Source organism: Prionailurus bengalensis, chromosome B3, assembly GCF_016509475.1.
Source record: "Prionailurus bengalensis isolate Pbe53 chromosome B3, Fcat_Pben_1.1_paternal_pri, whole genome shotgun sequence".
In the NCBI taxonomy this organism is placed as follows: Eukaryota; Metazoa; Chordata; class Mammalia; order Carnivora; family Felidae; genus Prionailurus; species Prionailurus bengalensis.
In genome coordinates, this window is record NC_057355.1 from 23,988,265 (window position 1) to 24,132,443 (window position 144,179).

Genomic DNA, 144,179 nt, shown 5'->3' on the forward strand with positions numbered 1-144,179 from the left:
AGTTACGTCTGAAGGGAGTTCTCTGTGCCTCTTGGATTTCAATGCCTTTTTCCTTCCCCAGTTCAGGGAAGTTCTCAGCTATTATTTCTTCAAGTACCCCTTCAGCACCTTTCCCTCTCTCTTCCTCCTCTGGGATACCAATTATGCGTATATTATTTCTTTTTAGTGTATCACTTAGTTCTCTAATTTTCCCCTCATACTCCTGGATTTTTTTATCTCTCTTTTTCTCAGCTTCCTCTTTTTCCATAACTTTATCTTCTAGTTCACCTATTCTCTCCTCTGCCTCTTCAAGCCGAGCTGTGGTGGTTTCCATTTTGTTATGCATTTCGTTTAAAGCGTTTTTCAGCTCCTCGTGACTGTTCCTTAGTCCCTTGATCTCTGTAGCAAGAGATTCTCTGCTGTCCTGTATACTGTTTTCAAGTCCAGCGATTAATTTTATGACTATTATTCTAAATTCACTTTCTGTTATATTATTTAAATCCTTTTTGATCAGCTCATTAGCTGTTGTTATTTCCTGGAGATTCTTCTGAGGGGAGTTCTTCCGCTTGGTCATTTTGGATAGTCCCTGGCGTGGTGAGGACCTGCAGGGCACTTCCCCTGTGCTGTGGTGTATACCTGGAGTTGGTGGGCGGGGCCTCAGTCAGACCTGATGTCTGCCCCCAGCCCACCGCTGGGGCCACAGTCAGACTGGTGTGTGCCTTCTCTTCCCCTCTCCTAGGGGCGGGATTCACTGTGGGGTGGTGTGGCTCGTCTGGGCTACTTGCACCCTGCCAGGCTTGTGATGCTGGGGATCTGGCATATTAGCTGGGGTGGGTAGGCAAGGTGCACGGGGGCAGGAGGGGCAGGCTTAGATCGCTTCTCCTTAGGTGATCCACTTCAGGAGGGGCCCTGTGGCAGCGGGAGGGAGTCAGATCCGCTGCCGGAGGTTTGGCTCCGCAGAAGCGCAGAGTTGGGTGTTTGCGCGGAGCGAGCAAGTTCCCTGGCAGGAACCGGTTCCCTTTGGGATTTCGGCTGGGGGATGGGCGGGGGAAATGGCGCTGGCGAGCGCCTTTGTTCCCCACCAAACTGAGCTCTGTTGTCAGGGGGCTCAGCAGCTCTCCCTCCCCCTGTCCTCTAGCCTTCCTGCTTTCCGAGCAGAGCTGTTAATTTATGACCTCCCAGACGCTAAGTCGCGCTTGTTGTGGGAACACAGTCCGTCAGGCCCCTCCGCTTTTGCAAGCCAGACTCGGGGGCTCTGCTTGGCCGGCCAGCCGCCCCTCCGCCCCGGCTCCCTCCCGCCAGTCCGTGGAGCGCGCACCGCCTCGCCGCCCTTCCTACCCTCTTCCGTGGGCCTCTCGTCTGCGTTTGGCTCCGGGGACTCTGTTCTGCTAATCCTCTGGCGGTTTTCTGGGTTATTTAGGCAGGTGTAGATGGAATCTAAGTGATCAGCAGGACGTGCGGTGAGCCCAGCGTCCTCCTAAGCCGCCATCTTGCCGCAACTCTAGAATATTCCATTTTAAAGGTAAAAATATCATAGAGGCTTATTCAGGCTCATAACCAAGTGAAGGAAGATCCCTGGCTTTCTCATAACTATTGGGTATCCCTTCTTTTTTTTTTAAATATATGAAATTTATTGTCAAATTAGTTTCCATACAACACCCAGTGCTCATCCCAAAAGGTGCCCTCCTCAATACCCATCACCCACCCCCCATCAGCCCTCAGTTTGTTTTCAATTTTTAAGAGTCTCTTATGCTTTGGCTCTCTCCCACTTTAACCTCTTTTTTTTTTTCTCCCCCCCCCCCATGGGTTCCTGTTAAGTTTCTCAGGATCCACATAAGAGTGAACACATACGGTATCTGTCTTTCTCTGTATGGCTTATTTCACTTAGCATAACACTCTCCAGTTCCATACACGTAGCTACAAAGGGCCATATTTCATTCTTTCTCATTGCTGCGTAGTACTCCATTGTGTATATAAACCACAATTTCTTTATTCATCAGTTGATGGACACTTAGGCTCTTTCCATAATTTGGCTATTGTTGAGAGTGCTGCTATAAACATTGGGGTACAAGTGCCCCTATGCATCAGTACTCCTGTATCCCTTGGGTAAATTCCTAGCAGTGCTACTGCTGGGTCATAGGGTAGGTCTATTTTTAATTTTTTGAGGAACCTCCACACTGTTTTCCAGAGCACTGCACCAGTTTGAATTCCCACCAACAGTGCAAGAAGGTTCCCGTTTCTCCACATCCTCGCCAGCATCTATAGTCTCCTGATTTGTTCATTTTGGCCACTCTGACTGGCGTGAGGTGATACCTGAGTGTGGTTTTGATTTGTATTTCCCTGATGAGGGCCGACGTTGAGCATCTATGGGTATCCCTTCTTTTTTGTTTTTGTTTTTGTTTTTGCAGGGTGGGGAGGAACAATTTACAGCATTTATTGAAGATCTGAATATAGTATGAAACAGTAAAAAAAATGATATGAATGCAAAGCAAGATTTTTCAGCAAAACTTCTCTGATATTTCTTATGAGGACTATGAAATTTCCAAGACTATTTAGAACACATTTGTTAAAACATTAACAATTGTGGTACACGTAGGGAAATTTCTCCTCATAAAAAGATTTATCACCTTCTTCCTCCTTCCCTTCCCAATCTTGATGTCATCTTCCAATGGAGATGAATCCTCCAAGCTGCTCTTTATAGTTTTATCCCTTGTGATTACATACATAAGCTATACAGTTTATAGCGTTTACTTGCTCTTAACTGCCTGTTTTATTGGTTTGTTTTTAGCTTAATATAAGTATACTACATTTATTGTGCCTCACAGACACTGCATTTTTTAAAAGTTTTATTTATGTATTTTTAAATGTTTGTTTGTTTTCAGAGAGAGTGTGTAAGCTGGGGAGGGGCAAAGAGAGGGGGAGAGAAAATTTGACAGTGCAGAGCCTGACGTGGGGCTCAAATTCATGAACCATGAGATCATGACCTGAGCCAATATCAAGAGTTGGAAGCTTAACCAACTGAGCCACCCAGGTGCTCCTTTTTTATTTATTTGTTTGTTTTTAGTAATCTACATCCCTGGAGCTTGAACTCACAACGCCAAGATCAAGAGTCACATGCTCTTCTGACTAAGCCAGCCAGGAGCCCCAAATATTGCATTTTTTTACAGTATGAATGTTTACAACAATCCTGAATTAACCAAGTGTACCTGTGCCATTTTCTGACAGCACTTGCTTATTTCATGTCTCTGTGTCACATCCACAATATTTTAAACTTTTAAATTTATTTATTATAAAGATTTATAACAGTGATCATGATTCACCAAAAGCTAAGTTGATGGGTAGCATTTTTTAGCAATAAAGTATGTTTAAAATAAGGTATGTTCTTTTTTTTTTTTAAGACATAATACTATTACACACATAATAAACTACAGTAGTGCAGTAGAGTGTAAACATAACTTGTATATGCACTGGAAAACCAAAAAATTCATTTGACTCACTTTGTTGCAATAGTCACTTTATTTCAGTATTCTGGAACTGAACCCACAGTATCTCCAGAATATGGCTGTGTTATGTTTTCAATATTTATCTATGCTGTATGTAGTTCCAGTTGTTCATTTTCATCTCCAGATAATTCTATTAATCTCTATGTCTATCACTACTGTATATCTAATACTAACACTTGTGCATATTTGTGTACATTAAATATATGTACCTATGTGTGAGTGATACCATTTTATATGGAATACAAAAAAATCCACAATAGATAGGGCCCTTCTATACCTGATGATTGCCTGAGTCATGTGTAGTGATCATTTATCACCAACACTACTGCCATGATCTTTTAAGTGTGTATATCCTTAGATCCTTACACTTAAAAGTAGGAGTAAACCAGATTCTTATATTCAGCAATGTGAAAAGTGATAAATGGATATTGTGAATAGATATGTGCATGTCTAGCTAGAGGTTTGGCTGGGGAATGAGGGACTAAGAACTCTTGTTTATCTGTAGTTATTTTATTACTACTTAAATTCAAATTTCAGTGTGGTTTAGTCACCACTGGACCTAAGAGTCTGACTTCAGCTTAGGTCATGATCTCATGGTTCATGGGTTCAAGACCCGCATTGGACTCTGTGCTGACAGCTTGGAGCCTGGAGCCTGATTTGGATTCTGTTTCTCCCTCTCCCTCTCTCTCTGCCTGTCCCCTGCTTGTGCTCGCTCACTTGCTAGCTTGCTCACTCTCTCTCTCTCAAAAATAAATAACCAAGAAAAAAATTTTAATTCCATTAAATAGTTCTAATTCTTTATTGGACTGTGAACATGGTAAGGGAAAAATCCACATGATTATTCCTTTTACTGACTAACATGGAATTGTGTATGAAGGCTTGCACTGAAGTTATTCAGGAGTGAGGTAGGAAAAGTTAAAATTTCAGTCATTTATTTATTTATTTAGGCCTATGCTACCATGGTGTATGTGTTAGTCATTAAGTTTATAAAGGGCTGCTGGGAGAAAGGATATTTTCAGTGTTTTATGTCAATCACAGATAAGTCAGGAGGTACATAGATGCTTTTGTAATTCTTTGATTCTCAAAATTAGGATTGCAAGCCTTCCTTATGCGCCCCCACCCCCCACTCTACTGCTTTAACACTCCCTTTCCTCTTTTATCATTTCTGCCAGTGTCCTACTTCATAAAGTTTTCAATATTATCCTCTTGGAGTCTTCTTTTGTGTATTAATTTTCCCAAATAATTTAAAAGGTGGAGAAAGGAAGGGGCTGGAAACTACAATCCAGGTGAAAATGATGGTAGCTCAAAACATGACAAACCAAATATGGCAAAATATTTAAAATCAGTGAGTTGCCATTTCTATATACTATGTAAATTTGCTTCAAAATAAAGTTAACAGTAGCCATTTCTTTAATATATATGTATGTATTTACTTATATATGCATAAAATTCTTCCAGAAGTATACATAGACAGTGATAACACAGGTGATTCTGTATGTCTTAGAGTGGCAGCATGGCAAAGGAAGAGGGATCCAACTAGAGTGTCTATATAACTTATCCAAAATAACATACTTCTGAGAGGAAGAAGAAACTATTCATCATCATGCCAGGACAGTGGTTGTAAACTGAGTCTTCACCAGGAAAATACAGCTATATGGTCATCAGGGATGGAAGGCAGACTTGCCATTACATGTCATTTTGTACATTATGATTTTTCAACATGTGAATATATTAACCATTCAAATTCATAAATTAAAAATAGGCACAGGGGAAAGGTGTTTAGAAATCAAGGTCTTGGTGCTATTAAAATTGATTTTAGGTCCTTTCAGGTAAAAAAAAGTATAGATATTGGGGCACCTGAGTGGCTCAGTTGACTCTTGATTTCAGCTCATGATTCATGAGATAGATAGAGCCCTGTATCAGGCCCTGCACTGACAGTGTGAAGCCTGCTTGGGATTTTCTCTCTCCCTCTCTCTCTCTGCCTCTTCCTCACTTGTGCTCTCTCTCTCTCCAAATAAATAAACTTAAAAAAATATGTAGTTCTATATAACTATGATAGTCCCCAATTTATAATGGTTCAAGTTATGATTTTTCAGCTTTACAATCGTGCAAATGCAATACTCATTTCGTAGAAATCATGCTTCAAATTTTTTTTAAGTATAAACTCCATGTTTGTTTGTTTGTTTTTTCCAGAGAACAATTTCTCTTCAGTACTTAAGGACTTACTTCCTTACATGGACTTCAGTGGAGGTTGTGGGGAAGCACCAGCTGGTCTAAATGTAGGATTTGGGGATGTTTCGGAGGTTCATTTGGTTGAGCTTCTAACCCTTGATTTTAGCTCAGGTCATGATCTCATGGTTTGTGGGATGGAACTCCATGCCAGCTCTGGGCTGAGCATGGATCCTGCTTAAGATTCTTTCCTCTCTCTTTCTCTGCCCCTCTCCCATGCATACACACATTCTCTCTCTCCCTCTCTAAAAGAAAAATAGAAAAGAAAATTTTAATCTGGGTAGGGGTGTTTGGTCTTTTTGTGCTTCACCAGAGCAATTCCTGACCATTTTGCTGTGAATGGCACAACTCCCACAGTAATGTAGCTTCACATACAGCTTGGGAAGCACATAGGCAACTAAGATATTCACTTTGGAAATGTCCCTGGCAGTGGTGGCCTCTACTATGTTCTGAATAAAAGGAACTTTTTTGTTTTAATGTTTTTTTTTTCTTTTTGAGAGAGTGTGTGTGTGAGCAGGGGAGGGGAAGAGAGGAAGATACAGGATTTGAAGTGGGCTATGCGCTGACAGCCTGATCTGGGGCTGGAAGTCATGAACCATGAGATCATGACCTGAGCCAACAGAGCCACCCACATAAAAGGAACTTCTTAATGGCCCTGTCCTTGGGCATGCAGTGGGCATAGCTGGTGCCACAAATAGGCTACATGTGACCCTTTTTGCAACATGGCCATTATTTCTTCTTTTCTTGGTCATCTTGGAAGCAAGGACCCAAGAGAGCAATACTGAAAATTTAATTTTTTTTTTTTTTTATGTTTTCTCAGGCTAGTGATCTAAGGCATGATACTCTTTCTTGATGCTGGACAATAGCAGGGTGCCACAGCTACCAGTCAGCCATGCAGTCTGTGCCCATGCAACCATTATATTTTTCACTTGCAGTACAGTATTCAATAAATCGCATGGGATATTCAACACTTTATTGTAAGATAGCCTTTGTGTTTGATTTTGCCCAACTGTAGGCTAATGTAAGATTTCTGAACACATTTAAGGTAGGCTAGGCTAAGCTATGATGTTTGGTAGGTTAGGTGTATTTAACATTTTTGACTTTTAATATTTTCAACTCAGGCTTATCAGAACATAACCCCATCATAAGTTGTGAAGGATCTGTGTATAGATATATAGATCCATAAAAACTGTGTGTGCATGTATTTTTCACATGTAATTATAATGATACTTGCAATCCCAATCTAGGCACACAGGGTTTGATTTGCCTTCCTCCATTCCCTATCTGTATCACCTTCCTCCACATTGAGAACCCTCTTTCCCAGAGTCTCCCTTGTTTTGTTTTCTCCTCTCCTCCTCTCTTTTCCCCTCCCATTGTTCATTCTTCTGTTCTTCCTTCCTTACCATTGGTTGACAGAGGAACACAATGTAGGCATCATAGGTTTAATATCAAGCTTTCAAAAATGTCACAGAAAATTCAAGCAGTGTTCTGGAAAGAGAAAGGGCTCTTGATCTAGGAGGATGAGGAATATTTGTAGGTACACAGGGCCTGAATTGACAGTGGCTTAGGGAAGCTGTAGGGACCCTGTCAAGTGGGTGTCCCCTCATGAGTGTGGCAACTTATCTGTTTGAGCCTTGGGTGACAGAAGAAGCCCAGGGCCATGGCCAACCCCAGACAACCTTCCATGGGGCTGCCACACAATTTCCTATAAAAGGCATATGTGAATTTTTTTTCCAAGATGGGTCCAATATTTCTTTTCCTATGGAATAGTGAGCATGAGGTCAAAGTCTATGTGATACTTTTTATGTTAGTAATCAGTCTCTGCCACAGGAGAAAAATACATGTTTTCAAGTAAAATTGAATAAAGGAGGTAATAAGTTATATTGTGACATTGTTTTCTTTAAGGGGGCAAAGGATATTTTATGCATAAATATTTTTCTTTCATTCTGCTTATGTCCTCACTTTAGATTCTCAGAAGATACTCCAGAAATCTCTGAATCTGTGTCCTGTTCCATCTGCACATTATTAGTAATGAGTTTTTTTTAATTTAATTTATAATTAGTTAACACAGTGTAATATTAGTTTCAGGTGTACAATATAGTGATTCAACACTTCCATACATCATCCAATGCTCATTTCAAGTGTACTCCTTAATCCCCATCATCTATTTCACCAATCCCTCCATCTACCCACCTCCCCTCTGGTAACCATCAGTTTGTTGTCTACAGTTAAGAGTCTATTTCTTGCTTTGTCTCTCTTTCTTATTTTTCCCTTTGCTTTCTTGCTTTGTTTCTTAAATTCCACTATGAATGAAATCATGTGGTATTTGTCTTTCTCTGACTTGTTTCACCTAGCATTATACTCTCTAGGTCCATCTATATCATTGCAAATGGAAATATTTCATTATTTTTTTCTTAATGTTTATTTTTGACAGAGGGAGAACATGAGCAGTGGAGGGACAGAGAGAGAGAGAGAGGGATAGAGGGTGCTGACAACAGAGAGCCTGATGCAGGCTCAAGCTCAGGAACTGTGAGATGGTGACCTGAGCCAAAGTCAGATGCTTAACTCATTGAGCCACCCAGGTGCGCTGACTTCATTCTTTTTCACTGTTGAGGAATATTCCATTCTATACATATACCACTTCTTCTTTATTCATTCAACAGTTGGTAGACAGTTGGGCTTTTCCCATAATTTGGCTATTGTAGAAAATGTTGCTATAAACATTGGGGTGCATATATCCCTTTGAATTAGTATTTTTGTAATCTTTGCATAAATACCTAGTGGTATAATTACTGAATTGTAGGGTAGTTCTATTTTGAACTTTCTGGGGAAACTCCATACTGTTTTCCAGAGCAGATGTACCAGTTTGCATTCCCAGGAGCAAACAGTGCAAGAGGGTTTCCCTTTCTTCACATCCTTACCAACACCTGTTGTTTCCTGTGTTTGTGATTTTAGCCATTCTGACCAGTGTGAGGTGATCTCTAATTGCAGTTTTGATTTGCATTTCCCTCATGATGAGTGATGTTGAGCACCTTTTTATCTATTCGTCATTTATATATACATAAATTATAATATAATTCCTAAGTATAAAAGGATTAAGCACTAAATGGAAGTCAAATGCATTAAAAAAAAACTATTGAAATTTAAATGGAAAATATTACATTAGCAATATCATAAATTATTTTCCAAAGAATATTGTAGGAAGTAAGGTACATTAAATATTATATAATGACTAAGTCTAGAATATTTTTACTTGCATTCTTGTCCATATAGTTTAAAATTCTAGAGCACTGACTGAATGAGAAGATCATTTTAAAATAAATAATAGAGGAGCATGTGAATAGCTTAGTCAGTTAAGCCTCCAACTCTTGATTTTAGCTCAGGTAATGATCTCAGGGTTTGTAGTTTTGAGCCCCACATTGGGCTCTGTGCTAATAGTGCAGAGCCTTCTTGGGATTCTCTCTGTTTCCCTCACTCTCTGATCCTCTCCCCAGTTGTGTATGTAAGCGCGCACGCTCTCTCTCAAAATAAACAAAGGTAAATTCTTTAAAATAAACAATAGATTGTGGCATATGCCTTCTTTTTTATTCAGAAAAAAATTTAAGATTATTTATTTTGAGAGAAATAGAGCAAGATAATGAGCAGGGGAGGGGCAGAATAGAAGGAGACAGAGAGAGAGAGAGAGAGAGAGAGAGAGAGAGACTCAAGCAGGCTCCATGCCATCAGTGCAAGCCCAATATGTGGCTCTGTCTCACAAACTGTGAAATCACAAGCTGAGCTGAACCAAGACTCAGATGCTTAACTGACTGAGCCACCCAGGGGCCTCACAGTTTTGTTTTGTTTTTAATTTTATTTTTATGTAATGTCTATACTCAAGGTGGGGCTTGAATTTACAACCAAGAGATCAAAGATTCATATGCTCTACTGAACTTAGCCAGCCAGGGCCCCCGGGGTATATGCAATTTTCAGGATAAAAGGAAGATGGCCTTTGTGCTTTTATATGCAAATAATGTTCTTATGGAGATAGTCCTCAGAGTTTCCATTAGCCTTGAGTGACAAGATTCTTTAAGTATTGTGTGAAAAAGAGACAATCTTTTACTGATAGGAGTTTTCCAATTCTATCTGGGTTGGATCTTCTAGATATCTCCAGGAGTAACAGCAATTCATTATAAGGTGGCCAAAGGGTGTCACTAATTTTGAACTGGATCCTGTGGAACATCAAATAGTTTATTTATATGAATCTGTAACGTTTTATGTAGTGCTATCAGCTATGCAGTTGATTCTTTTTTTTAATTAATTTTTTTAGAAAGAGTGTGAGAGGGACAGAGAGAGAGGGAGAGAGAGAAGCTTAAGCAGGCTTCTTGCTCAGTGTGGAGCAATATGTGGGACTTGATCTCAGGACCCTGAAATCATGACTGTTATGCCCAGAATTCGTGATCCCCAAATACCGCTAGGGAGCTGAGTCTGATGTAAAAGCAAAAGAGCCTTTATTCGAGCTAGCTCGAGCTCAATCCCCTACCTGCACCGATGCAGCGGTGAGATACCAGGGAGAGAGACTGACTTTCAAAAGGACAAAGGTTTTATTGGGGCCTAGGGGCAGTTGGTGAGGTAATGGCTATGGCCTCAGCCGATTGGCTGGGGAAGGGTCCGAGTCCTGTTAGGCAGGTGAGGGGGGGGGGTTACTCAAGGGCAGGAGGTGTAGTCAAGGTGAAGGACACAGAACAAGATGGAGTCAGCCGGCATAGGCCCGCCCTTTCATTCCCCCCTTGTCATGTAGCTTCCGGACCCAATCATGGGACCGGCTGCATTTATGGTGACAAGGGGAACAGAGTTTGGAGGTTTATGCAAAGTTCTGGGAAGCAAGTGTCCCTGGGGTGGCTCTGGGAGGTCTGATTAAGTATTGTCCCTGAGCTGGTGTCTATGATCTGCCAGGTGATGTTTTGGGGGGTGTAGGGACTTCCGGCAGCATGAGCAATGACAAGCAGAGTTAACAGAGTTACCAATATTAGGTGGGTCGAATGTGCTGTAGCTTGAGCTTGAGCAGGTTGTGTTGGTCCCGACTGATGGCCCATCGCGTGACGAAGTCCTTCCGGATCGAGGAGGGGTCCGCTGGCTGAGCGTGGGTGTGATGGACCCAGGTTGCGATGCCATCTACCTTGAGAGCAGTGGGGGTTGTCAACACCACGATGTAGGGTACCTTGCAGCGCAGCTCAAGAGTCTCTCAGTGGTGCCTCTTGACGTAGACCCAGTCTCCCGGCCTGTACTGATGAGGTGTCGGGATTGGGCCAGCCTCATAGATGGCACGGAGGCGCGGCCAAATGTCCTCGTGCGCCCTCTGGAGCATGCTCAAGGAAAGAAAAAGTTCTTGATCTTTAAACTCAGCAATAAGTTCAGCTCGAAGGCTGGGAATAACAGGGGGTGGCCTGCTAAACATGATCTTGTAGAGAGTAAAACCCAGAGTGTAAGGAGTGTTTCTAACCCGGTAAAGGGCGTACGGTAGGAGAGTCACCCAGTCCCCACCAGTCTCCATGGTTAATTAGGTAAGGGTCTCTTTTAGGGTTCTATTCATTCTTTCTACCTGTCCTGAGCTGTGGGGCCTATAAGCACAATGTAATTTCCAGTTTGCCCCCACCGCCTTGGCTACTGCCTGTGTTACCTGTGAGATAAAAGCTGGTCCATTGTCTGATCCTACCATGGCAGGAAAGCCATACCTGGGTAAGATGTCTTCTAGTAGCTTCTTAGCCACCGTCTGAGCCGTTTCATGCTTGGTTGGGTATGCCTCCACCCAGCCAGAGAAGGTGTCTGTAAATACTAAAAGATATTTAAAACGATAGTTTCCTGGTTTGACTTCAGTGAAGTTGACTTCCCATTGGGCTCCCAGCCTGGTGCCTCTGAACCTGGTTCCTTTTTTATTTGCTGTGGCTCTCGCGTTGGTGAGTTGGCAGGTCTTGCAGGCAGATACAACTTGCTCTATTTTGGTGTCCTGTTGGTGAATCTTGATTCTGGCATGTCGGATTAAGTCTTTTAATTTTCAGGCCCCCATGTGAGACCGATGCATGTGCTCTAATATTGAGACTGTGAGCTGGTCTGGCAGCACGAGCTCCTTGTTAGGTGTATACCACCATCCTTTTATCTCCTGGGCCATGGGGAGTTTCTTGATCCACTGTAACTCCTCCTGGGAGTATTTGGGCTGGTCTGGTAAAACTGGGTCTCCCAGGTCCGGTAGTTGTACGGTCATGATGGGGACTGGAGTAAGGGCTACTGCCTTGGCTGCCTGGTCAGCCTTTCGATTATCTCTAGCTACTGGGTTATCAGCTTTTTGGTGCCCTTGGCAGTGGATAATGGCTAGTATGGCAGGAAGCCATAAGGCCGTAAGCAGGTGAAGTACCTCCTGCTTATTTTTTATAGTCCGTCCTTCTGCCATCAGTAACCCCCTCTCCTGATAAATTGCCCCATGAATATGAGCTGTGGCAAATGCATAATGGCTGTCTGTGTAGATGTTAAGCCGTTTTCCAGCTCCCAGCATCAGTGCCTTGGTGAGGGCTATGAGCTCTGCTTGCTGGGCTGACATTCTGGAGGGTAGAGCCTCCGCCCATACGGTGTCCGTTTCAGTGACCACCGCTGCACCCACATACCTGTGTCCGTCTCGCACAAAGCTGCTGCCATCAGTGAACCAAGTGCCTCGGCATCGGGGAGGGGCCGGTCGGTCAGGTCCGTCCGGAATCCATGTACTTGTTCCAGGATTCCTGCACAGTCATGTAGTGGAGCACCTAGGTCAGGGTCGGGCAGCAGGGTTGCAGGATTGAGGGCTGCACTGGGGTGGAACCGCACTCGTGGAGGGTTGAGTAGGAGGCTCTGGTAATGAGTCATACGTGTATTGCTCATCCATCTATCCGGAGGCTGTTTCAGGACCCCTTCAATGGCGTGTGGGGTCATGATCCAGATCTCCTGTCCTAGTGTCAGTTTGTCTGCATCCTTGACTAGGAGTGCTGTCGCTGCAATAATTCTTAGGCATGGTGGCCAGCCGGCAGCCACTGGGTCTAGTTTCTTAGACAGGTAAGCCACTGGGCGGTTCCAGGGGCCTAAGGCTTGAGTTAGAACCCCTTTTGCTATTCCCTTATGTTCATCTACAAAGAGGTGGAAGGGCTTTGTAATGTCTGGTAGGCCCAGGGCTGGGGCACTTAGGAGGGCCTTTTTTAACTGATTAAAGGCAGTTTCTTCTTTTTCAGCCCATTTAAATGTGTTCCCCTCTTTGGTAGCTTCATAGAGGGGCCTGGCGATCTCAGCAAAACCTGGAACCCAGAGGCGGCAGTAGCCGGCTGATCCTAGGAATTCCCTCACTTCTCTTCGGGAGGTGGGAGTAGGGATCTTTAGGACAGTTTCTCTTCTGGCATCTGATAACCGCCGCTGTCCGCCCTCCCTGCATATCTGAGCCTTCTTCGCGGATGCCCGGTACCCTAAGGCCCCCAGGTAGCCAGCAGGTCCTGGGTCCCTCACTCACAGTCTTTGGCCATGTCGGCAGCAATCAGGATGTCATCTACATACTGTAGAAGGGTGAGGCCAGGGTGCTCCCTTCTGTACTCACCCAGGTCCTCGTGTAGTGCCTCATCGAAGATGGTGGGTGAATTTTTGAATCCCTGAGGTAGCCGTGCCCACTGTAGCCCTCCTCCGGATCATGCCACTCAAAGACGAACGAGGGTTGGCTCTGGGGTGCCAGCAGCAGACTGAAGAAGGCGTCCTTTAAATCTAGTACAGTATACCAGATCCTGGAGGGCGCCAAGGAGCTCAAGAGAGTATATGGGATGGGAACAGTTGGGTGTATGTCCGGGACCCTCTTATTTACTTCCTGGAGGTCTTGTACCTGTTGGTAGTCATTTGTGTGAGGCTTTTTGACCAGCAGTAAGGGGGTGTTCCAGGCAGACTGGCAAGGAACTAGTACCCCTAGTCTTCGTAGTCTCCAGATGTGTGGCTGAATCCCCTTCCAGGCCTCCTTAGACATGGGGTATTGTTTGATCCTTACCGGACTCCCCTCCTGGCTTGAGCTCTACCAGGACTGGGGTCCTGTGAGCGGCTAGTCCCATCCCCCTCATCTCTGCCCGAACTGAGGGGAATTCTTGTAGCCATCTGTCTATATTATTCTCTCTCGGGAGCGCCTCCTGGTGGAGGAGGTATTCATCCTCCAGTTTCATGGTCAGGACCTGGATGGGGTGGCCCTTGCCATCGGTGACCTGAGGCCCCCCTTGTCTGAAAGTTATCTGAGCTCCAATCTTGGTCAGTAAGTCCCGTCCTAACAGCGGGTAGGGGCATTCTGGTATTACCATAAAGGAGTGGGATACCTGGCCCGTTCCCAAATCTACTGTTCTTCGGGTAGTCCATGAATACTAGCTCATACCAGTTGCCCCTTGTACCCAGGACTTCTTGCTAGCTAGTTTTCCTTGTGGGGTGCAAAGGACCGAATGTTGTGCTCCGGTGTCGACAAGGAAGTCAATAGGGGTCCCCTCCACTTTAAGAGTTACCCTGGGTTCGGGGAGAGGGTCCGAACCCCGACTCCCCTAATCACTTAGTTCATCTAGCTCTAGGACTTTTACTCAATCAGGCTTGCTTCCCTTCCCGCCGGCACTTTTTGGACAATCTCGAGCCCAATGCCCTATCTCCTTGCAGTATGTGCACTGATCCTTCTGCAGCCTCTGCTTCCCCCCCTTGGTGGTTCCTTTACCTTTTCTTGCACCAGCTGCCAGCTGCCAGAGACGGCGGTCTCATTCCTCGGGGAAGTCAGCAGTGGTAGCTAGTAGTATTCTGGCCAGGTCTCGAGTCTGCTTACTGCTGGCAGCCACCATGGCGTGAGTCTGCTTGTCCTCAGGAGGCTCCAGGTTATTATATACTTTTTCAGCTACCACCAGTAACTCCTGCAGACTTTTTTCTCCTAGTCTATCTATTTTCTGTAATTTTCTCCTAATGTCTATGGCCGATTGGTTTACAAATGCCATGATAACAGCTGCCTTGCTTTCCGGAGCCTCTGGATCCATGGGGGTATAGGTACGGAATGCCTCCATGATCCATTCTAAAAAGGCAGCCGGAGATTCATCTTTTCCCTGTTGTACATTTCCTACCTTGGCCAAATTGGTTGGCTTTCTAGCAGCCATTCGGAGACCCCCCATTAGAGTCTGGCGGTGGACCCGGAGCCTCTCCTTACCTTCTGCTGTGTTGAAATCCCACTGGGGCTGAGTTAAGGGGAAGGAGGCATCTATCTGAGCCTGGTAGGTGCTGGGATTCCCGTCTGTGCCCGGAACTAGTTTTCGAGCCCCATTGAGGATTCTTTCTCTTTCTTCAGTTGTGAACAGGACCTGCAAAAGCTGCTGGCAATCGTCCCACGTGGGCTGATGGGTAAAAAGAACAGGGTCTAATAAATCAATAAGCCCTGCCGGTTTCTCAGAAAACTTAGGATTCTGAGCTTTCCAATTGTAGAGGTCACTAGTGGCGAAAGGCCAATAGTGATGGGGCTGATTCCCCTCCGCGTTTGGGGTCCAGTGGCTCGCAGGGTCAGAATAGTGGAGTCGGCGGAGGCGGATTGCTCCCTCTGAGCCCTTTGTCTGGTAAAGGGCGGGCTTCTCACTGGAGCGTTTCCGCCTCCCGCTCTCGGAACAGCGTCTGCCTCCCCCGAGGGGGAGGATGGTGTTCTTCCGGCATCCTAGAGGGGTTATACGGGGGAGGAAAAATTAATTCTTCTTCAGTACCCCCCTGTAGGACAGGGTAGAGGGGTGCTGAAGGCTGGGTAAGACTTTTCTTCTTCTTTGTCCCCTGCAAAGCAAGAATGGGTTTTGGTTCTAGAGGGAGCGGGGCTAGGAAGGGCTTAAGCCAAGAGGGTGGGTCTTCTACAAGGTCCTGCCAAATGATAATGTAAGGGAGCTGGTCAAGATGGCCCGTCTTAGGCCAAGAGATGATACTCCTTACTCGGTGGATGGTAGGGAGGTCGAAGGTCCCCTCTGGTGGCCATCCGACATTGAAAGTTGGCCACTTGCTAGAACAAAAAAACTGCAACCGACCCTTTCGGACTTCCACACTGAGGTTGTTAGCTCTTCCCCTCACATCCTTAAAGTGATCAATCATAATACTTAGAGGAGTAGTCTGAGTCTGTCCCATAAGGTCCATCCAGTAAGTCCACAGAACAAAACAGAGAAACACAAAAACAAACAGAGGGCCCCTAGAAAGTCTTCCAACTCCATGGAAGCAAAACTGAGAGCTAGCTTAGACATTTGAGGGGATTCCATGTCCCTCCAGAAGGGAGGATCGGAACGTCTTCCAAAACTCCCAGCCCGTGGTCCTCCAGTGCGTCCACTTAGACCGCGTCAGACACTACCAGAATTCCAGAAGTGAGCTCACACAGAAAAGACAGAACAAACAGACACTAACCGTGGCCACTCAGGCTCTCCGGGTCGGGGGTCCCTCGGGGGTCTTGGGGATCCCGGGCCGAGCCCCCAAATGTTATGCCCAGAATTCGTGATCCCCAAGTACCACCAGGGAGCCGAGTCCGATGTAAAAGCAAAAGAGCCTTTATTCAAGCTAGCTCGAACTCAATCCCCTACCTGCACTGACGCAGCGGTGAGATACCAGGGAGAGAGACTGACTTTCAAAAGGACAAAGGTTTTATTGGGGCCTAGGGGCAGTTGGTGAGGTAATGGCTATGGCCTCAGCCGATTGGCTGGGGAAGGGTCCGAGTCCTGTTAGGCAAGTGAGGGGGGGTTACTCAAGGGCAGGAGGTGTGGTGAAGGTGAAGGACACAGAACAAGATGGAGTCAGCTGGCGTAGGCCCGCCCTTTCAATGACCTGAGTCAAAATCAAAAGTCAGATTCCTGAACAACTGAGCCACCCAGGCGCCCCCAGTTGATTCTTTTGTTTGTTTGTTTGTTTTTTAGTAATCTCTACACCCAACGTGAGGCTTGCATGACACCAAGATCAAGAGTCACAAGCTCTTCCGAGTGAGCCAACCAGTTGCCCCTATGCAGCTGATTCTTGAATTTTTTTTTCTTTTTGCTGTATCTATCAGGTAGAGGGAAATGGTCTCATAGATACTCATGAGATACTCTCATATACTTTTTTTTTTTTTTTGAGGCATTTTTTTTTTTAAGTAGGCTCTATGCCCAACCTGGGGCTTGAACTCATCACCCTGAGGTTAAGAGTCACATGCTCTACTAACTGAGACAGCAGGGCACCCTCTTTCAACCATTTTTGTTTTCAGCTTATCAAACTCTCAATTCAGAAAATGTCACTATGTGATGCTTAAATTCATTGTGTATTACATGAAGAGATTCAGTATCTGTTGTTGTTTATCCAACCCTTTATTCTCTTTCCAAGTCTCCCTTTAACCTTTTGTTCTTTGACTAAATGGTAGAGTATCATTTCAAGATCAGGTATCAATTTTTGGAACACTTCCTTATGTTACCAGATCATCTTCATTCAGTGGAATTATTTCAGGAGTTTCTGCCATTAACTGAGTTCAGTGGCCAAACATTTCATCTGAATAACTAATGTTTATTGAGCATTTGAATTGGTGACTGTCTCCATTCCAACAAGTGATAATGTATTCTAACATTCTGTCATATCATTACATGTTCCTTCATATTCTTTTTTTAAGTAATCTCTATACCCAATGTGGGACTCAAACTCACAACCCTGAGATCAAGAGTGGCATGATGTTCTACAAACCAAGCCAGCCAGGTGCCTCTCTTCACATTCTTTAATAAGCTCTACTTACCCATCTTAAAAAAAAAAAAAAGTTTATTTATTTTGAGAGAGAGGGAGAGAAAGCACAAGTAGGGGAGAGGCAGAGAGAGGGAGAGAGAGAATCTCAAGCAGACTCCACACTGTCAGCACAGAGCCCAACATGGGGCTTGATTTCATGAACGATGAGATCATGACCTGAGCAGAGATCAAGAGTCGGATACTCAACTGACTAAACCACCCAGGTGCCCCATATTCTTCTTAAGCATCTTAACATCTTCCACATCTGTTATACAATCTGGATCTAGATCTTGCCAATTCACTGGCATATGCTTGTGATATTCTTAGCCTTATGATGAAAATAATAATGATAATAAAAAAAAAGTGTGGGAACTTCAGTCAAATTATCTGTGCATCAGTTTTCTTACTCTTTTCAGAGAATGTTATAGAAAATAAAGAAGTCCATATATTTAAAAAAAAAAGTTTCGAGTACTTGAAGCCCACAAGTTAACTAGTTCTTTTGTCTTTCTCTCCTAACCAGTGGGGTTCTGGAACTGGCATTGGTGTGGGAGCTAGAGAAGAGTGGTACTCAAGGCTAGCTGAATATTGAGTATTAAGTTTTCTGAACACGATTCCAATGTGTGGGGAGTTTTTCCCCATACCATCAAGCAATTCTTGGAGACCATCTGGGTGACCTATAATTGAACTCCATTCTGACACCATCTATCCACAGATAACATCAGATTCCACAGGTTAAGGATTCAGACCCACAAAACTACCCCTTCATTCATATGCCAATTTCCAAATTCAGGTTGTTACCTGTGCTTCTTACCAACTGGCTGTAATTCAGATTCATATGGCCTCCTCCTTAGGTGGGATTAATTTGCTAGATTGACTCCTAAGACTCAAGTAACCAGTTTATTCACAGATTACAAGTTTATTACAAAAGATATAATGAATAGCTAGATGGAAAGACACACATGGCAAAGTCCCAAACAAAGGAACTTGTTTCTCCATGGAGTTTGGGTCCAGAACGTTGCACATGGAACCATTGTTTCAGCAACCTGGAAGCTCTCCTAACCCTAACTTTGTGGGGTTTTATGGAGGTTTTATTACATACGAATGGTTGATTGGATCAGTTTACAATGGCTAATAATTTAATCTTCAGCCCATCTCCCCCTCCCACAATATCAGGGACATAGGACTGAAAATTCCAACCCTCTAATCACATGGTTCTGGCAACCAAACCAGACCCCTTCTTTCCAGACCTTCTAATGTTACCTCATTAACATAACCAAAGGTAATTTTAGCACTCTCATCACAGAAAATTCCAAGAATTTTAGGAGCTCTGTGCCAGAAAGGGGGTGAAGATATATATTATAAATCACAGTACAAAGGTAGCAAGTTCCCCAGAGGTAAGGTCTCACCTTTAGGGTTGCAGCTCAATATTCTGTGACCCATGAGCCAGCCCTGGTAGCAAGTTTCAACCATTGTGGTACTCTCCCCAGCCTATCTCTTACCACCACAGAGCCACTGCTACTTCTATTTTTTTTTAGTTTTGCCTGGTGACAATCCTCTCATAAGCTTACTATACTGTACTTATCCCTGTCTTTACTAGCAATGACGTCGCATATACCAAATGATTTCAAGTTTGTTTGTTTGTTTTTTTTTTTGAGTATAATGTGTTTCCCAGCAGTGAGAGTCATTGATTCTAAAACGATGATTGAAAATTCACTTTTTGCCAGCTCATTTGTGGAATTGTTGGTAAGAAATCTATGGCTCTTATGGGGAGCTGATTTGGAAAAGAGAGAAGGCAAGCAGTCAGACAATCTACTGTTTATGAAAGGATGATGAGCTAAGTACAGTGTGTTTGTGAATGTACTGTTTCAGACCCTAGCAGAAGACACCCAGGTAGGGATTCTTAAGGAAGACATGATTGGGTTAGGGCTCCAGGGTATGGAAAGGGGGTGGATTTTATGGAGGTTCACAGGCCAGGAGACTAAGCTTGGAGATACTTCCAAAAAGGGAAAATATCTGTTTCACAGACATAGGGAGTGAGAAGAGAGAGACAAGGTATGGGGTTTGATGGGTTATTAGGCCCCATGGAATGGAGGATACATGGCATGCATTGAAGGATTGTTACTGGGTTAGTCTTCTGGTAAGATATGGAGAAGTCTACAGGATAACTGGAAAAACAGAAAGAATTGGATCATAAAGACACATTTGGTACTGGTTCAAACTGCATTTATACTAGCAGTCAGTAAGTACAACCTGTGGCCAAATCCAGACTTCTACCTGTATGTATGTGGCATGTGGGCTAAAATTGATTATGTTTTCAAGTAGCTGGGAAAAATCAAGAGGATACTATTTCTTCAAATTTCAGTGTCCATAAGTAGAATTTTATTGGAATACAATTATGTCCATTTGGTTATGCATTGTCTTTGGCAGCTTTTTGCACTGTAGCAGCAAAGTAGTTGCAACAGAGACCTATGGCTCTTAAAGCCTAAAATATTTGCTACCTGGCTCTTTACAGAAGAAGGTTGCTAACCCCTGATTTATATAATTAAACTATTGTTGAATGTCCATGTAGGTGTAGTCATTCAATTACTTGTGTGTATGTTGTGGGAGATCACAAGTTAGGAACATAAAACCCCTTTATCTTAGAGGTTACATTCTGGTGGACATTAGATTAATGTTTAATTGGTGTGTTTATTTGAAATGCAGATAGAAGTACTAGCATATGGAATGTGCTTTGTGTTAAGGTGTCTCTACCTCTGAAAACCTCCTGAAAGGCTTCCTGAAGTTTGTACTGTCCAAACTAAAATAAGGAGGGAGAGAAAAGCCCTAGGCTAGATGCAAGAGTCTGACCTGAGATTCAGATGTGACAGGACCATGGAGGAATGGGGACTGTTTCTTGTCTTGAATGTGAAGTAGGGAGTGTTTTGAGGACAGTATTGGGAAGAGAGAGAAGTCATGAAACATCTCAAGGAGAGTGACCTATACCAAGTTATTTGGATTGGAGGTTGCTTTGCTCCCATACTTGAACATGTGGCTTGTTTGGTGCAAATGTAATCAAGGGAAACTTCAAACAGGAGAGCTTTCAGACCAATGGAATCTGAGAAGTTGCCCCCAAATAAGGTGAAGTATGAGAAGGTTCCTCCTGCTTTTAGGAAAAGTGAACTGTAGATGTTCATTCTTTGTGTTGGTTATATTATTTCTCCATTTTGCAGCCTTTCTGCTTCTTCTGACTGAAAATGTCTGTGACTATCTTGTGAATTGTGTAATAATGAGTCAGTATCCTCCTAAAACATATAATTATTTATATTCTGTTATTTTTTGCTTAAAACTTGTCTCTAAGAATCAGGGATAGCTTAACAAGCCCTTTGTCATCAAGGCCAATCTTGATGACATATTAACTTTCAGGGAGCCCAGATTCCTGATATCTGGTAAAACCGGTGAGAGGGTTGGAAACCAGAATCTCAGTGGAAACAGTCAGATTTGAGTGTAGCATAAGTTTGGATCAATGGATTAGTGGCAATTAAGGCCAGGGGAGTAGTGACCAAAACAACTTTAGTTAGTATTAATAATCAATAGAATTAATTGTTTTTTTTTTTTCAGAATTGTTGATAGAAAAAATAAATGTTTTACCAGTCACTTATAAAGTAAAATCCAAAACAATGTCCCTGGAAATGTATAACAGAGTGACATTTTTTAGTACTTTAAAATTTGCATCTGGACTTGATTTTCATGAATCTCCTAACTTTCTAATTTGTCATAATGCTTTGTACTATCTGTGTGTGTGTGGTCAAATACATATAAAATAAAATTTACCATCGGAATCACTTTTAAGTATATAGCTCAGTAGCATTAAATGTGTTACATTGCGGGGCGCCTGGGTGGCACAGTCAGTTAAGCGTCCGACTTCAGCCAGGTCACGATCTCGTGGTCCGTGAGTTCGAGCCCCGCGTCAGTCTCTGGGCTGATGGCTCAGAGCCTGGAGCCCGTTTCTGATTCTGTGTCTCCCTCTCTCTCTGCCCCTCCCCCGTTCATGCTCTGTCTCTCTCTGTCCCAAAAATAAATAAAAAACGTTGAAAAAAAATTTTTAAATGTGTTACATTGCTCTGCAATCATCAACCATTCATCTCCAGAACTCTTCATCTTGCAAAACTAAAACTCTGTACCCATTAAACAATAATTCTCCTTCCTGTCTATCCTGAGCCCCTGGAAATGAGTATTTTATTTTTTTGTCTTTATAAATTTGACTACTCTAGATACTTCATATAAGTGGAATCATACAACATTGTCCTTTGCTATCTGGCATATTTCACTGACATAATGTCTTCACGGTTCATCCATATTGAAGCATATGACAGAATTTTCTTCCTTTCTAAAACTAATATTCCATTGCATTTATATGCTACATATGGGTAATAGTGTTTCCTAAAAAATATATATATATATGTATACATATATATGTAATGTATATATATGTAAGTAATGTGTATATATATGTATTGTGTATATATGTAATGTGTATATATGTGTGTGTGTATGTATGTGTATATATATATGTGTATATATATATGTGTATGTGTGTATGTGTGTATGCATGTGTGTATATATATACATATATATATATGTGTATGTGTGTATGTGTGTATGCATGTGTGTATATATATATATATATATACACACATGCAGTTGTCTCCCCGAAGGGCTGAGTGGAAGGCACAAGGGAGGGTGCCATTCAGGATTAGTATTTGGGATCCAAGGCCAGACAACTGTATGGGCCACTGGTCGGGTAGGCCTCAGGAATCCTCTCTGGCAGCTACAGCTGGGCCTTGAAAATAACATGGTGATGTTCCAGGTTCTATGCCGAGTGATCCTGCACTGCTTCTGGACCCCAGGCACATGGTGTTGTCAGACTTTGGTATTGGGTCCCCATGGGGAGAGAGCCTTAGCTAGGGTTAGGGTGTGTGTGTGTATATATATACATACACACATTAGGAAACACTATTACCCATAGCAGATGTACCATTATACATTTCTTTTTTTTAAATATGAAATTTATTGTCAAATTGGTTTCCATATAACACCCAGTGCTCATCCCAACAGGTGCCCTTCTCAATACCCATCACACACCCTCCTTCCCACCCCCCATCAACCCTCAGTTTGTTCTCAGTTTTTAAGAGTCTCTTATGCTTTGGCTCCCTCCCTCTCTACCTCTTTTTTTTCTTTTCTTTTCTTCCCCTCCCTCATGGTCTTCTGTTAAGTTTCTCAGGATCCACATAAGAGTGAAAACATATGGTATCTGTCTTTCTCTGTATGACTTATTTCACTTAGCATAACACTCTCCAGTTCCATCCACGTTGCTACAAAAGGCCATATTTCATTCTTATTGCCACATAGTATTCCATTGTGTATATAAAGCACAATTTCTTTACCCATTCATCAGTTGATGGACATTTAGGCGCTTTCCATAATTTGGCCATTGTTGAAAGTGCTGCTATAAACATTGGGGTACAAGTACCCCTATGCATCAGCACTCATGTATCCCTTGGGTAAATTTCTAGCAGTGCTATTGCTGGATCACAGGGTAGATCTATTTTTAATTTTTTGGGGAACCTCCACACTGTTTTCCAGAGTGGCTGCACCAGTTTGCATTCACACTGACAGTGCAAGAGGTTCCTGTTTCTCCACATTCTCACCAGCATCTATAGTCTCCTGATTTGCTCATTTTAGCCACTCTGACTGGTGTGAGGTGGTATCTGAGTGTGATTTTGATTTGTATTTCCCTGGTGAGGAGCCACATTAAGCATCTTTTCATGTGCCTGTTGGCCATCTGGATGTCTTCTTTAGAGAAGTGTCTGTTCATGTTTTCTGCCCATTTCTTCACGGGATTATTTGTTTTTCGGTTGTGCAGTTTGGTGAGCTCTTTATAGATTTTGGATACTAGCCCTTTGTCCAAAATGTCATTTGCAAATATCTTTTCCCATTCCGTTGGTTGCCTCTTAGTTTTGTTCATGGTTTCCTTTGCTGTGCAGAAGCTTTTTATCTTCATGAGGTCCCAATAGTTCATTTTCGCTTTTAATTCCCTTGCCTTTGGGGATGTGTCAAGTAAGAAATTGCTGTGGCTAAAGTCAGAGGTTTTTTCTGCTTTCTCCTCTAGGGTTTTGATAGTTTCCTGTCTCACATTCAGGTCCTTTATCCATTTTGAGTTTATTTTTGTGAATGGTATAAGAAAGTGGTCTAGTTTCATCCTTCTGCATGTTGTTGTCCAGTTCTCCCAGCACCATTTGTTAAAGAGACTGTCTTTTTTCCATTAGATATTCTTTCCTGCTTTGTCAAAGATTAGTTGGCCATACTTTTGTGGGTCTAATTCTGGGATTTCTATTCTATTCCATTGGTCTATGTGTGTTTGTGGGCCACTACCATGCGGTCTTGATGATTACAGCTTTGTAGTAGAAGCAAAAGTCTGGGATTGTGATGCCTCCCGCTTTGGTCTCCTTCAATATTACTTTGGTTATTCGGGGCCATTTGTGGTTCCATATGAATTTTATGATTGCTTGTTCTAGCTTCAAGAAGAATGCTTGTGCAATTTTGATTGGTATTGCGTTGAATGTGTAGATTGCTTTGGGTAGTATTGACATTTTAACAATATTTATTATTTAATCCATGAGCACGGAATGTTTATCCGTTTCTTTATATTTTCTTCAATTTCCTTCAGAAGCTTTCTATAGTTTTCAGCATACAGATCTCTTACAAGTTTGGTTAGGTTTATTCCTCGGTATTTTATGCTTCTTGGTGCAACTGTGAATGGGATCAGTTTCTTTGTCTTTCTGTTGCTTCATTATTAGTGTATAAGAGTGCAACCGATTTTTGTACATTAATTTTGTATCCTAGGACTTTGCTGAATTCATGTATCAGTTCTAGCAGACTTTTGGTGGAGTCTATCTGGTTTTCCATGTATAATATCATATCATCTGCAAAAAGTGAAAGCTTGACTTCATCTTTGCCAATTTTGATGCCTTTGATTTCCTTTTGTTGTCTAATTACTGATGCTAGCACTTCCAACGCTATGTTAAACAACAGCGCTGACAGTGGACATCCCTGTCGTGTCCCTGATCTCAAGGGGAAAGCTCTGTTTTTCCCCATTGAGGATGCTATTAGCTGTGGGCTTTTCAAAAATGGTTTTTATGATGTTGAAGTATGTTCCTTCTATCCCGACTTTCTCGAGGGTTTTTTTAATTTATTTATTTTTTTTTTTTAATTTTTTTTTTCAACGTTTATTTATTTTTTGGGACAGAGAGAGACAGAGCATGAACAGGGGAGGGGCAGAGAGAGAGGGAGACACAGAATCGGAAACAGGCTCCAGGCTCTGAGCCATCAGCCCAGAGCCCGACGCGGGGCTCGAACTCCCGGACCGCGAGATCGTGACCTGGCTGAAGTCGGACGCTTAACCGACTGCGCCACCCAGGTGCCCCTCGAGGGTTTTTATTAAGAAAGGATGCTGAATTTTGTCAAATGCTTTTTCTGCATCAATTGACAGAATCATATGGTTCTTTTCTTTTATTAATGTGATGTATCACATTGATTGATTTGCGAATGCTGAACCAGGCCTGCAGCCCAGGAATGAATCCCACTTGATCATGGTGTATAATTCTTTTTATATGCTGTTGAATTTGATTTGCTAGTATCTTATTGAGAATTTATGCATCCATATTCATCAGGGATATTGACCTGTAGTTCTCTTTTTTTGCTGGGTCTCTGTCTGGTTTAGGAATCAAAGTATGCTGGCTTCATAGGATGAGTCTGGAAGTTTTCCATCTCTTTCTATTTTTTGGAACAGCTTGAGAAGGATAGGTATTATCTCTGCTTTAAACGTCTGGTAGAACTCCCCTGGGAAGCCATCTGGTCCTGGAATGTTATTTGTTGGGAGATTTTTGATGAGTGATTCAACTTCTTCACTGGTTATGGGTCTGTTCAAGTTTTCTATTTCTTCCTGTTTGAGTTTTGGAATTGTGTGGGTGCTTAAGAATTTGTCCATTTCTTCCAGGCTGTCCAGTTTGTTGGCATATAAGTTTTCATATTATTCCCTGATAATTGCTTGTATTTCTGAGGGATTGGTTGTAATAATTCCATTTTCATTCATGATTATATCTATTTGGGTCATCTCCCTTTTCTTTTTGAGAAGCCTGGATAGAGGTTTATCAATTTTGTTTATTTTTTCAAAAAACCAACTCTTGGTTTCATTGATCTGCTCTACAGTTTGTTTGTTTGTTTGTTTTTTTTTACATTCTACATTGTTTATTTCTGCTCTGATCTTTATTATTTCTCTTCTTCTGTTGGGTTTGGTTCTGCTTCTATTTCCTTTAAGTGTGCTGTCAGATTTATTGGGATTTTTCTTGTTTCTTGCGATAGGCCTGGATTGCAATGTATTTTCCTCTCAGGACTGCCTTCACTGTATCCCAAAGCATTTGGATTGTTGTATTTTCATTTTCATTTGTTTCCATGTATTTTTTTAATTTCTCCTCTAATTGCCTGGTTGACCCATTCATTCTTTAGTAAGGTGTTCTCTCCAACATCCATGCTTTTGGAGGTTTTCCAGGCTTTTTCCTGTGGTTGATTTCAAGTTTCATTGCATTGTGGTCTGAAATTATGCATGGTATGATCTCAATTCTTGTATACTTATGAAGGCCTATTTTTTGACCCAGTTTGTGATCTATCTTGGAGAATGTTCCATGTGCATTCGAGAAGAAAGTATATTCTGTTGCTTTGGGATACAGAGTTCTAAATATATCGGCCAAGTCCATCTGATCCAATGTATCATTCAGGACCCTTGTTTCTTTATTGATCATGTGTCTAGATGATCTATTCATTACTCTAAGTGGAGTACTAAAGTCCCCTGCAATTACCACATTCTTATCAATAAGGTTGCTTATGTTTGTGATTAATTGTTTTATATATTTGGGGGCTCGCGTATTCGGCGCATAGACATTTATAATTGTTAGTTCTTCCTGATGGATAGACCCTGTAATTATTATACAATCCACTTTTTCATCTCCTGTTACACTCTTAAAATCTAGTTTCTCTGATATAAGAATGGCTACTCCAGCTTTCTTTTGAGTTCCACTAGCATGATAGATATTTCTCTATCCCCTCACTTTCAATCTGAAGGTTCCCTCAGGTCTAAAATGAGTCTCTTTTAGACAGTAAATAGATGGGTTTTGGTTTTTTTTTTTTTTTTTCCATTCTGATACCCTATGTCTTTTGGTTGGAGCATTTAGTCCTTTACATTCAGTGTTATTATAGAAAGATATGGGTTTAGAGTCATTGTGATGTCTGTAGGTTTTCTTGCTTGTAGTAATGTCTTTGGTACTTTGTGTTCCTTGCAACATTTCGATCACAGAATCCCCCTCAGGATCTCTTGTAGGGCTGGTTTAGTGGTGATGAATTCCTTCAGTTTTTGTTTGCTTGGGAAGACCTTTATTGCCCCTTCTATTCTAAATGACAGACTTGCTGTATAAAGGATTCTTGGCTGCATATTTTTTCTGTTCATCACATTGAAGATTTCCTGCCATTCCTTTCTGGCCTGCCAAGTTTCAGTAGATAGATATGTCACTAGTCTTATCAGTCTCCCTTCATATGTTAGAGCATGTTTATCCTTAGCTGCTTTCAGAAATTTCTCTTTATCCTTGTATTTTGCCAGTTTCACTATGATGTGTCATGCAGAAGATTGATTTGAGTTATGTCTGAAGGGAGTTCTTTGTGCCTCTTGGATTTCAATGTTTTTTTCCTTTCTGGGATCAGGGAAGTTGTCAGCTATGATTTGTTCAAGTATACCTTCAGCCTCTTTCTCTCTCTTCCTCCTCTGGAATCCCTATTGTATGGATATTGTTGAGTTTCATTGCACCACTTAGTTCTCTAATTCTCCCCTCATACTCCTGGATTTTTCTCTTTTTCTCAGCTTCCTCTTTTTCCATGATTTTATCTTCTAATTCATCTATTCTCTCCTCTGCCTCTTCATTCCGAGCTGTGGCCACCTCCATTTTATTTTGTACTTCATTTATAGCATTTTTTAGCTCCTCATGACTGTTTTTTTAGTCCCTTGATCTCTGTTGCAATAGATTCTCTGCTGTCCTCTATACTTCTTTCAAGCCCAGTGATTAATTTTATGACTATTATTCTAAATTCATGTTCCATTATATTGCTTAAGTCGTTTTTGATCAATTCATTAGCTGTCGCTATTCCTGAAGTTTCTTTTAAGGAGATTTCTTCCGTTTCGTCATTTTGTGTAGTCCCTGGGGTGGCTCCCAACTGCAGGGCACTTCCCTTGTGCTGTCTGGAGTAACTTGTGTTGATGGGTGGGGCTGTAGTCAGACCCAATGTCTGCTCCCAGCCCACTGCTGGGGCCATAGTCAGACTGGTGTGTACCTTATCTTCCTCTCTCCCAGGGGCAGGACTCACTGTGGAGTGGTGTGGCCCCTGTCTGGGCTTCTTGCACACTGCCAGGCTTGTGGTGCTGCTTTGATGGGATCTGGCATATTAACCAGGGTGGATCAGCAACGTGCACAGGGGCAGGAGGTGCAGGCTTAGCTCCCTTTGCCATCTGGGTCCCCAGATGGCACCGGGAGGGAGGCAGGCAGACCCGTAAGAGGGATGGATCCACAGAAGCACAGAGTTAGGTGTTTGTGTGGTGCAAGCAAGTTTGGTGAACTGGTTCCCTTTGGGGTTTTGGCTGGGGGATGGGAGAGGGAGATGGCGCTGGCAAGCACCTTTGATCCTTTCCTAGCTGAGCTCTGTCTTCCAGGGCTTAACACCTCTCTTTCCTGGTGTCTTCTTGCCCTCCCGCTCTCCAAGCAGAGCTGTTGACTTATAACATTCCAGATGTTAAGTCCTGCTGGCTGTCAGAGCTCACTCTGTCCGGCCCCTCCGCTTTTGCAAGCTAGACTCAGGGGATCCACCTTGCCAGGCAGTCTGCCCCTCCACTGCCCCGGCTCCCTCCCACCAGTCTGTGTAGCATGCACCGCCTCTCTGCCCTTCCTACCCCTCTTCCGTGGGCATTTTGTCTACACTTGGCTCTGGAGAGTCCATTCTGCTAGTCTTCTAGCATTTTTCTGGGTTATTTAGTCAGGTGTGGGTGGAATCTAAGTGATCAGCAGGATGCTGTGAGCCCAGTGTCCTCCTACCCCACCATCTTCTCTCCCACACTCGAAAAACCCATTTTACATTTCTAACAGCAAAGCACAAGAGTTCTAATTTCTCTTTATCCTTAACAATACTTATTCTGTTTCTGTTGTTGCTGTTGAATATCATAGCCGTTTTAATGGGTGTAAAGTGGTATCTCATTTTATACTGGTTTTTACTGATTGGTATATCTTCTTTGAAGATATGTCTATTCCAGTCCTTTACCCATGTCTCAATCAGGTTATTTTTGTTGTTGTTGGGTTGTAGGAATTCTTATATATTATGCAAATTAACCCCATATCAGTATATAATTTGCAAATGTTTTATCCCATTCTGTGGAATTTTTCACACTGTTGATACACAAAAGGTTTTAATTTTGGTGTATTCCCATTTAATCCAGTTTTCTGTTGATTTCTGTGCTCTTGGTGTCCTATCAAAGGAATCATTGCCAAAGCTAATGTCATGAAGCATTTACCCATGAGATTTATAATGTTAGCTTGTGGATATTCAATTTTCCCAGCACTGTGTATTGAACAGAATGTCCTCTCTCCCATTGAATGATTTTTGCACTCTTGTTAAAATCATTTGACCTACATGCAAAGGTTTATTTCTAGGTTTGCTATTCAATTAGTCTATGGGTTTTGCATTTTCTAAAAAAATATATTTTTTTAGGGTTTACATTTCAAAATTAGCATTCCTAATAAAGCTTGTAAGAATAAATACAGTGAGGAAGATTTTAAATCACACTATTCTGACTGGGAATCCCTGACAACTTTTGTGATATAGGCCAAGTGACTAGGATACAGATCTGTAAACCTTTTCTCTAAAGGGCCAGTTTATTAAGGACAGAGAGATTTATTTTAAGAAACTGACTTGTGGGCAAGTCCAAAGTCTACAGGTTAGGCTGGTAGACTGGAGATACAAAAGAGTTAAGTACGTTAGTTCAAAACCAGGCTGATGACAGAATTCTCTATTCCTTAGGAGACGTGAGTCTGTTCTCTATCAAGACCCTCAACTGATTGGATGAGACCCACCCACATTAAGGAGGTTAATCCACTTTACCAAAGGTCTATTTAGATGTTGACCTCCTCTAAAAAACACCTTCATAGTTGTATCCAGGCTGGTGTTTTACCAAATGTATGAGCACTGTGGCCCAGCCAAGTTAACACATAAAATTACCATCATAAGTCCACCCCTTGTCAATTTGGCACTTATAGGTTTCCTTAAACCACACTTAATTTCCTTAAACCACACTTAATCTCCAAATAAAGATATTAACAACATCCTTCTTGTGTGTAACATGATGTAGCTACTTTGGGTAAAAGTAAAATCTCATCAGGGCACCTGGGTGGCTCAGTGGTTAAGCTTCCGACTTAGGCTCAGGTCATGATCTCACAGTTTGAGTTCAAGCCCCCACACCTTCAGGCTCTGCTGACAGCTCAGAGCCTGGAGCCTGCTTCAAATTCTGTGTCTGTCTCTCACTGCCCCTCCCCCACTCATGCTATCTCTCTCTCTCTCTCAAAAATGAATAAACATTAAAAAAAAATACAAAAAAAAAAAAAAACTCCTTAAGCCTTCCCCCAGGAAAGGATATAAAGACTTTGGGCAATGTTCACTTTTTCCTTGATCTCATGCAACTGAAGTACTATGATGAAAAGTTAATGATACCTAAATAAAACAAATACCCATACACCCACAGAAACATATCACAAAGAGAAAATACTTATCACTATTACAGTCCTCCTAACTATCACATGGTGACTATCATGTGGTTATAGCTGGTATTTATAACTACTTTCTTCCACTACACATTCTATATCCCCTTTGCCTTCAGCAGGCACTTCTGGTTCTTTAACTTGTGGGGTGGCCAAACCTTCATTTCTAAAGAGTCTGGACCATTAGTAATCTTTACTGGTTGTCGTAGTTTTTTATTGGCTTTCATTATAGGGTATAGTAATACTAAGAGATGTCCTAAGGGATATCCTATAGTCCAGAATGCTCTTCCTTACCTCTCTTGTGGTTAGTAGTCCAATTGCCCATTGGTAATTAGGGTCAGTTACCCACAGTTGCTTCCATATTTGTTTTGGAGACATGAGAAGCCCAGACTGGCTGGGTGCCAGTCTTCCAGTTCAGTAGAATCACTCTTGTGTCTTCCTTTTAAATATCCTTCCCTTTGGAACTAAAATCTTCAGGTCAACAAATCATAGGTCATAAAGACAGGAAGTAAAACTTTGCTAGTAAGTCACTAAGATTAATAATGAATGGTGCCACTCCCATTTCTACCCTTTAATTCCTGGGCCCATGAATTATGACTATCAGAGAAACTGTACCATATATTGAATGCTGATTCAGAGCATATACATCCTCCTGGAAAACCTAGCCCCATTCCTCTAAGATATTGCCACTACTTGGCACTGTACCTGAGTCTTTCAGTCTTACAGAGCCTATTTTTACCATTCTATCAAGCCAGCAGCTTTAGGATGGTGGGATGCATGGTAAAATGGGTGGAATCCATGGGAATGGCTCCATTTTTGTACTTCATTTTCTGTTGTTGGGAAGGAAAAAGTTTTCCTTGACCCCCTAGAGTCTCTGTCTGGATCTGAAAATTAAAATTTTTTTTTCTTATTTTATTTTATTTTTAAATGTTTTATTTATTTTTGAGAGAGAGAGAGAGAGAGTGAGAGTGGGGGAAGTGTGAGAGGGAGACAGAGGATCAGAAGCTGGCTCTGCACTGACAACAGCGACCCATTGTGGGGTTCAAACTCAGAAACCGTGAGATCATGACCTGGGCAGAAGTTGGATGCTTAAATGACTGAGCCTCCCAGGCACCCCTGAAAATTAAAATTCTAAAGGCAGATGAACGAGAGAAAATCATATAAAGTTATTTAATATAAATTTTATGCAACATGGGAGCCTTAATAAAGAAATGAAGACCTAAAGAACAAAACAAAGATGATTATTTTTTGCCATATTTGATGAATGATGGGCAGTTGTGGAAGAATATGATAGGTCAGAGAGTATGTGGTTAGTATAGTAAACCGGGAGAAATTTGGCAAGGTCTGTTTGTTCAGATTCTTGGCATCCATTTGTCTTTGAAAATAAGGATGCACCTTCCCTCCAGGTATAAGGGGGGTACCTCTCCCATGAGGATTTTACGTCCTATTTCAGAAGAGGGGTGGGGGGAGAGTAAAGTAATTTTTTTTCTTCTGCTATTTTCTCAAACTCCATCAGTTTAAATATTCAATATGCCAACATGACATATTTTGAAGTATTGTGGCCTGAATCCCATCAATTTTAACTATATCAAATGTGAAGTTGTAGCCAAAGGTAAATATATAAACAAATGAGCATGGCTGTTGTGATATGATAGAAAAAAAAATATATATATATATACTTCAGTGAAGGAATACATATACTCCTAGTTCCTGGCACAGAGTTCCCTTGTTATTTTTTAATAAGAATACTAGGAACAAGTCTTGTTTTAATAGTTGGTCTTTGACCCCATCCCTGACTCTTTTTTTTTTAATTTTTTTTTAACGTTTATTTATTTTTGAGACAGAGAGAGGACAGAGCATGAATGGGGGAGGGTCAGAGAGAGGGACACACAGACTCCGAAACAGGCTCCAGGCTCTGAGGTGTCAGCACAGAGCCCGACGCGGGGCTCGAACTCACAGACAGCGAGATCGTGACCTGAGCTGAAGTCGGCCGCTTAACCGACTGAGCCACCCAGGCGCCCCTAGCCCATCCCTGACTCTTAAAAGGGCTCTTAAAACCCTTGTAAATTCCTAAGCGATAAGAACCTTAGGAGCATCTTTTGTTCTAATGAGGCAACTCTGAGTGGGTTCCTAGATGTCTCCTGAATGAGAGCTGACTACCAGAAAGATGAAGCCATGATTAGAATTTCATATTACTTCACTTCTCTAAAGAGGTGGAATTAATTATGGAATTAATAATTGCTTATGCCTCCCTAACAACGTTTCCATAAAAATCCCCAAAGTATGGTACTCACAGAGCTTCCACATTGGTGAACACATCCATGTACTTAGAGAATAATAAATCCCAACTCCATGGGGCAAATGCTCTTGCTCTTAGGACCCTCTCAGACTTTGGCCTATATATCTCCTCATCTGGTGTTCATCTGTATCCTTTTATCATATCCTTTAATAAACTGGTAAGTGTAAGTACAGTTGATCCTGAACAATATGGGGATTAGGGGTGCCGACTCCTGCACAGTTGAAAATCTATGTATAATATTTTTTAATGTTAATTTATTTTTGAGAGAGAGGGGAGAGAGAGAGAGAGAGAGAGAGAGAGAGAGAGAGAGAGAGAGAGGAAGCTGGGGAGGGGCAGGAAGAGGGAAACAGAGGATCTGAAGCAGGCTCTGCACTGACAGCAGAGAGACCAGTGAGGGGCTCGAACCCATGAGCTGTGAGATCATGACCTGAGCAGAAGTTGGATGCTCAACCAACTAAGCCACCCAGGTTCCCCTATGTATAACTTTTAATTCTCCCCAAACTTAACTGCTAGTAGCCTACTGTTGACCAGAAGCCTTACAGATAAAAATAGTTGATTCACACATATTTTTTATGTTACATGTATTATATACTATATTCTTATATTAACACTTAGTTTTTTCTCAATTTTTGAGTATTTCTAATCTACATGGCTCACCTTCAAGTTTTTTCAAATTGTCACAAATCTCCAAAATTTTTTCCAATATATTTATTTTTAAAAATGCACATATAAGTGGACCAATACAGTTCAAATTTGTGTTGTTCAAGGGTCAACTGTAAACATTTCCCTGAGTTCTACTCTAGCACATTAATTAAACCAAAAGGCACAGAAGATCACAGGAACTTTTGATTTGTAGCCATACCAAACAGAAGTTGTGGGTAACCTGTGGCCCTGTTCCTTGCAATTGGTATCTGAAGTAGGTGACAGCAGTCTTCTGGGACTGAGCCCTTAACTATAGGATATGACACTACCTCCAGGTAGGATAGTATCAGAATTGAGTTAAATTATATAACATCCAGCTGGTGTCATGGAGAATTACTTGATGTGGAGAAAACACCCCACAAATTTGGTTACAGAAGTATCAGAAGTGAAGTGTTCTGTGTGAACATAGTTGTAGTGTGAGAGTAAAGGAGAAACACATAGGAGTGGAAAACTGGATTTTTTCCCATTCAGGAAGAAAAGACTGGGTCTTTCTATTCAGTTATGTTCTAATTATACTTTATTTATATACTTTATTTATGAAACTTGAACTTTATATAATTTTCACGTGTCACAAAATTGCCTTTCTGATTCCCTCCCAACCATGTAAAAAAATGTACAGGCAGTAGGTGACATTGGTGTAGTTTGCTGACCATCTAGGGTGTTCTTACCCAAAGCCTGGATACAGTGAGAATGTGTGCAAAAGCTATGGTTGGAAGAATGTCTTTTTTGTTACTTGTGACCTGTTTGAGTATTTTCAAGAGAGTTAGGCACTTCCTTCCCCTGCTCAGCCTCTTCTAAAGCTGATCTTGGGATTTTACAAGAATGCTGTTCCCCAGATTGGGGGAGGGAGCACAACAAAAATATCTCCTGGTCAGTTTTCCTGTGAATAGATTGTACCTGTAGTGAAAGGCTGCCACCCAGCGCCTTGAGCAATGAGCCTATAGGGGCTGTCTTGGGTTTTTGTGCAGTAAGTATGCGTTCTGTTTCGTTTTTTCACCCAGCTTTCTGCTCAGGCTTTAAGTTTGCATATATAGATTTATAAAAACTTTTAAGAGCAGAGGCACGGTGACCAGAATGCTGGGCTTGAATCTGGGTTCAAACACTTGTGAACTTTGGGTTCAAACACTTTGAACACAAGTGAACAAAGTCACTTGTGTGACTTTGGGTGTGTTTCTAGACCTCTCGGGGCCTCAGTTTCCTAAAGTGTAAGAGGGATGGAAATAGGAAACAACTCATATGGTTGTTATTTGGGTTAATGATAAAGTACCTGGAAAATTACCTGATACATAGGAAGCAGAATATGTGTTTATTAAATTAATTAATTAATTAATTAATTAATAAAAAATAGCTGCTCACATACAATGCAGACTTCAAACCATGTAGTCTTCATAGTTCTATTGTCTTGAATTTCTGCTTCTGAATTTTAAATTTTATCATAAAAAGGACTTTAGTCTCTCTGCAATATCATTTCAAATATTGTCCACATTCCACAAATGTCTAAGGTATTAAATCATTTTACCTCTATCTCAAATTGTTTACATCTTTGTTTTAATGTTTATTTATTTTTGAGAGAGACAGAGAGAGAGAGAGAGAGAGAGAGAGAGAGAGAGAGAGAGAGAAAGTGTGAGTGGGGGAGGGGCAGAGAGAAAGGGAGACAGAATCTGAAACCAGCTCCAGACTTGGAGCTCCTAGCTGTCAGCAGAGAGCCCAATTCAGGGCTTAAACTCATTAACTGTGAGACTGTGACCTGAGTTGAAGTCGGATGCTTAATCGACTGAGCCACCCAGGCACCCCTAATTGTTTACATCTTATTTTATATGTTTCCTTTGTATTTGTTTTAGTTCTGATGCTTTGGGATAAAAATTTCACTAACGTTTTAGTGGGTATGACTTTTAATACTAGCAAAAATGCTTTTTATTTAAGTCAAATGTCATATTTTAAAGACTTCTTCCACAAAAGTCCTCCTGAAGGCACAAAAGATAGACTGGAGATTGTCGAGTGGTCACACAAACGGAACTTCACAGTATCTTGTTTTATATTTAAAAATTGGACTGATTTTATATCTTGTTCTGTACTATATTTGTATTATATTTGTTTTATCTTAAAGTTGTTTTTTTGTTTTTTTGTTTTTTGTTTTTTTGTTTTTTTACCCCCTACAAGGGACTTTTATCCAAGTAGCAGCACATCTTATTTTGAAGCCTGGGTAGGATTTTTATAATTTCCTTAAATTCAGGAAATGCAAAACAATTTGTTAGTCAAAACAATCACAATCTACATTTCACTTTTCTATAATCTTGCAACATAGCAAACTCAAAATAGAAATCTGCTTTCAAAACAAACTTAAAACAATTTTTTTTAATTTATTTTTTTATTTTTATTTTTTAAGTAATCTCTATACCCAGTGTGGGGCTCAAACCCACAACCCTGAGGTCAAAGAGTTGTATGCTTTTCTGACTGAGCCAGCCAGGTGCCCCCAAAACAAATGTTTTTCTCTGTTCCTCCTTCTCCTCAGACTTTTCCCCTAAGATTGAGTTATTTAGAAAACATCAAGTCTGTATATTTGAAGTTATCAGTGTTTATTTGGATTATTTAAAAAAGCAAACAATTCAGACTAATGCTGTTGGGATTTGTGTAGATGTTGCCCAAGCATCAGATTATCCAAGGACAAGAATGTGTGGGTATAAATTATCAAGACCTCATGGTTAGAATCTAACCATTTTCTTTTCACTGGCTGCCTGTTGATCTCTTCCAGTATTTACCTAATTGCCCCATTCTTACTGATGGTGGGTTTGGGTTTTGTAGTGGCTGTGATGTGGGTTCCACTGCTGGGGAGGAAGCCTGGTGTTCTTTGTCCTGCCAGAGGAATAGCGGTAGGAGTCTGTGTGCTGTGTAGGTTTGAGTGTGACAAAAGCAGAAGGTGGGAGGACCACCTAGGTGGAGAGATCTTCAGCAGGTGCAGAGTAGAGAGATCACAAAGAGCAAGTACTTCATAATGACCAAAGACTCTTGCACTTTTTTCTTAGAAATCAATAAGGAAAAGAGAATTTCAGTGAGTTCTTGATATAGCGGGTATATATTTGGTGTGTATTGCAAATGTCTTCTCCTTTCTCTTTTAACATTATTATATTCTTTTGACAGACAAGTGTCCTTGAACAACGTTTTCTGTATCATTTGATTGTCTTTTATTTGGTACAGTTTACAAATTCAAATGAAAGGCAATTAAAAAAATAGAATTGTAGAGATTCTTTAGTGGTATGTCTCCATTTTACCCTTGCCCACCAACCTTCTCCTTTGAAGGTGACCATGTTAGGACCTTTTTGCATATAATTTTCTGATCAAATTTTTTTCTCTTAATTTTTTTATTTCAGAACAGCTTTATATTTACATAATTATTTCAAAGATAGTCCAGAGAATTATTCAACATCTCACATATATATTCCTCTATTGTCAAAATCTTGCATTAGTATGGTTCATTTGTTATAATTAATGAACCAATATCAAAGTCCAGACTTTATTCATATGTCCTCAGTTTCTACATAATGTCTTTTTTTCTGTTCCCATATCTCATCCAGGACAACATATTACATTTAGTACTCCTGTCTCAAGGCTCTTCTTGGTGTGGCAAGACTCAGAAAGCTTCTCAGACTTTCTTTGTTTTTGATGTCCTTGACAGTTTTCAGATTACTAGTCATGTATTTTGTAAAATTTCCCTTAATTGGAATTTAAAAATATATATATTGCCCACACCATTATAACCACCTTTCTTAAATCACACAAGTCAGTGATTTTTAGATATTCACAATGTTTTACAACCATCTCTACTATTTAATTCCAGAACATTTCATCATCCTATAATGAAACCCAATAACCATTAGCAGTCACTCCCTATTCATCCTTCCCCCCCATTCTCTGACAATCACTGCTCAGGTTTCTGTCTCTATGGATTTGGGTATTTTGTACATTTCATATAAATGGACTCATACAAAATGTGGCCTTTTGTGTTTGGATTTTTTTTTCCATATAGCATAACATTTTTCAGAGTTCATCTATTTTACAGCATGAATCAACCCTTCATTCCTTTTTATACTAAATGATATTGTAGTATAGATATGCCATACCATATAATATTTTATTTATCCATTTATCAGTTGATAAAGAGTTATTTCCTCTCTCCAACTATTATAAGGCTGCAATGAAAATTCATGTACAAATTTTTGCATAGATGTGCGTTTTCATTTATTTTGGGTTATGCACTTAAAAGTAGAATTGTGGATCATAGGATAGCTTTATGGTTAAATTCTTTGGTACTCCTGACCTTTTTTCTAAAGTGGCTGCACTAATTTACATTTCTATCAGCAAAGTATGAAGGTTCCAATTTGTCCACATCCTCCTTAACACTTGTTATTGTCTTTTTGATTATAGCCCTCCTAGTGAGTGTGAAAAGCCACCTCATTGAGCTATTCTTTTGCATTTCCCTATTGACTAAGAATGTAGAATATCTTTTCATGTGCTGATTGGCCATTTGTTTATCACTTTTTGGTGAATTATTTATTCAAATCTTTTTCCCATTAATTTTTTTTATCCTTTTATTGTTGAGTTTTAAGACTTCCTTTATATGATATTTGCAAATATTTTCTACCATTCTGCTGGTTGTCTTTTTACTTCCTTTATAGTGTCCTTTGAAGCAAAAACTTTTATGTAATTGTGATGAAGTCCACTTTATTATATTATTATTATTATTGTTATTATTAGGTTGCTTGTACATTAGGTACATCATATCTAAGTAAACATGGTTTACTTAAGGTCACACAGATTTGCACCTATGTTTTCATCTAAAAGTTTTATATTTTAAATGCTTACATTTATGTCTTTAATCTCTTTTGATTTAATTTTTATATATGATATAGGAGTTATGATCAGTTTTGCAAATTCTTCAGCTTTCGTTTTATAAAGAATAGTTGTTTTGTTAGTTTTATTCCAGATTTGATGTCCCTTAAGCTCATACCTTGGGTTTATGACTTGGAGATAGGTCTAGATTTGGAAAAGATAGAATTGTTTAAAGACATATGTGGGTCTAGCAACATAGTCCTTATAGCAAAGCTTATTGGTAAAGTCTTCTTTTCTGTACATTCACTTCCCAATTGCAGGGTATGCTTAGTCAGGGTTGTAAACTGATATAAATTATACTCTATAAGTATATGAGTGATCCAATATGGAAGTTTGGATTGTGTGTAAGGCTCAGGGAGTTCATCATACCATTTCTAGTATCTAAAGCCAGCTTCTTAACGCAGTATAGAAACCAGAAAATTATGAGGAGGGTAGTTAGAGTTGTCAAAAAGAGTAGGCTGGAAAGGGTTTGGAAGGGGGGGATTAATAAACTAGATAATCAAGTACATTACAGTTGAGAATTAAGTATAATTTTATCTTAATATTTAGTTTTTAATTCTAAAAGTAATTAATGATCACTATAAAAAGTATAAGCATGATAAAAACAAAAAAAATTGTCATGGCCAAGAGAAGCCTAAGGGGACATGACTACTGAACATATATGTGGTATCTTACAACAAGAAAATGACATTAGGAAAAATCTGAGGAAATATGAATAAGGTATGGATTTTAATTAACAACAATCACTTATATACCCAATTCTCATTCCCCAGTGGAAGTTACTTTGTAATATTTGGGGCAATTCTAAGAGCTAACACTTCTATAGAGTTTTTGGTCTGAATCAAACCCTGTTCTAAAGATGTATATTAACTCACTTAGCTGTCAAATCATTGTATAAGTACAATTCCTCCATATTTTACAGACTAAAGAAACAAGGCACAGGAAGTTAGATAAATTGCCTAAAGTAACATTGCTATCAAGCATCAAAACTAGAATTTGAATCCAATGAGTCTGAGTCCAAGGCATGGTTTCCATTACTAACTATAGTGGTATGTGTGTTATTTCATGTATTTTTTCAGTGTGCATGTAAACATATATTTACATAAAATATCCACCTAGCATTAATTTTACATAATATTTTGCTATTTGCTCCCATGATCAGAGTTGGCTTTCTATGTGTAGGGGGGTAACTAAAAATAGCCAATATGCCAGATGCCATATTTTTGGGGTAGTATGTTATGAACTCCTTCATATGTTACTTCACTTGAATGTGTAAAAATGAACCATTAGTGCAATTTTGTAGATCAAAAACCTACAAACCTATATTGATAATTTCACATGATGCAGCACAAAACTTCATTCTTTATATCAGCCAGATTATATTTATATATAATATCAGTCTATTATTCTTTATATAAATAGATAACAATTTATTAAGTCTGTCTTTCATGAGGCAGATTACATAGTTTCCAAGATTTTATTACGATAGATGTCTCCACTGAGATGTATCTTCACACTTGTTTGTATAGTGTATGTATATGATTGGGAACAGAGCACTAGTTTAGGAGAATGGGGAGGGGATTTTAGCCATGTAGACGCCATTAGCCCACCTTCAGCCTCAGTTTTTTGATGCGGGGAATTGAGAAAATAGAAAAGCTATGTAAAATACTATGCAAATACAGCTTCAGGATTCTTTCCTTAGCTTTCTCATCTTAGCATTGTCTTTTCCATGTTATACATATGTAGCAATTTTGGAGTTACCAATGAGTGCCTTAAATCTGTAGACAGAGTGTTACCAGGAAAAAAGAAAATCATTGTATGTACTTGTTCATTAATGTTGTATGAGAGTGATATTTTCCCCACTCCAGTTATCACTGATTATTGGTAAAAATCTCAATGTATCCAAGTAAAGGCTTTGTTTTATTCAGGGATCGAAGCTCATTTTTTGTTTTATGAGAAGTGAGTAGCCAACTTTTTCAATTTAATTACCTATCCATTCTTTATTATTAGAGAGTTTACTTACATTATGATTGTTTTGACATAATTTTCATAATTTGAAAAAATACTTGTAGAAAGCAGAAAAAGAGGGGGGAACCCCACCAAATTTGAATAATGAATGTAATATCTTTTTCTTTTCTTTTAGACAGATTGAATTATCTAGCGTATTTGCACTGACTGTGGTTTTGCATTGATTTAACTTTTTCAAATTAGCATTTCTGACATGTCCTATTGGAAGACTTGAAGGTGATTGTCAATCAGGATTGTTTGGCCCATGGTGCCTACAAAGATTTGTTGGGGAACCGAGAATTATTTCCTTAACATTTTACATGTTTTAAAAAAGAGAGACCTTGCCATTAAACTCAGGGTGGTGGTGGAGTTCTCCTCAAAAGGCGCTAGCGCCTTGGCTATTTGGAATGCAGTAGAAATCAGGCCCCAATGATTCCGCTTGGTGGGGGCGCTGGCACCCCTGCACTGCGGCAGGACCTCAGCACTGCGGCAAACAGTTGCGGTTGCGCAGCCAAAGTCGGAGGGGTGGCTAGCTGCGCATGCGCAGGTGGAACTGGTGTGATTAGCCCTGCCGCAGTGACTGGAACACAGAGTGGAGTGGTCGCCGGAGATGCCTGAAGGTCTGTTCTGAGGAGCGGCTAGCAGCGCGATGGAGCGGGCCAGGTCAGCTGTGTGGATGTCTTCCCTTAGAGACAGCCTAGGAAATACTCATTTTGGTTTGTTCAATGTTCCAAGTTTGCCGAACTTGGAGTATTGTATATACTCGGAATCCGGGTCCTAAAGTTCTTTGTTCTGGGGAACTGACTGAGGGTTTGAGGCTTGGTTGTACCTCCTCGGAAAGTGTTCTCTCCATGTCGTGTTGTGTCTTGGCTGGTACATATCACTCTAGTGTGTCCCATCAGATCCTTTCTAGAGTGGCCTTTTGTCCTTGAGATCTGAGGCCATGACTGTGGTTTGGGAGGGTACATTGTGATGGCCGTGGTGTGAAAGGCAGGGGAAGATATGATGGGATAGGATCAGTGGGGAGTCCACAGTACCAAGGAGGGGACGATAAGGTAGGACATACGGTAAAAGTGACAGTGGTATGGGGGGGCGGCGTACCAGGGTAGCTACAATGGCGGTGGTAAGGAGGGGTATTTGGGGTGAGGTGTCCACAGTGGTGGTTTTAGTAATGGTGGCCGCCATGGTGGTGGTGGGAGGGAGCTTAAGGTGGGCTGTTCATGGTGTCGGTGGTAGCGAAGGGGTCGCCATGGTGGCCATGCTGTTGGTTTGGCGGTAAGCGAGGTGGCCACTGTTTTAGTGATAATGGAGGGGATGGCAGGGTGACCAGCAAGGTGATTTTGGTGGCCATGGTGGGCGGGGGCAGCAAGTGACCGTCATGGTGGTGGTAGGGAGGGACTGTGGTGGGGAGGGACGGCGGGGGTGGCTGCCATGAGGGTGATACAAAGAGGGTGGCACATTGAAAAGGGTGACCCACCAGGGTTTATTATGTGTGGGGGCGGCAGAGCAGCCATGCTATTGTTGATGGGAGGGGGGCGATTGGATGGTAGTGGGGGTGGTGATGGTGGTGTATGGGAGCTTTGGCCGAGTGGCCGCCACGGTTGTGGTAGAGTGAGCTTGGTAAGAGGGGGGATTGGGGTGGAGGCAGCGGACAGGGAATTTGGTGAAGGCCTGATGCAGTCGTGAGTGGTCCACAGCCCCCAGTTTGAGGAAAAGGGAGAACGTTCAGTTTTCTCTGACCTGAGGCAGTCTTAGGTGTTTGCTGCTGCCCACCACTCACCTGAAGGGATGGCTGAAGAAATGTTTGTCTGTCATAGTCCCTCGTTTTTGTGGTTTTGGTGTTAAGATTAGGGATATGGCGTGCAGAGCTTGCTTTATGAATTTTGTGAGAGTCATGTAGGTTCTGGGCTGTAGTACTGCAGAGGTGTCTCTTGTTTGCATTGATTTTCTGCATTCGGAGTAAGGTTTTCGAAAGTCGCTTGGGGGCTCTTAGGGGTCCAGTGCCGCGTCACAAGCATTGTGCGACTCGCCAAAGATGGCTGCCGCTGCAGATGTGCAAATCTGCGCAGGCGCGAAAGGGTAGGGGGCAGCCACCCCCTCCCCAGTGCCGCAGTGGGGGGAGGGGTAGTTTATGTAGCCTCTGCCGCGCGGCAATTTCAGCGGCATCCTCAAAGCGTGGTGCTAAGGGGAGGAGGCGGGCAAGAGTGGATAGCCACCCCCTCCAAAGTGCTGCAGTAGGGAAGGGTAGGATTTGGGATGCGCAGGCGCAAGAGAAAACCGCGTCTCTGCCCTGCAGTGGGGCGGGCACCAGAGGAGGGGGTTTGCGCAGCCTCCGCCTGGTGGGGATGGCTGCCACCCCCCTTCACCTGTCCGCTGTAATGGCTGCTCCTTCCCTGTTGTGCTGCAGTGGGTAGAGGGAAGGAGGACACAGAATTGTTGAGCCTGTACCTTGAGGCACCCCCCCCCCCTTTTCCCCATAAGGTCACTTCCAAGGGGAGAGGACAATGAGGCAAAGGATTTGTGTATTCTATGCCTGCGTGGACTGGCAGCCAAGCTGTGCCCCTGCCTTTCTGTGGTGCTGTAGAAAAGAGAGATGGGGGCCTGGAGGGCAAGAAAGGCAAAGCCATCCTATGATCCACAGTGCTACTGGTGCAGGAGATTTTAAATCTGTGTTCTGACTTTTTAGAAAGGCCCACCTTTTCATTTTCATAGATTCCCTAGGTTGTATTGTGAACAATCTAATTGTTGTTAATATTCAGAGGGGATTCAGTAACCCCTTAAACAACTCTCCTTCCTATAACATTTGATTTCCATTTTCCAGATTTGGTCACTCTACACCTGCATCACCTTTAAGAATGTGTTTTATTTCTTAATCTTTGGATATTACTTTCGTGATGTCGCTTTTATGGACAATTTCCTTAAACCGGGCATCAGGGCTTCTCCAGGGTTCTTAGGAGCTGAGAATTGTAAATTTCGTGTGCTCAAGAACAGAGGAGAGCATCAGAAGAGTAGAATGCTACGGGGTGTGAGTATTGAATTAGGGAATTGTTGCCCCCGTTTTATTTTTAAAGTGATACTTTTGATCGATCAGTTTTGAAGTTGGAGCTACTAGGAAAACTTGGTGAGAAAGTACAATTAACAAAGTAACTATTCTAGTATTCCGTATTCCACCTTTTGTGGGGGGCATTTTCAAGGATATTGTTTTTCTTCACAGGATTTTGATGGGCTTGCCTTTCTTTTTTTTCTTTTCTTTTCTTTTCTTTCTTTCTTTCTTTCTTTCTTTCTTTCTTTCTTTCTTTCTTTCTTTCTTTCTTTCTTTCCCCCCCCCCCTCTTTCTTTCTTTCTTTTCTTTCTTTTTTTCCCCTCATCTATCGCAAATAATATGTCTGGTTGTGCTGAGTTGGAATGTAATTAAGGAAAACGTAAACCCAGAAGCCTTGGAAAGCTTGTTGTGGAATCTTTCTGAGTAGTTTTAAAAATAGCAGAAGTCTGGAATTTTGTTGCTCATTTTTCCTACTTGTATACACATACTGCATCAAATAACTATATTTTGATTTAACTTCTGATCATTTTGGCTATTTGCAAAATGAGTGTGTATTATACTGGTCAGCCATTTTGTAGTTTTTCACTCAGGCTTAGGATCTCAATATGGCGGATCCCTTTGGAAAGACTTCTGAGGTTTCAAGGTCTCTGCTGAGCCTGTTGAATGTTTGGCTTAGTATGTGGGCTTTTTGAAAATCATTTTGAAAATGATCAGTCAGTGTGAACCCTTTCTGTGGTTTAAAGTGAGGAAACAGTCCAGGGATTGTTGTATTGCTATCTAGGGCAAAGTACTGTCTGGTTTGGGTTTATTTAGAGATTATTTTGTATTAACTTGGTTTGCCTCCTGCATCTGTCCAGTGCTTCTTTGCTGAAATACTTTCTGTATATGTGGTGATGCTACATCTTTATTTCTTCCCTTTACTCTAAATGTGCTCAGATTTGTTTTTTGAAAAATTCCACATTTAAGATGTCAAGGCCTCAAAATTAATCTCTTAATTTTTTTAATTGGAGTTTAGTTGACACAGAATGCTCTATTAGTTCCAGATGTACAACATAGGGGTTCAACAACTCTATGTGTTGTGCTGTGTTCACAAATGTAGTTACCATCTTTCACCATATAGTGCTGTTAATGATATGGTATTTGACTTCCTCTGACTTGTTTCACTTAGCATTAACACCCTCTAGTTCCATTCATCTTGTCAAAAATGGAAAATTTTTACTTTTTATGGCTGAGTAATATTGTATGTGAATATATATGTTGCACATTTATCCATTCGTCTATGGGCAGATACTTATATGATTGCTTTCATATCTTGGCTATTAAAAATAGTGCTGCAGGCAATGCAGGAATACCTGTGTCTGTGTCTTTTTGAATTAGTGCTTTTGTTTTCTTTGGGTAAATACTCACAAGTGGAATTACTGAATCATAGGCTATTGCTATTTTTTATTTTATGATGAACTTATATACTGTGTCCCACCGTGATTGCACCAGTTTACATTCTCCCCAAGAATGCAATCAGTACGTTGTCTGTTTGTTTTGTTGATGTTGTCCTTTGCTGTGAAAAAGATTTTTATTTGGGTGCAAGCCCTATAGTTTAATCTTGGTTTTGTTTCCCTTGCCAGAGGAGACCCATTTAGAAAAATGTTGCTGAAGCCAGTGTCCAAGAAATTACTGCTTATGTTTTCTCTAAGGAATTTTATGGTTTCAGGTCTGACATTTAGATCTTCAATCTGTTTTGAGTTTCTTACTTTTTGACACTGCACTCTTTTTTTTTTTTTCAACGTTTATTTATTTTGGGGACAGAGAGAGACAGAGCATGAACGGGGGAGGGGCAGAGAGAGAGGGAGACACAGAATCGGAAACAGGCTCCAGGCTCCGAGCCATCAGCCCAGAGCCCGACGCGGGGCTCGAACTCACGGACCGCGAGATCGTGACCTGGCTGAAGTCGGACGCCTAACCGACTGCGCCACCCAGGCGCCCCTTGACACTGCACTCTTGTGCTCAGATATATTTAGGAAGAATCCTTGAAGTAATCAGGGCATGAGTATTGTCTCAACCTGACAGGGACAATGAAGTTTTTGATCTTCAGTTTACATTTGGATTTTATTGCGGGTCCCCTTTATCCCCGCCTCTTTTGTGGCCCAGAGCCAGGAAGCTTGAGTAAGAGTTGTTGATGGTTAAGGTTGTCTCCTTCACTAACAAATGTTGGGTAAGGAAGTGATTTCTTTTGCCTCCTAGTTCCTGAATGCTGATGGCTTAGAATTTACTTTTTAATGATACCATGGGTTTTGTTTGAGAGGAACTGACTTTGTTTATGAGATCTGTAGACTGAGATGACCTCATATTTTCTTTTATTTTTCATTCTTGAGATCTTAGTAGTTGAATTTCAATTAAGTTTTTTTTTCTTTTTTTTGGTAGGATATAAGGCATATTAAATATTTGACAATGTTTAGGCTACTGGGAAAAACATTGTGTGATCTGATCACTTTTAAGCAAGTTGTATGCCTAACGTGGGACTTGAACTCACAACACCAAAATCAAGAGTCCCATACCTGCATGCTCAACCAACTGAGCCAGCTAAGCACCCCATCTTTTTTCCTTTAAATGCTTATTTTCTGAAAGCTGGTTTCTAGGTTGGAAATGCAGTAGGAAGATTATAAATGCAAACACATGTATGCATATTTAGAACAAACTTCTAATGTTATCAAAACACATCTGCTCATAGATGATTTTACATGTAGCTTTAAAAATGGGTTCAGAAAATTGAATAATTCGTATGCTGGTTCTTAAGTGAACTCAGATCCTTTCATACTGAACAACTTGTATGAAGGGGTAAAGGAGCTGAACATTTTCATTTTAAAGATTTTTTGGTAATGATGTATTCTTAATTATACTATTAGGTTAATCATAATTGTCCATGAACATAGACCTTTTTATTACATAATTTTAATATAATATTGTATTAAGTATATTTGTGAAGCCATGTTTCATCAGTAAATATTTAATTCCTTTTTGGGACTGAATGACATTCCATCGTATTGAATATACCATACCACACCATATTTTGTTTATCCATTTTTTGGTGGTTGTGCTTTGGGTTGTTTCCACTTTTTGGCTCTTATGATTAATGCTGCTAGGAACAATCACACTCAAGTTAATTTTTTTTTATTTCATTCCCTCTAGGAGTGGAGTTACTGTGTCAAATGTTAACTATATTGTTCACAATTTTAGGAAGTGCCAGAGGCTGCACCATTTCATGGTCCGACTAGCAATTTCTCCACCTCCTCCTTCACTCCTGAGGTGTGAAGTGGTGTGTTTATAGTTTGATTTGCATTTCCCTAATGACTATAGTGATACTAAGTATATTTTCTCATGCTAATGTAAATTTGTGTGTCTTTGGAAAGCCGTCTGTTCTAATCTTTCACCCATTTTGAAGTGGAGTTTTGTTATTATCAAATTATATACTCTTATCATTTAAAACTCTGAGGTACAGATGTGATGTTTAAATGATTTCTCTTGCTTGGTTAGAACATTAAAGTTTTTGAAGCAATAAAGCACCTTGGGCTTACTAGAAAGCTATTTGATTCGATTACTTTGGTTCTAACATGAATTTTAAAATAGCAAAACAGTTCAGAGAATTAGCTTTGGGGCTATTTCCTTTGAATTCTGGCTTTCAAATAAGTATGTTGCGTAACTTTTATAAAATGTTTTTCCTTCTATCATTTCTGATTTAACATTTTTAAATTGCAGTTTTAGGAGTGGTTCCTGTAGTTTCTAACATGGAATACCAGGTGCAAGATTTCATGCTTAGATCCATTGAGCAGCCATTTTGTGAGTTGTTCTGCAAATCATAAGATGGTGGTAGCTTATGGTATTAGTTTTACTTTTTTTTTGCTTAAGCATCCCTTTTATCTCTTATTGTGCAAATCCTAGGAAAACAGCATTTGCATAGGAAGTTGCTTAAGTAGAGATTCTATATTTTCAACTTTATGCTTCTATTCTATAGGATCTATCCTAAAAAGATATTTTCAGACTAGTTTTGAAATCAACATTGCTGTTTTCTCAGGGTTATGCAGGTATGGGTAGTGAGTAGGTCAGTGTATATAAATGTATTTCAGTGAATGTAAAGTTTTAATCTGTACATGTAAAAATTAGTGGAAATACTTTATTTTTGCTTAACTGATATCATCTTCACCCCACCACACCGTGCTGTTCTCTGACATTAAAGGGCTTCTAAAGGGGAAAGTGGCTTTAGGATAGATCCTGACTGTTGGAAGGTATTCTAATATTAAAATATTGTCTTGTTTATTTTCCCCCATTTTTATTGAGACACAATTGATGTATGTTACTACTGTAATTTTTTTTTTTTTTTTTTTTTTTTTTTTTTGAGAGACAGAGAATGGCGGAAGGGGCAGAAAGAGGAGCAGACGGGATCCCAAGTGCTTGGAACTCTACTCTGACAGCAGAGAGCTTGATGTAGGGCTCAAACTCAGGAACCATGAGATCATGACATGGGAGGAAGTCAGATGGTTAACCAACTGAGACACCCAGGCACACTACTACTGTACCTTGTTTTAATTAGATTATAAGCACTTTAAAATCTCCATCATATTAAATACAGCTCTAAATAAGCCTTTAACTAAGTGGTTATTTTTTTTTTTTAATTTTTTTTTTTTTCAACGTTTATTTATTTTTGGGACAGAGAGAGACAGAGCATGAACGGGGGAGGGGCAGAGAGAGAGGGAGACACAGAATCGGAAACAGGCTCCAGGCTCTGAGCCATCAGCCCAGAGCCCGACGCGGGGCTCGAACTCACGGACCGTGAGATCGTGACCTGGCTGAAGTCGGACGCTTAACCGACTGCGCCACCCAGGCGCCCCCTAAGTGGTTATTTTAAAGTTATTGAAGTCTATCAAATAAATTCCGCTTTCTGTTTCAGGGACCGCTTACACCTGAGACGGACCACGGAGCAGCACGTACCAGAGGTGGAAGTACAAGTCAAACGTAGAAGGACAGCCTCACTGAGCAACCAAGAGTGAGTACATTCTGGGTTGAGAACCAGTTTAGGTCATAATTATTTTTCAAATCAGAACAAAGTATAATGCAATGAGGGTGTATTGAAATGAATTTATTAATGAAAGAACCATAGGACTGTAATATAGAAAACATAGCAAAATGGTTAAATTATTCTTAAAAATTATTCTTAAACATGTGGTACTAATTTCTGTTCAAAAATTTAGTAAAGTGCATTTCTTTTTATCCCATATGTGTATGTGGATTATATCTTCATTAAATTCTACATCTTTCAACTTTGATATTTAAATTATGCCTGTTTTATTTATGTTGTTACTAAACTACTTTTTCTATGTTTGCAAAATGTTCTATGCATTTGATGGAATGCTAATTTATATTTATACTTGGCAATATTCAGATTTTTATTTTTGCTTAGTGCATTTATCCAATTAAAAATTTGAAATGCATGGGCCACCTGGGTGGCTAAGTTTGTTAAGTGTCTGACTTCCGCCCAGGTCATGATGCCATGGTTTGTGAGTTTGAGCCTCACATCGGGCTCTGCACTGACCGTTCAGAGCCTGGAATCTGCTCCAGATTCTTTCTCCCTCTCTTTCTGCCTTTCCACCACTCACACTCTGTCTCTGTCTCAAAAGTAAATAAACAATTAAAAAAAAATTAAAAATTTTTGAAATGTACACATTTTTTCCTTCTCCTTAGTTAGGATATCTACATGTAGATACACTTTTAAATTTAGATTTCCAGAAGGGGGATTTTAATATAAAACATATCAACATTTTTAATGATCTGAAACATACTGAGTATTTATTGGAACTTGTATTTTGTTTCTAATCTTGACAGTATCAGTGGGTGGCATTTTTGGCCCTTTCCCAAAGCTGTTTAATTTTGTTATTTTCCACAATTACAAGTAATAAAAATACATGAGTATAGTCTCTTTAAAACACATAACATTCAGGTAAAAAGTATTCACTTCAACTTACCATCAGTTGTTTCCCATTCCCTCCCTGGAGATAACCCACAGGTATGTAGATGTCTATACTTTCAGATCTTTTTCTGTTTATTCATGTGTATGCACACATGGTAGGGAGAGGAGGAAGGCATACTTGTGATTTGTTTGGCTACATATGTAAGATTTATTGTTCTGCAATCATATATCTTGGGGGGGTCTTTGTATGTCACTGCATATAAATCAACCTTATTGTACAAATTTTAGAGGAGGGGTGGTATGATAACATAATTACATTCATAATTAGCTTACTGATATTTAGGCTGTTTGCATTTCTTTTAAAAAAAATTTTAATGTTTGTATATTTTTGAGAGAGAGAGAGAGACATAGCACACATGGGGGAGGGGCAGAGAGAGGGAGACAGAATCCAAAGCAGGCTCCAGGCTCTGAGCTGTCAACACAGAGCTTGAAGTGGGGCTCCAGCCCATGGACTTTGAGATCATGACCTGGGCACTCAAGGACTGAACCACCCAGGGGCCCCTAGGCTGTTTTGCATTTCTTAGCTATTATAAACAAAGATAAGGACAGTCAATTTGAAAGTTAATATTCATTATTATTTACATTTTATTTCTCCCTCAAATATAAGGCTTTTTTTTAAAGCTGTTATAAAATGGCAGTAGCATTTTGTCTCCTATTTTTGTTATTTGCACATTTTACTTGTAGGAATATTGCAATGTATTTTCACTTGTACATTTTAAATTACTGGTGAGGCTAATGATTTCCTCATTTTCCCTATTTTATTTATTCTACCTGACCTCATTCTTTTATTACATTTTTATTTGGGGAATTACTTTGAAAAGAAGTATTTTATGAATGAATATTTTATATAATTTTTCCTTTATAATAGACTTTTTGCCATGTTAATTTTCTCTTATAAAGTAATGTCTTTTGTAACTGCAAAACTCTTAAAAGTGACATTTTCTTTTTTTTAACTTTTAAAAGTTTATTTGAGAGAGATTGAGATAGTGCAAGTGGGGGAGGGGCAGAGAGAGAAAGAGAATCCCAAGCAGGCTCCATGCTGCCTGTTCAGAGCCCGATGAGGGGCTCAAACTCCTGAAACCATGACATCGTGACCTGAGCTGAAACCAAGAGTTGGACGCTTAACCAATTTAGCCACCCAGACACCCCAAAAAGTGACATTTTCCCCAGAGTCTCTAGAAGTATTTGAGGTTGTTTAGAGATTGAGGTGGTGGAGGTATTGGGGGGGGGGGTTCTTGAGGGAGATCTTTTGTTAGTGTTAATGGTTCTATCATATTTGTCATATTTTGTTAGAGCCATTATCTTATACAGGATCAGTGTGCACCAGCATAACAGGTAATCTCTTCCTCATCTTCTTTAATCATTCCTTAGGTGTCATTTTCTTGTCTGCCTCTTTGGAAACATGTTACTTTCAAAGAAGAAGTAACTTCATTTCCTGACTTCTTCTGTATATATTATATATAAATACTAGAGGGTGCTAAAATGAAGGAGGGGAATTTTGAGTTAGGGAAATAGTGTAATTTCCCCAGTAACCTCTCTCTGTTTTGAGAGTGTGTGATTATGGGGATGGGTAAGCAGTATGGATATTCTCTAAGCCCTGGTACATATGCTCAGGATTCTCTCAGGATTGGGATATTTGATAATTATAGTATGTTTATTTTAATCATAATCCATAAATATCCCACCTTTTGCCAAACTAAAAGCCAGTATTCCTGAGAAATTGTGTGTACACCAGTTCTAATGGCTAATGAAGGATTGCTATTCATGTTGCATCCAAGATACAAAATGAAATTGAATAAAAACTAAAACTTTGCAGACAGAACATACATCCCACAGACCAACCATAACTATTAATAGAAGCTAAGTGATTTGTACTCCTGAAATTGATGGTTAGTCTTTCTTCTAATAGATCTATCAAGTAATCAGTTTTGGATTTGGGGGCTGGTGAATGTCTTTCCTGTTTATTGATATACTGTAAATTTGAGAGAATTTGGAGATTGGGGCTGGAGAGTCTTCTGGAGAGACCATTTTCTGTACCCTTTCAGATGTTTTTCTAATTTTTTTAAATGTTTTATTTATTCTTGAGAGAAAGAGAGACAGAGCATGAATGAGGGAGGGGCACAGCGAGAGAAGGAGACACAGAATCCGAAGCAGACTCCAGGCTCTGAGCTGTCAGCACAGAGCCTGACGTGGAGCTTGAACTCATGAACCATGAGATCATGACCTGAGCCGAAGCTGGATGCTCAACTGACTGAGCCACCCAGGCGCCCTTCAGATGTTTTTCTAAATTTACATTCTGCATTTCACAAAGTAAATGTTATGTGTACTGCATCTTATTTTCTCAGTTTTACCTTAATCTTCAGTTGGCTTTCAGGTTAAACCCAAAAGAGACACTCCAATAGGAGTTTAAAGAATCAAAAAAAATTTTTTTTTGGTTGAAACATGTTTTAAAACCTTATTAGGTCAGGGGCTTAGTTGCCATTTGGTAATGAAAGGATTGGAAATGAGAACACCCAAATAAAGATTTAATTATTCATTGATTAGAATGGGACAATTTAAAAGCATGGGCAATGTAATTCAGATTCTCTGGAGTTAATGTAGACTTGACACATTAAGGGTACAGTTCTCCATAAGATGACCCTCAATTGAGATACCAGCTGCAAGCCTCAAAGTTTCTAGGCCACCTGAACTTTTCAACAGCTAGATATAATTCAAAGTTTCCATTATTTTCTCAGGTTCTGTAATTTGTTAGAATGATTCACAGAACTCAAGAAAGCACTATACTTACTATTAAGTTTACAATATGGGACACAAATCAGGATAAGCCAAATGGAGAGACTTCTAGGGCAAGATGTGTAATGTTCATGTCCTTAGAATGTAATAGACACTCAGCACATCAGTGTATAGGTCATCAACCAGGAAGTTCACCAGAACTTTGTGTGCCTTCTATAGTTTTTATTAGAGTTCTAGTACTTGAAATGATTGAATAATTGTCCATTATGATTGAAGTCCATCTCACTCTATGCCATCCCTTCCCAGGAGATCAAGCTCAAAAGCCCCACACTCTAATCACATGGTTGGTCTTTGTGCCTTGGCCAGCCCTTATCCTGAATCATCTTGTTAACATTAATTCAGGTGTGATCCAAGGGGCCCACCACGAATAATGAAGACACACTCCTATCACTTGGTAAACTCAGGTATTTAGAGGTTACTTCTCAGAAACCACGGACAAAGGTTAACACAATTCTTTATTATACAACAGAATGTTTAAACTGTTATTTAAAAACTGGGGCACCTGGGTGGTCCAGTCAGTTGAGGCGTCCGACGTTGGCTTAGGTCATGATCTTGTAGTTCAGGAGTTCCAGCACTGCATCAGGCTCTGTGCTGACAGCTCAGAGCCTGGAACCTGCTTCAGATTCTGTGTCTCCCTCTGTCTCTGCCCCTCTCCCACACACTCTCTGTCTCAAAAATAGAAAACATTAAATTTTTTTAAATGTTATTTAAAAACTATGGAAAATAGTGGAATACCTTTTGTGAAACCTGTTTCCAAATCTAACTGCTATGGAATAGTTATATATATACATACGTACATATACACACACGTGTATATATATACATACACACACACACATCACACACACATAGTTAACAAGGGAAGACTTGCTGGTGATTACTTTTTATGCTTGTTTTGTTAGCCAGTAACACTTTGTACATTTCTTCATCATTCTTAGAATCAGATTCACAGCCTGATTACTGATCCATAGGGATAAGTTAAGGGCTTTTCTATGGAATTCCCTTCTGACTAATAGGTAGTCAGTTTACAGTTTGAGACTCTAAAAAGCCTGGGCCCTGGTAGTTCCTTGTTTCAGGTGGTTACTCAGGAGTAAGAGAATGGATGACAATCTTAACATCTCCTGAAAATGGCTTAGCGAATGCCTCACTCCTCTTACTAGGGGTTAAGGATTGTTTCCAGATAGGATTGGAAAGTGAGTAATGGATATGGTACTGATGGTGTCTCCACCTTTTTAAAAAAATGTTTGTTTATTTAATTTTGAGAGACAGAGTGAGTGGGGAAGGAGCAGAGAGAAAGGGAGACAAAGAATCCCAAGTAGGTTCTGTGCTGTCAGCACAGAGCCTGATGCAAGGCTCAAACTCCTGAACAAGGTGATCATTCATTACCTGAGCCAAGAGTATAACGGTCAACTGACTAAGCTACTCAGGCACTCAAATACAGGGCTTTTTAAGCCAAGAGAACTTTTTTTTTTAATTCCTTCAGTAGTATCCTACTTATCCAAAGTGGTAAGTATCCTGTTCCTTGCACATTGCTGTGTACCCAGAGACTCCTGTTTCTTCTTAATAGTCTCTTCATAAGGTAATGGCATGCTCTGACCCTAATTGAGGATCTTTTTAAATGTAAGGTCGCCACATTTTCTTTGGTATTGTTATCCATATAAGGCAAATCTCTTTTATATTTATGTGTATTGTGCTCTTGTCATAGGTGTCAGCTCTACCCAAGGCGATCTCAGCAGCAGCAAGTACCTGTGTTGGATTTCCAGGCGGAATTGAGACAGGCATTCTTAGCAGAGACACCAAGAGGTGGTTAAAGCAGTATTGGAACATCCAGGTTAGCTGATTTCCAAGTGAAAAACCAGGTTAGAGCTGATACAGTCATAGTCAGTAATAAATAATGTGCTTGGAGGTCACTTTAGTTATTTGGGATATATTAAAATTTTTTCCTTAAAAATTTCATATTACAAGCAGAAAGTTAAAAAATGTAAAAGCAATAGGATCTTGACATTCTTACCTTGATATTTTACTTTCCCAGTTATACATGCTTGTTAAGTAGTTTTACTCATATCTAAATTCTATTGATTTTTCAAATTAATCTTATATGAACATACTTCATTATAAATGGCTGCTAAATATCTTGTGAATCAGTGTTTTGTAATTACCTTTTGTGAGAAACTTCATCTTTTTTCCTGGTAGTTTCAATAAAGCTTCAGTGGACTGCTGAGCATAACCTATCAGATGGCATTATTTCCTCACATATGCAGATGTGAAAATAAATTGAATCAGGAATATAACCTTAGGGTACATTTTTCTAAACTGTATTACAAAGTATTAGTCTCTTTTGCCCTGAAAATAATAAGAGTGCCTGATGACGCTATACTTTTACCTGCATTGGTTGTTTTAACTACATATCATTTGTGCCTACTGAATTATAAATATACATCACATTCTTAAATAAGCTAAATAATTTCCCATGCATATTTGCTAACTATTCCTTTTTTTTTGTTTTCTCTTTTTTCACTTTTGTTTTCAACAGTGTAGTTGAATCAGCTGATAATGTATCAGTGTATTTGATTCAGCTGACAATGTAATAAAATATTATCCATGATTTTTTCACTGTGATGTAGATTTATTTACAGTCTGTCTTTCTATGTTTTATGTGACCTTAAAATTTTAAGATTTGAATGACTCCAAGGGTTTAATACACTTTTTATAAACTAGGAGAGAAAGGGACCTTTTGGATGAATTTTCTTCTAGATTTTCTTTATTTCTATTTTTATGTATTACCCCACAACTCAAATTAATTAGACTTGTTTATAGCTACTATTTTGACTTTTAAAGCAAAAGAGAAAAAATGTAAGTTTTCTGAGAAAAATTCTCCCCTGCTGAATCCTTTACTCAGCATTCTCCAGTAATAATAACCTGGAATTGATTGTAAGGCAGTGGAATTGATTCAGGCAGTAGAATCTGATCATTGTCCCCAGCTGTTCTCAGAGTAGGGCCATCTTTAAATGACTCTGAACAATTGATTTTTTTTTTTAACCAGGAATGTTTTGGCTTCTCAGTGCATTTCATATACTCTTGTAAGTTCCTAACTATAATTTTATCTATCTATCTATCTATCTATCTATCTATCTATCTATCTATCTATCTACTTACTTACTTACTTACCTACCTTACTTACATGAGGCTTGAACTTACCTCAAGATCAAGAGTCACATGCTCTATTGACTGAGCCAGCCAGGTACCCCTATTATTTAAATCCTACATTATAATCTATCTGCAAGTACAATTTTCTGATGTTATGTTTTATTCTAGTCCCAAGTGCTAGTTAAACAGCACTCATTTACTAGGATTATTCTACAGCAGGGATTGTTAAAGTATCTGACCCACTCACTGTCTGTTTTTATAAAAAAAAAAAAATATTGGCACACAACCAAGTAATCATATTTATGTATGGTCAGTGGCTGTATTTGGAATTACAGCAACAGACTAGAATAGTTGTAACAGATTAAATGGTAGGCAAAGCCTAAAATTAATCCTCTTCCTTAAAGTCGACTGGCATCTTAGAGAACCACATTCAAAGATGAAAATACCAGGTTGGGACAATGGATGAGTGGTGATACTATAGAATGTTGTAAAGAAAAAGGGGTTATAGGAAAGAGTGTATATAAATAAAGTAAACATTACAAGGTAGAGAATCAGATGAATTTCTGGGATGAGGGTCAAATCTAACAATTAGTCTAAGGAATAAATGTAGATGGGTAGGTTTTTAAAGATATTTTAACAATTGATATGCTTCCTTTTTTCCTATAAAAATCTAAAGCATCCAAGTGATAGCCAAGAAAAATGTGAAAGTAAACCAAGGATTTTTAAACCTACCATAAGGTTGAATTTTCTTTCATTTTGCCCATTTTCTTTTTTTAGTTGGAATCATGCTTTTAACAAACTTATTTTGTATTTATTCCACTTAAATGTATATCATTAATGTTTCCTCATTTTATTATTGCTCATAATTATGATTTGTTATGAATAAATGACCGTTCATTCATTATTTACTTTTCCCTTGTACTTGTTTTTTTTTTCCTAGTTTTACTATGCTGTTATAAACATTAGCGCTATATTTTCAAGATATATTTGGTATGTTAAGTTTATTAGGATAAGAGTCTAGGATAAGGACTGCAGGGTATAAATATTAGTATGACTCTTAAATGTTTTGTTCCATTGCTGACAGCATCATAAGCATTGTTGATTGCCATTTAGAACAATTACTACTAGGGCTAGTTTCTCAATACCATCTGGTGCCTTTTTTTTCTTTGATAAATAAACAGTTCCAAAAAAGGAAACTTGTGTGTGCACGTGTGTGTTGTGTGTGTGGGATTTAAACTGGCCTTGCTTTCTGGATGAATATTGTCCCATTTGTTTGTGTTACCTCCTTTTACTTGTTAAGCTTTTTTGTATATTTTTCTGCGAAGGGTGTGCTATTTTACCAGATTTGAATGAGCACTAATGCATTACCATTATTATATGATTTCTGATTTGCTTTATGTGACTTGGCTACGATTGACCATCCTTCTTTTTTAATGTTTATTTATTTTTGAGAGACCGAGCACAGGTGGGGGAGGAACAGAGAGAGAGGGAGACACAGAATCCGAAGCAGGCTCCATGCTCTGAGCTGTCAGCACAGAGCCCGATGTGGGGCTCGAACCCACGAACTGTGAGATCATGACCTGAGCTGAAGTCTGACACTTAGCAGACTGAGCCACCCAGGTGCCCCAACCATCTTATCTTTTCACTTTTTTTTTTTTTTTTTTTTAAGTTTTGTCATTAGAAAAGTTCCCAAAAGTTTAAGAACTTCTGTGGAAAATCTTACAATGTTTGAGTCAGGGACTTGGGCCATTTATTTGCTTATGTGCCTTTTGATGTAAGGAGATTTATCATAACTGCCAATTCATCAGTGCATTATGATTTTGCTACTCTTTTCCTTTTCATGAGGCATTTTGCTGTCATTTGTTGTGAAGATATATTTGATCAATCTCCAAAGTAATATATCATTTTCCTGTTACAAGGGTTCATGATTATAGTGTACTAAATTTAGGGATAAGAGATAACTTTCTAATTTCAGGTCCTATTCATTAGGGGAAGTCTTTCTTAACCACTCTAGTCAGCCCCTTTTCTGAGTTGTAATATGTATGTATATCCCTTATTTTATACAAAATATTTTGTATCATATTACATGTCCCATATCCCCAGTTCTCTAGGTCTCCAGTTCTTTTTTTTTTTTTTTTAAGATTTTTTGGGAAATCAGTATTTATTTTTTGTTTTAGTGTTTATTTTTGAGAGTGAGCATGTACAGATGAGTTGGGGAGGGGCAGAGAGAGGAGGAGACAGAGGATCTAAAGCAGGCTCTGTGCTGACAGCAGAGAACCCGATTCAGGGCTCAAACTCACAAACTGTAAGACATGACCTGAGCCAAAGTAAGATGCCTGACTGAGTGGACCACCCATGTACCCCTCCAATTCCTTAGTCTGTAACTCATATGTCGAGGTGCATTTTTATACTTGATAACTGGTTAACAACGTTTAGTAATTGTGGAAGGGGTTTAGAAACTCAGGGAAGATGAAGGACAGAAGCAGGACTGACTGGCTTTCCCTTTTTATTCTTCTGCTATACAATTGTTCAAATTTATTGGTTTCTTACAGCTAAACTATGAATTAGGTCTGATAGTTGTGTGTTCACTGAAATGTCAGGTGGGACAGAACATTTCAAACTGAGACTGATGGGAAAATCCGTATTCTCAAATCTTTTTGGCATCTGAAGGTAAACAGTTTTGTTTTGAATTTTAAATTTTTACTGGAGAGGTGTCACCTTAAATGCACACTTGATGCTGGTTTCCATTGCATTAATCCTTGTAAGATACCTTTCTGTGATTACATTTTTTTCCCTTAAATGAAATCTTGAAATCTAGCCCTACCATCTTTTAATTTTCTAATAATCACTGTCTTATGGCTAAGTATTTGGTAGCATATCTCTATTGTTGATGGTAAAAAGGGTATGCTCCAGTAATAGTGTCTTATTGAGTGGTTAGCTTTTTTGTTTTGTTTTGTTTTGTTTTTTTGCACTAACGGTGATATAAAAAGCAGTGTTACAAACTTTCCACGTTATTGAAAGATCCTGACATTTTGCATTTTAACCAGCTTTACTAATGTATAATGTATATACCATAAAAAATCACCGAAATTTTTGTAAATTTACTGACTTCAGCCATTGCCAGGAACTCTGAGAACTTTCCATTTTCAGAGTAAGGTCCCTTATGCTCATTTATATACATTCCCTGTTTCTACCCCCAACTTCAGGTTACCACTTATTTACTTTCTGTTGCTGTGAATTTTTTTGTTTCTATTTTTTTTCTGTTTCTGTAGATGATTTACTTTCTGTTACTATGGATTGCTGAAGATTTTAAATCTTAGTAGATATAAAAAATGAAAGTAGCTAATGACTAGAGGTAAAAAATATGTAAGTATTCTTGAATTTAGACTGCTTTATAGATAATCCTGTCAGATTCAGAACATCTATATTATAGACCTTAAACTACTCCTGTGAGTTTGGGTTACAAACTACATTGATTTGGGGAGAGGAGGGCATGCCAGTCTGCTGATTTGAACAGATCTTTTGAGATCATGACATGTCAGTTTTATGCAAAACATTAAGTCATATACAATGTTGGATGCTGTAAAAGGGGGTATCCTTGATGTCATTGTATCTTCGAAGACCTACATTGGGTAGATGGGGAAAAGAGACAAGTTTATAGATATTATAGTCAGTTATGGTAAATGTTGGAGAAGTAGGGACAGTGTTAAGGACAGTATAGGCAGAAAGTCTTTAAGAAAAAAATGCACAAAAAGTGCATGATAGTTTGCATTTGGAGAACAAAGGTTAGGAGATATTCTAATACCAGGAATTTATTTTTTAGAAAATCTGATACTCCAAAATTCTCATAATGTACTTAACTGCCATCAAATTTTTGTAAATATAGGGAAACCTCTTTTCTACATCTTACCTATTCTTACTGAACTCTTTCTTTCATACCATTCTGTTCTCTTTTGATCGAGTGTCATATAGTTCCACATGGAAAACTGTCCTCAAAACATTTCTTTTACCTTATTGTTTTGATGTTATGGTTTACAACCACTATTTTGATGATTTTATTTTTCACATCCTAAAATACAGGATTTATAATTTACTGAATCAGTATACTTAGCTGTTTGCAAAATGTCTCCATTGAAGACAGAGGACAACAAGTTTACTGAAAATGTTTGTATTATTAAAAATAAAATTATGTCAGATTTTGTTTATGATACTAGGCTGCTTTTTTGCATAAAACCAAATTCCCATTCAAGAGTAATATAATTTGTGTGTTTGCTTTCTAAATAAGTATAATTAGTAGTTTGAGATTTTTTTTTCTAGTTTTGATTTGGTTGCCATACTCAGTAAGAGGAGTTTCCTTAGTATGTTGGGAAAAATGATAACACTGTTATAATCATGTTCTTTTGATTGCTAAGAAAATTACCTATATATCCGTATAAGCAAGTAATCAGTTGTTTTATGCTCCACTTTAACATAGGACATCATAAGCAGGTACATGATAATGCAGTTGGTTCTTGGTAAAAAAATTATTTAGAATTACTTTGAGAGGTTTTGGCAGGGTCAAGGAGGGGGATTTTGAGGTTGAAAACCTTTAGGTGGCTTAGCTAAGAACAAAATTTTAACTAATTCAGGAGAATAATTCAGATGGCTATGAAGCTTAGGGATATATAAAAATGTTGAAGTTGAGATGATGGGTTAACTTAGGATCAGAGAATGAAGCACCACTTAAAGTAAGGATGAAAAAAGAAAACACTACATTTTTTGGAATGGAAAATGAAAGTGATTTTTTAGACATTTAAAAATGTCTGCATAATATAAAAATTTAATAAACACTGTCAATTTTAAGTGTGTAAAATGTGGAAGTTGAAGGAATAGTGAAATTTGGTGTTCATGTGGTGGGTATGGAACATGAGGTGTTTTTAAATATGTCTGTTATGGTGATTTTCATGCAAAATTGTCTGCCTGTTTTTAAACATGGTAGATTGCAGTGCAGCTAGATCATGCTTTCCTCTGCAGGCTCCATCTACTGTTTGAAGCTTCTGCCCCAAGCTTGCATTGTTTGTAGGAGAACCTGCGTCATACCTTTATCTGTAGCCTTCCCTTAGGTATTAAGAATCCTGAAACCTTTCTTCGGACATTGGATTTGGTGGAACAGCAACCATGGTAAGATGTATATTAAGGCAGAAGGGTGAAAAGCTACTGGAAGGGCCTAACATAATAGTTTACCAGAGTGTGGGGTGTCTTTGTGTTCTTGATGTTAGAGACAAGAAATCAATCTTTAGAGATGGCATCTCATTGTGTGGAATATCAACTGAAGAAGAGCTATATCCCTTTTCCTATTTTAGTGATAAAATGATTTGGAAAATATATATATATATTTTTTTTTAGTTTATATATTTGTTTTGAGAGAGAGAGAGAGAGAGAGAGAGCAAGAGGGCCATGCAGAGAGGGAGAGAGAAGCCCAAACAGGCTCTGTACCATCAGTGCAGAGCCCTACACAGGACTTGAACCCACAAACTGAGATCATCACCTGAGCTGAAGTTGGCCCTAAGCCACCCAGGCACTCTAGTTTGGAAAACATCTTAAGAGGGATCTTATATGTGAGAAAATACAGAAGAGAGTTTTGGTCATGATTTACATGATTTATAATAATAACGGACCATCCTGAAGATGGAGGACCCTTACTTAGGTTATAGTAGACATGAAACGGAGGGGGGCACCTGGGTAGCTCAGTTGATTAAGCGACTGACTGCGGCTCAGTTCATGATCTCGCAGTTTGTGAGTTCAAGCCCCGTGTCGGGCTTTGTTCTGATTGCTCAGAACCTGGAGCCTGCTTTGGATTCTGTGTCTCCCCTCTCTCTACCCCTCCCCTGCTCATGCTCTGTGTCTCTCCATCTCTCAATAATAAATAAACATTTTTTGTTAAATAAAAAAAAGAAAATGGAGGGATTTAGGACATTGGGCTTAGGTAAATACACACACAATTAGTCTGTCACGAGATACAGCATCCTAATCAGGTTTGTGGTTCTATTAAAGTTTAGATAATTGAGAGCATGTATTCTGTTAAAGTTTAGATAGTTGAGAACATGTATTCTCAACAGGAAGGATATCCCAAGGCAGCAAGAGTTGATTTTGAGAAGTGGAAAGAATATTTGATTTTACAATGGCTTGTGGTGTTCCAAAGGACCACAGGATATAAATACAGATACAATATTATCAACATTTTAACATTTCAGTGGAGTGGGTGATTTAGGATAAAATTTGTAAAATTTCAGAGAGAGAAAGAGGGCATGTGTGCCCACAAGTGAGGGAGAGGCAGAGAGAATCTTTTTTTTTAAGGTGTAAGAATTAGTGGCCTATTTTTTATTTATTGTTTATTTATTGAGAGAAGAGGGGGAGGGACAGAGAAAGAGAAAGAGAGAATCCCAAGCAAGCTCTGCTTAATCAGTGCAGAGCCCAATGTGGGTCTAGGTGTCGAACTCACATACCGTGAGATCATAAGCTGATCAGAAATCTGGAGTCGGACACTTAACCAACTGAGCCACCCAGGTGCTCAGAGAGAGAGAGAGAGAGAGAGAATTTTTTCTTTAAAGTTTTTATTTATTTTGAGAGAGAGAGTGAGAGCAAGTGGGGGATGGGAAGAGAGAGGGAGAGGGCGAGAATACCAAGCAGGCTCCTCACTGACAATGCTAGGCTTGAACTCCCAAACCATGAGATCATGAAACGAGCTGAAGTCAGATACTTAACTGACTGAGTCACCCAGCTGCCCCATGATAAAAATATTTTTAAAAAGTGCCTTAGTAGGGTAAATGAAACCAAAACAAGTTTGAGAAACATTGATCCAAGTTCTGAGTAGGAGGAGATACAGGGTTTGATATAACTAGGACAGAGGCCTTTGGGGAACTAAATAGTGGTTTGTATTTGCATTGGGTTGATGGGAGTTGGAAAGTTTTTTTGATGGAGGTAGCAATTTCCCACTGTTTGGATAGATGTCTAGGGGAAAAGAAATAGTCCACAGGGTCAAGTGTTCTGAAGGAGGGTGGAATTTGGGATTAAAATTGGGAAAGGAGAGGAATCAGAATACTAAAAGGAAACTAGATTTGTGAATCTGATGGGGAAGAAATAGCATGATGGGAAACTGCATAGTCATTCTGAGAAGTAGAGGGTTCCACAGAGTAGAGTTGACCTGGGTCTAAATTTGGTCCAGTATCTTGACTGTGAAGGTATTTTTGGAGACAACATGGGAGGGAAGATGTGTTAAGGAAACAAAGTTTGGATTGATATAGGAGTGGGGAAGAAATGGTGGGGAGGGTTATAAAGTAATTGCAGACAGCTTTTCTTACTCATTTCAGACTGTGGGAAAGAGCAGCAAGATGCTGCAACACATTGACTATAGAATGCGATGTATCCTGCAAGATGGCCGAATCTTCATTGGCACCTTTAAGGCTTTTGACAAGCATATGAACTTGATCCTCTGTGATTGTGATGAATTCAGAAAGATCAAGTAAGACCACTTTGGGTTTGGATAATGGGATATTGAGGGAGAGGATAATCGGAGTAAGGGATTATAGAGGGTAACTGAAGAAGGTAGGTTTAGTCTGTTTTCTAACCTCTTGGCCTAGAAGATCAGTCTCCCAGTCTTTTTTTTTTTTAATGTTTATTTTTGAGAGAGAAAGACAGAGGATGAACAGGGAAGGGACAGAGAGAGAGACACAAAATCTGAAGCAGGGTCTAGGCTCTGAGCTGTCAACACAGAGCCCGACGCAGGGCTTGACCTCATGAACCACAAAATCATGAAGTGAGCCAAAGTTGGACGCTTAACTGACTGAGCACCCAGGTGCCCCTACAGTCTCCCAGTCTTGAAGTCATTGTATTTACACTACTGTTTTAAGTTCGCAAACACAGTTATGAACTGAACGTGGAATAGAACTGTACTGTATGAGCAGAGTATCAAGTTATACTTATTTAAAAAGTTAATAAATCTTATTAATAGGTTAAGTTCTGTAGCATTCCTTTGGACTGAAGGGATCTTATGAATAACAATTTACTCTTCATGGTTGAGGAGTTAGGATATGATTAGAATACTCTAGGCCAGATTTAACATTTGTTCAGCCAGCCTCTTTGCATGCACCTTGTTTTGTCAAAATCGTCATGTTCAGTGTTGACCTGGTGTCAATTCTTAACCCTCTTCTATTATATTTTTGATTTGCCCATTTAATTTCTTCAGGAATATCCTGTGTGCTTGTACCTTACCACATTAGGCTTCCCTCTTTGTACCTGTGACTAGGGAGCTTCCTTTCACAGAGCACTGTTGACCCTCTGCAATAAGATCACAAGAATTGGTGGATCCTAGTGGCATCCTACTTCCATTCAGTTGACTTTTCATTCAGAGTATTTGAGTTGGTATTTGTAATATCTCTGAACACTCAAGATGGCTTTGTTTTTTATCATGGGGCAGAACTTACAAGGTATCATTCTTGACTCTTGGCTCCATTTAATTTATTGCCACAGTCTATGATATACTATTAAGAATTTTAATTTGCCCACTTCACTTAGGTTTTATTAAAAATGAAGAAAAAGGTAGGTGATGCTCACCTTCACCTGCCTGCTGTAGTCTGTTCCTCTCAGGCAAATTTGAATAGAATTCATAACATATGCTTTATCTTTCCCTTTTCATGTATTCTCAGTCTCCTTCCTGTGCAACAAGTAGGGTTATATCAGAAATTCTAAGATGGTGAATGTTTCAGTGTTATTTTTTTGTTTGTTTAAATAACCTAACTTTTTACTGAAAATAAAATAAACCCTTATGACATTGATAAATACTGAAGGCATTTGATGAGAACTTTAGCCATATTAATTTCTCTGTTTAACATCTTTCACTAAGCTATGGGGATAATTTCACATGGATAATGCTTTAAATTGTGCATTTTTCTCTGATAGTACTCACAGTTTTTGAATGATATTGTGTCAGTAGCTTTTAAGTATGTAGATTTTTGCTTCTGACCATTGTGACTTTGTACGGTTTTGTTTTTTTTTTAATTTTTAAGATTTCCCATGGTTATATAAGTGATATAAAGGCCAGGAATACAACAGTGTCTCTAATTCAAAGCCTGTTTTTTCTTTATCATTTGGTATGACCTCATTGTTCCTGTTCCCATTTTAGTTGTCTGTCACCCAGATTTACTTAGTTGAAAATGATTTAAAAAACATACTACCCATTTTAACATGAAAACACATTTTAGAAAGTTTTAGCCATATCATTTTCATCTGAGTTTCATGAAGAAGAAATTAGTTTTGCTGTAGTATAACATTGAGGGAACATTCTGGAAAATTTTAATAGGAAAAGGGCTTTAACATTTACCCTTATATGTCAGTGAGTCTAGTGTTTTGTTTTTGCCTTTGTTTTGTCATAGCTTAGTAATAGCATGAATATATTGCCATCAATTATTGTCATGTGTATGTGTTATTAAGGTGAAATGTAAATATTTTAGTGAGTGATCCCTAACTTACCTTACTAAAATTTGTTTCTGCTCTATAGGCCAAAGAATGCGAAGCAGCCAGAACGTGAAGAGAAGCGGGTTTTGGGTCTGGTGTTGCTACGTGGGGAGAACTTGGTCTCCATGACAGTGGAAGGACCACCCCCGAAAGATGTAAGGAGTACATAGGGCAGGACAGAACATTAGCGTGGAAGGACATAACATTATTTGAGATGATGCTAAATCAAGGTACAATGAGGCACAATAAATAGTATACATTTGTTAAATAAAATGTGCCGAGCACTTAATGTCAGTTCTTACTTGTCTGTATTTCAAGATTAAGGACTTTCTAAAGAGTTATTCTGTGGGTTGGGTACTACCTAGATAAGATTAGAAGTGTCTTATTTGTATTCACAGTTTGACAGATGTACATTTAATCTGCTGAATGCCTCCATGGTACACTTGTCTATTGCTGTGAATATAGAACTAATATAAGCTGGGTGGTAGGAAAAATGGTGGAAAGCAGTGATCTTTTAGGAATAAGATTATTGATAACTCTGGTAAATCATTTGATTTCAAACTAATTTTTCTTGTTTCAGACTGGCATTGCTCGGGTACCTCTTGCTGGAGCTGCAGGGGGTCCTGGGGTTGGCAGGGCAGCTGGCAGAGGAGTGCCAGCTGGTGTTCCAATTCCCCAGGCTCCTGCTGGATTAGCAGGCCCTGTCCGAGGGGTTGGGGGGCCATCCCAACAGGTGAGGAACTAGGAGGTTTTATATTATTGAGAGAAAGTGCCCAGAGGCAGAGTAGATTTAAAAGCCTCAGTGCACATCTTGTACTATGTAAGCAGCGTACGCTATAGAGAGTGATGAAAGACAGATACACATTAGGAGGGGAAAAGATTAAAGAAAGCCACATTGGTAAGAGTTACTTACCGGTATTGGTAAGTAAAGAGAAATAAGGCTGGGTAAACCAGAGTTGATAAAATGTAAAAGGACTTACTAGATTAAAATAGGGCATGTTAGGTTTAAAGGAGGATGTGTTAGTGCCAAGATTTTTTTAATGAAAATAATGGAAGAAGTAAAAAAAGTGCTATTATTTCATATTTAATAAGCTGTGGTATTCACCATTTATTTTGTATGTGAATAATGAGAGGATGCGCCTTACCTTTACTATATCTGACCATGCCTCCTCAGGTAATGACTCCACAGGGAAGAGGCACTGTAGCAGCTGCTGCAGTTGCTGCTACTGCCAGCATTGCTGGAGCCCCAACTCAGTACCCACCAGGACGGGGGACCCCACCCACTCCTGTGGGCCGAGCAACACCACCTCCAGGTAAGGAATCCTAAGGAAGTAAGAGAATTTGATTCTCAGATATATATAGGTGTTTTGTGAAAACATTGTATCATCTTGAGGAAGTGATAACTAAAAATACCATAAGAAGATACTGAACAAAGAACCAACCCTTTAAGTACCTCACTAGTTGCTTGGAGTATATTTCCTACTTTTAAACAATACTTTTTAATGAAAATCTGTGGACTCTTGTGTTGAGGATGGCTTATGTGGTAATGGTCCAAGAGAAATTCTTCAACTCTCTGCTTAATATTTAGGCCCATTTCTTTAAATACTGTTTTGTGTTTTATTCTGTGTTATTTGCTGAGTTTATTTATGAGGACTTTATTTCTGCCATTTTTCTTTTCTAGGCATTATGGCTCCTCCACCTGGTATGAGACCACCCATGGGCCCACCAATTGGGCTTCCCCCTGCTCGAGGGACGCCAATAGGCATGCCCCCTCCAGGAATGAGACCCCCACCACCAGGAATTAGAGGTGAGTGGTTATACTTCTGCACAGTGGTGCCAGCCGGGCCCTTGAATATTTATATGATGTTTTTCTAATGGTCCCATGGAACTTTGCTTTTTTTTTTTTTTTTCCAGGTCCACCTCCCCCCGGAATGCGTCCACCAAGACCCTAGGATACTATTGATCTTTCTTAAGTCACTTCTTTCCCTGCAATGTCTCTTGTGAAACTGTAGAGTGTTTGTGAGCTTTTGTTCCCTCTTTGCTGCATTAATATTAGCTAATAAAATGCACAGAGCAATTAAACTGCAAGGTACTGCTGTATGTTGTACATTTTTTTTTGCCTGTTGACTTTGTTGAGGTCAGAATGAAGACTGGGATTTTTCTGGTCTTAAAGTTATTATGGATAAGGTGAATTCTGTTAAGCAATGCATTTAAATAATTTTCTCTTTAATTCTTAAGATAAAATGGTTGTGATACCTGATTAAGCTTCCCAGCTTTCACTTTGTGCATTGACTGGTATCTGTCAGTAACCTTGACACAAGAAAACTCTTGACCGGGGTTTAAGTGACTGGGCTAAGACTTACACATGGCCTCCTCCACTTTAATGTGCCATACATACCTGAAGGGAAGAAGGGATGGAATGAAAGGCCTTGTAAGGCCACCTATGGAAGGAAACTGGTACTATATCAGACTTTGTTCATTAAATCAAAGGATTTGGATTGGAGATACTACTTTTCTTGGAAGTTTACCTCAGTTGATCAGCTTTTGTAGTGTTTTTGTGCTTTGCGTGATCAGAGTAGGTGATGTGATTCTGGAATAATCATCACAACCTACCAGTAAGTATTTACTTACACATTGTTAAAACTAGAGGAGATTTCATATTTGAGATAGGTTGTTACTTAAAATAAAGGCGACTTATACCCTAAAATGTCATTGACACTATTGAGCACAAATTATATCCAACTGTATCACTTAGTGATATACTGTTAAGTGTTTAAAAGAGTGGAAAGTCTCTTCCAGTTAGATAATTAAGGGATGCTCACATATGTAGGTAAAGATTGAGTTGGTTATGCAACAGTGAAGTAACTTTTAAAAGGAAGAGGAAGGAGGTTTTTAGGTTTTACTGCTAACTTTTCAACTAGAAAATGAATCAGTCCTTATTGATTGTAGGAGTTAGCTTATAAAATACTAGTTAAAGATTGATATTAACTCCTTAATATCTTAATATCTTAATATCTTAAGACTGGTAGATTGGGGGTGCCTGGGTGGCTCAGTCAGTTAAGCGTTTGACTTCAGCTTAGGTCATGATCTCACGGTTCTTGAGTTTAAGCCCCACATCAGGCTCTGGGTGACAGCTCAGAGCCTGGAGCCTGCTTCAAATTCTGTGTCTCCCTCTCTCTCTGGCCCTTCCCCTCTTGAGCTCTGTCTCTCTCTCTGTCTCTCAAAAATAAATAAACATTAAAAAAATTAAAAAAAAAAAAGACTGGTAGATTGATTGTGCCTTCTCATTTGATTTTACCAACAGAGGTTGTGTGCATGTCACCATTTCCATCTTTGATTTTTTTTTTTATTTTTTTAAAGATTTTATTTTTATGTAATGTCTGTGCCCAATATGGGGCTCCAAATCATGACCCTGAGATCAAGAGCAGTCCTATCTATGCTTTACTTAGTAAGCCAGCCAGGTGCCCCCCTGTTTCCATCTTTTACATCATGTCCTTTAAACCAGTAGCCTCCCAAGGAAAAGGGACCCTCAAAATTACTGCAGTTAATGTCATCAAATTTATATTGTCTCTACCAGGGTAGTGTTTAGTATTAATGGACACTATCAGGTAGGGAACATAAAGTAGCCAGGCCTTCCTTGGTTTAGGAGATGTACAATACAGATGTGATACTTAAGAGATTGTGAATGTTACAAAGAAACATCTTGGTTACAGAACCCCAGGCAAAGTACTTTATCTGGGTCTCTGGAGGCAAGCCATTCTGTTAAGATAAAATTTATTGTGATATAGTTGATAGATAACGTTTGTTCTAAGAGTTTTGCGGGTGGTATGCAAAGAGCCTTGTTTTCTTTGCAGTTGACTCTCTGGACCAAATTTTGAATAATTTGTGGTACTTTCTCTGTTTTGGAGGAAAACTTTGCTATTTGGGTAGATCTGCTGACATGGATGGCTCTTAGATTTTGACATGAGTGATTGTGCACCATATACAAAGAAAACCTGTTCTCTCATATCTCCTTAAGTAATGATGACGGCGTCTTTTGCAAGTTAGAGGTGAGTGAAAAGAACTCTAGATTCTGCAAGATGTTTTCTTCTAATGGATATTTTGATTTGGTTATAATGTACTCTGCCTAGAACTTCTTGAATTATTTGATAACCTTGATCGTGGAACATAAATTGAAAAAACACTTAGCATAGATATATAATTGCATGTTAAGTGTAAAATGTGGATCTTTTGCTATGGATTGCTAGATCTAAGCTTCTACCAAGAGTTCCAATGGAACACATAATACCATAAAAGTTTTCAAACTTCCATGGCAGTAAATACTTGTCCCTTAGGATTTTTCGATTGTGCTTTCAAATTAGTTGTACGTTATATCTAAAACACATTTGGGCAGTGACTTCTTGATTTCCTGGTCACATTTATTAACAGTAACTTCATAAATATGTATGCATTGCATATCAATATAAGTTTTCGTTGTGGTTTAAATTACAGTTTCAAATAGAATTCTGGGATTTAATAGTTCTGCTTTCTTAAATCTTTAAGTTATTTGTAGTATTCTGTGTTTATGCTATGATAGGTAAACTAGACTTAGTATAACTGTATAAAAAGTAATGTTGCTTCCTCTGTCCTTTGTAAAGTCACTGCTCTTTAATCATGTCAAATTTTAGAAGTTCTGTACATTTTTGTCAGCTTCATTAATATATAATTGACCAAGAATGTCATGTAATTTTAAGATATACTACATGATGGTTTGCTGTACATTTATATTGTGAAAAGATTACTACAATAAGATAAGTTATACATCCATCACTTTACATAGCTACCATTTCTTTTTTGTGTTTGTGTGGTGAGATCATTTAAGATCTACTCTTGGAAAATTTCAAATATTTTAATACGTTGTTAACAATGTCCCAATGTTGTATATTAGATCCCTAGAATTTACTCATCTTATAATTAAAAGTCTATACGTTTCATCAATATCTTCCCATTCTCTATGCCCATAGGCCCCTGGCAACCACCATTATATTCTGTTTCTAAGAGTTTAACTTTCTCAGGTTTCACATATAGATGATATCAGAAGTCTTGTAATTTTTGTAAACCTGTTTTATTTTTTGTAGGTCTTAACTTATAGAATAATATAAGTAATTTATGGAATTATGTGATAACAGTAATGCTTGTGTAGAATTTTCATAATCTGATTTCAAAGATTAGGAAAAACACTAATGTTCTTTTTTCAAATAAAACTTAATGATTTTATCTATTAGATCATATAAAGTTTTAAAATACATGTTACCCAGTTGATAACACATTGCCAGATTGTTACTCCTCTTTGCATTTCAGTCCCATTGGGACTGGCTATTCATTTAATAAATCTCAATATTTGAATTATATTAAATAAGTAAAGGAAGTCATGTTATCATGGGTTTTTTGTATTGCAGTTTTTTCAGTCTTATGAAGTGCCCTTTTGTCCACATAGTTGAGGACTCTGAAAGGAGGAGAGAATTTAACCACTCAATTTTCTGACATGTCACTGTGGATCCTACCCAGTAGTTTCTCAAGGAGGCTTAAAACTGTATTAGCTGCATTTAGGACAAACGTAAACCACTACAGGTAAACTAACCTTTTAAAGAAAAGTAATAGTGCATTACAGAGGCCTTGGCTAGGTTCATGATGACACAGGACCTTGTCTGAACATAATGATTTTAAAATTTGAGCTTAAATGACACTCTGAAATCTAGTCAATGTGCCTCAGTAGACTTTACAGAGAACATTATTTTTAATAGAAAATTTTGGCTTACTGTGCAAACTTTGAATACTTAGAAATGGCAGGTGTAGCAGTATACTTTGCCAGTTCCTTAGACATCCTTTTTTTTTTAAATGTTTATACATATTCTGAGCTCATTATTTTTTCCCTTTTTTAAAAACATATATGCTGTTGAAAGCAAAAAAGGAAGCTCATGCTTAGATCCCAGAAGGTACATGCATATGCTGAGTGGAAGCAAGGACATGTAAAAGGGAGACTACGACTTCTTGGATCACACATTGGATGACAGAGATGTTTAAGTGATGATGTCCAGGAAAATGGGGAACTAATATTTATGGAAAATATATTATGAAATACAGTGAGTATGGTAAGTGTCTTCAAATGGACACCATTGGTGTTTGAGGACAATTTTTTAGTTTTTCTTTAGTTGTCTGCAATGATCAATGGGTATAGAGCCTATCACACAGTAGATGTTTAAGAAATGTCAGAATTACTATTTTTTTTTAATTTTAGGATGCAAGTTTTTAGATTCATTATAGTTCCTTCCATATAGTGTAATATCTGTGATTATAATCTATGCCTATCTAATATGTATCTCCATATCTTACCAGTGAAGTAGTTAGTTTTTCCTAAATAGAAGCCAGTCAAAACTATTTGCTGTGTCTTGGGTCTTGTTTTAGTGAAGCTAGGTACCTTGTCATAAAGTTTACCTTTCAGTCATTTTTGGTTAAAAAAAAAAAAGGAAATTAAAAAAATTCTGTTTGATTTTACAGGGGTAAGAAGATCTCTTTCTTAGTGAGATGATGAAGGCCCAATAAGAGAGCAATATTTGAAATCCATTTCCAAGGATATGTTTGTTCTATATGTGAATGTTGATTTACAGCTTCAGGTGTTAATGCAGCAAGTCCATCTCCGCCAAAAGTGAGTAGGCTGTATAGGCTGTATAGGACAGCTACAGTATACTTCATTCAACTTCTCAAATGATAGATGAAGAGACCTCAAGGGACTTTTTCCTTATACTAAAAGGCATGTGGCATTTTGGCCCTGGTATCCTCTGGTGACAGGAATGTAGACTGAAAGAAACAGTTCCACTAGTTTGTTCTGCATTCCGTTTCACCTCAGTTTGTCTCTGGAATCCATGTTGCTAACATCATGTATTTGTTGTTGTTGTTGTTGTTGTTTATAATTTATTGTCAAGTTAGCTAACATACAGTGTATACAGTGTAGTCTTGGCTTCAGGAGTAGATTCTTGTGATTCATCACTTGCATACAACACCCAGTGCTCATTCTAACAAGTGCCCTCCTCAATGCCCATTACCCATTTTCCCCAGCCTCCCAAGCCCTCATCCTCATCAACCCTCAGTTTGTCCTCTGTGTTTAAGAGTCTCTTACGGTTTGCTTTTTGCCTATAATTTAGAAAGCTCTAATGTGGAATAGAAATGGTTAGTAGAAGACTTGACTGGGTTAATTTTCTTTGGTGAGCAAGATTAATCTTAAAAAGTAGATGAGGCAGCCAAGACTCTAGAAAAAGCCTCTTAGATCAACCAGATGTTTGATTTTGAATTATTTTTGGTAGATTTAAATCTGGTGACGATAATACAATGAGCTAGAGGGATTAGATATTTGTACATCTGAATTCATTGGGCTATCTATTCCCATGTTACATAAAATTTATTTGTACTATTTACAGAATTTTCCCCCTTTTTAAATTTTTATTTTAATTCCAGTTAACATATAGGATAATATTAGATTCTGGTATACAATGTTGTGATACAGCATTTCCATACATCACTAAGGTCTCACAAATGCAGTCCTGAATTCTCCTCACCTGTTTAACCTATACTCCTACCTGCCTCCCCTGTGCTGTGATAGCAGAAATAAAGTTAAAAAGTACAGTTCTTGACATTAGTAATTTTAATGTCTATTAGGAAACCTATATCAGGAAAAGCAGTGTCTGCTCTATTCTTTCCATGATATAATTTTGATTATATTACCATACCAATTTGGTTTGTTGTATCCAAGATCTTAGAGCTCCTTCAGAATCATCAGTGCCGTGTAGACTTTTTACTGGAGACTGTGTTTCATCAGTTTGATCTGTCTTAATTTTATTTGACCATTTACATTGATTCTCACTTGACTCGAATATTTTGAGTTAATCTTTTGAGACTCAATGTGGTCTAGGTCCTTAAAATATTTGAATATTTCATTTTTCAGTTTGGATGATATGCTTGTAGAAGTGGATCATAAGCTATTTAGTTCTAAGACAGCAAAGATCTTGATATAATTCTGGCACATTCTTGGGGTTTTATTGTAAAGTTTTCCCCGTATTTTCACCTTAATTCTGTGTCAGTTGAATTATATTGCTATTATTTAACTTACATTGTTACATAAAGATGATCATCATTCTCCTAAGCTAAAAGATAATTGCATTATTAGAGATGTACTGTCTGAAGGTATTAATCCTTTTACAGAGTTGTAGTAGTTGTTGTGAAAGACCTTGACTGGATTTATGATGAGTTATGTTTACTGAGTATGATGAAGTGAAACTCAGTGTGAGTACTCTGAAGTCCAGCCTAAGTGTCAACCCAAATACTTAGGACATAAATATTCTGAAAATAAGTTCTTGCACTGTAAATTTTGCAAGATATTTTGAGCAATATTGTGCATATTAGGGAGAATGGAACTGTAGGTTTTTCCAGTGAATTAAAGAGAGGTGGATTCTAAATTCCACTACTGCAGTTTCCTTTTGTAGAGTTATCTTCTGTGTTTGTAGCATTTGTATATCTCACCTTCGTCTTTTTCATTATGAGTTTCAAGTGATGAATTTAAGAGAGTAAAAACTTGGTAGCTACTATGCTTTTTTCTTTATATTACATACTACTATAATCATTTAGTTCCAACCTCATACCTGTTTCCTGAGAGCATGTCCCTAAGCTATGAGGCAGCTCCAAGTACAATATGAATAAGAAATTGCTAGTTGTTGAGATACTGATTTGGTCTAAAATAAGACTTGTGTTTTCAGCAGAATGCTAAAGATACATTGAGATGAATTACTTTATTTTTGTGTGTGTGCACACTTTATTTTCTTAATTTATTTTTTAATTTACATCCAAGTTAGCATATAGTGCAACAATGATTTCAGGAGTAGATTACTTAATGTCCCTTACCCATTTAACCTATCCCTCCTCTCAGAATCCCTCCAGCAACCCTCTGTTTGTTCTTTAAGAGTATCTTATGTTTTGTCCCCTTCCCTGTGTTTATATAATTTTTGCTTCCCTTCCCATCTGTTTTGTATCTTAAATTCATCATATGAGTGTGAAGTCATGTGACATTTGTCTTTCTCTAATTTTGCTTAGCGTGATACCCTCTAGTTCCATCCATGTAGTTGCAAATGGCAAGATTTCATTCTTTTTGATTGCCGAGTAATACTCCATTGTGTGTATATGTGTGTACACACACACACACACACACACACACACCTTTTATCCATTCATCTGTTGATGGACATTTGGGCTCTTTCCATACTTGGCTGTTGTTAGTAGCACTGCTATAAACATTGGGGTGTATGTGACCCTTCAAAACAGCACACCTGTATCCCTTGGATAAACATCTATAGTGCATTTGCTGGGTTGTAGGGTAGTTCTATTTTTAATTTTTTGAGGCACCTTCATACTGTTTTCCAGAGTGGCTGCACCAATTTGCATTCCCACCAACAGTGCAAAAGAGATCCTCCTTTTCCCCATCCTCGCCAACATCTGTTGTTGCCTGAGCTGTTGAAGTTAGCCATTTTGACAGGTGTAAGGTGGTATCTCATCGTGGTTTTGATTTGTATTTCCCTGATGATGAGTGATGTGGAGCATTTTTTCATGTGTCGGTTGGCCATCTGGATGTCTTCTTTGGAGAAGTGTCTATTCATGTCTTTTGCCCATTTCTTCACTGGATTATTTGTTTTTTGGGTGTTGAGTTTCATAAGTTCTTTATAGATTTTGGATACTAATCCTCTATCTAATACGTCATTTGCAAATATCTTCTCCTATTCCATCGGTTGCTTTCAGTTTTGCTAGTTGTTTCCAGATGGATTACTTTAGTTGTCTTAATAAATTAATGACCTTTCTGTATCTTGGCAAGACATAGATGGGGATTTAGAAGTTTTGACTCTTTGTGATTTAAGGGGATGAAATTGACATTTTGCAGTTGTTGATACTGAGCCCTAGAGATGATATGCTAATAAGTACCATGCATTTTTTTTACCTGAATTTTTGAATCAGGTCTTTAATCTTACATTTTTCTTTACTATTTATCTTGTATAAGTGATGGCCTTTTGGTTACCATGATTGTTATCATGATTGGTATTCCATGATTAGGTCCTTGTGATTTGCTGATAGTAGTTATTATAAGGGAGTTGAGTAGTAATTAAACAGGTAATTTAGGAAAAACCTTTATAAAGATGTACCATTGATAGTTGAATATATCAAGATATTATCCTTAGTCACTTAATTTGTTAAGGTGTGTGTGTGTGTGTGTATGTGTGTATGTGCGTGTGTGTGTGTGTGGTCTGTGTATAGATAATGTGGGTGTTGATACTGTGAGAAGTGATAGTTTATAGTGAAAAGCTGTTGGGGTTCATAAAAATTACAATTTTCTTTAAGAAGAATGGTGAACAAGTCTTTTCTAAGGTCTTTCCTTTATCAAGTCCCTGTTTCCCTGCCATAAATTTTAGTATGTTTATAAACCTCATACTTGTTTGACTTAATGTTCCTGATCCTGTCCAGTAGGGATATGCTGGATGGATTGAGAGAAATGAGTTACCCTTTCTAGTAACTGAATTTGATTAAAAGCATACATTTGAATGAGGAAGGAAGGGAATACTCATTGGAGTCTGTTGAAGAGTAGTGTTGACTAAAGGTCATTTGATTTTGGATGTTTGGTACAACCTATGGTAGTCAGTTATTACTGGGAGAAAGCAAGCAGTGGTAGTTGCTGGCTCAGCCCTTTCCAAATAGTCCCATTCTCGTGGTGCTGTTTCTTTATAGGTGATTGAAAGAAAATCCCCTATAATTGGAATCCCTAGAAGATGATCAGGATTTATTTTTGTTTTGGAGGGGGTAAGTTGGCTTTATGGTCAGACTCCTTGTTTCTTGACTCTGATGATAGTGTTCATTCCTACAAAGGGATTCTGAGGTTAAGTCTAGCTGATTTATGTATGGTTGGAGCACTTTGGTGAGAGTAATAGAAGGAATGAATTAGCAATAGATGGTGAGAGCATTGGTGGAAGAAAGGAAGATAAGAAGGAAAAATACATGGTTTCAGTGATTGTAACATGTCCGTAGTGTTGTATAAGTGTGAAGGATACCTGTAAATTGAAAAGAGTGTTTGGATTCTTTCAGTTGCTGGCAAGAGGAAAGCTGCCCTCTTTGAATATTGGACCAGTGTGGGTTGGTTAGGAATCAGAATTACTAACATTTACCTGCTACTTTGTCATTAACAGCAGTGTATGAGTTTCAGCCAGCTTTGCCATGTTAGATTCTCTGTGTCTTTTCTTGAGATGAATAGGCAGTATTGTATCTTATATTGAAATTACTGTGATTAGCAAGATGTGCTGATCAAATATGGTCATTATGCAGTTATTGGAATAGGTAGAGTTGTATATTTCTAGATGGTCTAGATTAAATCAGACTTTCTCCAACTTCAGTACACATGAGAATCACCTGGAGGGCCTGTACAGTTTGTGTAAGAGTTTCTGTTTCAGCATACGTCAAGGTCTGAGAAGTTGACATACGCTGATAAGAAACAACTGAGTTTTATTCAGACAACAAATTGCCAGTATACATTTAAATTATGTACTTAATTTGAGGAAGTAAATTTCTTTTTGATAATGAATCAAGTACAAAAATATTCACCAAGTTCACATTGGATAAAAATGACCAATAAACAAAAATTTACAGAGAGCCATTAATGTTTAAAAAAACATTTTAAAAGTAGATGTGATCTCTGAATAGTGTGTTGATTTTCTGGACCTGATAACTTCTGCCTAATACTTTTACTTTTGTGGGAAGATTTATCTGGTTTATGTTCTGTTGGTCACAGAACTGCATAACTTGAATTATTTGCATTATAGGCATATGTTTGTGTTTGTGTGTTTAGACTTTATATTTAAGTAGTCTCTACACAGCAAAGAACTCAACCTTACAACCCTGAAATCAAGAGTTGCACACTCTACCAACTGAGCCAGCTAGGTGCCCTAGTTTGGTTTTATTTTAAGCATCCACTTCTGTATCATTTTAAGTAGGCCAGAAACTGCCACTACCCGTGAACTTCTGGGTGTTGAGTTTGGGGTTGAGTCTGTTTTCTGGGGAAATTTCACTAAATATATTATAGCTTATCTGTGAATACTTTGGCAGCTGTATTTGGTTATTGATACCTGCTTTTTATAATGGTGCTTATTTATGGGAATAGTGTTAATAACGGACTGTCTGTGTTTAATTATAAACATCGAAAAGTAGCCAGGGATTTCTCCAAGCTTGAAAATGCTGAAGAATATAGATATAGGTCAAATCAGAGTCATTCCCCCATGATATAGCAAATAAAGAACTGAGAATTGGAACAAGAGGACTTTTTTTACTGTGGCTTGGAGTGAAGAAGAAATTACATAAGATATTTTAAAATTGTGACATGATTTCTGAAAATAAGTTATTGCAGTGAAATTGTTTTTCTTATTTTTGAATAAGAATATTTGGGGAGTTTTTCTTAATTACATCTTGTATAAGGTATAACCTTCTCTAGTGAGATTGGACAATGGTTTTTTGTATTTGAAATAGATGGAGTGTTTTTTTCAACTGAGTGAATGATGGCCCTATGTGATGGCAAAGTAATAGAAATATTTCATCCCTCAAAGATTGCTGAAGTCACGGGGAAGAAACAATGCATAAAAACCCTGGTTTAACTAATAATATTTTTCTTTGTCTAAGATTATATATAGCATGATTCATAAACATGGTTATAAGAAGGCATAGTGGACTTAATTTTCTCATATTCTTCCCTTATAGGGAGAGCAAAGCATATTAATGCTTCACTAGAAAGTCTTGGTGTCCTTACTGTTATTTCTCCCAAGACCTGGCATAATAATTGGCATATGGTAGAAGTTTGGATAGTTAGTAATTTTTGTTATATTGGTATATTGTTATCATAGTTATTTGTTGAATTAATGCATAAATGAACAAAAGACGAAATTTTCCTTTTATTGTATAGGCAAAGTGTGGCTTCAGTTTAAAGCTCAAATTTCTCATGTTTTTTTTTTTTTAATTTTTTTAACGTTTATTTATTTTTGAGACAGAGAGAGACAGAGCATGAACAGGGAGGGGCAGAGAGAGAGGGAGACACAGAATCTGAAACAGGCTCCAGGCTCTGAGCTGTCAGCACAGAGCCTGATGCGGGGCTCGAACTCACGGACCGTGAGATCATGACCTGAGCCGAAGTCGGACACTCAACCGACCGAGCCACCCAGGCGCCCCATCAAATTTCTCATGTTTTATAATGGTTTGAGTCACAAAACACTGGCATTTTTTGTACTACTTTGCTGAGGGTACAAAATTATTTATTTTTTTATTAATTTTTTTTAATGTTTATTTATTTTTGAGAGAGACAGAGGCAGAACGTGAGTGGGTTAGGGGCAGAGAGAGAGGGAGACACAGAATCTGAAGCAGGCTCCAGGCTCTGAGCTGTCAGCACAGAGCCCAACGGGGGACTCAAACTCATGAGCTGTGAGATCATGACCTGAGCCAAAGTCGGGCACTCAACCGACTGAGCCACCCAGGTGCCCCCACAAAATTATCTTAAACTCAACTTGATTTTCTGTTAGAGAGTGCCAAATTTTTTGGGGGGGTATGGGGGAAAGAAAAAATGTATTCCTTAAGGTTGTCTACTTTTTTATTGGGTACTTACACCTGTTTCAGTATAGCTCACAGGAGAATAAATCTTCTATGTTTAAATTTTTCAAAAAGGACATTTTCAGTTGAACTTACATTTGTGCAAATTTCTTAGAAATCAAGAGAACATTGTTGAGGAGTATATGACCGTTTACTTGTCAGTATATAACAGAGTACTTGGCCAGATAAAAATGTGAAAATGTATCATTATTTTGGTTGGCAAAATATATTGGCTATTTATTCTCTTGGTTTTAGTAATGTACACAAACATCTTCTACAACCCTGTAAAAGAAAAGACTTAGAACACTTGTATTCAAAATGACAAAACACGTACAGATAATTCAAAGAAGAAAATACTGGCAAGTAAGCATGTGAAATGTCTCCGAATCATTCATAAACACCCTTTAAAAATCATTGTATGATCATTTGAATCAATTTTACATAGATGTAAAAAGGTGATGCCAACTAGGTGAGAAAGTGGGTATCATTCGTGGACATAAATGGAACCCAAGAAACATGGACAAGGATTTCATCCAGAAACTTAGAAAATTTATTGGACAATAGACAACTGTTCAAGCTCCATTAGATAGCAGTTCTGAAGCTACCTTTCTAGATGACTTTTGTTGTTGTAATTGTTGTATTTTAACTGTATTAAAGCTTCTAACTGATCCCCTTACTTCTAGCTTCAGATTCTCTGTTTCATCTGTCTGCCAGAGCAGTATTTGGGAAAGATATGACAAACCAAGTCACATTTCTTCAAAAATCTGCATTTGGCATGTTTTTAAGAGTATTAGAAATAAGCAATAATCAGAGAAGAGGACAAAGATTATATAAACTGATAATAGAGGATCTTTTGCCACTGTCAAAACTGGAAATTTGCCACTTTTAGTCACTGAACATTTGGATTCCTAAATTTTGTGCCCTAAGACTCCCCTGATATGAATCTTACGAAATTTGTGCAGCAAGAAACAATGAGATTATAATCCAAGATGATTTAGGATACTGTGCAAACGTTTTTGCCACTGACGTGAACAGGAGAGTATATCCTGAGAGCCTCTGCATTGATCAGATTGTAGTTTTCAAATTTTTCTGGAGTATCCTGAGGAATTATACTTATGGACTGCTATGAAGCCTAAACATCATGCTGATTCAAGGGGTCTTTGACCAGGACCTTCCTGTAGAGACACTCCTTAGATCTTGTATTCTATATTTATTTCATGGTCCAACATGATTAGCACAGCATCTCTAATTCCAAATTACTCCCCAGAATGCAAATGTATGAAGTTATCTACTGAATTGAAATAATTTCAAGTGAATGGCACTTGTAGTATTGGTTTAGAATGGACAATCTCAAGTAAATATAAGACAGCATTCTAGGAATATATGGAATGAAAGGGAAGGACAACACATCCCAACTTGAGCTAGAAGCTTCACCAACTACAAAATCACAGAGAAAATAGAGATATATACTGTCCTGAAATTCATCTTGCTTTTCAAAAATTTTATTTCATTGGCAATCTTTGGATTTGGTAAAAATCTCAGTATTTTTTTCTATGGATTACCAATTTACCTTAAAAATATTTAATAGTAAGAGCCTTGTATACGTGACTTTAATACATACATGATAAACACAAATATTTTTTTTTCACCTCACACACCATTTTAGGAATGTAAACTTATTAACTAATTACTGGACATATAGAGCTTAAGAATAAATGCTTAAGAAAATTGTGATTGGGTAATGGTATTGAAATCAATATAAAATACTCAGTGAAGGGTGAATATGTATGAACTGTTCATTGGATGTTAGTGAAAAGAATGAAATTCAACATGTAATAGTTTATTGTATTTTATTCTTTCTTTGCTTTATCTTTCTTGCACTCTGATGCTCAAGCACAGAGACTACAGTTATAAACAAATCTATTGTTTTTAAAAATGGTTGCTGTGATAATAGAGCTGGTTTCCTAGGTGAGTTTTTAAAAGCGTGTTTGGTAAAACTGCCTTCTGGAAAAGATTTTAGAAAGGAATGAGGCCATTTTGTAAAGATACACACAATGCTATATTCATTGTTTGAATGTTTATGGATAAGGGGAGAGGAAATGGACATGAGGAATGTTTAATATATTAATCAGGAAAAAAGTAAGGCACTAGTTATTAATGTTTATTTTGAGAATATACTGTATGAAATACCTAAATATAATTGCATTGTAACTTTAAGGTATTGTGATTGTTAAGTTTGCTAACATTTAGAAGAAATATTTTTAATACATGATTATAAAAATAGAACTGTTAGAATACCTTTGAATAATACACATTTAGAATCATTTGATTGAATGATTTTTGAGTGGCTTTTGGTGTGGGGCAAGGATTGTTCTGTATGCAGCTGTTACACAAGAAATTTTATTAAGGCTGTTCTGTGTGGTTGTAGATGTTATTCTGTAAATATTTGTTAATATCTTTATGGTATGTTAATGTTTCTGTGGTATGAGATTTAATTCCCATGATGGAATTACTGCATAAGAGTCCAGCTTCTATGCATGTTTAGGATTTGATGGGCTTTTTTATTGCTATGTATGTAATGGAAAAAGTACTGTGTTAAACCATCCTATTAATCATGGAGATGACTGATATTTGAGGCATTTTAAATGTTAGAATATAATTTTGGTTGTCGAGAGGAGTTTTTAGGCTGCCTTATTTGTAGTAGGCAAATAAAAGCAGAATTTAGAAGGTAGAGAACAGGGAATTTTGGAGGGCTATACATATATGAATATGTGCAGAAACAGTTCTTGAACAGCCTAGAGGCTTTACTTGATGCTCAGAAGTTGGGAATCGACATATATTTTATTAATCCTGTGATGTTAAATAGGTGTAGTTTGTTGTTTTTTTTTCCAATACAATTGTTAAATTGCCTCAACATTAATTCCTTTTCAGTAAGATTATACTTTTTTTTAAAGTGTTATATACAATGTAATGTTCTTTACCATCTAATTCTCTACCTACATAGACATTACTGTAAATACATATCAACTTATACGGATAGACATTTTTGTTTGACAAAAATGATATTATATCTTGCCTCTGTGTTCATTGGATTATTAGGCTCAAATTGTAGGGTGGAATAAATGTGCAGTGTCTAGTATAATATCTCACATTGTTTTTTATAGAAGATTCATCATAGTGGAAATGTCATTTTAATTGTGGGTCTGCCTTTGTTTATGGTTTTTAGATATGTTTGTATGCAGATAGGAAATAGAATTACTAGAAAAATCTCTACATGTGGTTAAACATAATAGGTTAGAAAAGTTTTCATTTGCCAGTGTAATTTGACTTTTAATAATTGAATTGTTCTTGCTTTAAAATACTACATAAAATAGTATAGGTGATTTACAAGTTTGTATTAGAGATGTTTGTAATGGTCTGTCAAATCTATGTTCTTAAAAGGATGGGCTGATCAAAGAAAAGTTTTATATAATGTGTATAATTAGACACAGTTATTATGTTTTCTTAAAGCCGAGGAATAATTATATCAGCATGTTTTGTAAATATGTAGAATGAAAAATTTGCATAACAGCTGTCAGATTATGTCTGAGTAAATAATTGAGCAGCTGAAGTTCAGGATATTTTGTTAGACTGTTTTGTGTGTAAAACGGGATAAAATAATTTTTACTTTAAACTTTTAATCCTTAATTTTACAGGGGTTGCATTCATATACATATGTATATATACCCACAGGTGTATTGTATATGTATATATAAGACAACTGTTTATTAAAAATTATACAATAGGAACACCTTTTGGCCAAATAATTATCACTCGGCTTTAATCTGTTCTTTGTGTTGTTTGATGGTGGATAATACAGGGTGTTGTTCATGAGCTTTAGTTGCCGGAGGATACTGTTAAATGGCTAGTTAAGTTATAGACCGACGTTAGTTTTTGTTTTAGAATATTTGCATAGGATTTGCTGATAGGTGCGTATATTTTTTGGATATCAATTTGAGAGACAATGTGAAAAAACACTTCACTTTGACAAATTGAATTACTACACCATGTCTATTTGGGATGTATTTGGTGATAGGGATTATATTATTTTCTTTTGCATATAGGAGGTAAGTGTCATTTTATAAATCATTTTTAGATATATAATTTCTGTCAATAATTTTGTAAATATATTTTTATTGAAATATTAAAGGTAGAATCATTGTTTGATTATAGATATAGTAGAGCATCTTCAGGCATTAGGTTTTATTTTGATGTTTTTTCTTTCTGTATTCTTTATTTCAGTTCTTTATTTAAGTTTATTTAAATTCCAGTTAACATACAGTGTAATATTAGTTTCAAGTGCACAATTTAGGTTTCAGCTATTCCATACAACACCCAGTGCTCATCACACATGCACTCCTTTAATTCCCATCACCTATTTAACTCTTCCCCCACCTACCTCCCCTCTGGTAACCCTCAGCTTGTTCTATATTGTTAGGAGTCTGTTTCTTGGTTTGCCTCTCTCTCTGTGGCTTTGAGATTTTTTTAGTTAGACATTCATTGTTAAAGTACAGAAATTATTGCCATTCATATTTTAAATATGAAATGAGTAATTTCTTATACTAAACTTTTTTTTATGTTTGTAGACATGAAATAGTAAAATAAGTCTCTGCTGTTATGACTTATAGACTGCTGTGTATGTAGTTATTGATAAAATACTTATTTCTAGATATGCAGACATTGCTGATAAACATGTTTAAATATCAAACTTATAAAAATCAATATAATTAGTTTCTCTGCATGTTCAGTGGTTTGTTGTAAGAGAATGGATGGGGTGGTGGATGTTTTCCATTCTCATCAGTAATGTAAGATTCTTTGACTTTGAATCTATTTTTGGTTTATAGAGATAGTGAACATCATGTATGTTACAGTCATGCTGTTGGTAAACTCTAAGTTTGACATATCCGAATTATTTTAAGAATTTCTTATGGATGGCACTTTGTGGTTTGTTGTTAAACACTGGTATTTATAATAGTTATATTATAGCATTTGACTTAGGAAGTATATAGAAATGTTGGTAAACAAAATGATAGAAGGTAGAAACCGTTTTCTTTTGAGGATGTTGTTCACCTTTGTGTAGGATTCCATGGAATGCTGGGGTTATTAAAGACAATTTATTTGAAAATTGGGTTAAAAGCTTCTGAGCCTTATTTTTGTTATGTTTGTGTGTACACACACATGTATATAGTCAGGAAAGAGGGTGGTTAAAAGTTCATTGCCTCACATATTTCATTTAGAAGAAAAATTAGACTTCAGTAGTTAAATTGTGCCCATTTTATATAAAATATTTCTACTTATTAAGGGACATGAGGTATATCTTATTTTCTCAGATGTACTGAGGTTCTTGATGAAATTCATTTTACTAAAGAAAATTTTACAGAATCTAAATTACACAGTTCTGTGTTCATTTGTTACACACCAGTAAGACAACTTTGGAAATAATAGGCAAGTGAAACATTTGGTTTTAAGCATCTAATATTTCCAGATGTATTCATAGTGTTACAGTATAATTTTGTAAACATTTTCATTGTAAATGTGTTAGGACTATTGTCTTTTAAATTTGTCATGGCAAGGAAATTGATCACTGATAAATAGGGTCTTGGAGCTATGCAATATTTATCATACACTCATTTTGTTGTTGAGAGAAATAGAAAAGATTATGCATTTAACCCATTCTCATAGTAGAATAGTATGCCATTGTATAAGTATAAACTGTATATTAAAAAACATACACCATGTAAATTCATTTGATGTTACAAGGTGTATTGTAATGTATTTCATTTGGAGCTTCCCTAGTATATGTACCTTACATTATTCTTGTGTTAAGATATTTTTTAGAGCAGATCTAGATCGGTTCATAGCAAAATTGAGGGGAAGGTACAGAGATTTGCCATCTAGCTCCTGCCCCAGCACATGTGCAATCCCCATCATTATTCACACAGCACATGCATAATCAGTCCCATTATCATCATACCTTACCAGAGTTACTTACCATTTGTTCCTGCTGATGAATTTACATCAATACCTCATAATTACCCAAAGTCCATAGTTTTTCATGGTTAACTCTTGGTATTGTACATTTTGTCGGTTTGGACAAATGTATTACGACATGTATCCATCGTGGTATTATGCAGAATGTTTTCATTGTCCTAAAAATCCTCTGTGCTTCACCTATTCATATCTTCCCCGTATTTATTTTTATTGTTAACATTGGAGATATAAATGACTTTGTTAAAGAGATTTTATACTACCTCTTGGAACTATACACAATTCTGTATGTGTTCCTTTGGTTGCATGACAATATTCAAGACAACTTTGTAAATAATAGATACAAGTTTTTAGTTTTTAACATCTAGTCTTTTCTAGATGTGTAGAGTCTCACAACGTATAATTTTGTAAATAATTCATTGTAAACTTTCATAGTTTCATTGTTATCAAGTGTTTTAATAGCAGTGCAATTGATAACAATTTTCTTGATAACAAGTTTCTTGAGCTATTGCCTATTTTGGTATCGGAAGGAGAAAGTTACTAAAAAGGTGTACTGTTGCTCTTGCATTCTCTAAAAGAAAATTTTACATTTTAATCACTGTTTAGTCCTTGTATTATTATACATTAAAAAACCTAAGTCCTAATTTTATATTGTATTGCTATACAACTATTAAACTTATAGTTGTATTGCTGATTATGTATTTTAATCATAGCAAGTCTGTTTTATGAGAAATATTGTCCCTCTTTGAGCTCTTCAGTTTTTATTTAACTGAACAGGATGAAAATATTCAAGACAACTTTGTAAATAACATACATCATTTAAAAATACCTAGTGTTTTCAGATGCATGGTATTTCACAAAGTATAAATTTGTAAATATTTCATTATTGTAAAATACCGTAAGTTGTCTTTTGTAAGTGTTGGCAGTGTAATAAGTAATTAACAATTGTTCTCTTAGGGTTATATAACATTTTGGTGTTAAGTGGGTTTTTTGGGGAGAGGGATAGATCTATTGCCTTTTCTTCAGATTGTTAGGTTTTTATGTATAAGAAAATAATAGATTTTATACTTAAACAAAATATCCCAGGATGATTTTTACCTTTAGAAAGAGAAAAGAATACATGAGAAGGAAACTGTCTTTTTTAAATCACAGATATATTTGTGGAAGATATTCTTATTGTTAATTGTTACTTTGCTATGCTATATAAATCTACTTTTTGTAAATATATATGTGTATACATGCATATAACATACATGTTATAAATGTTAATACATATGTGCACATGTACATTTAGTTTTAGGAGTATAAATATGATAGTACTCTCTCATTAGCTTATTGCTTTGCATTTTTTTTTTGGAATACTATGGAAATATTCAAATCTAAACTTAAATAGTTCCATAATCCTGCTTCATGTTATATCTAAATGTATGTATTTAAAAATATTTTTTAATGTTTATTTTTGAGAGAGAGAGCATGAGGGAGGGAGGGGCGGAGAGAGAGGGACACACAGATCTGAAGCAGGCTCCAGGCTCTGAGCTGTCATCAGCCCAGAGCCCAACTCGGGGCTCGAACCCATGAACTGTGAGATCATGACCTGAGCCGAAGTCAGACGCTCAACTGACTGAGCCACTCAGGTGCCCCTAAGTGTGTTATTTTTAATGTAAAATGATTAAGTCCATATGTGTTTGTTTTCTAATCTGTTACCATATATAGACATCTGAATGAAAATAAAACTTCTGTGCTTATGAATATTTATTTTATTCTAAGACCTTTTTAAAAATTTCCAGTGTTTGCTTATATTTGTATGTTATGTGATAATCAGAAACAGAAGTCAAAAATGTTCAACTCAGTAGCCAACAATAAATTATGAACATTTTTTGGAAGAAAATTAACCTATAAATTAAGGTATAAATCAGTATTTTTTTGAACAGCAGTTTGGCCATAATAATTGAAATTCAAACATTTGGAATGGTGTTACTTGCTGCTGGGAATTTATTCCACATCTCAAATTTACACTGAAGTATGTTATACATTGAGTATAAATAATAGTTGAGCTCTGAAATATACCTCAACAAAAGATCATAATGGTTGTAGCTTATTCATCATATGAATATAATTTAGACACTGGAACATGGTCTGATAAGGGTGTTTTGTGTGGATATTTAAAATTATGCCAGTTTTTGAACAAACATCAACTAATAGTGTGTTTACAGAGGTTTGACCATATGCCTCGTTCAAATTGGAAATGTCAATCATTACTGTTCCTGAGGAATGTAATTATTCTGACATGATTATAGAGTTAAGTAATGCTGACTGATCAGTGTTATAATGAATATTTTAGCATTCTTAAAAATTTTGTACATGTGTACATTAAGTAGTAAAATACTGTCTTATTATTTGTATATTGCTACTTGACAATCTGAAATGAACATACTAATTGCTAGAAAGGTGTCTGGAAGAATGGATGGCAAAATTTTAACATTACTGTATAGAGAGATGGGAATGGAGGACTGCTTCTACTTCCTGCATTTTGAATTTTAAAGGTATTTCAAAAGGAACATCTAAACAGCAAAAAGGGGATTTTAAAGATACACCCAATTTGTGCCTGCCTTTCATCCTTGCCTATCAATATCTGGCGAGTATTGGGCTGTCGTATCCAATTTTGTATTCCCAGTGGCCATTATGAATTGTTTGTGAGTGATCATGAAGAGTATGTGGTTTAGAGACTCTAGTGCAGCAGAGAGTTTTACACACTGAAACAGCATTGTGGGACTCCAGAAATGAACATGGGAGAAGATAGGATTTCAGGTAGGTGCTAAACAATTATATTTGGGTTTAGAAACGCATGAATGATTAAAATAAATCATTGAAACTTTCTATAAAGGGTAAATTTTCATAAATTTACATATTTGTGTTTACTGATTAGACCATGTTGTTTGAGGAAGAGTATTGGAATAGGTTGAAAGTTAATCTTAATTAATGGTAGTAATTAGAGAATGGATTTTTCCTAGTTTTTACATTAGTTGAGTCAGAATTTCACATAGGTCTTTATGGTTTCTTATATGATTCAGAACTGGGATGAAAAACATTTCAGTACATTTGTGTTATTTCTGTGTAGTAATATCAGCTGTTTATCTCCATTCGCTGTTTGTGATTCTAAAATCATCCTAATTTGTGTGTCCTGGTGTCTTATTTGTATCTAATTGGCTATATTGTATAATTACTTCTCAGATGAACACAATGAAAGGAAGAGATTTACAGATAATCTGAGGACAGTTGACATTCCTATGGTCTTTCTTAATTCATAAGTCTTAACTGGGAACTACAGGTAAGAAGGTTCTGGATCAAGAAATTCTGTTTTAGAACAAGGCTTTGGCTAGACTCAGGAAAATATCACTGGTGCAGACTTTGGAATATCCAGCCATGCCTGAGAATTAGTGAGTAAATTAATTCTATAAAAAAAGATAACTTTACCAAAGTAAAGGTGGGGAGTATATGTAGAATGTAGGAGATTATTTATGTCTTCTTTCAATTGCTTGTATTTCTAACCAAACATTATGATCTAATTAATGTTATAAAGAAAATTATTCATTAATTGGAAATTTTGAAATAAAGGATTTTTGCAAGTATTTTTATAGTGTGATAAAGGCAGAAGTTCATGGAAACTGGTAAAAAACAAACAAACAAGGGGAACCCTCTTGCACTGTTGGTGGGATTACAAACTGGTGCAGCCACTGTGGAAGACAGTATGAAAGTTCCTCAAAAAGTTAAAAACATGATTTATCAATTGTAATCATGAGGTATTTACCCAATAGCCAAATTATGGAAACACCCCAAGTATCCATTCACTGATGAACGGATAAGGAACTCCGCCAAAAAAATGAGATCTTCCCACTTGCAGCGAACAAGGCTGATGGAGCTAGAGAGTATAATGCTAAGCAAAATAAGTCAGAGAAAAACAAATGATATATGATTTCACTCATATGTGGGATTTAAGAAACAAAACAAAATAGAGGCAAAGCAAGAAATAGACTCTTAACTATAGAGAACAAATTTATGATTACCAGAGGCCAGGGGGTTGAGGGAGATGGGTGAAATAGGTGATGGGGATTAACGAGTACCCATGTAATGAGAAACAGGTGATGTATGTAAGTGTTGCATCACTAAATTGCACACCTGAAACTAATATTTCACTAACTGGAATTTTAAAAACTTAAAGTATTTGGTAAAGTAATAGCTGAAGTTGGAATGTTTAATCAGCTATAGGAGATTCATTAATGAGGGATTCTTTCTACGCATTAAAAGAAATTTGTAACAAAGTTCAAAATTAGCCTCCACTTATTTGCTGCTTTTTCTATTTTATAAGAAGTATGTGTGTCTTATCTTCCAATGTTTCTTCTTTTTTTCCTGTCAGGAGATGATAATTCTAAGAAAACACACTTTTGCCATCTTTGTAATTGCAAGAATCAGTACCATAAGACCTCTGTTGGCAATATTACTCATTTGAGTATTCGTCACCTCCCATCTCTGGCTTCGGGAATACTGCTTGGCAAAATGATTGTAAGGACAGATAAGTGTTTATTTTATTCAGGGAGGGGAACTTGATTAGGCAGGAGTTAATATTCTGCTTTGTTTAAGATTAATTAATTTTTGGTGGCAGCTAGTTTGTAATGAGATCCGTTTGGGGTACATGTTGCTGAGTAATAAAGAATCCTGACACACAGTGGCATAAAATATCTATTGTGCCATTTCATGAATTCTGTGGGTGAAGATTTCTGACAATGCCAGAATATGGGATCAGCTGGGAAGATACGGTGTTTAATATTGATTCAGACACTTAGAGGCTGGAGTCATCTGGACACTTCTTCACACATATGTCTGGCACTTGTTTTGGGAAGACTTGGAAGGCTGGGCTTAGCTAAATTAGAGCACCTTCACACAATCAGTTTAACAGAGGAAGCATCATCAAAATGAATGTTCGGAGAGAACCTTGTGAAAGTGGCATGTGGTCTTTATGATCCAACTTCAGAAGTCATGTAGTATCACTTCTGCCACATTTTGTTGACTAACATTTTTATATGACCAGCCCAAATTCTAGTAGATATTCCGTCTCATGATGGGCTTGTGCCAAGGTTACTGGTCACCTAGAGTTACATGTAGGACCAGATGAAAGAAGATATTGTAATTGAGAACTATAGCTGTATAATTTTAGTAGTTGATTTTTTAAAATAATTTTGGGATCCATTAACAACAGTTCTCTCAAATCATATATCTGTCTTTATGATCTTAATAAATTGATTTTCAGAATTTCACTTTTCATGTACTCTGGATTTCTTGCAGATATGTTTCAACAAATATCTTACTCATTGCCTGGCATAGAATTAAATTTTATTGAATTGTAACTTTGGTAATAAATTAGGCAAAAGACAAGAAGTTCGAGAAAGAAAACAAAGTACATGATTTTGGGCATTAAGTGAGTTTGAGGAGGGCAAAAGAGAGAAGAGCCCAGGTACACTAAGCTGACGTTGAGATGTATAACCTTAGAAGTACTAAAGTAATGAACTATAAAAAGAGTGAGAGGGAGCAGTTGTTAATGAAACCATTAATATTATAGCAAATAGTGAATCCCATCTCCTGATGGACCAGGAGTTGTGTGATTCTCTTGTTTCCTTTATTTCCCACTAGAAAGTTAATTCATGTGATACACGGCCAAGAGTAAATGCTGACAAATTCTTTAAACATTCTTTTTCAGAGAGCCTTATTGCCTACCTGCAGTAATCCTCAGAATGACCTATTCTGTTAATCCCAGAATAACCTTAAAAGATAAAGGCTTTTATGATAAAATGTTTTTTTTTTTCCTTAGAATAAAACATTGCTAAATAGACAACTAAACTAAATAGACAACTTCAACTTGGGTGAAGTACCTACTTAAGAATTTTGATAACCAGCTGGAATAATGGGTTAAGATCTAAATCTTATTAAATTCCATTGTAGCCTCTGTCTTTTATACAATTACCTTTTTTTTTTCTTACCAAAGGGACTAAGGTCCTTTTGTTATTTTCATTGGATTTTTTTTGCACTGTTGTCATGTTTATTGTAGAGAAAAGCATATAGATTAAATAGTTTGTGTATGAATGAGCAATCTAGAGATATAGGCATCCAAATTCATAAAAGAGACACAGACAGCATGAGAATGTTGGGATCAGTCCATTTACAAAGGTGTAAGAAGAAGGAATACCAAGATACCAACATCTGGCTTTTTAAAAACTGAGGTATAGTTGACCTCATTAGCTTCAGGTCTATAAATAGTGAATAGTGATAGTGACTTGATAATTCTATGCATTAAGCAGTGCTCACCACAATAAATGTAGTTGCCATCTCTAGCCTTCTTACTAGAAAATTTCAAAAGTTATTCTGATGCATCTGTTATTTCTTCATAATAAAATGGCTGTTGCATTTCATTGTATATAATTTTATTAGATATTACTGATAATTGCATAAAGTATGCTTCCTAACTTTATGCATTTCCTAATGTGTCCTCTCAGGTGATGCCCAAATAGGAAACTGATGTTACTGCTTCTGACACCATCTTCAAATCCAAAAACGGTCTTTATAACATATGGAGACTCCTCCTTTCATGTGTTGGAGTAGACACTCCTCCAGAAAAACTGGACTGAGAAAGCCCTTGTTTGAAAGTTACCTAAAGATTATCATTGGAGGGAATTGTAACCAGGCATGTTGACTGTTTTCATTATTGACATTGGACTAAATGTCGGGAGCTTGAATGATGGAGATGCTATTACACAGAGAAGCTCAGGATGATATGATTGCAAGGCTTCATTTCAATGTTCCCATAAGTATTAAGTGCACATATTTATAATTTTCACTTTTAACAGGGTAAATTTAAAATAGATGCAGAAAAATAAATTATCTTTTTTCCAGATTTGAAAGGACATAGAAAGTTGTAAAGGGTAGTATTTTTACTTTTTTTTTTTACTTTTTTTTTCAACGTTTATTTATTTTTGGGACAGAGAGAGACAGAGCATGAACGGGGGAGGGGCAGAGAGAGAGGGAGACACAGAATGGGAAGCAGGCTCCAGGCTCCCAGCCATCAGCCCAGAGCCCGACGCGGGGCTCGAACTCCCGGACCGCGAGATCGTGACCTGGCTGAGGTCAGACGCTTAACCGACTGCGCCACCCAGGCACCCCAGTATTTTTACTTTTTAAATGCTTTTTCCTCCCTCCTAATTCTACTCCCCAATATTATCTGCTGTTAAGGAGTTTTGTGCATATCCTTTTGGGGCGTATCGATAAACAAATTGATAATGCCAGTAGTCATTTGGGCCCATACATTAGGTACAAATTTTCTCTTCAGTGAACATGCTTATATGTAATCTATTTTTTAACTTCTCCAGCTAAGTTGTTGAAATAGTCCTACTACTTCCACTTCATTGGAATTAAGTATATCCAAAATTTATGTTTTGAGTTAAAAGTAGAGATTTCCCCAGAATTGTGTAAATTATCCTCATCAATATTGTCTCCCAGTGTTTATGAGACTTCTTTTTTCTAAAACAGTACAAACATTGGATGTCAATGTTTTAATCTTTGATAGTGTGATACTACAAAGAAAGTATTTTTCTTCAGTTATTGTTCACTTCAGTCATCTTCATATGTCCTTAAACTGTACTAGTCATTTGTTATTCTGTGTTTTGTGTTATTTATTTTTTTTTTCATTTCCCTTGGAATACTAGTGTCTTTGTTACTGGCTTTTAAAAGATCTTTTATGACTAACGATTTTAACCATTTACCATGCTTTGCAAATGAAATACCATGTTTTTTCACCATTTTACTGTGATATTTTACTTTTTGGTGTACAGAAGTTGTATATTGAAATATAACAATATTGTGTTTCATGCCTTTTGAGTTTTGTGTTTTTATTTAAAACATGAATGCATTACTATCATTTTTTGTATTTTCTTTTGTTGTTAATTATTTTGTAATTTTTCCCCATCAATCATTACTGTGGGTTTAAAGCATTACTTACTCAAATAATTAACTTAAGCAATTACCAATTATTTTAATTTCTACCATAGTAATTTAGAAATTCCCAAATAATATCAGCTGCATTTCTATTTGCTTGCCTTACCTTCTATTGATACTTTAAAATTACTGATGATTTTTAGTCTATTCCATTGAGTTCCATGTCATTTCTCTTCTTTTTTTCAGAATATTCCCTGTCTATAGTCGCATTTTTTTTCTCTCAATTGATGCTTAAAATTATTTTGCAAGTTGGAAAAAAATGCAGTTTTAATTTCATTTGCACCAAATTTAATAGATTAATTAGGAGAGAAAAGATCTCTTTAAAATTGAGTCTTCCTCTCCAACTGCAAGGTATGTCTTTCTATTTTTAATCAACTTGTTATGTTGGGAAAATGCTAGATTATATTTTTTCATTAATTCCCAGTCATTTCATAGTTTTGTTAAGGTGATGGGGATTGTGAACCTACTTTATTTTCTTATTAATATAAAAGCCTTTTTTTAATTTACTTTTCTAATGGTATTTAATTGAAATACCATAATTCTGGTTTTCTTTCTTAGTTCGTGGTTCTTAATAGAATATATGGAAGCAGAAAATGGCCCTTGGTTACTTGATCATGAATATTAATCCTATTAGTTTAAGGTTTGTTTACTTAGGGGTCATTTTAGGAAACTTCCTTTCTTTTTTTGAGCATTTTTCACAAAACTTGTTGACAAGTTTAATAAAATGTTTTGTTGTGTGTTATAGATGATCATGCTTGCAATCATAATTTTGATTAGGCTAAAAATTAAACATTCTTGCATCTGCTCTCAATGAACTACATTTTATGTTATGTATGTGCATGTATGTGTGTGTATATTCCATATATATTTTCCTATTATAATTAAAATTTTATTTGCAGTTTCTGAAAATATAATCCTAAATAAACAGCTTATTTTGTTCTGTTTTCGTCAGGGTTCTGTATTTGGTTTATCTGCTCTACCAAAATGTTTGGAGTATTACTTGTATAGGCTGAAAACAAGGAGTATTAGCATTAATTATTTAGGTTTCATTTTGAAATAACTTTTGGCTTGCAAAAATGCTCTCTATCCTCCTCTTACATTAATATATTTCATTTACATGATATAGTTATCTACAAAAGGAAATTGCTGCACTGCTGTTAAGTGATCCTTTTATAATCCATGATTGAAAATAGAATCCTACATTGCATGTAGTTGTTAAAGTCTCTTTAATGTCCTTCTGCTTGGGACAGTTGCCCAGTTTTCTTTGGTTTTCATAATTTTGATCCTTTTGAAGAGTTGACAAAATATCCAACTATTAATGTTAATCAGTATGGGCTTGTGTGATTTTCATCATTGGACTGGTGGTTATGCATGTTTGATGAGATTGCTATAGAAGTGGTACTCCCTTCTCAGTACATCACTAAGGATCACGTACTATTGATACGTCTTGTGACTACTGCTATTACTTTTATTACATACTGTTACATAATTAGTATTAGTAGGAAAAGGTTCTGCAAATATTGTAACACTCTTATCTGCTTATTTTAGAACTTATTGATGTTTGTTGCCTGCAAAAATTAATACACTATGGCGTTTGTCAAATTGATTCTTAAAAATTTTCTCAGTACTACATTTTATTAATTGGAATTTTGTACTATAAGAGTTATTCCTTCCCCATTTAATATTTAATTATTCATTTCAGTGTGGACTCGTGGTATTTTGTTTATTCCATGGATTAAATTCATTACTTTTCTTTAATCTCGTTGTCCATCATTTGTCCATTCAGGTCTCTTTTAAGGTGGCTTCTGTGTCTTTTTAACATGTCCATATTTCCTTTCCTGAGTACTTACTTACTTTCTGACCACCTAATAGTACCTGGGTTTATTTTCTTCTTATCTTGTGGAACCATCAGTTTCTCTAAGGATACTTGGTTCCTTGTAGGGAATGGTACTTAGGAAGTAAGCTATGTATCAGAACTTCATTTATTTTTATGGTTCAGTAATATTCCAAAGTGTGTATATGTAACATTTGTTGTTGAACACTTAGATGTTTCTGCTTTTTGACTTTGAATAATAAGGTTTGTGACTTCCACATTGTCAATAATACTGCTATGAATATTGACATGAAAATGTCTTGAGTCCCTGTTTTCATTTTCTTTGGGTATATATCTTGGAGTGAAATAGCTAGGAATCATGGTATTTTTATGTTTAACTCTTTTAGGTATGGTCTGTTTTTATTATGAAAAGTTTCATATTCATAATGAAATCATAATGAGTTTTCACATGCTGAGCAACTAGAATAATTAAAAATATTTTGCCATATATTGAAAACTGCAAATCATATGATATTTCAATCTTGAATTTTTTGTATGCATATACATCATAATTTTAAATAACCACAATATCATATCTATTATTAAGTAGAGTCCCTTATTGCCTTTTAAAATAAATCTTCATGTAAACTTGTCATATTGTCCAAACATCTAATAATTAGAACAAGTCTGGATCCAAGCAGGCACCATGCATTTTTATCTAGGCCATTTTTATCTTATTTTTGGTTATTAGTATTAATTTATTCTTAATACTAAATCTTTTAATCCCTCAATATAGGACATTTTCCCATGCTTTTTTGTTTCATATGTGTTAAATATTTTTTTAAAATATTTAATCTTTTGCAATTCATTTCATTTTGGAAGAACTTTATATTTTTCTGTTACATTCATAGTGATTTTACCTACTATTTCTAGTGTATTACATGTATTTTGGTGAGCTAATGTGGTCCAGGTTATTTCTGCTTTGAGGTTTTCTTTGTATCTGTCTCTTTCATACATTCTCTGTCACATACCTACCTATCTGTAACTATCTAGAAACATATTTATAGAATGTATAAATACCTTTATAAATTATGCATAAATACTTGTATATTTATGTAGACCATAACAAAAATATAGCTCATATTTCTAAATGTATTAGAGGTGCTTGGAAAGAGGCATTGTCTCCAATGTACAGAGCACTATATAAGTGATTGTGAAAGGGTCACTATTGTTACAGATCTGTATTTCTGTCTCTTTTAGGAACCACTAAATGATTTGCTGTTGATGTCTTGATCTGTTTTCTTTTTTTGTTTCATTACATATTGAATATTTGACCATTCTATCAATTTTGCAAGAGTATTTCATACACTGTGTCCCAAATAGAATATGAATATGTACTTATCATGTCCCATCCTAGAAAAAAATAACTAAGGCCTAGTTTTCTTTTATAATTTATTCTCATGTATTTTGTTGAATCTCAAGATTTGTGGACCCCAATACTTTTAAAAGATAATCATCATGCTACCTGCTAAAAAATGTAAAATGGAGGGGCACCTGAGTGGCTCAGTCTGTTGAGCATCTGACTTCAGCTCAGGTCATATCTTGGTTCGTGAGTTCGAATCCCACATCAGGCTCTCTGCTGTTAGCCTGGAGCCTATTTTGGATCCTTTGTCTATTTCTCTCTCTCTGTACTTCCTCTGCTCACACTGTCTCTTCCAAAAATAAACAAACATTAATTTTTTTTAAATACATGAAATGTAATAAATCCTTTATGGTGTATCACAGCTGGATACCTACAGTACTCTGAATTATTTATAGATTAAAAATCATTCAAACAGGTTTTGAAAATAGTTATGTTCAAATCAGCACTTGAATAGTTATGCATTCCATTCCACTTGGTTTGTTAATCTGTAGTTCTCTTTGAATTTGCAATGACTTTTTTTTTATTTTAGATGTTTATTTTTGAGAGAGAGAGAGAGAGAGAGAGAGAGAGAGAATGCACATGCACAGGAGCAGGAGAGGGATAGGGAGAGAGGCAGACACAGAATCCAAAGCAGCTCCAGGCTCTGAGCCCGAAGTGGGGTTGGAACACATGAATCATGAGATCTTGACCTGAGCTGAAGTCTGACGCTTAACTGACTGAACCATGCAGGCGCCCCAGCTCTTTTTTTCTTTTTAAAGTTTATTTATGTATTTTCAGAGAGAGAGAGGGCACATGTGCATTTACCTGCATGAGTGGGAAAGGGGAAGAAGGGGCAAGAGTGTGAGAATCCCAATCAGGCTCCACACAGTCAGTGCAGAGCCCAGTGTGGGGCTTGAACTCATGAACTGTGAGATCATAAACTGACCTGAAACCAAGAGCCAGACACATAACTGACTGAGCCACCTAGGTGCCCCTCATCTCTGTGTCTCTCTTTTTTTTAACTTTCATAATTTCTATTTATGTTTGGAAGAAATCAGATTATATGCCTTTTAAAATTATCACATGTCTAATTCTACAAGTAGTATATGGCATCCCTGTGGTAGGGTTTAATATTTTCCCCCAAATCCTGTTAGATTTAAATGTCATATCAGTTTGGTTTTATTAATTCTTTAGTCACTTATTATAGGAATCTTTTTGATTGTAATACAGTATTTAGTAATTCATTATAAGAACACTATGAATTTTAAATATTTTAATTATAATATAGTTAACATAGATTGTTACATTAGTTTCAAGTGGACAGTATTGGGATTCAACAATTCCAAACATCAGAGTTTATCACAAGAAGTGCACTCAATTCCCATCATCCATTTCCTTTATGATAACCATCAGTTCTCTACAGTTAAAAGAGTCTTGGGTTGTCCCTCTCACCTTTTCCCTCTGCTTGTTTGTTTCTTAAATTCCACTTATGAGTGAAAAGAATATGGTATTTGTCTTTCTCTGACTTCCTTTGCTTACCATAATACTCTATAGCTCCAACCACATTGTTGCAGATGGCAAGATTTCATTGTTTTTGATGGCTGAGTAATTCATTTTATATATATGTATATAATATGTATGTAAAGATGTGTGTATGCATATGTATATATACATAAATATACACGCATACATACATATGCATACACACCACATCTTTATCCGTTCATCAGTAAATGGATACCTGACCTGCTTCCATATGTTGCCCATTGTAAATAATAGTGAAAAAAACATAGGGGCGCATGTGTCTCTTTGATTTACTGTTTTTGTATTCTTTGGCTAAATACCAGTAATATGATTTTTAGATTGTAGGGTAGTTATTTTTAACTTTTTCATGAACCTCCATTGGATATACCGGTTTGCATTCCAACCAACAGTGCAGGAGAGTCCCTTTTTCTCCACATTCTTCCAAATACTTGCTGTTTCTTATGTTGTTCGTTTTAGTCATTCTGACAGGTGTGTGCTGATATTTCACTGTAGTTTTTTTTTTTAATGTTTATTTTTGAGAGAGAGAATGTGTGAGTGGAGGAGGGAAGGAGAATCCCAAGAAGATTTCTCTGACAGCATCGAGCCCAAATCCGTGGGCTAGAGTCCATGAACTGGGAGATCATGACTGGAGCTGAAATCAAGAGCCAGATGCTTAACCCAACTGAGCCACCCAGGTGCCCCTCTCATTGTAGTTTTGATTTACATTTTCCTGATGATGAGTGAAGAACATCTTTTCATGTGTCTGTTGGCCATCTGTGTGTCTTTTTTTTTTTTTTTAATGTTCATTTTAGAGAGCAGAAGCAAGTGGGGAAAAGGACAGGGTGAGAAGGACAGAGGATCTGAGGCAGGCTCTTTGCTGACTGCAGAGAGCCTGATGCAGGGATTGAACTCAAGAACTGTAGTATCTTGACCAGAGCTGAAGTTGGACACTTAAGCAACTGAGGCACCTGAGTGCCTCACTGTGTGTCTCTTTTGGGGAAATGTATGTTCATGAATTCTGTAATTATTTAATTGGATTATTTTTGTGTGTGTGTATGTGAAGTTGTATAACTTCTTTATACTTTTGGATACTAACCCTTTTTCGGGTGTGTCATTTGCAGATATCTTCTCCCATTCAGTAAGTTGTCTTTTAGTTTAATTGATGGTTTCCTTCACTATGCAGAATGTTTAAAATATATCCCAAAAGTTTATTTTTGCTTTTGTTTCCCTTGCCTCAGGAGACTTGTCTAGAAAAAAAAGTTGTTCGGCCAATGCCCAAGAAGTGACTGCCTGTGTTCTCTTCTAGGTTTTTTATGGTTTGAGGTTTCATATGTAGGTATTTAATTCATTTTTAGTTTATTTTTTGTGTGTGTAGTATAAGAAAGTGGTTCATTGTTTTGCATGTTGCTGTCCAACACCATTTATTGAGAAACTTGTCTTTTTCTATTGGATATTCTTTCCTGCTTTGTTGATTAACTGACCATATAGTTGTGGGTTTGTTTTCTATTCTGTTCTACTTTTCTGTGTGTCTATTTTTGTGCTAGTAGTATACTGTTTTGATTACTACAGATTTTTAATACACCTTGAAGGCCAGAATTGTGATGACTCCAGGTTTGCTTTTCTTTTTCAGAATTGCTTTGGTTTATTCTGGGTCTTTTATTTTCATAAAAATTTTAGTATTATTTGTTCTAGTTCGGTGAAAAATGTTAATGGTATTTTGATAGGGATTGCATTAAATGTGCATATTGCTTTTGGTAGTATACACATTTTATCAATATTCATTCTTCCAATCCATGACCATGGAATGTTTTTTCCATTTCTTTATGTCATCTTCGGTTTCTTCCATCAGCATTTTAAACTTTTCACAGTATAGGTGTTTTACCTCTTTGGTTAAGTTTATTCCTAGGTATCTTATTGTTTTTGGTAAAATTGTAAATGGGATTGATTCCTTAATTTCAGTTTGTTGTTTCATTATTGACATACAGAAAGGCAACAGATTTCCATACATAGCTTTCATATCCTGCAGCTTGACTGAATTCATTTATCAGTTCTAGCAGTATTTTGGTGAAGCCTTTTGGGTCTTCTGTATAGAGTATCATGTCGTTTGCAAATAGTGAAAGGTTTACTTCTTCCTTGCTAATTTGGGTTCCTTTATTTTTGTTGTCTTATTGTTGAGGATAGGACCTCCCTTATGTTAAGTAACAGTGGTGAGAGTGAGCATCCAGTCTTGTTCCTTACTGTAAACTATGGGTGTTTTCATAGATGGCCTTTATTACGTTGAGGTATGTTCCTTCCATGCCTACTTTGTTGAGGTGTTTTTTTTTTTTTTAACATGAATGGATGTTGAACTTTGTCAAATAATTTTTCTATATCTATTGAAATGATGATGTGGTTCTCATCCTTTCTTTTATTAATGTGGTGCATCACGTTGATTGATTTGTGAATGTCGAGCCACCTTGCAACCCAGAAATTACTCTCGCTTGATTGTGATGAAATGATTTTTTTCATGTATTGTCGGATTCATTTGCTAGTGTTTTACTGAGAATTTTTGCATCCATGTTAATCAGGGATATTGGCCCATAGTTCTCCTTTTTAGTGGAGTCTTGGTTTTGGTATCAGGGTAATACTGGCCTCTTACGATGAATTTGGAAGTTTTCCTTTCTTTTCTGTTTTTTAGAATACACTGAGAAGAATAGGTTAATACTTTGGTTTAAAGTCCATTTTGTCCACTATAGTAAGTACTGCTACTCTTTCTTTTGATATCCACTTACATACGTTTTCTCCATCCCCTCACTTTAATTTGCGGGTGACTTTCTGAAATGTGTCACTTAATGGCATATAGATGGGCCTTATTTTTTTAATTTTTTATTTTTATTTACTTAATTTTTATTTTTTTTACAATTTTTATTTTCATTTTATTTTTAATTAATTATTTAATTTGTATCCAAGTTAGTTAACATATAGTGCAACAATGATTTCAGGAGTAGATTCCTTAATGCTCCTTACCCATTTAACCTATTCCCCTCCCACAATCCCTCCAACAACCCTGTTTGTTCTCTATATTTAAGAGTCTTTTATGTTTTGTCCTCTTCCCTGATTTTATATTATTTTTGCTTCCCTTCCCTTAGATTTATCTGTTTTATATCTTAAATTCATCATATGAATGAAGTCATATATTTGTCTTTCTCTGACTAATTCCACTTAGCATAATACCCTCCAGTTCTACCCACATAGTTGCAAATGGCAAGATTTCATTCATTTTGGTTGTCTAGTAGTACTTACTTGTGTGTGTGTGTATGGAAAACATATATATACACACACACACACACATCACACATCTCACACACACACAAACACACACACACCACATCTTTTTCCATTCATCCATCGATGGACATTTGGGCTCTTTCCATACTTTTGCTATTGTCGATAGTGCTGCTATAAACATTGGAGTGAATGTGCCCCTTTGAAACAGTATACCTGTATCCCTTGGATAAATACCTAGCAGTGCAATTACTGGGTCATAGGGTAGCTCTGTTTTTAGTTTTTTGAGAAATCACCATACTGTTTTCCAGAGTGGCTGCACCAGCTTGCATTGCCACCAACAATGCAAAAGAGATCCTCTTATCCGCATCCTCACCAACATCTGTTGTTAATGGTAAGCCATTCTGACAGGTGTCAGGTGGTATCTCACTGTGGTTTTGATTTGTATTTCCTTGATGATGAGCGATATTGAGCATTTTTTCATGTGTCGGTTGGCCATCTGGATGTCTTCCTTGGAGAAGTGTATTCCTGTATTTTGCCCATTTCTTCACTGGATTATTTGTTCTTTGGGTGTGGAGTTTGTTAAGTTCTTTATACAGTGTGAATACTAACCCTTTATCTGATAGGTCATTTGCAAATATCTTCTCCCATTCTGTCAGTTGCCTTTTAGTTTTGCTGATTGTTTCCTTCGCTGTGCAGAAGCTTTTTATTTTGATGAGGTTCCAGTAGTTCATTTTTGTTTGTTTCCCTTGCCTCTGTAGATATATTGAGTAAGAAGTTGCTGTGACCGAGGTTGAAGAGGTTTTTGCTTGCTTTCTCCTCTAGGGGAGGAGGCTTTGATGGCTTCCTGTTTTACGTTTAGGTCTTTCATCCATTTCGAGTTTGTTTTTGTGTGAGGTGTAAGAGAGTGGTCCAGGTTCATTTTTCTGCATGTCGCTGTCCAGTTTTCCCAGAACCATTTTCTGCATATTTTTTTGAGTTTATTTTTGTGTAAGGTGTAAGAGAGTGGTCCTGGTTCATTTTTCTGCATGTTGCTGTCCAGTTTTCCCAGAAACATTTTCTGCATATTTTTTACCTGCTTTGTCACAGTTTAGTTGGCCATACGTTTGTGGGTTCATTTTTGGGTTCTCTATTCTGTTCCATTGATCTGAGTGTCTGTTTTTATGCCAGTACCATACTGTCTTGATGATAAGAGCTTTGGAATACAACTTGAAGTCTGGGATTGTGATGCCTCCAGCTTTGGTTTTCTTTTTCAAGATTGCTTTGGCTATTTGGGGTCTTTTCGGGTTCCATACAAATTTTAGGATTACTTGTTCTAGCTCTGTGAGGAATGCTGGTCATATTTCGATAGGGATTGCTGATGTTTTATTTTTTAAAGTAATTTCTATGCCCATGGGTCTAAAACTCAAATATCAAGAGTCACATGCTCTGCCAACTTAGCCAGAGGCCCCTGAGTCTTATTTTTACATTTACTCTGATACCCTTTGTCTCTTGATTGGAGCTTTTAGTCCATTTACGTTTAAAGTAAATAGTGATACATAGAACTAACTTCTTTGTCATTTTATTACTTGTTTTGTGGGGTGTTATTTAGGTTTTTATTTAAATTCCAGTTAATGTACAATCTAATATGAGATTCAGGTGTGCAGTTTAGTGATTGTGCATCTCCATGCAATACCTGGTGCTCATCACAAGTGCCCTCCGTAATTCCTATCACCCACTGAACCCAACCCTCCATCCACCTCCCTTCTTATAACCATCAGTTTTTGTCTATACTTAAGAGTCTGTTTGTTTGACTCTCTCTCTCTTTTTTCCATATGCTTATTTGTTTTATTTTTTATATTTCACACATGAGTGAAATCATATAGTATTTGTCTTTTACTTATTTTGCTTAGCATAATACATTCTAGCCCTATCCATGTGGTTGCAAATGCAAGATTTCATTCTTTTTTATGGCTAATATTCCATTGTGTATACACACCACGTGTCTTTTATCCATTTATTATTTGATGGGCACTTGGGCTTTTTCCATAGTTTAGCTATTGTTCATAATGCTGCTATAAACATTATGGCATATGTATCCCTTAAATTGTATTTTTGTATTATTGGGAAAATACCCAGTAGTGCAATTGCTGAATTGTAGCGAAGTTCTATTTTTAATTTTTTGAGGATGTCTATTCATATCTTCTGTCCATTTTTTAATTGGACTTTTCACTTTTTGGGTGTTGAATTTCATGAGTTCTGTATAGATTTTGGATATTAACCATTTTGTCAGATATGTTATTTGCAAATATCTTCTCCCATTCTGTAGGATGCCTTTCAGTTTTGCTGTTTCCTTCACTGTGCAGAAGCTTTTTGTTTTGGTTTAGTCTCAATAATTTATTTTTGCATTTGTTTCCTTTTCCTCAGGAGACATATCTAATAAGTTACTATGACTTATGTCAAAGAGGTTACTGCTTGTTCTCAAGATTTTAATAGTTGCTGTAGGTTTATTCTCATCTTTTTCTTTGGTTTTTTGGTTTAAAATTTTTTTTTTCAACGTTTATTTATTTTTGGGACAGAGAGAGACAGAGCATGAACGGGGGAGGGGCAGAGAGAGAGGGAGACAGAGAATCGGAAACAGGCTCCAGGCTCTGAGCCATCAGCCCAGAGCCCGACGCGGGGCTCGAACTCACAGACCGTGAGATCGTGACCTGGCTGAAGTCTGACGCTTAACCGACTGCGCCACCCAGGCGCCCCGTTTTTTGGTTTTAAGATGTTCCTGGGTTTGTTACATTTATGTTTTTCATATCTATTACTTTTATGTTTTAAATGTGTGGTTACTGTTGGTTTATATATGCCATCTTCTGCCTATAGCAGTCTACATTAAGCCTCATGGTGGCTTAATGTTAAACTCATTATTTACTCCTCTCCCCTCCAGGTTTCATATATTTGATATCCTATTTTACATCCTTTTGTTTTATGAATCCCATGACTAATTTTTACAGAAATAATTATTTTTACTGCTTTCTGTATGCTCACATGTGGTCTTCCGTCTTCACTCAATGGAAGATCTTATTTTGTTATTTTCTATTTTTCTATGGTCTGTTGGGAAGACAATAAGCTTTATCAAGAGACACCCAGAAGGGAGTGTTTAATTTCTTTCATTTAGTTACGAATGATAGCACTTTTTTTATGTTTGTTTCAGAGTAGAAGTCACAGAATATTCTACATTGAATTTTCAGTGCTATCCCCTGCCATCTTTAAGTCTATTTACATTTTGTCTTACATGTTCAACCCCACTTCTTTGCCTTCATGAGTAGAAAATAGAGGAAAGATTTCTGATTAGGGAAAAGTACAGGAGCACTTTGTTTTTCTATCATTTTCCATGAAGAAATGACTATTTCTAACGTGGATAAGTTAGAAACAGGAACAGTGGACAGAAAAGAATCTGGAGGTATATTTATACTCTCAATTTGTTTCCTTTTAAATATGATTTTTTATTCTAGTTAACGTACAGTGTTATGTTAATTAAGATGTACAATATAATGATTGCAGAATTCTATACATTACTTACTGCTCATTACACTGAGTGTATTCTTAGTCACCTTCATTTATTTCACCAATCCCCCTACCCACCTCCCCTCTGTTAACCATCTGTTCTCTATATTTAAGGGTCCATTTTGTTTTCCTGTTTGTCTCTTCTTTGTTTTGTTTCTTAAATTACACATATGAATGAAATAATATGGCATTTGGTTAGCTTTTTAAAGTACCAATACCATTTCTTTGCTTATTGTTTCCTTCTCTCTTATCCACCTTCTTGCTCCAGTTATATCACTTTTTTTTTAACATCAAAGGCATATTTTTTAATACTAAGGTGATTGCAAGCCAGAAGTATTATTTATGAAATTCACTATGGTCCAGTACTTCAAATAAAAGGCTCTTTTCCAGACTAAGAATGGCATTATATTTATGAGAATGTGTATAAAGACAGGCTATCTGGTTCCTCTAAGGTGATTCAGATATTTTTATATGCAGTAAATATGTCAAAGAAGAAAGAATCTTGTTCTCAATACATCTGTTCCTCATATCTATCACTGCAAAAGGCAGGATGTACCTAATATTCTTCAGAGTTGAATTTTTAAAATTGGCAATGATAATTGAGTTTATCTTAAGTTTTAATATCATAAATTAACAAGTAACTTATGAGGGAATTTAAAATACAATTTTGATTTTTTAAAAATTCATTTTTTGAATTAGACATTTTGGTTATAAATTTGAGGGATAAATATGAGGAAAACTGTATATAGAATAGGAATGAAAGATGAAATGGCTAGCAATGCAATTAGAAAACTGTTATTGGCAGGCACTTGAATGCACAGTAATACAAAAGCATAGAAAATCCAGATGTTGACAGTAACATTAGAAGATATTGCAGTGGGGTTACCTGAAATCATTGGAAATTGTTAGCCAAATGCAGAAACATAAAATGTGACCTATTTCTACTGATATAGAACAGGAGGAACTTTAAGTGATTCAGGGGTTTTAATTAAAACTAAAGAAATATCAGAATTACAGAACATGGTAAACTTAATTTCTGTTTATCCTAGGAGGGAGGAAAATTTTATTTCAGATTATTCAAATTCTGGAATTGTTCAGAAAGAAAGTGATAAATTTGATGTTAAATAGCAATGGGCAAAGTAAATACCAATTGATAATTAAAGAGATATTTTTTTTTAATTTTTTTTTTCAACATTTATTTATTTTGGGGACAGAGAGAGACAGAGCATGAACGGGGGAGGGGCAGAGAGAGAGGCAGACACAGAATCGGAAACAGGCTCCAGGCTCTGAGCCATCAGCCCAGAGCCTGACGCGGGGCTCGAACTCACGGACCGCGAGATCGTGACCTGGCTGAAGTCGGTCGCTTAACCGACTGCGCCACCCAGGCGCCCCTAAAGAGATATATTTAATAAGAATGCTGAAATCCCTAATTAATATAAGATATTCTAATAGAGGGAAGAAAACTACCAATAAAATATAAGTAAGTTATTTTAACAGATAGTTTATAGAAGAAATGTAAATTGTTATTAATCATGTAGAAGTACTCTTGGATATTCTTATAATTACAATGGAAAATACAACCAGAATATAATGATCTTCTCAACTGTCAGATTTATAGTAAGTCAAGACCTTTGACAGCAGTCTCTTTCAGCAATCTGAAAGAAGGGGAATCTGGCAAAATCATATGATGTTGGGATTATAAAATGTAAAACTTTTATGGATAGGAATTAAGTATTTAGTCATCTTATAGTTACATACAACCTTATAATGGATTGATGAATATATGTAAGTTACTATATAATTTTGGGGATGTAAGTATAAAATAATATTGGGCTATAGGAAGTGATGAGAGCAAAATGGTATTTCTGGTGATTTTATCACAACTGTTAATGGCCTTTGTTTCTGGTACATAGGTGCTATCTGAAAACAGTACAGGGCTTTCAACATAATTTTGATAAATAGGACATTGGATGTGAGAATTAGTTATGTAATGGTGTTTTATGGAATAGAGTTAGAAATAAAAGTATTGGTTAAATTTCAATTTAGGTAGGAATTCAAGGTTTTGGTGATTTTGTCAGTATCCTGAGAAAAGAATAGGTATTCCTTTAAAAGTCGTAGAAGGGTAAAGGTGGTATTGTGTGTGTGTGTGTGTGTGTGTGTGTGTGTGTGTGTATGTGTATGTATGTGTGTAATGAACATTTCCCAAATCCTGAGCTTTCTCCTTTCATTATCTTTCAGAATGATTTGAGGTAGCTCTTAAAGGATTTGGTCAATATTGCAAAGTCTTAGTAGAGATACCTGAGATTCTATGTGAAAATTTTATTAATTGATTGATTTAGTTTTTAATTTAAATTCCAGTTAACATACAATGCAGTATTAGTTTCATTTGTACAAGTTAGAGATTGGACACATATAACATCTGGTGTTCCTCACAGCTATGCAAAGACTTTAAAATAGGTCATTTGAGGTTAATCCTGTGGTGAGGCTATTTTGATGTCCATTAGTGAAAAATAAGTTGATTTAATCAAATACTTGAGGGCCTATTTAGTACTCTCCACTGTAGTGAGTTATGCCTACCTAGCTGGTTGATCACTGAGTGGAATTGGCAAAACTAAGATTTCTTCATGGGATGATTGCATAAATGTGAGAACTGGTTAATCAAGTAACAGATGCATGAAGGATATACTGATGTCATTAGGTCAGGAAGATGGATGGAATAAAGAATAGATGATACTGGGGCAGCTGGGTGGCTCAGTTGGTTAAGCATCCGACTCTTGATTTTTGTCTCAGGTCTTGATCTCATGAACTCTGAGATCTAGCCCTGTGTCAGGCTACATTCTGAGCATACAGGTTGCTTGGGATTCTCTCACTCCCTTTCTCTCTTTGCTCCACCCCTGCTTGGTGCTTGCACTCTCTCTCTCTCTCTCTCTCTCTCTCTCTCTCTCTCTATTTAAATGGACAACTTCATGCATGGATTGATGGATGAATTCAGAAATGCCTTCTGGATACAATTAAGAAACAAGGATATAGGGGCACCTGTCTGGCTCAGTCAATTAAGCAACCGACTCTTGGTTCCTGCTCAGCTCATGATCTCATGGTGCATGAGTTTGAGCCCCTCATCAATCTGTCTCCCTTTCTCTCTGCCCACCCCCATCAAAGTAAATAAGCTTAAAAAATTAAAAAGAAACAAGGATATGTATAATATTCAGGGATGGAATACATGTATAAATGTGTTAGTGTATATATAGGGTTATTTTTGATTTTCAAGTTTTTTTTTTAATTTTTTTTTCAACGTTTATTTATTTTTGGGACAGAGAGAGACAGAGCATGAACGGGGGAGGGGCAGAGAGAGAGGGAGACACAGAATCGGAAACAGGCTCCAGGCTCTGAGCCATCAGCCCAGAGCCTGACGCGGGGCTCGAACTCACGGACCGCGAGATCGTGACCTGGCTAAAGTCGGACGCTTAACCGACTGCGCCACCCAGGTGCCCCTGATTTTCAAGTTTTTATTTAAATTCTAGTTAATTAATATATAGGGTAATATTGGTCTCAGGAATAGAATTTAGTGATTCATCACTTAAATATTTAAATATAACGTCCAGTGTTTATCATCCATTTAGCCCATCCCCTGCCCACCTCCCTCCATAAACCCTCCGTTTGTTCTCATGAGTTAAGAGTCTTATGGTTTGCGTCCCTATCTTTTATTTTTCCCTTCCAATATGGTAATCTGTTTTGCTTCTTAAATTACACATGAGTTAAATAATATGGTATTTTTCTCTGACTTATATACATGCTGGCTCCATCCATATCATTGTAAATAGCAAGATTTAATTCTTTTTGATGGCTGAGTAATTATATATATATATTACATCTTCTTTATCGTGTATATATAGGTTAATGCAAGAGTGGAAGGGAGTGTGGATAAGATACTGTGGATATAAAGTGATAATGCAAAATGAACTGATTAATAGATGGACACAAGAATGAATGATTTGATGGATATGGGCCTAAAAGAATATATAGGTAGGTGGATTCAGGGAAGGTTAATTCCTAGATCTCAGTTACTTTAAATCACAAAGATAAATTTCTCACAATGACAGGATTTTTTTAGGGGTCATAGGTTCATGGCAATTATTGGTAGGCCAAATGTCACAAACAGTGATAATCTCCTGTCGCTTCCATCACAGCATAAAATTTTATGTTTTTTTGTCACTTTGAGAGATAACATGGAAAATTGCAAGTAACTCATGAAATAATTTCTTTACAAGTTTTTTCTTAGATAAAAGAAATCAATCATATACACGTTTTAGAAGGTAAACTTAGAAGGTTTACAAACTGTATTTCCTCCATGTTTTCAAAGAGAGTAGAAAGAACATATTAAACAATAGTAACATCTACCAAATGGCACCTCTCTGGCTTCACATATTGGTTTTACTTTCTACATGCACATTAAACTTTACACCCTTCTCAGTGGGAACAAAAATAAGGAATCACCTGGCTAACAGTCCAATATCTCTCAGTTGTGCACTGGAATCAGGTTATTTGCACTGATCTCTGTGTCAGTTTGCCTATTCCTGGTCCAGAGATATAGGAACTTTAAAGAAAGAAGTTATTTGTACCTAACTTCCCAGTGTTCAAGTATGGAGCAAGGATAAGGCAACCATAATAAAAGCTGCAAAATATAAAGGATAGAATGCAAGATACATATTCATTGGAAGATATTATCTATTATGATATTGTGAGGAGGGAGAACGTTTTATTAGTACTTGGAAGATGCTCACTTGTCCTTTGTTCTTCTTGACACTGTATCAGCCTTTTGACATATTGTCCATACCTATTCCCTGCATAATTATTTTTAAGATAGGTGGTGTGAGATATATTCTCTAAGGGAGGTGCAGAGCCTTTCTATTCAGAGAGAGTTGGGGCCTAAAGGTCAATTTAAGTTGTAAACAGTCAGATTTTTTAGTTCCTTAGGTACTAAAACTCAGTCAAATTAAGTCTTGAGAGAAGACTTGAGTAGCTTTTATGAGATTCTCCTTAATCTCTTACTTGTGATGATCATAGAATAATGTTTTGAATTAGAGATGCCACAAGAGAGAATGACCTGTAACAATGAGGTGTCATATGGGGCAAAGCTACTTTTATGGATCAGACCCACAAAGGTCTTTTCATGAGTAAGAAGTTAATGTTTGTTTTGTTAAGCCAGTAAGATTTTGAAGTTGCTGTAACTCAAAAGTGACTAATATAAATGGATAAGTTACGTGCAATAATTCAAGGATTGGTGAATGAATACATAGAATGGAGGGATGGATTGATGGTTTAAAACTTGTTTATAGGGGTAGATAGATAGAATAAAGAATGTGAGAATGAGGAATGAAATTTTTGCATAGTGTCCACTTAGGTAGATTTAAAAATTAGTGGATGCAAGATGGCATATTTTTGTTTGTTTGTTTTAGAAATAGAGCATGTGTGGGGGAGAAGGGCAGAGAGAGAGAGAGAATGTTATGCAGGCTCCACACTCTGCACTGAGCCTTAATGCAGAGCTCCATCCTACCACCCTGGAGTCATGGCCTGACCAAAATCTAGAGACTGAGCCACGCAGGTGCTCCAAGAAGGGTATTTTAATAGAAGGCTGGAAAAGTGTGTGTAAGGAACTATTTCTTTATGTAATTGAGGGCAGAGCAATATATGAATTAGTTCAACATTGGGTGACTGAAAGAATGGATGGAAACTAGAATATTAAGTGGATGGCTAGATGCAAGAATCAAGAATTAGTGTTTTCAAAAAATTTTCAAAAAAATACTGGAGATATATGTGGATTGGTGGACTTGATATTCAGTGAAGGTGTAGATATTTAGGTACTTAGAGGTTAGAATTTGGATTTCAGACTGGAATGTTGGGTGCATGTGTCGTGTATGGATATATGTTTAGATTAATAGGTATAGATATGGATGACTAGAGTAATGGATCAATATAGGAATCAATGCACAGATAAATGGATTGCATGAGTGTGCTAGCATTGTTGATGTTTTCAGAGTGACTTGATAGATGCATTGATGGATAGATGGTTTGATTCAAGAAGCGGTGGTACAGAAATTTTATCATTGGAAGAATAGACTAATATAATAAAATCACCATGTAAAGTTGAATGGAAAAAATGGAGGGACTATTGAGGGAATAGGCTAATTATTTAAAAATAAGAAAAAAATTAGTGGTTGCTTTCTCATGCTGTTGCAATAATAAATTTTTATTTATTTTTAATTTTTTTAATATTTATTTATTTTCGAGAGAGATTGACAGAGCACAAGCAGGGGAGGGGCAGAGAGAGAGGGAGACACAGAATCCAAAGCAGGTTCCAGGCTCCAAGTGTCAGCACAAAGCCCGACGCAGGGCTCAAACTCAGGAACTGTGAGATCATGACCTGAGCTGAAGTCAGAGGCTTAACCAACTGAGCCTCACAGGTATCCCTAAATTTTTAAAAAGAGCAAAACAAAAAGAAATGAAAAAAACAATTGTAGTGAGTTTATGAGAGTAGTTTCTATTATACTGACTTTTGTATATTATTTAATAACTTGAGGTCTTTTGTGAGGTTGATCAAAGAGTCAGCTTTACCTTATGTATTTTATGGTGGTCATAGTATATATGACAATTTCCCCATATTTTCCACAGTTTTAACTGAGGTGTTACCAGCTTAAGAAGTGAGATATTTTAGATGCTTCACTACCTGACATTTCCATATCAATCCAAATTCTTATACTTGTTTATCATTTCTGTGGACTTCATTCTTCAACAGTGCTGGTAAGAATCAGTAACACTAGTATACTATTTGTTTATATTTGACCAGTTTGATGTGGAATCAGTTTTTCATATTTTAAGATCCCAAACCATTTATGAATTCGATAAAGCATAGGACTGTCAAATTGTGGAATGATTGCCAATTAGATGGAATATAAGAGATTTTTAAAAAGGTATTAAATAAATATTGAGGCAATGTTGATATATAGATTATGTAGATTTTTACTTACTACTCTTACCTACTCTTGCCATAAAATGTGATGTTATCCAGAGACTATAATCTCTGTCAGTATACTCAGTAAATTTTAAATTCATTTAAATATTAAATGTTTTGAAATAAATACATTAGTAATGGATGGATAAAGGGAGTCAAGGAAGTCAGGCAGGTAGGGGTAAAAAGTAAAAGGATAGAAGGGCATCAGAAAGAAAATAGGAAGTATAATTTGCTGCTAATAATATGGGTCTTAATGGTAGCAGGAAGCTGACTTTTATTTCCAGATGCATGATTTAGGGTATTCCTAATATCAGATAAGACGGATAGACAAGAGTTGAGGAATATTCCACTATTACTCTAAAGAAGTACCTTCTTAACACCCTTTCATTTGATGAGTGAATGAAGATTTTTTTTTTCAGATATTTTCAAGCATTTTTTTCTTTCTTTCACAAGCATGTTTCATAAGCAAGGACCAAAGAGACTTTGACCACAGGTAAGAGCATTAACACCAATACCCTGATTTTAACTGATCTTTTTGGGTGTATTGATGGAATACATTCTTATTTGAGTTATTGGACAGTACCTTTTTTTCATCAAACTTTTTATGTTGGCATAACTGATTATTTTGATGTAATAGTTAAACCTAGGGTTTTGTCGTTATATCTTGTTAGTAAGCAACACTTAATGAAACTGAAATAGAAGTGTTCTTCTCTTACGGCCATCTTCCATTAGGATCATCAGACACTACACAATAAGCTTTCGGGAAAGCAGGGATAATGCATATGTGGGTACTCTGATAATGGGTTTTGTTTTTTGGAAAGGTTTCTGTGAAACACTATGAAATTTACAGAGCACATTTGTAGTATTTCTTTGTACCTTTATCTTTTATTTTTTAACCCTGAATGGATAATATATATTTGCACTAAGTAGTTACACGAGAAATGTTCAAAGAATGAAATAAGGTTAAATGACATGAAAATAATTTGGAATATAAGATTGGTACTCAAAATCTAGTAGAATGATTGAAGAAGTAAAATTATAGTTTCATCATTTTCCTACAGTAAATATACCTGCTTTTTGTAGTTTGGAGATATTTAGCATTAGAATCATAGGAATTGTTTTTCATGAAATATCACTAAAATGCTAGAAGATGATATCCATTTGTCCTGATGAATGGCTTTGTGATAACCTGTTGTTTATTTTCATTTGCAATCTCTCCCTCTGTACTATCCTAGGTGGTGAACAAGTATACAAGAGGATCATAGATACCTTCCTGCAGTGGTTCCATCCACAGCATCGCCAAATTGATGTTGTTATTTCCCTCTTTTTGAAGCTCATTGCATCATTGTATCTCAAAGGGCACAAGTTATAAATATAAATATAGATATAAATGTAAATATACAGATATAAATATAAATATATAAATATAAATATAAACATAAATCTCCCCAGGAATAGAAGTGGTCTGCTTTTTGGCAAGTAATGGCCAAGAATGTTAAGTACTTCTTTGTTCTCTGACTATATCTTGAGCTTTTCTCTATTGTTACTTACTTCATTGATTTTTTTTTTCTCTATGTTTTACTTTACAAGTGGGAATGAGATTTGCATGTGGTAAATGTAATTAATGCAACCCCATGGACACCTTGGTCATACCATAGATTATAACCAGGCTATCTCACAAGCTGAGTACCTCCCATGTGCCAGTTTGGATACCATTTGTAAAATGCGTTGTTCGTAATTTGAATCATGAGCCCTCAGTTGTTAGAGTGGTTGGTCCAAAACAGTAGCCTCTTAAAACATTTGTGTTACATGCAAATAGATATTCTGTAGTTTTAGTTTTTATTCAACCTAGTAGATCTCACTCTAGAACACGATCAGAGCCTGACCATAGTTGACCTCTTCCTTAGTACCCAAATTTAAGACTTGGATGCTGTCACAACTCTGGTTGTTTAAGGTAGAACCAGACTCTTTAACTGACATTTTTAGCCTTGGCAATGCCATCCTGTAGAACACATGGTTCTATGATTTTATTGGTATCATTGGAATTTTGAAATTGGAGTAAAGAACTCAAGGCAACCAAGATATTTCACTTTTATTCACATTATCCTGACTTTTATTTGTTTTCTGTTTAATCTAAATAGGCTTAATACAGATGTCTGTGTTTATTGGAAGTTTTAATTGACTACTTCTAAAACATAAACTGTATTATAATCAGGGAACTACTATCTGCATTGCCCAACTTGTCTTAGTAGACAGGTTTGACACATAGCACACTGAAATAGGGCCAATAATAGGATTATTAAACAGTTTAAAGCAAAATTTGGTCATTCATCCTTCATCTTTCATTCCTACTTCCTAAGTGTAACAAGCATTAATCAGTTATGCTACAGTTAATATTTCTAAGCTCATACAGTTTATGCGCAATTTATTTTACAAATAAGACATTATGGTTTTGCAGCTATATTTTTTATTAAATATACTGTGGATGTATTTCTAACCCAATAAATGTAGTTTCTCTACAGACTTTTCATTTGATGGAAAGTACATATCCTAATGGATTTATCCATTTCTTCATCTTGGGAAATTCAGATTAAATATGTATATATATATGTATATAATATTTTAATACATAACATTTTATGCATATATATTATGCACTTGGGCTCCTAATTCTGTAAGATAGATTTCTAGTTGTGGCATTGTTGGATCATCAGTTCTGCATAGTTGTGATTTCAGTAGGTATTATGAAATTGCCCTTGAAATGTTTTCTAGGTCAGAACACAGCTGTGGTGTATTGGCAGTGATAATTTTCACGAAAAACTTACGCTAGATAGATATTATCAATACTTTAAATTTTTAATCAATCTAATTAGGTGAAAGTCATATTTTTAACATAAGCCTAATTTATTTTATTTTATTTTATTTTTTTAACGTTTATTTATTTTTGGGACAGAGAGAGACAGAGCATGAACGGGGGAGAGGCAGAGAGAGAGGGAGACACAGAATCGGAAACAGGCTCCAGGCTCTGAGCCATCAGCCCAGAGCCCGACGCGGGGCTCGAACCCACGGACCGCGAGATCGTGACCTGGCTGAAGTCGGACGCCCAACCGACTGCGCCACCCAGGCGCCCCAACATAAGCCTAATTTAAACAGTAAATGGCCATGGATTAAAAAAAGACAAATAGCGATGAATTACTTATTTAAGACAAAAAACAATGGTAGTACACATTTCTTCCTATCACAAGAGTCCTCCTATTTTTTAGTTAGAAACCAATGATCTTTTCTAAGTATAATGCTTCTTGGAAGTTTATGAATACCTTATTCCAGTTTTTTTTTTACATTTTATTTTTGAAATAATTTTATATTTAGAATTGTAAGAATCTTACAGAGGTGCCCCCATGTACTCTTACTGAGACTTTTTCTACATTGTTTGTTCTTTCTCTTCTTTACTGCTCTCCTCCTTTGTCTATTTTTCCCTCTTTATTCTCTTTTCTCTGTCTCCACAATCCCATATTGTTTTTATTTTATTCATTTTTTGGGGGAGAGATAGAGTGAGAGAGAGTGTGAGTGGCGAAGGGGCAGGGAGGGAGGAAAATACCAAATCTGAAGCAGGCTCCAGGCTCTGAGTTGTCAGCAAAGAGCCCAACGTGGGACTCGAACTCAGGAACCACCAGATGATGACCTGAGCCAAAGTCGGATGCTTAACCGACTGAGCCACTGAGGCACTCCTTTATTAAATATTTTTGAGTAAGGTAGAGATATTATGTCTCTTTAACCCAAATGCCTCAGCATTCACTCTCTGAGAACCTGAAAATCCTGAAAATTATATTAATTTTGAATCATGAAATTTGTTACTAGTATAAACATACTCCATTAATAACAGTCTATCATTAAGTTCACCAGTCTAATACTGTTCTTTATGGCAATTTCTTTCATCCTTCAGGACCTGGGAAAAAAAGATCTTGAATTGTGTTCAAGCGTCATGTTTGTCTAGTCTTATTTAATCTGGAGCAGTTTCTCATTAATTTTTGTCCTTTAATGATGATTGTATTTTTGAAAAAGTATTGGATAATAGTTTTTTAAAACATCCCTAAAATCTTGATTTGTTTTGTTTCATCCTGAATAGGTTTAGGTTATGCATTTTTGACAAGAATAACTGATGTGTGTCTACCTCTTATCAACTGGAAAATGATATCACTTTATCCTATTTTTGGTGACATTAATTTTGATTACTTGGTTTAGTTGATGTCCACTATCTATTTTAAAGTTAACATTCCTTTGTAATTAATAGTTTTTCTGTGGGAAGATCATTTGAGAGTATAAATTTCCTATTTGTCATCAAACTTTTACATTAGTAATTTTAGTAGTTACAGGTGATTCTTAACAGTATCACTGGTGATTTTCCAAAATCTCTGTTCTTGGTTATGCATATTAGTTGATAGTTAGGAGGAATTTATGTATCATGGTTTGTGAGAAATATTTATTAAACTATTTACTGAAAATACTTAGCAAAAAAAAAATGAGATGGTGATGGACAGAAAAAAGCAGGGGAAGGGTTAATTGAAGGGTTTAATGAAGTTTACATCTAAACTATGGAGTAAAATGTGGATGGCACATAGAACTCTTTCATACATGGTTTATGGAATGTATTCACATGGCAGAGGGAGAAAAGCATGTTTTGAGTCATGAGTTCCAGCTAGAGAATGTGACAGTGCCATTATTATTATTGGGAAGGTGTTCAACAATTTTTTGAACTGACTGTGAGGCATAGCAGTAGAGTCCAGGTTCAGATGCACTTGATACTCTATTTAGGTGGTAAATCAACAGTGTTCCTGTTTTGTTTGTCATTGCTTTGTTTCTATAACCCTTTAGAGATCTGAGATTGATGGCAAATGACTGTATTTAAGGTGCTTTCTAAAGATGAACACTCGGCCTTCTGAACTTTTATTCATGTTTCAACTTTCACTGTTTTTCCAGCCTTCTATGGTAATCCCTGTATAGGTGATATAGACTGCTGCAGTGGTTATGTTGGCTAAAACCTGTCCCTAAATTCTGTTCTATGTTCTCTGTAACCAGGGATCTTTAAGACATCTACTACTCACAGTCACAAATTTTATGCTAGTTAAGTAAGGTTTCCAGTATAAAGACATTTTAAGTTTTCAAAAATGATTTGGCTGAATTGATGAAATGTTTTTAGTCATCTGAATGTGATTGTCAGAGGTACAGGCCATCTGATACGAATAGAACTGTCCTACAAATTTATAAATTATAAACTAATGCAGTGTATTTACAGGGGCTATATCTAAGGCTTTGGATCAAAATGGTGATCTGACTACTCCTGGCCTCTGTATCCAACTTTGCATTTAGTCTTTAATGACAAGTTCATTAGCAGAGGCTCAGCAAATATTATCATTAAGTATATAATGGAGAAAATGGAAGTAGGCCAAAATTACTGATTGTAATCAAATGGAATATTAATTAAATGAATGTGCAAATAAATAGGTAAAAAGTAATCAGTGAAGAAACTTTACAGGTGAAGGAGAAAAAAAAATAAGTAGGAAGCCAGGGACCAGGGAAAGTCTGTTATTATGTTAATATAGTTTCTTTCATACATAACATAATAAGGGTATCTTGGAAATTTTGGCATTTTCCTGGCTAAAACACTTTACTCTTTTTTATGAGGCCACATGTATCAAATTATTGTTTTTATATTTTTATTAAGACAGTTTTATTACCAGGTTCAAAAATTGAGCCTCAAAATTTTATAATCTCCATGATGTGAAGGGAGTTTTTAAAAAATAAATGGAGATCACAACGGAGAGCCTGTTACTATTTATTCTCCGTGATGATGATAGAAACTGTGCTGCCAAAACCTTTTTCATACTGGAAGAAGTGTAGAGAAGTCCAAAAGAGAACTCAGCCTTTCAAATGTCAAATCTAAATGGAATCCATATGTCCTTATCCTGGAGAATATGTAAAGGAACAACATAGCTGTATCTTTTTCATGAAGAAAGGCATTTTCAAAGTGTAGCAGTCCATGAAGTTGAAGTGAGAATGCAGATGACAGTAAACACATGGCTGAGCCCAAAACACTGACTTCCCCTTAAAAAAAAGGCCCAGGAATTATAGTGAAGTCTCTGTAATCAGGTGAAGCTTCTTCCTCCCAGAGAGAGCAGTGTGAGGTAGATTAAGAAAAAAGTTAAGGAGAAGATTATAGCCTCCTATCTCTTCCTATATTAAGAGTTTTACTACTCTGGTAAATAATTTGCACAAAAATCCAGGCTTGTAGCTATTCTGATAATTGGTTTAGTAGGCGAGCACATTGGGTTAGTTCCGAGGCAAAACTATGCAATTGATTTAAAATACCAGCTTTGTATTTATTTGACAGTTTCAGATAATGCTGTACTATGTTGTTCTACATAGTTAATCATATTAGATCATATAACAACTATATTATCTTTAATTTTACCACAAGATAAATTCAAAAATTGGTATATCCTTCATATTCAAGAATTATAGACCCTAAAAAGTCTTTCCTCCTACAATTTCTCATTCAACATTTTCCAAGGTAGAGTGTTTTAATTTAGTGCTTGGGGCAAGAATTATTGCCCTGTTCAATGACTGTATTTTATTCATTACTCACATGACAACTACTTTTTTTTTTAATTTCAATTTTTGGCTTTACCATTATTAAATTTTCTATATTTTTATATATTCAAACAAGTTAGATAAGATAAGGGTTACTGGATAAAGTATTAATAAGGTAGCAAGAGAGGAAGTAAGAAGGCAAGTTACATGGTTATTTAATAGTCATATGATAGGTGTACTAGGTTGATGGCATAGGATTATTGAGATGCAATGGGATTTAGGATGTATTCTGAAAGTATTGTCCTATTTGATAAAGTATTGAATGATACTGGGGGAGACAAGATTCATATAGGATATATGATCAGGACCTTAACAATTGACTAATGGTGATACCATTTACTATGTTGGGCAAAATTGAGTTTCTCAAAATGCATAAGAAAGAGATCTGTTTTGCCTGTTTTATATTTGTATTAAACTTAAGTGTTAATATTTTTGTATAGAAATATGACTTGGGCACAGGAGCCAAATTGGGGATTTAGATATTACTTTGGATGAATCAGTACAAGACTTACTTATGGACATGTGAAATCATGAGATCTAGAGATGGCATATATTTGGGAGTAAGAATATATTCACCTTAGGATTGTCTCATGGATGCTTCAGAATTTAGATATGAGTAAATGAGAATCCATTGTCAACATTGTCAAGAGTAGCTAGCGTCTTTGAGTAAACACTAAAGGATTTTGTTGTACTTGAAGGGAAATGAATGCATTTCAAAAAATAATGGGGTAGCAGTTGGCTTTCACATGACATTGAAATGCAGTTAATTTTGGAAATAAAGAGAATGTCATTGATTTTAAATAAAAACGCTATATGGTGGGGGATGGTAGGTAGTACTTTTAATCAAAGGAGCACTGTAAGTCCATAATGCACCTTGTAATATTGTTACCAGTGTCAACCTGACACATACACATGCTGATATCTTGTGAGTCGCTTGCATGAATCATAATAAAATAAAGATGCATCTCAATTGCATAGTTTCAAGTCCTCTTCAGTATTCCATATTCTATGCATACAGGATAGAATGGCTGTCTTCATTACAACTCCTCAGTTTTTCAGTAATAACCTTTGTGCAACTTTATCCTTTGAGTTTCCACTTGCATTGTGTTGATCTTTTCCTACATCCATTGGCCACAGTAGACTATCTCATTAAGGCAAGATTCCTCACTAGTTCCAGAGATCTTGGCATTTGTGAGGTGTTGAACAAAGACTGTTGAAGAAAGGAACAGGTAAGGGGCCAAGTGAAAGAAAAATTTACAGCCTAATGGTGGACAGATGAAAGGAGCATGAGGAAAGGATGGTGCTGGGAATCAAGTGAGCAAAGCAAGACAGAATGTACAGAAGGTAGAATTTTGAAGAATGGAGCTATTAGGACAAGGTCAAACTGTCCTGAAGGTACATTTTAGATACTAGTTCTATAGGATACTAAATAATATCACTAATGTCAAGGAGAAGATAAGAATGTGGACAGTGATCTTTTTTTTTTTTAAGTTTGTTTATATTGAGAGAAAGCAAGAGCATGGCAGAGAGAGGGAGAAAGAGAATCCAAAGCAGGCTCCACAGTGCCAGAGCAGAGCCTGATGTGGGGCTCAAACCCATGAACTGTGCCTGAGCTGAAATCAAGGGTTGGATACTTAATGGACTGAGCCACCCAGGCGCCCCATGGGTAATCTTTCATAATGGAGTCTGGGATAGTTCCAGAAATTTATTAAGCATTGTCATTCCCTAATGTTTTAGAAAGGAGTCTGGAAATTTTTGTCTAACCAGTCTAAGTTGGAACCATTTAATTTATAACACGCTTTATTCCTCCAACATTTCACTTGACAAAATTTGTTTTATTTCTGCGTCTTAATAGACTAGAAATAATGAGCTCCTTTTGACAGGGATATTTTCCTATTCATATTTGACTTTCCATTACAGAGCCTAGTATATAGCAGATATGTAATTTTATTTTGTAATTGTGTTGACTAGCTTCTTGTTTAGTGTGTGGATGAGTGAGTTTTTGATGAATTAGTCAATCACTTAAAAGGCTAGGAAAGTAAAATTTAAGAGACCCAGTACAAGGTAGCTCCTGTATGATGTTTTTTGGGGGTGTTTTGTCCATGACTGAGGAAATCATAGATTCTTCGGACTCTGCTATGTTGGAATTTGCAAATGTAGATTTTAGTATAGAGAAATTGAATATCTGCTGGATTATATTTTTTATGATGAAAACAAATGGGTTGAATTATAAATTCCCATTGATAATTGTGAAGGAGTAGAATGCAAACCTTGTTCTCTTTCCTGCTGATATGGCATGTAGCATTGGTGTCCTTTTTTTCTACAGTGTTCCCTCATACAAAAAAATAAATAACCCAAATAGGAAGCTTTACGGATAGAATGAATATATTTTTTTAGTATTTCTCTTTTTTAAAAAATGTTTAATGTTTATTTTTGACAGAGAGATTGAGAGACAGAACATGATCGGGGGAGGGGCAGAGAGAGAGGGAGATACAGAACCCGAAGCAGGCTCCAGGTTCTGAGCTGGCTCAAACTCACAGACCACGAGATCATGACCTGAGCCGAAGTCAGACGCTCAACTGACTGAGCCACCCAGGCACCCCAACACTTCTCTGTTGTGGACAGGTCAATGATAAGACATTAAATTGTAGCATGTAGTCACTTACTGATAGCATTTAATTATTAAAAGGAACAATATTGTACAATTTATATGGCTGACATCAGTGAGACAATTCAGTGTCCTTATAATACTATATTAATATTGCTGTTTTTGAATTTTAACTTTTGAAAATTATTCTTTTGTGTATCTATATGCCATTCTACCATTCTAAATATGGTTATTTCCCAAAAGTATGAGTTATAATCATCTCTGTGACCCAGTGCACTTGTTTAGTATGGAGATTCAGGCGTGTTGGAGAAAAGTTTACTGACTAATGATGTATCAGGTTATGTATTTGTTTCTAATGATAGTCCAGGAGAGAAACAGTGAAGAAAACAAGAAACTAATTGTATGTGAGCTTTTCTTGTTCTTAGGTTTGGAAAGTCTAGAAGAGTAAGAACACTCTCCTTTGTTGAGACCATAAAAAGGTGAAAACTGCCCTTTCAACAGGAGTTGACTAAGTTGTCATAGTGTGTTGATTTCTAGAAAGACAAAGAAACAAATAGGATCTGTACTCCTTTCTTTCCTTCTGGCTTTTAGTCAGCTGTTCCAAGTAAGGTTAAGACATCTTCTGACTCATTACCCTTAGACTTCATACCTTCAATAACTTTAGAAAAGGTACTGCTATTAATTCAATTTGGAGTAGTTGTAGATCCAACCAATTCCTTGTTAAATTGTGTCACTGTATCATGGTTTCCTTCATAATATTGTATGTACATTGTCATTCCCTAACTATTGGTTTAGAAATCACTTTTTTTTTAAGTAATCTCTACAGTCAACATGGGGCTAGAACTCATGACTATGAGATCATGATCCTGAGTCATAGGCTTGAACAACTGACTCAGCCAGGTGCCGCAAGTCTAGAAATCTTTGGCTCAACCTGGACCCCCACACCTTCATACCTCCTTTCTGTTACTGGAGAACGAGCATCTGAATGCATCTATTAATAAAATGGTAAATTTGGGATAATATCATTGTTGAATGGCACCCAGATCTGAAGTGTCTCAGGATGGTACGCCTTAATGTAAATAGCTGCATTCATTGAATCCTATTTGCTTTGGCTCCCTACTTCAAACTCTTAAATGTGTTTATATCCTTATCAATGTACATACCAGTTTTGATTCATTTTATGCCTTGTGTTGTGTCTTTTTGCCCCCACAAAAAATACTCAATATAAGATATATATATTTATATCAATAATATATATATATATATTTATATCAATTATATACATTTATATCAAATATATATATATGTATGTATATATATATATATATATATTGAGCTCCTACTTGACAGGGATTTTTTCTATTATCTTGTCTTATGCTGCAATGTCTGAAAGTAAGGATTTCATTAAAACTTGTGAAATAAACATGTATAAAAGGATGAGTCATAAATGAGGTCATAAATGATGAGAGAACGAATATAACAATAATGGAGTGATAGTGTGATTCAGATAGACAAATGATGTTATTTGAGTATTTTGGGAATCTCTCCTGTTTGACAATGTTGAAAGAGAAGAACATAAAATTTGATGATTTTCTTTTCCTGAGACGTAGACATGTAGATACTAACTCTGAGAGTAAAGTGGTTTGCACATCTTCCTCAAATTACATTGGGGTTATGTCCTGATAAACATATTGTAAGTTGAAAATGTCATGAGTTTAGGGGTGCCTGGGTGGCTCAGTCAGTTGAGCATCTGACTTCAACTCTGGTCATGATATCATGGTCCGTGGGTTCAACCCCCATATTGGAGGGCTCTGTTTTGACAGCTCAGAGCCTGGAACCTGCTTCAGATTTTGTCTCTCTCTCCCTCTCTGCACCACCACCCTGCTCGCACTCTGTCTCTCTCAGAAATAAATAAACGTTTTTTAAAAATGTCATGAGTTGGAAATGCATTTAATAAACCCAACATACCAAACATTATAGTTTAGTCTATCGTATTTTAAATATGTTCAGAACATTTACATTAGCCTACAATTGGGAGAAATCATCTAACATGAAGCGTATTTTATAATAAAATGTTGAATATCTCATGTAATTTATTGATTACTGAAAGTGAAAAGCGGAGTGGTTGTATGGGCATAGAGTGGTTATAAGTTCATCACCCGTTTGCACTAATTACCGCCTGGCTGCCTGGGAGCTGCTACTTGCTGTCTCTACCTAGCATCACAAGAGAGTATCATGCTGTATATCACCAGCCTGGGAAAAGGCCAAAATTCAAAATTTGACCTTCAGTTCTACTGCATATGTACCGTTTTTAGACCTACATAAAATTAAAAAAAATCATAAGTTGAACCATTATAAGATAGGGACTGTCTGTATTTTCAAATAATGGGTAAAACCCATTAAAATGTCTGAATTTGGGAAATTCAAATAGGATTGTTCTTGCAGACTCCCTTCTAAGTATATGTTCCTTGTGAATGTTTTAGAATTCTCATTTAGCCATGGCACTTGGCTAACTCTTTAATTTTTTCAGGGAAGGGAGAGGACCACCACTGATACCACTTTGGGCCTATCTTCAGGTTTATTGTGATGCAAGGGAAATGCTCTCTCTGCTCCCTGTGGAAATATAAGGGCTCAATTGTGTCCTTTGCTGTGACTTTTGTTTGATACTGCTTAAAAACTACTTTATTCCTAAATTTTTTTTAATTGAGATATAACTGACATACATAGTTATAAGATCTTTAAAGTATAATATCTGTAAAGTGATACTTAAAGATGATTTAATATATATATATATAACATATACACAAATGTATATGTGTATATACACACATAGTTTTATAATTGAAATAATAATTACAGTTACATGTTTTAAATGATATGATATTTTTTCTATATCCATCTTATGTATACACACACCTCATTTTTCCTTATTGAGTCATTTGGGGTTTTTTGTTTTTGAGTCATTTGTTAATGGACATGTGGATTCTTTCCATACATTGGCTATTATGTGTAATGCTGCTGTGAACATTTGTGTACAGCTGCCTTGTCATAGTAATTTTATTTCCTTTGGATATATACTTAGAAGTGGTATTGCTGGTTGATCTGGTATTTCCATTTTAGTCTCTTGAGAAACCTACATACTGTTTTCCATAGTGGGTATATCAATTTACATTTCTATTAATAGTGTACAAGGGTTTCCTTTTCTCTACATTGTCAACAGCATTTATCTCATGTCTTGTTTATAATAGACATCCTAACAATTGTGAGGTAATATCACACTGTGGTTTTGATTTGCATTTCCCTCATGATTTGTGATGTTAAACACTTTCTTATGTACCTGTTAGACATTTGTATCTCTTTGGAATACAGGTCCTTGCCCATTTTTAAATTGGTTTATGTTTTTTGTTTTTGTTATTTAGTTACAGGAGTTCCTTTTATATTTTGGCTATTAACCTCTTATCAGATACGTGGTTTTCAAATATTTTTCTCCCATTATATAGGTTGTCTTTTCATTTTTCTGATGGCCTCCTTTGCTGAGCAGAAGCTGTTTAGTGTGATGTATCCTCATTTATTTTTGCTTTTGGTGTCTCATCCAAAAAGTTATTGCCACGATCAGTGTCAAAGAGTTTATTCCTATGGAGTTTTATGATTTCAGGTCTTACATTCAAATCTTTAGTACAATTTGAATTGCTTTTTGAGTATGGTGTAAGATAGGGATCTAATTTTATTTCATTTTATTATTTTTTACATGTGGCTGTCCATGGTTTCCAACACCATTTATTGAATAGACTATCTTTTCCCTGTTGTGTATTCTTGGCTTCTTTGTTGAAAATTAATTGACCAAAGATGCATGGTTTTGTGTCTGGTCTCTGTATATTGTTCTATTTTTTATGTTTATTTATTTATTATGAGAGAGAGCACAAGTGAGATAGGGGCAGAGAGATAAGAAAGAGAGAATCCCAAGAAGGCTCCATTCTGTCAGCGCAGGGACTGATGTGGAGCTCAAACTCACAAACTGTGAGATCATGACCTGAACCAAAACCAAGAGTGGGATGCTTTACTGACTGAGCTACCCAGGCACCCCTGTATATTGTTCTCTTGATCTGTGTGTCTGTTTTTATGTCAATACTGTCCTGTTTTATTATAGCTTTGCAATATAGTTTAAAATTAGGAAGTGTGATACCTCTGGCTTTGTTGTTTATCAAGATGCCTTTGGCTATCCAGAGTCTTTTCTGGTTTCATAAAAATTTCATAATTTCCCTACTTTTGTGAAACATTCAATTGGTGTTTTTATAGAGATTGCATTTAATCTGTGGATTGATTTGAGTGTATGGACATTTTAACTATTCTTCCAATCCATGAAAACAGAGTATCTTCTCATTTATTTGTTTCATTTTCATTTTCTTTCATTAATGTTGTGCAGTTTTCAGTGAGCAGATTTTCACCTTGTTTCAATTTATTTCCAAGTATTTTATTATTTTTGATGCTATTGTAAATTAGATGATTAATTTCTCCTTTTTAACTTTTTTAAAGTTTATTTATTTATTTTGAGAGAGAGAGAGTGTGAGCAGGGGAGAGGCAGAGAGAGAGAGAGAGGGAGAGGGAGAGCGAGGATCCCAAGCGGGCTCTGCACTGCCAGCACAGAGCCTGATGTGGGGATTGAACTCAAACCACAAGATCACAACCTGAGCAGAAACCAAGAGTTGGACACTTAACTGTCTGAACCTCCCAGGTATCTAATTTCTCCTTTTGATAGTTTATTGTCGGTATATAGAAACAGGACTGATTCCTGTATATTGATTTTTGTATCCTGCAATTTTACTGAAATTGTTTACTAGTTTTAAATGTTTTTTGTTGGATTCTTTGCAATTTTTTATATATAATATCATGTCATCTGCAAATAGTGACAGTTTTCCTTTTTCTTTCTGATCTGTATTCCTTTTATTTATTTTTATTACCTAATTGCATTGTCTGGGATTTCTAGTACTGTGCTGAATAAAAGTGGCAAGAGTGGCATTTTTGTCTTGTTTCTTAGAGGAAAAGCTTTCTGCTTTTTACTATTGAGTACGATGTTAGCTGTGGGTGTGCCATACATGGCTTTTTTTAAATATTGCAATATATTTCCTGTAAACCCACTTTTATGAGAGTTTTTATCATGAAGAGATGATGATTTTTTTTCAAATGCTTTTCTGCATCTGAGATGATTCTATGACTTCTTTCATTTTGTTTTTATGGTATATTTATTGATTTGCAGATGCTGAACCATACTTGCATCCCTGGAATAAATCTCATTTGATCATGGTCTGTGATTTTTGTAATGTTTTGTTGAATTTGGTTTGCTGATACTTTGTTGAAAAGTTTTACATCTGTATCCATCAGGGATATCAGCCTGTAATTTTCTTGCGTGTCCTTGTGTAGTTTTGGTATCAGGGTAATGCTGGCCTCATAAAATGAGTTTGGGAGTGTTCCCTTCTCTAGGTTTTGGAAGATTTTAAGAAGGGTTGATATTAGTTCTTACTCAAATGTTTGGTAGAATTTACTAGTGAAGCCATCTGGTCCTGGACTTTTCTTTGTTGGGATGTTTTTGACTACTGATTGAGACTCCTTATGAGTAATTAATCTGTTCAGATGTTTTCTTTTTCCATGATTCAGTCTTGAAGTTTTATGTTTTTTAGAACTTTGTCTATTTCTTCTAGATTATCCAGTTTGTTGGCATACATTGTTTATAATACTCATGATTCTTTGTATTTCTGTGTCTCAGCCATTATGTCTCTTCTTCTATAATTTTATTTATTTGAGTCTGCCTTTTTCTTGGTAAGTCTAGTGGAAGGTTTTTTCTGTTTTGGTTATCTTTCACAAAAACTTGCTCTAAGTTTCACTGGCATTTTCTATTGTCTTTAGTCTCTATGAATTTCTGCTCTGATCTTTTTTATTTCTTTCCTTCTATTAACTTTTGGCCTAGTTTGTTCTTTTCCTTGTTCATTGAAGTGTTAAGTTTTTTTTATGTTGTATTTCCATTTTAGTTTGTCTCAGGATATTTATTTATCTTTTGATTTTTTTCTTTTGTTTTTTTGGATATATTTGTAAATTTTACAGTTTGCTTGTAATTGATTTCTAGTTTAATACCATTGTGCTAAGAAAAGCTGTTTAATAGGAGTTCAATCTTCTTAATTATTAAGACTTGTTTTGCAGTCTAGTATCTGTCTCATAGAACAACAATTTGTATTCTGCTGTTTTTGAATAGAATGTTCTGTGTATATCTGTTAAGTATATCTTGTCTAATACATAGTTGAAGTTCAGTGTTTCCTTATTGATTTTCCATCTGAATGATATAATCATTGTTGAAAGTGTGTTATTGAAGTTCCCTGCTATTTATTGTATTGTGTATTTTTCCTTTTGGATCTGTCAAAATTTATATATTTAGGTGTTAATGTTGGGTGTATAAGTATTGACAATTGTCATATCCTCTTAATGAGTTGATCCCTTTATCCTTATATAATGACTTTCTATGTCTCTTCTTACAAACTTTGGCTTGAAATATATTTTTTTCTAATATAAGTATAGCTACCCCTTCATTATTTTGGTGTTTATTTGCAGGGAATATCTCTTTCCATTCATTCATTTTCATTCTGTGTGTGTCTTTAAAGCTTACTTGAATCTCTTCTAGGCAATATATAGTTGGGTCTCGTTTGTTTATTTAATTTTATTTTTAATTAAAAAATCAGTTAAGCCACTTTGTCTTTTGATTGGACCTATTAATCCATTTGAATTTAATGTACTTATTGAGGGGTGAGTGTGAGCATCGCACTGGGCTCTGTGCTGACAGCTCAGAGCCTAGAGACTGCTTCAGATTTTGTGTCTCCCTCTCTCTCTGTCCCTCCCCAACTCGTGCTCTGTCTCTCTCTCTCAAAAATAAATTAAAATTATAAAAAACCCCACAAAAGGTTAATGTACTTATTGATAGGTTTGGACTTAATGGTGCCAATTTGTTTTCTAAATTGTTGTTTTGTAATGCCTTTGTTTCATTTCTCCTCTCAATCTATTATTTTGTAATGTGATAATTTTTTATAGCAGCATGCTTTGACACCTTTCTTTTTATCTTATGTGTATCTAGTATAGACTTGTCCTTTGTGGTTACCATGAGGATTATATAAAATGTCTTTTATGTACAGCAGTCTATTTTAAGCTAATAACTTTAAATGTATACCAATGTGCCCCTAACACAACATATTACAATTTTGATGTCACAGTTGGCATCTTTTTTGCATTGTCTATCCATCAACAAATTATTGTTATTATAGTTGTTTAATTGTTTCTTTTAATCTTTATTGTAGTTATAAGTGATTTACTCATTACTATTACAACTTTAGACTATTCTCAATTTATATTTTCATGTTTACTAGTAATTTTTATACTTTAATATGGTTTCTTATGATTAATTAATATCCTTTTGGTTTCAGCCTGAAGAACACCCTTGAACTTTTATTATAGGGCTGTTCTGGTGGTGATAAACTCTTTGATCTTTTGTTTTCCTGGAAAGTTCTTAATCTCTTTTAATTCTGAGGTCTGAGGAACTACTTTGCTGGGCAGAGTATTCTTGCTTTTTTTTTTTTTTTTTTTTTAAGCAGTTTGAATATATCCTTATACTCTCTCTTGTCAGTAAGGTTTCTGTTGAAAGATTTATTGATAGTCTTATGGAGGTTTCCTTGTATGTAACAAGTTCCTTTCTCTTGCTGCTTTTAAGATTTTATTCCTAGTCTTTGAAAATGTAATTAGAATGTGTTTTTTATGAATCTTTTTGGGTTTCTCTTATGTAGTATTTTCTGGAATTTGTGGGTCTGGATATCTGTTTCTTTCCCCATTTTAGGGAAGTTTTCAAGCATTATTTCTTTGAAAAAGCCTTCTGATCCTTGTTTCTATCTCTTCTTTTTCTGAGACATCTATAATGTGTATTATTGGTCACATTGCTGGTGTTTCCTAAGTCCGTTAAGCTATCTTCACTTTTTCAATAATTTTCTACTCTGACTGGATAAATTACCGTTTCCTCAATTTTGCTAATTTTTCTTTCACTTGTTTTAGTCTACTTTTAGACCCTTCTATATGTAGTTTTTTAGTTTAGTTATTGTATTCTTTAGCTTTGTGAATTTAGTTTGCTACTTTTTTGTTTACAGTTTTTTGAGGTATACCTACATACAATGTTACTTTAGTTTTAGATGTACAACAGAGTGATTTGACAATGCTGTACATTATGTAGTGCTCACTACAGGAAGTGTAGTTAACCATCTATCACCATACAAAATTATTGCAAGATTATTGACTATATATTTCCTATGCTGTACTTTTACTAGTGACTTATTTTATAACTGAATATTTGTACCTTTTAATCTCTTTAACCTGTTTAGCTCATCCCCCAACCCTCTCCTCTGGCAATCATCAGTTCTCTGTATTTATGAGACTATTTCTGTCTATGTGTGTGGGGTGTGTGTGTATGTGTGTTCATTTCTTTTGCTTTTTGGATCACACATATAAGTGAAATTATATGGTATTTTTCTTCCTTTGATTTATTTCACTTATAATACCCTCTAGGTACATCTGTGTTGTTGTGAATGGCTAGATTTCATTCTTTTTTACAACTGAGTAACATTCTATTGTATATGCATGACACATCATCGTTATCCATTAATCTGCTTGATACATTAACGAAAAAAAAATTAGGGGCCTCTGGCTGGCTCAGTCAGTAGAGAGTGAGACTACCGATCTCAGGTTGTAGGTGCAAACCACACATTAGGTGTAGAGATTACTTAAGAATAAAATCTTAAAAATTTTTACTATCTCTGTTGAAATTTTCACTTTGTTTATGCATTGCTCTCCTGACCTTGGTGAATATGTCTGTGATCATTATTTTGAACTCTCTTATCAGATAAATAACTTACCTTTTAATTAGATTTGTTAACATTAATTAGATTTATTAGACAGAATAGTCTCTTCTAGATGAACCTCATTGATCAATTCAGCCTAAGTTCCTAGTTATCTTTCAAAGCTTTGTGATGTCCAAGCCTTCTTTGTGGCTCTCATTAGTCGTGGATGTAGCAAGACTCATCAGTGTCTGTACCAAAGGGGAGGATCACAATCAGCACCTAATTACAGGCTGATTAGAACCTTGCATCTTAGGCAGCAGGTGGGAAACTATATAGTTAAACAACTTCCAGAGGTTAACCTGTGATATGGACTTTTTTGTCTGTTCCCTTGGATGTGGGCCTGGATATATGGCCATTGGAGTGTGCTCCTAAACCATTAAAAACTACTTTGCAAAGTTCTCTGGAACTTGTGAATGCAAGCCCTCTTGGCTGTTAGAGCCAGGTGATCTTGCGGCCTGTCCCTCAGGTGACTGCTACAAAAACTGGGGCACCAGATATCTGTAGAAAGTTCTTCCAGGGATATAATGGTAATTTGGTTTTATTATTGGAGTGGGATAAAGGGAGAAGGTGTGAAACATGTCCACCCACTTCCTTGTCCTCTGTGGAAGATTTCAGCCAGATCCTAGATATTTGCCAGATTAGAAGCCTGGCCCTCAGGCAGCAACTTTTATAGTATTCAGATAAACTTCTTATGGGAAAGCTAGGGAAATGGGCAATTTTATTTTCTCCTTATGAACTGATCTCTGATGGGATAGCCTCTTAGAAATTGCTTATTTGTTTGCTACAGGCCTGTGGGACTTGTGAATAGAAGCCCTTTTAGCTATGGAGTCAGACTGACCCTTCCTCAGCTCACAGCTATGAAAAGCTCACTAGACTAGTGAGAGGAGGCAGTGGTGTCTACTTCCCAGTCTGTGGGAAAGATGATGGCCAACCCCTAAAGCATACTAAATTAGATGACTGACCTTTAGGCAGCAGCTTTCAAATAATGCAGGGAAGTCTTTTTTCAGAGAAAAACTGTGAGATGGGCAATTTGGCCTGTTCTCTCCTGGGCTGATTCCTGGATTGATAGCCCTGATGAATGCTTTGCATGCCTGGTAAGAATTACTTCTTTGTTTGCTATACTCTTGTGAGGTTTTTGGATGTAAGCTTCCTTGGCTTTTAGAGCTAGGGGTTTTGTAAACCCAACCCTCCCTCTGGTGGGAGTCTTAAAAGTTGGGGTGCTAGATATAAGGTTCAAGCCCTTTGCTATTCAGGAAGAAGCTAGAAGTTGGGGGTTGCTTAATGATTGATTGTGTAGTGTTATCCTTGGGGTTTGTTTATGGTGACAGTGTGTCTCCGCCTGTACTACCTGTTTCCGTGTGGCGAGTTTCTCATTTGTCCAACGTGTAGGAGTAGCTAGCTAGTTTCTAGATCTCTTTCAGAGGAAATTGCCCAATATATAGCTATACATTCAGTCTGTCTGAGAAAGGAGATAAGCTCAGGAGTCTCCTGAGTCACAATCTTGACTGGTTCTCAATAGTTTGAATTGTGGTTCTTAGTCAACATTTTTGCCTTTGCTCTAACATTATTTTTTTCCCAATTCAGAGTATTTTCTTCAATAGTATTTTTAATAACGCAAGTTTATTTGACGTTGGTAAAATGCCTTACTTTAATGACAGTAAAAATATTTACTTCTGCCAGATCTTTTCCCCAGGTGTGAAATCATTATTCAGGAGTTGTATTTTAGTTCTTTGTGTACTTAGTCTTTCATATAAGGATTGCTTAACTTTAAAACAGAACTGAATTAAGAATATATAATAGTGGAATATCAGAGAAAATTTCATTAGCTATACAAATACATATGTCCTTCACTGTTTTTTTTTCTTTAAATATATTTTAGTTTATTGATTTCCAATTTTTATTATGGTTATTAAACATATTCTCTATTAGTTGAATGATTTTTGAGACTTGGTTTTTGGCCTAATATGTGGTTGATCTTGGTAAATATACCATAGAAAATTTGAACAAAGTACAGTTGTTCTAAAATCCTTGGCTATAGTGTTTTATAAATGTCCATTAGGAGGGGGTTGGTGGTGTTCACATCTTCCATGACTGATATTTTATCTTGTACTATAAATTACTGAAATAGTTGAAGTTAAATTCATCAGTTATGATTGTGAATTTGTGTTCTACTTCATTTCTTTTGGTTTCATTTCACATAATTTGAAACTTTTATTAGTCACAAACATTCATGATTATTAATGTATTCCTTATAATTTGACCCTCTTATATTATAAAATGTCTCTATCTTTGGTAACATAGTCTTGAAATTTATCTGAAATCAATACCGCCACTCTAGCCTTCTTATGCTTCCTGTTTGTATGGAAATCTTATCTTTTTTTTTTTTAGCCTGTATGTTTATATGTAAAGCTTTGTCATTTTAGATGGCATATAGTTGGTATATGTTTTAAGCTTTAGCAGTTGGATTAGTTATTAAATTTACATTTAATTTTTGAAACAATAGATTAATATCTACCATTTTTATCATTTATTTTTAAGTCTGAACTCTCCTGCATTGTCTCTCTCCTGTTTGTTTTTGTTGTTGTTGTTGTTGTTGTTCTTTTGTTTCCTCTTTCCTACGTTCTTTGGTTGTTTGAATTTCTTTTTCAGAATTCCATCTTTTACCTTTTTAACTCTACCTCTTTATATATTTTAGGGAGTATTCTAATGATTAAGATATAGATATTTAATTGTTTGCAATATTTTGAGACTAAATCTTATATCACTTTACAAAACACAAGAATCTTGCAACCATATATGTCCATTTTCCTAGTCTCTGACCCTTTTTATGCTAGTTGTCAGATATCACATGCGCCATTAATCCTACAGCCAATGGTAAAATTGTTCTAAGTAGGTATATTTTTGAAAACATCATTTTCAAACAAAATTAAAAACATTTTCAAAACAAAAATTCTATTTATTTATTAACCAGTTCCAGTGGTCTTCTATCCTGAAGATCCATGTTGCCTGCTGTTATTGTTATCTGCCTTCCCAATGAACTTTCTTTAGCACTAGCACTACTGGTGATAATTTTTCTCTGTTTTCTTCTATCTCATAGGTTTCTTCTATCTGAGAATGTCTTTATTTAGCATTAATAATTTTTTTTAAGTTTGTTTAGTTTTGAGAGAGAGACAGTGAGCAGGGAGGGGCAGAGAGAGGGGGAAACACAGAATCTGAAGCAGGCTCCAGGCTCTGCGCTCTCAGCACAGAGCCCAATGCAGGGCTTGAACTCAAGAACTGGAAGATCATAACCTGAACCGAAGTCAGATGCTCAATTGACTGAACCACCCAGGTGCCCCTTTATTTAGCATTTTTTTAAGCATTCTTTAGTGAGGTATATTGTTACTGAATATAGAATTATGGTTTGACTTTTTTATCCCTAGAATTTTAAAGATAATATTAAAGACAATATTGCATATTTTTTAAATTTTTTATTTATTTGTTTTTTAACATTCACTTTTGAGAGAGAGAGACAGAGCATGTGTGGGGGAGGGGAAGAGAGAGAGTCCAGTTGCAGAATTGAAAGCAGGCTCCAGGCTCTGAGCTGTCAGCACAGAGCCCAACATGGGGCTCAAACCCATGAACTGTGAGGTCATGACCTGATCCAAAGTCAGACCCTTAACCAACTGAGCCACGCAGGCATCCCTGTTTTTTTTTTTTTTTAATGTTTGTGTATTTTTGAGAGAGAGAAAGAGAGTGAGCATAGGTGGGGGAGGGGCAGACAGAGGAAGACACAGAATATGAAGCGGGGTCCAGGCTCTGAGCTTTCAGTGTGGAGCTGGCCGATGGGCTCAAACTCACAAACTGTGAGATCATGACCTGAGCTGAAGTCAGATGCTTAACCAATGAGCCACCTAGGTGCCCGTTGCATAATTTTTTCATTGAATATAACCACTTTCTTTGGATTGCAGAAACAAAACTTTGGCTAACAAAGCAGGATTTGATACTTTAACAGAGGTTATTTCTGAAGAGCTCTTAACACTTTGTCTTTCACAGTTTTGATAAAATGAGCTCCTTTGGCAGGGAATATATATATATATATATATATATATATATATATATATATTCTTATACACAACGTTTTATATAATATAATCATACCATGTTTTTAAATGACTGGTTTAGCTTTGATATTTACAGTGAAAAAGTAAGAGAGTGTGTGGATGATTATGTTAAGGAGAAAAACCAAGAGAAAATGATTAGGGTGAATTGATGATAGAAATATCATTTCATTTAATTAATTGGTAACCCTACCATTATGGTCAGAGAATAGAAATATGGAATATTTTGTGTAGTGTACACTATTATTAACATTTTATGTGACTTCTCTTACTGTAGAATTAATCTACTCTTGAAATACCATCTTTTTATTGAAGATAAGTGGGACATAGGCATGTTACAACTTGTGAATTTGGGAAATATAAAATTTTATTTGAATAGCATTTTTTTGTCACTTTGGCATGACTCCCACATGTCAACCCCATGACAATCATTCAAGAAAGTAAAGCTGTTGCAGTTTTTGCCATGTATACCATCAAAACATATGATTATTCTATGATGTTATGAGAAATTTAGAAATAAAATTCCAGTGGACATGTAAGATAAATATTCCATGTTTTTGTGGAAACAAATGCTCAGGCTTGAGAAACACTATGATGTTGTTATGTCTTATGTTAATGATTCTTAAATTCTGCCCAATTCTACTTTTATCTCTCATCCATCTATCTACCTATCGATTTATTTTCCATAATCTGCCTGTAGTATATCTCGACCTATCAATAATCTATCATCCATCTTACTCCATCTTACTTGTTTTCCTATCATCTATCTATGTATCTGCCTGTCTATATATCTTTTTTTAAATGTTTATTTTGAGAGAGAGACAGAGAGATAGTGTGAGTGGTGGAGGGGCTAGGTGAGTGGTGGAGACACAGAATCCAGGCTCTAAGTTGTCAGCACAGAGCCTGATCCAGGGATCTAACTCATGAACTGTGAGATGCTAACCTGAGCTGAAGTCAGACACTCAACCCACTGAGCCACCTGGGCACCCCTGCCTGTCTATGTATCTAATGGCAGGATGGATATATTATTATAAGAGGCAGAAGAACATAGAAATGGAGGACCAAGGGAGTTACTTTGCATGTGTGTGGACAGTGGTAACAGTGGTCTCTTTGGTGATGATGTATAGAAAGAGAAAGCAAAAAGAGAGCATGACTACTGAGGGCCATTAAGTCAGAGACCTACCCAGAAAGAATTCTGGCCTTATTACTATACTTGATTTCAGAAAATCAGAACAAAGCTTCCTCATCCTATTGGCTGGAAATGGGAAAATTTAAACTAAATATAATGACTCTGCTTTTCCAGCCTTCCATATTTTAATAATCAAGTTTTAATTACTTGGAATTATTGCCTCAGTCTGTATTATACTAGACCATGAATTGGCAAATCTTTTCTGTAAAGGAGCAAATGACAGTTTTACTTTTTCAGGCTGTATAATCTCTGTTGCAATTAATCCATCCTGCTGTTGTAGTATGAAAGCAGATAAACACAGTGTGTAATTGAGTAAGTGTTGCCGTATTCCAGTAAAACTGTTTACAACAGCAGCCTATGGGCTTGAATTACCAATTCCTGAACTATAGCATTGGTTAAACAAGAACCTGAACTATGATCAGATTAACTCAGACACATAGTAAAAGTATCTAAGAATTACTTCTCCATTTTATTTTCATTAAAATTATTTTCCCTCCTTTGCCATATTTTCTTCACAAGAGAGTCCTATGAGTGTTACATTCCACCATAATCTAAACAATGTAAAACCAGCACTGTATAAAGAATTAGAGTGACATGAACTCCTTTCCTGTTATAACCAATAAATTATATTTCAAAATTGAATGTATTTCTCTCATATTCCATCTGTAAGGTTGCCAAGGAATTTGTGACCAAAATCTTGCCTGATTTCTTTTCTCCTTCAGCATAGTTTGAATCAAAATGGTATCTCTGAGCTTCCTTCATTGTGTCCAGCCTCCTTATGCAATGACTTTAGTCTATTCTGATTTCATCTGAGCAGTTGTAATTGTTTCAGCATCCCAGAACAGGATTCATATATTCTAAATCTATTATTTAACCTAGTTTATAAAAACTTGAAATAGTCAACAGTACACGTTTTCCAAGTTTACTCTTGTTTTCTCATGTTAATTGCATTGAGGGGTTAGACGAGAAAAAGTCTCTAAAATCTGGTAACTTAAAATTACAGTTGGGCTATTTCTGTTTTTGAAGTCAAATAAAATATATATTTACTTAAAATTTATATGACCAATTTTGTGTTAATATTCTATGAAAGCCTCACTCAGATAAGCATCCCAGTACATAATTGGGATATAGATAGGAATAATTCAGAAAAGATAAGCATTGTGAATGGCCAAGAGCATATAATATGCTCAAGCATACCAATCTTTATAACAAATATATATGAAGTAATTATAAAGTATTATAAATATATAATAAAATTAAATGTATTTTTGCACATACACACACACACCCATAATGCAATAAGTCAACAATTGTCTTTTTTCACCTATCAGATTAAAAGTTATATCTGTTAACCAACCATGGAAAATTTGGCCGTCCTGGTGTTTTATAATCTTTCCAGAAGACAGTGGAAAATAGATGGAAATTAGCACATTTTGACTAACAATTTTATTTTTAAAAATTTACTTAAGTGTTCAAAGATGTATGTAAACTCAAGGATAATCATTACAGCCTTAGTTGTACTTGTAAAATTGTTAGTAACCTGTTTATCTAAAGTCATGATTTTAAGTAAATTAATGTTGATACATTTATTCAACTTGTTTATATTCTATTCTATCTGGTAATGTATGTTTAAATTAATTGGTGTGAAAACCCAGGCTTTATATACCCATTATTGAGTACCAAGTATGTTTGAGGCAATAACATTGTATTTCATTCTTGTAAAATGATATACAAATGTGATTGTGCAGATACGGTCAATAAACCAATTTTATAGGAAGAATATTTTAAAATGTTGATAATGAGTTCTGGTCATTATTTTGCTATTTCATTTTTGTGTTTGTGTGTATGCGTGTGTGTGGTTTCAAATACATGTATTTCAATTACAAATGACATTTATTGGGTTGTTAGTGTAGGTACCAAATGCCAAGATAAATGCTTTCATGAACTATCTCAATGCTAATAGTAATTGTACAAATATTTATTACTTTTTAAAAAATAAAATAGAAGTCTGTGCTAGAAACTGAGGCTGATTGTTTAAATAGGCTGTGTTTGATTATGTGATTCATACTATTACTTTCAACTTAAAAAAAAAAAACCCACAACCCTATGGTATAACAGCCATTGGAAGATAATTAAAAATGCTTGTATTTTGCCTAATCCATTGAGTAAAACAATGTTTTGGGGAAGAATGCATATTTCTGAGGTTATATTCATTTTCCCTGTGTTTTTAAGGTCAGAGCCATAAGAATTTTCCAGTGCAATTCCTCATGCTAAAAAGTATAAGTATTGAGATATTGTAAGAATAGGAGAAAATTATGCCAAGATATTGGTTTGTGGAAAATTCCATGGTGTAAAGCTACAGACAATGATGTCTGGAAATATGGGGAGGCAGTGCTTAGGAGATGGGATACTGTCTTCCTCAGCAGAAACCACTTCATAGATAGAGCTCTGGGATCCCATGGGAGCACAGTTCAAAGTACAAACCAATGGCCAACAGGAAGAGTGTCACTAAATGGAAGAAACCACCTTTGGAAGAGATATAATGATAGGCAATATCCAAACATAAATACTGCAGATAGTAGGGGGAAAGCCAGTGAGGATCTCAGAGTGAAGAAACAATCCCCCACTGATAGAAACTTAAATGTTATAATCTCATATTGGAATATTTTGTGCGTGTAATTTATGACCATGTAGTCTGGATTCTAAACTATCTCCTTTGACTATATGTTTCATAATCAGTTCACTTTCCCCCAGTTATCTCCATTCATTCTAACCCTTTTCTAAAGTGCACACTTCGTGTTTTGCAAGTATAATTATCAACTCATAGCTAATAGCTAAAATGTTGGCCAAAATAATAAAGAGAATTGTGACAAATTCTGCCTGACTATGCCACAACAGTGGCTAGATTATGTTTAGAAAAATTGGTTTATAGTTTCTAACTTCGCCTTTTTATCTTCTGGTATTTTGAGGGGAAATGGACTACTTAAGATACTCCCAGTTGGGGCTCTGGAACATCGTGGAAACCGAAGGAGGAGTAGAAGTACAGAAGGAGAAAGCTTTCATAGATGGGTAAGGCTGCGTCTGTTGAAGAGGACTGCTGGACACTGAGCAGTGAGCCATCTCTGGTTTTGACTGATAAAATTCAGAGATGTGTGAACATGTAAAATCTCTTTAAGAATGAAAAGAACTGGTTAATCATAATGATGTTTATAACATTAATCTGTGAATGAACGAGTGAATGAATGGATAAGTAGTGTAGAAACTGAAGTCCCATTAGACATAAAGTTGTAATAAATGTGGTAGAAATGATATAAAATATTTGGGAATGATCATAATAATTGTTTCAACCAGGAAACATCAAAGGATGCTAAAACTTCTTGGAGAAAGTTTGAGGAGATACTTTTATAGATTGTTATTATCTCCTCCATGATATACTTATTATTTACAAAGAGAAGATAACTTAGTGGTGGAGAACCTGGTAGACACTACCTGAATTAAGTAAGAGATAAAAGATAATACCATTAGTGATGGAATCATCTGGCATCACTATAGGAAGCACCAGAAGAACCTAGCCTTATTTCTGTAGTATCTCAGACAAAAGTGAATAAATGCGAATCAACTCTGGAGAAAATATTAGATTCAGCTGGCATGATATTATACAAAAAAAAAAAAAAAACCCTCCACAAAAACACTGGGATTTAGTCTTTAAACATAATATCACTGAGGAAGTATTCTAGATTAAGTTAGACTAAATAGATATGAAAACTGAATACAATATTGATTCAGGATTTCTATAAAAGACATTAAAGGGAAAATGAAAAATTCTAAAAACGTTCATAAATAAATTATAGTATTATATAAGGCAGATATTAATTACCAACTTTGATAACAATACTGTAGCTATGTAGTAGAAAATCCTTGTTTTGAAGAAATTAAAATGATTTAGGGGATAAAAGAGAATCATAGCTTGCAATGTATTTGGTTCAAATGCAGGTGCATACAGGTATTACTTAGCACAGTTCAGCCATGTTGATCAGGTATCAGATCCCCATTCCTTTTTTATGGATGAGCAATATCCCATTGTATGGATATATCAGATTTTGCTTATCTATTTATCATTTAGTGGATATTTGCGTTTTCACTTTTTGTTTATTACGAACAACTTTGCTATGAACATTTATATAGAGGCTTTTGTATATACGTATTTTTTAAAATTATTTTTTAGGGGTGAGAATATGGTAAATCTATGTTACTATTTTGAGGAATTGCCTGACCAGAATGTTTAGTATCATATTTGTTGCATCTGTGCACAGTTAATATTCTGTTGAATATTGGTGGAAATTCTTATTGTAGACATAATTAATTGAATAAGTGTGATATACACAGTTGAAGTCTATTTCCTCACACCTTGTTGATTTAATGGGTGTATATGTTTTTCATCGTTGCACATTTTTGCTTTTGTATTCTCAGGTTTAAATGTTATGGAATCAATGTAGGTTTGAATAAGAAGCATTTCCTTGCCTTATAACATTAAGATATAGAACAAGTATATAGAAAAAATGAATTAAATAATACTCAAGGATAGTAGGGATTGTTCAGAAGAGTAGAATTTTGCCACAGAAATTATACTGGTTTTCTTCATAATATTCATGTAGATCTGCAATGAAAAACTTCCTCTTGTGGGCTTCATGGTTAATGTGGTGCATCAACCAAGTGGTTCAGTATGTTTTAGGGTTATTTTATGTTACATTATGTATGTTTTTTTAGTGTGATTTCATGAATGACTTCAGGGTCTATCCCTTCTCACAAGCAGCAAGTGAAAAGTGTCCTTTTGAATGATAATGCTTGGATTGTACATTCATACATTGTGAAAAATCTGAAGAAATGAAAAACAAAGTCACTGTTGGTGAAGAGTACACTGTTTCTTTTCTAAACAAACGAGGGTGGTCTTCTACTTATTATTTTAGAGCTAGCCTGCAATTTGATGTGTTTGAATTATACCACTCTTGTATGTATTAAACATTTAATCTACGAATATCTTGTTTGTTGGTTAAATGGTGTTCCTGTGCATATGTGCCTGCTAATAAATATACAGGTTTAATACACAGGAGTGTGCAGTGGGTATTATGAACACTAGTCCCAGTGTTCTGTCCCAGACTGTTTTCAAGTTTATATTTCTACTTGTTATATAATTTATTTTTATTTTACCTACATTAAATTTCATTTTTTGTCATGTGCAGTTATATGGGTTGTGACAAATGAATAGTATATAAAACACCATAATTTTGATATGGAGGGGTTCCATTGCCCCTAAAATCCTCTTTGTCGACACTCTGTAGTCAACCCTCATTCGACTCCATAATCTCTTACAACACTGTTTTTATAGTTTTGTCTTTAACAAAATGTCACTCAAGTAGAATCAAACAGGGACACCTCGGTGGCCTAGTTGGGTAAGCATCTGACTTCAGTTCAGGTCATGATCTTGGGGTCTGTGAGTTCAAGCCCTGCATCAGGCTCTGTGCTATCAGCTCAGAGCCTGGAGCCTGCTTCGGATTCTATGTATCCCTCTCTCTGACCCTCCCCTGCTCTTGCCTCTGTCTCTCTGTGTCTTTCCCTCAAAAGTAAATAAACATTAAAAAAATGTTTTTAATTAAATGGAATGAAACGTTGTATAGCCTCTGAAGTCCAGCTCCTGTTCCTAACACTTCGAGTTCCCCAGTTCACTTGAATTTATCCTTCAAAGACCTCTGCTAGCCTATCCATGAATTCCCAGGATTGCATTCTCTGTTAAATAAGGATCAGCCGTGCTTATTCCATATTAGTCCTCTTATGTCTTGCCTTTATGATGTTCTTTTCCATTTGTTTTTTATAATTTCCATTATCTTATGAAATTTTCCATCTGTTATTTTTATTCTTACCATTGTTTCATCAGTTTTTATGTTGTTTGTAATAGATTTTCAAAGTTCTTATCTATTACTTCCCACATATAAGGCTCACAACACCCTTGTCGTGTGCTCTTCATTTTACCCACCAAAGAGCATTTTCATCAAGTCTTTATTTGGTAGAATATAATTTTAGAATTTCTCAAAGAGAAAATTGCCATGGCACTAATTTCCATAGTAGACAGGATTGTTGACTATTTACAGAGTGAATAATTCAAAGAGGAAATAAATGAAGAAATGAGATGGCAAAGATGGCAAAGATGGGAAAGGACCAAGCAGCTGTGATTTATGTGGCAAGTGTTAGAAGTGTGGGGATGCATGTATGGTGATCACTACAGAATCAATGAATTTCATGTATTTTATGATCTTATTTATATTATTTGTGGTGTTTTGCTGCAGGTCAAAGACTGGAACAACTTACCATACTTCAGGGAAAAGAGATGAACAGCTATTCTGATGCTTTTGAAATCACACAGGATTTGTGGACAGTGATGTCAGAAATTCGGGATTCTAGGCTCATTATTTCAGAGTCCCAAGGTAGAATATTTTTATAATAGGTTTCTCCCCCACAAGTGCCTAGTTTCTTAAATATTCATTATTATTAATTTCCTTCATTAAGTAAAAAAAATCTCTTTGAAGTAACCTGAATAATCTCAGGGAATCATTGATATATATGCAAATTATCTTGTAGAGATAATTAAATGTGCCAAAATATTTATTTATCTTTTTATTACTGGAAAATCAAGAGTATTTTCCAAATGTTTCTACTCATATTCTACTATAATCACACCTTTTTTGCTACCACATTTGTAAATACTTCCCCATTACTCCTTGAAATTTCAGTTGACAATTTTTTTTTTATTTTCCCAATAGATTTTATGTAATTTTATTAGAAAAATATGCTTTTTTTGCCCTATGTACCTTTCGAGTTTCATTATTTAGATACTAAATAAACTATCCATTACACATTTACTTTATAATTCAGTAGATAAGACTGAAGAAAATAAGCCTGGCTATGGAAATGCTTATTTGTTTGGGAGGATGTTTGTCTGGATCAATGATGAGCACAATTGTCTGAGGATGCTGAGGGACTCATTCCAGATGTCAATCTGAGGTCCAGATGAGTGGCCCTCTAATAGGACAAATAAGACTCTCAGAGCCTGGCTGTATTTGATGATCCAAAGTGACAACACAATACCACTGTGAGCATGCCTTTTATTTCTTTTGGTGCAAGGCATTAGCCTTCTATGTCATGAAGCAGTATGAAACTTTAGATATACTGTATGACCCAAAACTTGCTTCATTTTGTTCACTTTGAATGGAGAGTTGTATGTAGGTATTAGTATATAGGAAATATGTTCTTAAGTAATAAATGAGGAAACAAAAGAAAGGTTGAATTAAGAGGTCAAGCAACTGTGATGAGTACTGAAAGTTTCACTAGTGTTGACTGAAAGAAGGGAACACTGCATACCTATATTAAATATTGACAATGGAATCAATTTTAGTGTTTGTTATTTTTCACTGTAGAAATTTTTCAGAGACTGTGTCTTTGCTTTTCTTTCTGTCATGTTTTTCTGAGTTAGACGGGGTGGAATGAAGTCCTCCACTTCTAAGAAGAGCAGTGAGTAACTATACCAGCTTTCTTTAAATTCATATGTCATGTGATCTGTGCCATACCCTAAGGTCTCTGTGTTCATCTTTCCAATGACTTTCTGGAGAATATCTTCATAATGTGTCCTTTTATTTGGTGAGTGTATCCACCCTCATTTCCAAATTGTAAATTTTACTTTATCAGAGTTTTGTGTGGATTAACAAATGAAGAACTTTGGAAAATTGTTTATTTGTTTTGTTTTGTATTGCAGTGAAATACTATTTTATGAATTAAGGTATGCTTGGAAGTTCCCTTAAAAATTACGATGGTTTTGTAATGTTGACCCCATGATTAAGATTATCATAGTGAGATCATTTTGGTCAGATTTATAAGATCATTATGGATCATTATTGCTACTTTTTTCATCATTGAGATTTTACATTAATTAGATATTTTTGATGTGGACAATTATATGCTAAATTTTATGAGCTCTTTCTAAGGCCTTCATTTAAATGATAAATACCCAAACACAATAAAGTTTTTCTAAAACACAAAACAGTTCAATTTTCCATATAATATTTGTCTCATAAAAGATATTAGGTTGAATTAATCAGGTGGATAGATAATGAAATTTCATAATATTAAATTATTAATCATTATTTTCTGTTAAATTTGAAACATCCATCAATAAGGGAAATAGTCTGTATCTTCCTTGGCATGATTACATAGAAGGTTTTATGTTACCTTGAGCTTGGTGTTCATACTTTGGGAATAGGTAAATGGTTTTTTTCTTGATAAAGTTCTTGTCATACATTGTTTCAATGAGAAATTGTTTTTGTGTTCTCTTTATGCTTATATATGTGTTTATGTATGTATATATTTTAATGTGTGTATTTATTTCTCCAGAATCTAGCAAGACAATTCAAATGAACTCAATAATAATGAATAAAATAGCCATGAACACTAATAATTGTAAAATCAGAAAATAAAAAAGCCCTACCAGATACTGAAATGGACTCTAAAACTTCCATTATTAAAAAAAAAATGAGAAAAAAATTGAGAATGAATGTAAATGAAAGGAATACTAGCACATAATTTGGTTTAATAAATATGATCCTACAAATACCTGCTTTTAGATTTTACTATGTGTATATTTATATAATACTTACATTAATGTATGTTTGCAGTGCATAGCTGCTATCTCCAGGTACCGAAGTATATCAACATATAATATTTATGCTGTTAAGGGTAGGTATTAAAAGTGTGCTACCCAATGTGTTTTTTTCTAAGTACTTTCTTCCAAGACTGGGAACAAGACAACAATGTCCTCTCCCATCACTTCTATTTATATTGTTCTGTACAGTAATGACCATGCAACAGGGCAAGAAATGTAAATAAAGGCATAAAGATCACAAAGTAAGAAACAAAGATTTCTTTGCAGAAAACTCAATTACTTATGTTAGAAAATCCCAAAGAGCCTACAATAACACTCCCAGAACTGAAAACTTAGTTTAGCAAGTTTGCAAGATACAAGGCCAATATACAAGTCAATTATATTACTATATAATAGCAACAAACAATTGGACTTTGAGATAAATCCCATTTATAATAGCACAAGAAATGAGGGACTTCTGTAATGCAATAAAATATGTACAATATCTTTGCAAAACACTGATCAAGTTATCAAAGAAAACCTAAATAAAACTAGAGATATATTCTGTTTATGGGTCAGAAGTTTCAAAATAGTGGAACTGTCAGTTACCCCAATTTCATTTGTAGATTCAATATAATCCAAATAAAAAATATTGCAATTTCTTTGTAGATATCAACAAGGTCATTCTAAAATTAATGTCAAAGGTAAAACAACTATAATAGCAAAAGATATCCTGAAAAACTTATAAAGTCAGAGACTTTACACTATGTTATTTTAAGGCTTACTATAAAACTATAGTAAAAATTAACACATAGGTCAAAGAAGATAATATCTGTTAAAGATAGTCATGGAGAAAGATACCTGGGTGGTTTCTGAAATGCTGGTAGTGTTTGTTTCTGGATATGTTTATTGATTACCTGCTGTTTTTGGAAGATGCAAATTTATTGATTTCTATAGTTAATGCATTCCCTTTGGTGTATCTATATTATACTTCAATTGAAAGTTTGA

At 36.5% G+C, this 144,179-nt stretch overlaps 2 protein-coding genes, 3 long non-coding RNA genes, 4 other non-coding genes and 2 pseudogenes across 14 annotated transcripts in view; 9 read left to right on the forward strand and 2 right to left on the reverse strand.

The window, feature by feature from the left end:
* Positions 1–5,712: 5,712 nt before the first annotated feature.
* Positions 5,713–6,463, reverse strand: LOC122467833 (annotated as a pseudogene).
* Positions 6,464–9,806: 3,343 nt separating this feature from the next.
* Positions 9,807–17,758, reverse strand: LOC122467997 (annotated as a pseudogene).
* Positions 17,759–40,745: 22,987 nt separating this feature from the next.
* SNURF (SNRPN upstream open reading frame) lies at positions 40,746–60,327 on the forward strand. Of its 5 annotated transcripts, XR_006293213.1 has the most exons (5): positions 40,758–40,889; positions 48,209–48,304; positions 53,784–53,909; positions 55,122–55,158; positions 60,239–60,327. XR_006293213.1 is itself a non-coding variant. In XM_043554870.1 (4 exons), exons 1-3 carry the CDS (start codon positions 40,876–40,878, stop codon positions 53,887–53,889), a joined length of 216 nt encoding a protein of 71 aa, XP_043410805.1. In that variant the 5' UTR covers positions 40,746–40,875; the 3' UTR covers positions 53,890–53,937; positions 60,239–60,327. The 5 variants fall into 5 exon arrangements, 4 of the variants coding, with proteins under 4 accessions (XP_043410805.1, XP_043410807.1, XP_043410806.1 ...); XM_043554870.1 differs by lacking the exon at positions 55,122–55,158 and having other exon boundaries at positions 40,746–40,889; positions 53,784–53,937; XM_043554872.1 differs by lacking the exons at positions 55,122–55,158; positions 60,239–60,327 and adding an exon at positions 54,612–54,683 and having other exon boundaries at positions 40,746–40,889; positions 53,784–53,937.
* On the forward strand, positions 60,271–66,805 carry SNRPN (small nuclear ribonucleoprotein polypeptide N). The gene is made up of 7 exons (XM_043554869.1): positions 60,271–60,385; positions 62,575–62,726; positions 64,761–64,872; positions 65,298–65,450; positions 65,892–66,030; positions 66,399–66,524; positions 66,632–66,805. The coding sequence occupies exons 1-7, from the start codon at positions 60,383–60,385 to the stop codon at positions 66,667–66,669; spliced, it is 723 nt and encodes a 240-aa protein (XP_043410804.1). The 5' UTR covers positions 60,271–60,382; the 3' UTR covers positions 66,670–66,805.
* A 3,574-nt stretch (positions 66,806–70,379) lies between these two features.
* LOC122469893 lies at positions 70,380–70,452 on the forward strand. Its single transcript, XR_006293772.1, has one exon. It is a non-coding gene; the product is annotated as a small nucleolar RNA SNORD107 (small nucleolar RNA).
* Positions 70,453–72,984: 2,532 nt separating this feature from the next.
* LOC122469884 lies at positions 72,985–73,051 on the forward strand. Its single transcript, XR_006293763.1, has one exon. It is a non-coding gene; the product is annotated as a small nucleolar RNA SNORD64 (small nucleolar RNA).
* A 2,543-nt stretch (positions 73,052–75,594) lies between these two features.
* On the forward strand, positions 75,595–75,665 carry LOC122469892. Its single transcript, XR_006293771.1, has one exon. It is a non-coding gene; the product is annotated as a small nucleolar RNA SNORD108 (small nucleolar RNA).
* Positions 75,666–78,209: 2,544 nt separating this feature from the next.
* LOC122468345 lies at positions 78,210–91,031 on the forward strand. Its single transcript, XR_006293214.1, has 4 exons — positions 78,210–87,241; positions 87,665–87,761; positions 88,848–88,993; positions 90,979–91,031. It is a non-coding gene; the product is annotated as an uncharacterized LOC122468345 (long non-coding RNA).
* A 1,631-nt stretch (positions 91,032–92,662) lies between these two features.
* LOC122468346 lies at positions 92,663–113,543 on the forward strand. 2 transcript variants are annotated; one of them, XR_006293216.1, is made up of 5 exons: positions 92,663–92,824; positions 98,451–98,544; positions 110,683–110,811; positions 111,476–111,515; positions 112,258–113,543. It is a non-coding gene; the product is annotated as an uncharacterized LOC122468346 (long non-coding RNA). The 2 variants fall into 2 exon arrangements; XR_006293215.1 differs by lacking the exon at positions 98,451–98,544.
* A 20,644-nt stretch (positions 113,544–134,187) lies between these two features.
* LOC122468349 overlaps positions 134,188–144,179 on the forward strand; it is an 11,114-nt gene continuing 1,122 nt past the window's right edge. The window contains exons 1-3 of the long non-coding RNA XR_006293217.1: positions 134,188–137,554; positions 140,827–140,964; positions 142,011–144,179. The exon at positions 142,011–144,179 is cut by the window's right edge and continues 1,122 nt beyond it. This is a non-coding gene — a long non-coding RNA (uncharacterized LOC122468349). The remainder of the gene's footprint in view (positions 137,555–140,826; positions 140,965–142,010) is intronic.
* On the forward strand, positions 141,479–141,545 carry LOC122469900. Its single transcript, XR_006293778.1, has one exon. It is a non-coding gene; the product is annotated as a small nucleolar RNA SNORD109A (small nucleolar RNA).

Bases quoted from the DNA above. Each gene is read 5' to 3' on its own strand.
- SNURF (XM_043554870.1), top strand. The intron at 48,305-53,783 runs GTGAGTACATTC...CTCTTGTCATAG, and splicing joins GCCTCACTGAGCAACCAAGA to GTGTCAGCTCTACCCAAGGC.
- SNRPN (XM_043554869.1), top strand. The intron at 65,451-65,891 runs GTGAGGAACTAG...ATGCCTCCTCAG, and splicing joins TTGGGGGGCCATCCCAACAG to GTAATGACTCCACAGGGAAG. The intron at 66,031-66,398 runs GTAAGGAATCCT...TTTCTTTTCTAG, and splicing joins CCGAGCAACACCACCTCCAG to GCATTATGGCTCCTCCACCT.